We start from the raw sequence: 144179 nt of genomic DNA on the forward strand, positions 1-144179 counted from the left end.
TGTGATTTCCAAACCCAATTTGGATCAGAAATGTGCTCAAACAAACTCAGATAGCTCAAAACACCAATTTGTGGAGCTTCAGAATCTGAGAGAGGGAATTTAACCATGATCCCAATCCCTAGTGGCAAAACAATAGACACAGTGGGCCTGATGGGTACCTGGCTTGGTCATTCAGCACTCCTGGGAGTTACTTGAAGTGCTACTTCAAATCCCATTTCTGATACCATATGTTAAAAGAAAACCCTTAGACAAATTAATTTAACTAAGTTTAATTGAGCAAAGAACAATTTGCAAATTGGGAAGCCCTAAAACCAGAAAAGGTTCAGAGAGACTCCAGCATAGCCACATGGCAGAAGACTTATGAACAGCAAAAGAAGTGATGTACAGAAAAATGAAGTGATGTACAGAAAAATGAAGTGAGGTACAGAAGCAGCCAAATTGGTCACAGCCCACTGTTTGCCTGATTTGAACAGTTTGAACAGTTAGCCGCTACCTTTGATTAGCCAAAACTTGGTAATTGGCGCAAGAGTAGGTTACAATCTGTTTACACATCCAGTTAGGTTCATTAAGGACAGAGAAACCTTTAAGCCAAACTTAGAATATGTAAGGAGGCAGCTTTACGCTTAACTTAATTTAACACTATGTACCATGGGCAGGTTATTTGTTCACTCATGCCTCATACTGCTTAACTGAAAAATGAGAATAAAAATAATTTCTGTCCCACAATATTAGCAAAGTTATGTTTAAATTCTTTCAGCATTTTTACTTTAATAACCATTCTCATTTACATAACTGTCATAGAGATACCAATAGTTCAAGAACACCGAAAGCCCATAAACATTTTTGTTTTTACTTATAAAGATACAGTGAATATGTTCTAATTAATAGGAATTAAGTAATTAAGAAACATTAAAATAATTATTAAGCCTTTGTTGGCTATTAGAATAGGACAAATCCCTAGTGTTTAAAAAAGCTAAATTCTAGATGAGTAACATTAGTTCAGTCCCATAAACTACTATAAACAGATTTTAGGACATTAGTAATGAGTAAGGATTTTTTCCCCTCTATTTAAACTAGTAAATTCTGCTATAGCAGTAATGTATGGTAATTGAAAAGCATTAAACAAAATCTTTTTATCAGGCACTTTTCCCAATTAAGAGGTCATACTATTTATCAGAATACCAATTAAATAGAATTCACTGAATTATTCAAGTGAACAGAGTCTGGTTAAGGAAAGAGGAGAAACTCAGAAAAAAAAATACTTCTCAAATATTGAAAACTGATATTACGAAACTGTAAAACAACTTATTTTCTTGTAAATTTTTCTTATAAATTATCTCATTGAATCCACAAGCAGAAGAGTGAACATGCAAAACAAAGAGGTAAATAGGCAAAATAAAATTTCAAACAGCTGTGGAGACTTTAAAGCTGGGGTCTACCAAACATTCCTCTCAAATGAGTGCTGTCTCACCTGCAGCTGCATCTTGTCTCATTTGCAAACCTAGGATGGATCCATAAGAATAAAATTGATGACTACATCAATTTCTCTGAGTTTTAATCCTTTCCTTATGATAGCATCTTCCCCAAAGTGAGAATCTCTAGAATCATCACAACGAACATCTGGTTACATTCCTGTTCAAGATAAAATAAAACTGACTCCACTCTTAATTGAACATACATTTAAATTTTCCCTTCATTTTTCTGACAAAAGCACGGGAAGGAACAAGGAGAAGAACATGGCAAACCAAGTGAAGGGTTCTTGCAAAAATAACCAGCCATGAGGAAGATGGAAGGTCAACCAGGATTTGCTTGGGCAAGACACAGTTTTTGTTCTCATTTTCAAAAACACAGATGGAAGAAACTTGATTATCTAGTTGTTTTCTATTGGCCTATAAATTCCTCAGGGGACATTTCCTCAACGTTTAACCATCCACATACCACAACTAAAGGGCAACAGTACACACTAGTTAGGAACAGCAACTGTGGCACTCAGCTGCTTAACAGCTGCGTGACCTCAGGTCAATAACTTCATTTCGTCATCTTAGATTTAGTTTTCTCATCTATAAAATGGAGCAAATCATGGTACTTACATCATAGGATTGTTGTAAAGATTAAATAAGTTAATATTTGCAAAGTTCTTAGACAAAACTTGACACATGGTCAGTTTTTAAGCACTCAACAAAATATCCTTATATTGAATTGGTGGGTTTATTAGGAAAAGGCAAAATTTTGAAGTCATTAATGCTGGTATTGGGAACAATTGCCTATTTCTTGAGAGTCTCTCTCCCTGCTTTTGGTCTTCTAGAGTCTTCCTCACGTAAGCATGTTAAGGCAAACTAAATATGATCTGAGAAGGACTCTGTACTTGTATATTTGAGTCCTGGTGGATGAACTGTAACCTAGCTTAATAGTCAGACAAAATTGAAAACCTAACAGGAGTATGTGCCTGTAACAATAACTGAGTCTTGGCCAATCCCAGTGGCCACACTTCAACCACTCATAGACTGCTAAGTGTTCAAACCATGTTCAAATAAGGTAAATGCCAACCTGTAACCCATCCAGCTGCTTCTCTACCTCACGGCCAATTTCTGAACATCATTTCCCTTTTTTCGTCTATAAGTCTTCTTCTACCACGTGGCTGCACTGGAGTCTCTGTGAATCTGCTGTGATTCTGGGGGCTGCCCGATTCACAAATTGTTCATTGCTCAATTAAATTCCTTTAAATTTAATTTGGCTGAAGTTTTTCTTTTATCCAACACCTCACACTCACGTGCCAACTAATTTTTCTGAAGTACAAGTTATTGATGACTTAAATTATTAATTCCTTTATTCTTAGTGTGTTGGCTTTTTAAGGGAAATAACAATGGTTTTCTAACTTTGCTGCACATCAAATATACCTGGGAATCTTTAAAAAGTTTGAAGTCCCAATGTCCAGCTTTAGAAACTTCTGAAAACTAGGCCCAGGCATTCATATTTAAACAAGGTTTCCTTGGGACTCTGACACTGGCAGTGTCAGTAACTGGTATTTGGGAAACTTCAAGTATAGAAAATTTGAAAGGCTTCACAGAGGAAGGTACTGCATTTTAGTGAAGGAATTTGGAGTGCTGTGGTTAGTCTATTGGTGGTAGAGGAAGTATTTTTTTTTGCAGTATGGAAACCTCTTTTGGCTGTTAAAATTGCATTATGCCATCATTAAAGTTGCTTGGTAACCCTAGTCGTTTTTCAGAAGCCTTCATGTAAACTTACCAAGTACAAGAGTGTTGCTGCCAACCCCTTTTTTACTGGTATCATTTTCAAGGGTAATAGAAAATATTTATTCTGATATTCCTCTTTAATATTCTTCCCACAAATACTTCTCTTCAAGGGAATCAGATTTATTAAATGAGTACATTTCCATAGCTTTCCTTTCTACATCCTTCAATACTCCCTTGGGTCTTGGTTCATGTTCCATCAGTTACTTAAAATTAAATAATGAGTAAAAAAGTATGCTTAACCTTCTGCATCTTTTTCTAGTCATCTCATGTAATTATCATATGCAATATAAAAATCCAATTTACAAAGTACTTTGAGATCCCTGAGCAAAAAGGGGACTTTGTTTCTTGGGTGTTTTAGTTCATTAACTGCTGTAAGGAATAGAGAATATACTGAGGCCTGAGAAAGTTGTGGTTGTGACTACTGGGATTAATATGGTGATGATGAGAATGGCTATTATTATCTCCATCATTCTTATTATGAACTCCTGGCTGGGCAACTGTAGTTAGCAGCTTCAAAGTAGTGGCTTATTAGCTTTTAGATGAGAAACTGTAGGGTCTCCCTGAATATTTAAGGCCACGATAAAAAGAATGAAATAGAGAATTAATGACTTGGAAAAAAATCAAAACGACAGATATGGCTCTGAAAGAAGAATATAGGATCTATCTTTAATATATCAGGACAATATTTAGCCTAGGTATAAAAGTATAGTGGATCAAACATCAAAAAATAGCTCAAATAAATGTAGTGTTTCATTTGTTTCCCATAAGCTACATAAAACTAGAAAAATAAACATTGACTGATAATGTGGAATAAAAGACACTTTGCAAAGAACTTTTCAGCAGTAGGAAAACCCTTTTTTTATTTGGTCAAAAGTGTTAGGGAAGGAAAACCAATGCTTATGAGACCAAATGCACTTAATGTATTTCTTACAGTCTTTAGTAATAAATAATAAAATATTTTTAGTACTGGGAACAACTTCTTCTTTACAAAAGTTACACCTCTTCATTACTATTTACTATCATGTTTTGTTATGACTTAAAGGTTACTTCCAAGTTAGAAAACGTGTATTTTAATATTATATTCAGTAGTTTAAAAATTCATACAATATTCTTAGAAATCAAGAATTTGTGATAATATGACTACGAATACCTTGACTTGGCATCCTTGTTTTAATTATTGCTCCCCAACAATGTTTTATTTCTTTCAGAAACATTGTAAATTTTAGATAGCAAATTTGCAATTATAGATTCTTAAATTAGTATTCTTGTTGTATTTATTTTATTTCATTGCTGAAATAATATACTATTTGTGGATTAACATCCCTAGGCAAGTAATATTGGTTAAGGATACTTTTCACAACACAAGCATTATAACAAAAAGCTCCTTAAAAAATGTGCTTTTCTATTACCTTGGGATTTGCTTTTTTATGAATTCAGAATACCCTTGTATGAGCCATCATTCATATTGGCCAAGAAAGTCCCATCTTGGTTGTTAGGAATTGAATATTATTTGTCTTTGTTTATAGTCTAAATAAACAATCTCAGAAATTTTTAGTATGAAAATGAGAAGACATTGAGAAATATTAATTTATTTCACATAGTTAGAGAGGTATTTGGTAGCACTGAGTGTTGATATATTTATTAAACAAATTCCTTACAGAATTTGATTTTTGTTAGAGCACATGAGTCTTCAGGTTATCATGAAAATTACACTATATCTTATAAATTGGATAGCTAATGATTGACAGATTTCTTAGTTGATTTATGTGTTGGTTGAAAAATAATTAAATTAAAAATCTACATAATGTTTCTAGATTCCCATTTCCAGAATTTATTTTATACCTCAGTGTCCAAAGTTAAATAAAAAGATTCATCAAAGTTATAAATAAAAGGAAGTACTAGCATAAGTTAGTGGAGAATATAATTCTTTTTGCACTAAACAGTGCTGTAAGGAAGTAATCTAGAATTGCATTTAAATAAGTCAACATATTTAAGTTTAAATCTTAACGTCTTAGTGTAAATCTGAAGTAGACACAATTATTCTTGCTGCATATTTATCAACAATGTAATTAGAAACTCCCCCCCCTTTTTTTTTTGAGACGGAGTCTGTCTCTGTCGCCAGGCTGGAGTGCAGTGGTGCAATCTCAACTCACTGCAACCTCCACCTCCCACGTTCAAGCAATTCTCCTGCCTCAGCCTCCCAAGTAGCTTGGACTACAGGTGCATGCCACCATGCCCAGCTAATTTTTGTATTTTTAGGAGAGATAGGGCTTCACCGTTTTGGCCAGGATGGTCTCGATATCCTGACCTCATGATCCACCCACCTCGGCCTCCCAAAGTGTTGGGATTACAGGCGTGAGCCACCGTGCTGGGCCTGAAACTCCCCCTTTTTAAAATTAACTATTGCCACTGCCTTTGAAAGAGGCTTTCTTTCTTTTAAGGGTAGTTTTGGACCCACAAAGGATAGATAAGTACTACAGTTTCTAGGTTAGTATTTGAAATAACAGATCAAAGTAAATGTAATGGTTTCTAAAACTTTGTTAAATTTTAGATCCTCTTTGAGTACAAAATCCTTTTTAAAAATTCCATTTTGGGTGGGCACGGTGGCTGACACCTGTAATCCCATCACTTTGGAAGGCTGAGGTGGTAGATCACCTGAGGTCAGTTCGAAACCAGCCTGGCAATATGGTGAAACCCTGTCTCTACTAAAAATACAAAAATTAGCTGGGCATGGTGGTATGCGCCTGTAATCTCAGCTACTTGGGAGGCTGAGGCAAGAGAATTGTTTGAACTCAGGAGGTGGAGGTTGCAGTGAGTCAAGATTGCACCATTGCACTCCAGCCTGGGCAACAGAGCTAGACACCATCTCAAAAACAAAAAACAAAAAACAAAAAACAAAAAAAAAAACCTCCCATTTTGTAGAAAGGTGGAGAAATTTTTATCCATATGGCATTAAATATTCTGACAAATATGGAAATGCAATAAAGATACAGTCGTTAGTGAACAAATAATGCTTGTCATTGTGTTCTCATTCACACAAGAAACACTTCAAATTACTTACAACCTAGAACAAGACAGACAAGTTCCTACTTTTATGGGATTTATATTTTAATGAGGCAAGACAGACAGTGAACAGATACAGTAAGTAGAAACATGTTAAGAGCTATGATAAAGATAAAACAAGGTGATATGAACTAGTGTTTCTGGGACACTAAGATTGAGTGGTCAGAAAATGCCCTTCTGAGTGGATGATATTTAAGGCAGGTATTGAATGACATGGAGGAGGTTGTCCTGGGAAGGTCAGAGGGACAGGACACTCCCAGCTGAGGACCTAATATGTGAAAGATATATTCCAGAGACAAACTGGAGATTGAGCAGAGGAGGGTGAGCCGGGAAAGGAGACATAGCCAGCAAGGAAGGAGGAAAATTAGCAGAGGAAACTGTTCCATAAAAAGGAGTGGTGAACAGTGTGAAATGCCTATGAGAAATTTAGTGAGATAAGGACGATCAAGTGACCATTAAATTTGACGGAATGTAGGTTGTTACTGATCTAATATTGCACAGTTTCAGAAGAATAGAGAGTGGTCCAAGGAAAGAATGTAAGGGAGAGAAAATGGTTGTAGCAACATAGTCAACACTTTTTGAAAGGTTTTTCTCCAAAAGGGAACGGAGAAATACAGTAGAAGCTGGAGGATAAAATCAAAGAAACCTGCTTATGCTAGTTGGAATAAATCAGTACAGAGGGATAAATTGATAAACAAAAGGATTTTTCAGAATGTGAGTCCTGAATTAGGAGAGGCATGTGTTCGAGAGCATGCATGCAGGGCCTGGTTTTGGGAGAAGCAGGGATGCATCACCTCTGGTAATGGAAAACATGAGAAAGTGGGTGCACAGAGGGTGATTTGCATCATAGGATGGAGGTTGGAAGACTGAGGAGATATGAAAATTGTGACACAATCTTACTTTGGAGAGTGGGAAGTGAGCTCTGATTAAAGTATAAGGATAACAAATCAGTATGGAATACCCAGTAAAGATCTGTGGTCCTGAGTTTAAATTGAAATCAGTCAGGAGAAATTCATGCTTTTCTCCAGGCCTGTTCAGCTGCCTGTATGGAATAAAAGATAACCAGAGTTAGAGGTTTTTTATGGAAAATAAAATGGTGGAAAAGAAGAGCAAGAGAGTTAAATGTATTTTTGAATGTTGCTATAATGATGTAGTATGAAATATCAGGTGAATAAAGAGGAAAAAATGAGAGATCACAAATAATAAGCAAGAATAAAGATCAGTGATTTGGAGAACTTGTTAAGATCAAAGCATAGCTGGAGTAGGAATGAGAGAGAAAGATGGGCAGGAAGTCTGAAGAATTAGATACAGAAAATTGAGGGAGCAGTACAATTATCAGTGATTTAAAAGGTCACGGGTACAACCATGGGAGTGGGTAGCTGCTGTATGATAGGGGAAAAGGACACTGAAAATGGAGTGGAGGCGGCCAAAGAACTGAGGCTAGGGTTTTGGAGGAGTTTTTCATGAGCATATTGAAGTCACCAATAAAAATGGCAGATATAGGAGTGGAGAACATGACAGATTCACATAATGAAATCTTCCGTGGATAAGAGGAAGGGGCCAGGAGGTTGGTAGATGCCAGCTGTAAGAAAGGTGGTCTAATACGAGCTTCAAAGAAGTCTTCATGTTTCAAGTGGGGAGAAGTGACATGGCAGCACAAAGAAAACAGACACCAACTTCATTATTAAACCCCAAAGGTTATCTGCATTAGTGACCAAATTACTATATTTACATCCAAATAATCCACATTGTATGGACAACACAAAATCTATTCCATCAATTGTCATAGCTAAAAAGGGATAGTATTTCACTTGAGTTTAACCCTCTTGTCTCTTTTTTATTCCACTGCATAAAGATTTTTGACCTTACTCACAGAGGTACTCTAGAGAATAATTAGCTATCAGTATTTGAAATTATTATACATTCAACTCTATATTCATTTTAAGATTTGCCTTATATGAAATAAACGTTGAAATCTTAGGGTATTACACTGGCAGAATAGAGAATTGTGATATAATGACCAGAAAAGATAAGACTAGGAAGGCACTTCATTCTCATAGGTAATAAGAATGCATGCTCATCCTTTCCTTTCCTCTTTGAAACTGCAAACATAACAATTTAACACTAAAGAGCTGATCTTCCCTTGGCTGAGTGAAGCTAATAATGCAAAATAATCAGCATATCTGGGGTACAATGTACAGGAACAACTTATAATACACACGTCTTCCAGTTCTTTTGACAAATGCCTTTGCTCTGACACCCTATGATAGATCCATTTCTATCTGTCTTCTTTTATAGTGTATCTCAGAAGGAGGGTAAGCAGAATTCGTAGTCTACAACACCACAGTTTGTTTTTTCATTTCACATTCATGATTACTCAAGTCACAAATGACATATGATGCAAACCAGTAATATGTGTTTGCGCCTGACAGAGGACATTTTTCATCTTGCAAGTTTAGGCTACAGCTTTGGCAGCAGGTGTTGTGAATCTCAGTGAAGTGAAACGAGCTTCTAAAGGTCCGACACACTTCAGAGTGTTTCTCAGGTCCGACACACTTCAGAGTGTTTCATGCTACCAGAAATAAAAGGAGCAGTCTGGCTTTTCTATTGTCTAAAATTTCTCTACATCATGAAAGTCTTCAGCTTCCTTCTAGGCTCTATAAACTAGACTAAATCATTTTGCTGTGGTGGTTTTTCTTTCTTCAGATTAGAGCCTAATTACCTAGAACCCACCTTTCCTGTCCTTTGCCATACCTCTTTCCTCTGCACACTTTGATATTGTTGGATCACAGCAGTGTGGGAGCAATTCCTGTACACCAAATAATTATTCATACATCTAGAAAAAGTACTGACTGATAAGACCTGGGCCACAGGAGGCACTTGATAAATACAATCAATTCTCTATATCCGTGGGTTCTACATCTGTGACTTCCACCAAATGTAGATTGAATATTTTTTTAAATGGATGGTTACACTTGTACTGAACATGTACAGACTTTTTTCTTGTCATTATTCCTAAACTGATACAGTATAACAACTATTTACATAGCATTTACATTGTATTAGTTATTATAAGTAATCTAGAGATGATTTAAAGTCTACAGGAGGATGTACGTAGGTTATATGCAAATACTACATCATTTTATATCAGGATCTTGAGCATCCCAGGATTTTGGCATCTGTAGGGGTCTTGGAACAAATCCCCGATGGTTACTGAGGGATGGCTTTACTGGCTGAACAACTTGAGTGACTGCAGCAACAGGTTACTTGTGAGTGGACTGTGAATAGCTGGGGGTAACTCTCCTACCTGCAGCCTTCTAGAGCCTGCCTCCATGTGATTTCCAGTCATTCAGGAGTGCTCTGCCCTAGCACTGCGGCTTTCCTTGCAGGAGAGCTACTTGAGCAGTCAGCACAAGTCCTCATTTCTGTTTGCTTCTTTGTTTTTTCTATTTTACAAGCACTTTTTGCCATTAATGACTTGGTAGTAACTTGGGGAGGTAAAAGGGAGTGTTATTTCCAGCTGATGCTTACAGAAGTAATGAATATGCGAAATATATAATCAGGATGAAAATCATCTCTCCAGCCACTTCCTTCTGCCTTCTTTTACCAACACAAAAGGACTTTGATTTTTTTAGAAGACTTTAACTGTCCAAGCACATCAACACTTCTGACTGCCAATTTGGTCTAATTTGCCCAATAACCACAGCTCTCAGATTCCTTCTAATCTAAGCAGACTTGTATAAAAAGACAGGAAGAGAACATATTTTAGGGGCCTCAGATACCAAGGCCTATGAAACACTTTTATGGTGGGGAGGACATGGATATTGTCATCATCATTATGTAACAGCCCCTGCCTGGGATAAAAACTCACCAAGAGACTTCATGTGCTTACCATCATAGTGAACACAAATTAGGTCACTTATAGCCTATCAAGGCATTCTAGATTCTGAAGGGAATGAACTAGAGTAAAGCTGCCTGGCAAAATTTGACTTGAGAATCTAGACTTCAAACGTATTCTTTTGAGGGCTGGAAGAGGTTGGAACATAAAGAATGTAATTTTGATGAAACAAGTACAAATATCCATTTGGAATAGTTGTATTTAGGGGATTGTTGGGCAAAAATTCGCTTCTTCTATTCCCCTGAACTAAGCAGAAATACTAATATTAATAAATAAAATGGCAGGTTAATGCCATCCCACTCAATCATCAGTTATTTAACCAACTTGTTTCTAATGACCCACTTAGGCATCAGAAGTTCTGGGGCCACATTCCAGAGGCCAAAGGACTCTTCCCCTCCTTCCTTTGCTTACATGGCTTACATTACCTCATGGAGGTATTTAATCCTCCATGCCCCAAACTCATTATCCATATAGCTGAGTAATTTTTTAGCACCATAAATTTGATCACGTATTTCCCTAGCTTAAAACTCTTCACTGGACTTTCACTTAGAAAAAAATCCAAAAATTAAAAATAAAAGTATTACATGATCCAACAATCCTATTTCTTATCCAAATAAATTGTATTTATCCAAAAGAATTGAAATCAGGATCTCAGCCTTAAAAAGGAAATTCTGCAATATGTGAAAAAATGCATGAACCTTGAGGACATTACATTAAGTGAAATAAACCAGTTACTGAAGGACAAACATTGCATGAGACCACTTACACGAGGTATCTAAAATAGTCACATTCATAGTATCAAAGAGTGAAATGGTGGTTGCCTGGGGCTGGGAGAGGGGAATATAAAGAGTTAATAATCAAATAAAGTTTCAGTAAGAAAGATGAATGAGTTCTAGAGATCTGCTATATCACATTTCACCTATAATCAACAATAATGTATTGTACACTAAAAAATATGTCCAGAGGATAGATCTCATATTATGTGTTCTTACCAGAGTAAAAAAATTAAAAAAAAAATCAAACTCCTCAGCACAGGCTATAATGTCCTGGCCCCTCTATAGTCAGCTCATATTACTCTTGCCCTCCTTTACTAAACCCTAGCCAGTCTTCTTTTGAAGCCTCAATTATTCCACGTTCATTTCCGCCTCAGGGCCTTTGCACATGCTGCCCCTCTGCCTGGAAGGCTGTTCCCTTTTCCCCCATGTAACTACCCTCCCCCTCCACAGACAGTTTATCTTGCTCTAAAGCTCTCATTGCAATTGGTAATTGCACATAGGTGTGCTTGCTTGTCAAATGTTTTTCCTCTCTGGAGTGCAAGTTCTAAAAAGAAAAGTGGGGATCTGATGTGTTTTGTTTACCACTCTTTTCCCTGGTACATAGAAGATACTCATTAAATATTTGTTGAAATATGATAGAATAAAATTATGAGGATGGCATAGATGGCCACTGGGCTCACACACCTTCCCCAATTCCCATTGAGTGTTAAGTGACCCCCAGGTAGCAACATCCCCTCTTCATCAGTCCTGGACACTGATCTGACCCAGAGAGCCTTTTGACAAATAATAAATATTAGGACTAAATGGTACATTGGAGATATTAGTTTACAAATGGGAAAATCTGAGCCTTATAAAGCTGAAGTGACTTATCTTGGGAGGGATTGCTTCTTCTCCACTCCCTGAGGTTCCCTGATGAGGGATTTTTCATAAACACTCCAGGCCTCTTATTCTACTTCTACTCACCTCTTGGAGGTGGAGTGAATTAGATGTGTAATGGGTCTGGGAGAGAAACTTGGGATGTGGGTTCCACCTCTCAGCCCCACTTTCTCTTCGGGATGTATCACAGGACACAGACATTCTGCACTGCTCCTCCTTGCTTTAGGGTTAGGCTCTTCTCCAAGGCATGGTGTGCAGGTGTCTGATTCTGCATCTCTCTGGGGTGATGAGACAGACTTTGAAATTCTAGGTTCAGTATTTTCAGGGCCTGCATACATAAGCTGTGTTCTCAAACCTAGCTTTTATCAGTTTAAAAGGAAATAATTTTCTACTTCCTCTGTCTTAGTTCATTCATAACTGGGTGAATTTATTCCGCTTACATCCCGACACCAAAGCCCAAAATTCATCACTGTCAGAGTAAGGGATTAGAATTCATCTTCCCAAGCTCCAGCTCTGATTTCCAATGTGTGATCCTCATAGCTCAGCCAGTTCCCTGACAACTACCTTCTTAGCCATGCCCTAAACTGTCACCACTACAGTCAACACCCCCACTGACCCAGCACACAGGGGCAAGACCATCCTCCAATCCATAATTTTCCCAATCATTATAAATACATTCCAAGACATATTTATAATGATTTCACATGAACATGTTTTCAGGCTAGTGAAATAAATGAAGTAAATGAAAAAAATTGAGTAATGATTAGATTAATGAGATAAATACCTCATCATAAATTAGGTTGTTAATACATATTTTAACATCAACATGTTTATTTTTACTTTTTCATAATTATTTTGTTAATAATTTTCTCAAAAGACAATTTTGTTTTATTTTGAATTGTCTTATGTAGCCTCTTTAGAGCTGGACATTTATCTGGACATGTAATCACAATATTAATCCTCTTCTGGTTGATGCATATTTCAGTTAGTAATTGGCTAAGTAAAGAATTGTATTCTGGTCTGTTATTGCTATAACTGAATGACTATAATATTGCTAATGGGCCAACAGGTGGGCCTTGTCTATGTCTATGCCTATGTTCAAGTAGAATATAAAAATTATTGGGTATGATTATGACCTTTCTTGTTAAAACAAATACCTTCCATGGTCATTCTAGAAACAAGAGGAAGAGAAAAGTACTTGCAATGAAAAAGTAAAAGAAACACATCTCTTTATCAAAAATGTTAACCACTATTACCTCTTAGCCAAAAAGAAAAAGAACTATAATAAAAATATATAAATAAAATAAACTTTCAGAGCAAACAAATAAAAACATCTTCCATGTAGTCATGTTCTTTAGACTGAGGTAGCAGTGTTGAAAAGGGTAAAGCTATTTTAAGTCATGCATTTGGAGGAGCAATGAATCAATGGATGTTTTAACATTTTCCATTAGGAGACTGACATTGTAAACTTTTTTCTGTGTCAAGGTGGTATATGTCCTCTTAGTTTGGAGGCTGTGTGTTATTTCAAAGATTCTTGTGTTTTGGGTATAGCTGGATATAGTTTTGATTTCTCATATTTTTGTTTTTTCTTAGCATTAGTCAGCCAACAACTATCTGCAAAGAACCCCCCTCTAGATGTAGAAATGTGCTAGATCTTGAAGAGATCAGAAAAAGATTATTTCTGTTTTAGCTCCTACTATCTTGAAGCTTATCATTGGTTGGAGACAAACAGATGTGTGTGTGTGTGTGTGTGTGTGTGTGTGTGTGTGTGTGTATATTTTTTTTTTTTTGAGACAGCATCTCACTCTGTCACCCAAGCTGGAGTGCAGGGGTGCAATCTCTGCTCACTGCAACTTCTGTCCGGCACCACCCCCACCCCCACTTCAGCCTCCTAAGTAGCTGGGAATACAGATGCAGGCCACCACACCTGGCTATGTTTTGTATTCTTGGTAAAGATGGGGTTTCACCATGTTGCCCAGGGTCTCAAACTCCTGAGCTCAAATGATTTGCCTGTCTTGGCCTCCCAAAGCACTGGGATTACAGGCATGAGTCACTGTGACTGGCCACAGATGTGTCTTGACATTCTGTTTGTGTATTGTATGCCTTAACACTACTCCCTTACACAAAAAATATCTCCAGTCAAGATAGTTGTCTCTCTTGATTTTTCTTCTCTTAGATGGGGTATAGGCTAAGCTACTGAAAGAAAGAGACCTGGAGACACAGGGGCTTGAACCTGAGAGAAGTGTATTTCCCTCACACACAACAGTCCAGAGGAAAGAGTTATAGGCTGCAGTAGTGGCTCTGTTCCACAAAATGATTTGGGGTTAGGTTCTTTTCATCTTGTGCTTTTACTGTCCTCTTGAGTGTTTTTATTGTTATGACCAAAGACTGGTTGATGTTACATGTGTTCTTTCAGCCTTCAGAAAGTAGAGATTAAGCCTATGATATGTAATTTCATTTTATATAAGTGTGATTGACATAACAATATTTACCAATATCCAGTTATTTTCTATTTATGGCCACACAGAGGATTACACTTATACATTCTTTGTAGTTAGGCATGGTCACATGGCTAATTTTGGGACAATGTGGCATGAGTCACTGCCTTGCTGAAGTTTTAATTGCTAGTGCTTCACTCTCCAGCCACAAAAACCTATGTTGATGTGGAGGTGATACAAGATAGAAACCTGCAGGAATCCTGAGTCAACACATGGAAGATGGCTGCCCAAGAGAGTCATCTGGGCTTGCAACAAATTTCTGTAAGTAAGAAAAAAAACTTTTGTTGTTTATTCTGAAATATAACCTATCCTAATCTGGCTATTACAACAGACGATGTGAAAATTGTACACATAATTTCTGCCCATGTTTTATTGCTGAGAACACAGTCACATGGATACACCTGGTTCAAGGGCTAGCTAGGCTGTTTATACTGCATTACTATGGAAACAGAGGACATCAGATGGTGGGGGTGTTGGGGGCATTAGTAGTCTGCCTTATTTCCTTGTTCAGTGTTACACTTGCTTGCAATAGCCTCCACCCACTTCTCAGTCTGTGCACATCCCACTCATCCACCAAAGCAAAGCCTTCTGCAGACTTTCTTCTTAGAGAAGTTGACTCTTTAATTTCTCTAAGTTCTGATTGCTCAGTATTCATAATATTTTGTTATGGGATTCATTCAAAAAGGTTATGGAATACCTACTCATCTTCAGGCATTGTGTGACACTGGGTATATGATGGCGACATAATTCCTAACTTCCAGAGTTTGCATCTTTCAACTTGCCTAGCACAAGTCCCTATCCAAATTACACAGTAAATAAATACTCCTTAATTGAACTATAAATAAGTCAGTAATGTATCAGCAGGTAATTAAACATTAAGGGACAGAACGCTACTGGCAGATAAGAGAAGGGAGAAAATCCTGTAGTAGATTACAGGAGGCATGAGGGCAGTGATCATGTCTGTCTCAGATCCTGTCTTAAGTCCAGTGCTGATCATTGGATCTGGCACAAAGTGGGAGCTTAATACATCTCTTTTTTTGGCTGAGGAAGGTCAGATTAGCTGAGAAAGGCCTCATGAAGGATTTGAATGGGCAGGACAGGAAGGAGGATTTTCTAGCATGGAGAACTGTGAGGCAGGGGGCCTGATGGGTGATGGTGGGTCTTGAAGAATCTTAGGACGTAAGGTTTGACAAGCATGTAGGGTGGGACCAGATATCAGGAAGACACTCATGGATTTTTGCATCTTCATGTGCTACAAAATGGAAGCATAACCTTTAAAATTTTTTTAATGAGCTCTAGAAAGACTAAACTGTTTTGTTAAATGGATTTGAATATAAATATTAATATTAGAGTCAAAAGAGGACTAAGGGAACACTATAACAATGAAAGCTTAGACTGGGATGGTGATAGAGTACCTGGATGGAAAAGGGCAAATCTCATGGACATTTCAAAGGAAGGATAAATAGGAATTGGCTACATAGAATATAAGGATTAAGGAGAAAAGATGGTTTGAAAAGAGCAATTGTGGATTTCAGCCTGGAATTCCGGAATGAGAGTTACACCAATAAGGAGATTAATGTATTTTACAGAAGGAACATGAAATGAGTTTAATCTGAAACATGTATTTGCTATGGCAGGGGGATATCTTTGTGGGGATGTTGAGCAGGCAACTGAGGCCTGGAGAGCAGGTGTCAGTAATGAGGATGTCTTGGAAACCACATTCCGTGGGCATGCAGACCTAAACAGACCTTGGCTCGGCTTTAATGTTTTCCGGCATGTGTGAAGGTAAACATGACCAATCCTCAGTACAACTGTCAATTGCCTTGCCCTCTCATGGACTCTCCCCTTATTGGTGGAGTTCCTGGCCCATATGTACATGCCAGGGAAGAGGAAGATGCCAGATTATCTGGAGGAAGGGTAGAGTGGATGATGGCTGGAGAGAGGGAGAATGGTAGAAGGAATGCATCCCAGAAAAAAATGTCATGCCTAGGAAGCACAGAGCCCTAGAGCAGAAGCACACAGGCAACTTCTGTAGAGCTACAGAAGTGAAAGATGTACATATATGTGTATACATGTGTGTAGGCACAGTCAAATGCATATGTATTTATAAAAGAGCAGCAAATGTGTCTCCCTCACCAACCCTGTCCCTCAGCTATGTTTCAAACCACCTACCTATTCCTTCATTCATTCAATAAGGACTTACTGAGTTCCATTTATGTGCCAGACAGTGGAATGTGGAAAAGGCGCACACAGACATAGTCTCTGCCCTCACAATACCTATATACTAAAGAACCCATATATAGGTGATGAATACATACAAACTAATTTGCTAAAACTGTGGTAAGTGTGAAGGAGAGAACTATGTGCTCTTGGTTTTATCAATCTTGCCTCCTCAAGGTAAGAGTTTAAGTAGAGTTTTGTGGAAGCAACATGTATTTTGGGTCAGTTGATACTTTGAAAACTGGTCATTTAAGAAAATACTAAACTGACGGCTTGGAGAGGAGGGCCTGACCTTGGGTGCTTAAAGCTATTCCCACTCCATCTACCACCCACAATCCCGGCACCTCATTCAAAAGGCAGTCTCAATGAGAGTAGAGCCTTTTACCTGCAGCTTCAGAGGCCTAGAAATATCTGTACAGACTTCTTCTCAGTTACTTCCAATTGTAATGGATTAGTCTGTCTCTGAGTTCAAGAAATAAGGGAAGTAAGGCTGGTGGAAAAATAATACAAATGGGATGTCCAGAAGATAATGGTAATAGTGGAGGTTTGGGGTGAGGTTACAGGATGATAGATGTGTAGATTATTTTAAATTTAATTTGTATTTCCTTTTTTTTTTTAACCCATTGGGTCACAGATTCATTGGGTAGTAGAGTCAGGATTTTTGTCATTGGCTGGAACCACTAGAATTATAGTTCCACAGACCTTGAGTAGAGAAGCCAGTATTCCAGGGAACCTCTGACCTCCTCAAGTTACAGCTGTAGAGCTGTTGGATAGGTTCTACTAGAATACAGCTTTGTCCATGAGGACACAGACCATTGCCATCTGTCCTTCAGCTCCCTGCTAGACTTAGATTTGCCCCCATGAGTACTCCCCCAAACAATGGCACCTCAGCTAACTCAAATTTTCATTCCAGAATTCCTGCGGCTTTGAGCCATCAGGACATCTGACACTGGTCTTCAGAGGGGAGGACGTGTAGCAGCGTGGGTGGAAGAGGTGGTGTTAGAAGATATTGGGAGAAACAGATTCCATCTGCATGTCTTATTTATGGATGCCTTTGTAAGAAAAGAGATGGTCTGGGGAGAAAAAGTGTCTCAGTTCTTAACCATGTGGGAGGGTAGATGTGGGTGAGCGGAAAGTTAGACTTTCAGGAATACAGATCAGAAAACTTTGTTTCATAATTTTCTGAGTTAATATGTATATACCATAAAGTGAAAAACTATATAATGTGGCTATGATACCTTTTAGTAATAATGCATAATACAGTTACTGAATTATGTTTAAGGATTTGAAATTGTTGAAACTTGGATTTTCAGTAAAAAATTAATAGCCACTTAAACTATTTGTTGTCTATATAACTTATTTAGGAAACATCTGTTGATAGCTTGCAATATGAAAGCAATTTGTTTTTCACAAAATGTGTAAGGCATAGCCCTTGACTTAAACAACATGGCATGTGGTAGAGAGATTCAAATAAAGTGATAAGGGATTTCCGAGGATTGGTTTGGGTTTATGGTAACTGGGGAAGATATCTTGGAAGAGGTAGCATTTAAACTGAGATATGCAGCATGGACACATTTTAGCATTCAAGCAGGTAATGACTGGCATCCCAGGTAGAAAGAATGTGGATTAAAATCATGAAGCTACAATAAAGCAAAGGAGTGGGTAATTTAGTCTGGCAAAAGCACAGGGTGTAATATGAGAGAAGTGTGGACTAACCTGATAAGGTCTTGAAGGGCCTTGAGCCAGCCTAAAGAGCATGAACTTCATGTAATGAGGAGGCCTGGGAACCTTTTGAGCAGCAGAGCTGAATGGTAGAGTGGTATATTAGGAAGGTAAATCTCATAGCAGGCTGGGGTAGATCACCGGAAGAGATGAAGTGCAAATGGAAAAAGCAAGGTAATGAGATTTCTCTTTGTGCTGGTGTTTTGGCATAACAGACTTAATGGATGTATAACTCAAAGGAAAGATCAGTGCAAAGATAAAAACTGAAGGTAAAAATAAGACTAAGTTATTTTTAAGGAATTAAAACTGTTGAAACTTTAGTCTCGAACAATGGAGGGAAGTGTCAAGACCATAAATGGAAGCGTTAGCCAACCCTCCCACACCTACTCTAAGACCTGAAATAGAAGAAAAAGAAACAAATTAAAGTATACTTCAAAATTACTCAAAGAGTATATTTAAACATTCCCAACATTCTCATCACAAAAAAATAAGTAGGTGAGGTGATGGGTATGTTAATTGGCTTGATTTAATCTTTCTGCAACATACATATATCAAAATATCACATTGTACCCCATAAATATATACAATTATTTTTGGTCAATTAAAAATAAAATTAGTTAACCAATTAATTTTTTAAAAGGTGTCATGGGAGGTTCTAATGAAGGTGCTAAGGTCTGAGATAGAGAATTTCCTAGCACAGGCCTGTATCTCCTTATTCACCTGCCAAATATAACCGAAGCATAAATAAAAAGTTTTAATTCTGACTTGGCTTTCACAGAAACCTGAAAAGTTCAGTCAAATGTGACTCAGCTTGAAGAACATAGAAATTTTACTCCCTATAAAACTCTTTGGTTTCCTACTGTTTCAAGGAGGAGGACTTCTTGTTAAAATGAGGAACCTTACTGATCTGCCTATGATAACAATCTCAATAATTCTGTAGGACCCATCTTGAGAACTGCTGTAGATACTGCAGCTATTCCTCCCCCAGTTTCACAGGGATTTTGTGAGGCTAAATAAAGCAAGATAGCAAACGTAAAATATTTTCTCTATAAAAAGTTGTTATGCAGATATTATAGGCCTATAAAAAAGTGCAATGTGATTATTGCAACATATCAGAATAACCTGTGATTGTTTTCTGTTCTTTATTATTTATATTCAACCATCTTAGAAAAAGAATGTAAAGCAGTTTTATTGGCTTATCATTTTTAGGAGTGTCCTATATATGTTGATGAGGAGATTAGTGGGGAAAAAAATACTTTAAGCCAAGCAGGGTGTATGGGTAATAATGGTATCTGCCAAAATGACACCCTTAACATTGTTGATATATAAACAATTACAGCACTGGAGGGTAGACCATTTGGGGCTTGTCCAGGGAATAAACTATAGTTACTGCCTTCTATGGCACAGTAATTCCAGGAGAATTTACCTACTGAGCTGGATCATTCTGAGGACATACTTATACTCCGGGCTGTAAGAAGGAAGCTTTCTGGCCACATGTAAGTATCCATTTAGTACCCTTTAGTTCAATACTATATGGACCCAGTTCTGTCATTGGAAAGAGGGGGAAATGTGGGAATTGAGTAGAGATCTCTTTTCCAAATAATAATGAGAATCACTGCCAGCTCCCATCCATCTCATATCACATAACTGGTTAGTTAGTAACTAACTAACCAAAAGTATGTGTTGGTTAGGAATATTGCCTGCCATCCCTGGATACATTTAAAGGCTTTTCACTTTTTCAGAGTTGTGGACCAGTAGACTTGTTTTCTCATGCTCAGGACTCAGGACTCTTAAATTGTGTTCACATTAATAAGATTTCCTAAAACCTTGAGTGGGTGTGGTCTGAGTGATTTGTAAATATCATGATACGGGCATTTCATAGTTTTTATCTTCAATCTGCTACTAAGATTGTTGATAAGTGCTTACACTACTCCAGGATACTGTAATAAGTCTCTATATTCATTTTTTCATAATATTCTTATGAGGCAGTTAACATTACCTCTATTGTACAGACAAAATATATGTGATATTTTCTAAACAAACCACTAATAATACCTAAATATATACAAATAGAAATGTCTTTATTCTTCAGTAAGAGAAGTCTGTTTTTGAGTTTTATTTCTGATGACAGAAAGCTAATCTTGCCACAAGGTAAACTCAGCTCCTTCTTATTTTTCTTAGTGCTGCCTGGTTGACTATTCACCATAAAATTCTCTCCCTCTTAGTTTTTCTCTTACCCATAGAAATGACCTATGTCTCAGGAAGTTTCCATCTTGCCCTGGCATTGGGGGATAGATGAACTACTAGAAGAAAACACTGGGAAAATGCCATAGGACACGAGTTTGGGCAAAGATTTTTGGGGTAAGACCTCAAAAGCACAGGCAATGAAAGCAAAAATTGACAAATGGGATTATATCAAGCTAAAAAGCTTCTGCACAGCAAAGGCAACAATTAATATAGTGAAGAGACAACTTGCAGAATGGGAGAAAATATCTGTAAACTTTCCATCTGACAGGAGATTAATATGTTAAATATTGTTCCAAAATGTATAAGAAACCCAAACAGCTCAATAGCAAAAAACAACAAATAATCTAATTTAAAAATGGGCAAAACACCTGAATAGACATTTCTCAAAAGAAGGCATACAAATGACTAACAGGTATATAATAAAATGTTCAACATCACTAATAATCAGTGAAAGGTAATTCAAAACCACAGTGCAATATCATACCACCCTAGTTAGACTGGCTGTTATCACAATGACAAACAATAACAAATGCTGGTAAAGGGGTGGAGGAAAGGGAACATTTATACATTGTTGGCAGGAATGGAAATTGGTACAGCCACTATGGAAAACAGTATAGAGGTTCTTTTAAACACTAAAAATAGAACTACCATGTAATCCAGCAATCCCACTGCTGGGTATGCATCCAAACGAAAGAAAATTAGTACATTGAAGAGATATCTGCATTTTCATGTTTATTGCAGCACTATTCATAACAGCCTAGATATGAAATCACTTATACTTGATATAAGTGGAATTATACAGCATTTGTTCTTTTGTTACTGGCTTATTTCACTTAGCATAATCTCAAAATGATGATAGGTGTCTATCAATGGATGAACGGATAAAGAAAATGTGGTACAAATTCACAATGGAATAGAATTCAGGCATAGAAAGAATGCAATGCTGTCATTTGCAGCAACATGGATGAGACTGGAGGTCATTATGTTAAGTGAAGTAAGCCAGGCGCAGAAACACAAATATCACATGTTCTCACTCATATGTGAGAGCTAAAAAAAAGTGTATCTCATGAAGGTAGAGAGTGGAATGGTGGTTACCAGAGGCTAAGAAGGGAAAGGAGAAGAGTGGGATGAAGAGAAGTTGATTAATGGGTACCAAAATGTAGATAGAAGGAATGAGTTCTAGTATTTGATATTATAGTAGGGAAATTATAGTTAATAATAATAATTTATCATATATTTCAAAATTGCTAGAAGAGAAGAATTGTAATGTTCCCAACACAAATAAAAGATAAATGTTTGAGGTGATGAATATCCCAGTTACCCCGATTTAATAACTACACATAGCATACATGTATCAAAATATTACATATACACTTAAAGTATGTACAACTCTGATGATTTTCTAATCATGCATTAATAATCACTCAGTTTGGCTGAGGAGACATGCCAGTAATTTCCTATAAAATATTTAACACTAAGCAGCATAACCTTACAAGGTGTCCTCCAATGTAAATGAGCTGCTAAATATATCTCTAGGTAACTAAAAGAACTTGACCTATAAGTGAAGATATTTCATCAAATCAGTTATATTTTTGCAAATATCTGCCAAAACGAGATTTTACTTTTAACTTAATATTGATGATTTTTTCCTTTTTGGCAATAAATAGGTATTGGAATCAATTAATTTTTAGAAACCTCTAAATAGTTAACCTACATAGTAAGACACATTCTTTCTATTGCATTTAAGGTGGCATAAGAACCTGTATTCAATCCTTCTAAATAATCATTAGAAATCTGAGATATAGGTTAAGAAGCAGGGTGATTAAAACACACACACACACACATACACAAAACCTCCTACATGCCAGACACTGAGGTGATACGATGTGTGACCATTAGATCCTATCCTAGAGTCAGGACTTCGGAAACACCTTTCGGGTAAAATGATATTCAATCTTATACCTGAAAAATAATGGCGGTTTTCCAGATGAAGTGAAGGGAACAGGTTGTTTTAGATAGTTTTTTTTTTTAAAGACAGTTTTTAAAAAGTACATGGATATGTGTAGATGGGTAAGCATAAATTGTGATAAGAATTCAATATCTCTTCATCTTCCCTTCCTTCCCCTTTTGAAACAATTTAGCCAAAACGTCATTAAGTGGGGCTAAGCAGGGTCAGTGTCCATGCCAGTAGAATGGGGAGGCATCGTGCTCAAGAGCAAAATGTTAGAGTCTGAGTGGTGTAAAGAGAATGGACCAGATGGTGGCCCAGTTTAGTGTCTGAGCCCAAGCAGGAAGAAGAGAACTTTCACAAAGGCAGGGCTGCTGGTAACAGGCGGCTGTTTGGGATCAGAACCCAAGTGGCTTGAAGAGGATATCTTCAAGGGATGCCAGCCAAGAGCAGAGTAACAGAGACCAAGTGGGATGAGAAGACCGAACCCTATGGTGTTAGACTGGAATTAGAGATATTGGTGTGAGTTATGGTTTTCAATACAAATGGAAGTATAAATAGATAAGATAGATTTAGGAAAAATGTAGGTATAAACACGTGTATATGTGTGTGTATATTTTAGGTTTATGTATATTTATGCATACACATACACACATAAACACAAACATACATTTCCTAACGCTCTTTTTTGAGAAGACACCTAGTAACAACAATAACTTAAAAGCAATGAGTATATCTAGTACATAGATCATGTTTTCTGATGACCATTTTTCCTTAAAATTAACTGAAGCTTCTTGGACTTGAGCAGAGGAAGTACAAAATGAGTCTGGGCTATTTTCTTGTACCAGAAAGCAAAGAACTATCCAAGAAGGTCGGGAGCCTGTCAGAAGGGCATAGGAGACAACCTGAAGGGGATCACACTGCCTAAATCTGAGATAATTTAAATATCAAAGTAAATGACGATAGTAACTTTTTGAATAAAATAGAAGTTCATAAATATATACTGATATAAATAAGATATTGAAAGTTTCATGAGGAACTGTATATTTACACAGTCTCAAATTACCTCCCCACAAAACACTTATTAATTATGAAGGAAGAATTTATAGTTAAGAAGTCTGGCAAACACCACCTTAATTGAATGATCAAAGTTGACATCACAAATAATGTGACAATTTGAAATCATATACCAACTGCTAAGAATCAAAAGCAAGGGAAACAAAGGATCACTTCTATAATATTCCATCCAAAGATGCACAACCTGGATGAAAAACAAACCCTAATTAAGAACATGCTACAAAGTAAATCTATCCAATAATCTCAAAAACTGCTGATGTCACTGAAGTCAAGGAATGACTGGGGAATTCTTCTAGACTGAAGAAGACTGCAAAGACATCTAAATGCAACACATGGGTGGTACTTCCAGATGGCAAAGTGAGTTTCTCTGAAAAATCTGCTCCTTCTTAAAAGCAGCGAGGAACGTGGAAAACATTGTCAAAATCATATCCTTCGGTACTCTTAAAATTAACCAAAAATCTGCAATAGCCCAAAAAGTGTTTATTCAAGAAAAATAGCTAAATCTTGGTAAGAATAGTGAGCTTTATGGCATTTTAACTTGGCCTAGTTTCATCTTCCATTGCCCAGCTCTGCAGAAGCCTTAAAAAGCAGCAGCATTGCAAACATAGTAGCTGTGAAGACCATCATCCTAGCAGCCACTAGGAGGGGCAGAACAGGTTTGGAGCTTCAATAGAGCCCCATCCACACAGAATTATCACTATTTGACCTGTCACTCAGCTTCATGGAAAAGCCCCATTCACAGGAATTATTATTTGACATGATTCAGAGTTCACTCAGTGGGAAAAGTCCTATTTCTAGAGTAGTTGTTCAAAACATTAAGTGGCAATTAATTAACATAGCAGCTTCTCAAAGGAGGAAAAACATAGGACTATAGCTTGAGATAGAAGATATGGATTTGAGAAGCACAATATAAGAAGAAAAATACTATGGAATGCTTGTTGTGGATTGCACTGTGTCCTCCAGAAACACGTTTACATTAGCCCCTGGTACCTGTGAATGTGACCTTATTTGAAAATAAGGTCTTTGCAGATATAATCAAATTAAAATAGTATTACTGGCTTAAAGTAGGCCTTAAATCCAGTTACTGGTGTCCTTATAAGGAAAGGGAAATTTGGACATAGACATACAGAAGAGACACACACAGAGAAGTAAGAAGGCTATGTGACAACAGAGGTAGAGATTGGAGTGATGCAGCCGCAAGCCGGGGAACACCAAGGATTGCTGTCAATCACGAGATGCTAGGAAGAAGCAATGATTCTTTCTTAGAGACATGACAGGAAACATGGTCTTGTCAACAACTTGAGTTCAAATTGCTAACCTCCAGAGCTGTGAAAGAATAAATTTCTATTATTTGAAGCAGAATTAAAGCAACAGTATGTGGCAATTTGTTAGAGCAGCCACAGGAAACTAATAGAAGTTGTGATGCCAATTACGGCAAAGAAGAAGCTGGACAAAAACTGAAAAGGAAGATATGGAGAAAGAGTTGTCTATAAGGGCCTTTATAAAGCTCCAATGTATTCCTGGGAATCTAGGAAAGTATATGATTGTGTAAGGCTGTGTACTACCCAGGAAAGATCTGAGAAGGCTCTTAATTTCTTCCCTCTGAGTGACACTGAGGCCCTGCAAAAGCACTAAGTGAAGTCCAAGGCAGAACTGTAAACTGAGAACTGAAGGCCTGCTCTGACACCAAGCAGTGCCCTTCCACAAACGAATGAAAATTTATTGGCCTGATCGTTAAAAAAATCTATTTCATCCGGGCGCAGTGGCTCACACCTGTAATCCCAGCACTTTGGGAGGCCGAGGCCGGTAGATCACGAGATCAGGAGATCGAGACCATCCTGACCAACATGGTGAAACCCCATCTCTACTAAAATACAAAAAAATTAGCGCGCAGCCTGTAGTCCTTGCTACTTGGGAGGCTGAGGCAGGGGAACTGCTTGAACCCAAGAGATGGAGGTTGCAGTGAGCCGAGATCGCACCACTACACTCCAGCCTGGGTGACAGAACGAGACTCTGGCTCAAAAGAAAAAAAAGTCTATTTCATTTGCTGAACACTAAGCTAACTGAACAGGGTTAGAAGTTAGCTCAGTGGCCACATATGCCAGAGAATATAGACTTTTTAGAACCAATCAAGGAAAGTAACTGAATGAACAGCAGCAACAACAACAAACTGTGTTGTGGCTGTCAGAAAATAGATTGAGAGAGCTGCCACATTATATTATTTAAAACATCTAGTTTTCAATGAAAAGTTATGAGTCACACAAAGAAAGAGAAAAGCAGTCACAGAAAAGAAGCTTAAATAGCAAGTGGAAAAACAATTCAAGATGTAAAGGGGATCCTTAATAAAATGAACAGCTGACTTCTATCAGAAACTATGAAGTTCAGGAGGCAGTAAAATGACATAAGCAAAGTGTTAAAAGGAAAAGACTCTTAAGCCAAAATTCTACATCTAGCCAAATTATTCTTTAAAAATAGAAGAAGAATTTAGGGCATTCTCAGTTAAACAAAATCAGATAATTTGTCACTAGCAGATATACCCTACAAAAGAAAACATTAAAGAGAGTCCTTCGTGATAATATGAAAGGACACTAACCAATAACAAATCCACACAAAGAAATAGAGCACTGGTAAAGGTAACTACAAAATACAGTATAAATTTAGTTTTTGCTTGTAACTTTTTTATTCTCTTACCTAATTTAAAAGGTAACTGCAGGCCAGGCAAAGTGGCTCATGCCTGTAATCCCAACACTTTGGGAACCCAAGGTGGGAGGATCGCCTGAGGCCAGGAGTTTGAGACTAGCCTGGGCAACAAAGTGAGACTCCAGCTCTACAAAAATACAAAAATATTATCTGGGTGTGGTGGCATGCACCTAGAATCTCAACTACTTGGAAGGCTGAGAGGATCACTTGAGCTCAGAAGTTTGAGATTACAATTAGCTATCATTGTGCCACTTCACTCCAGCCTGGGTGACAGAATGAGACCCTGTCTCTTAAAAAAACTGCATGAAGCAATAATTATAAAATTGTTATAGTGTAAAGATATAATCTGACTAACAGGAATAGCACAAAGGAGGAGGAAAAGAATATAGCCACATTGGAGCAAAATTTTGTAAACTATTAAAATTAAGTTGATCTTCATCCTAATTATATAGTTTTTAAGTTAAGATATTAATTGTAATCCTCAGGGTAATTACTTGGAAAAGAACTTTACAAAAGGAAAAGAGACAATATGAGAATTAAAATGGTAATTTTAGAAATATTTACTTGATACAAAATAAAACAATAATAAAGAAATAAAAGAACAAAAAAGACATAAGACATGTGGAAAACAAACAGAAAACAGTAGGTGTAAATCCTCTCTTAGTGGTAATTATATTAAACACACATGTACGAAACACTTCAATCAGAAGGCAGATACTGAACAATGGATTATTAAAAAATGGTCAAAATATGAGCTGCCTAAAAGAGACACAATTTAGATTCAAAAGCTTAAGTGGTTGAAAGCTAAAGGATGTAAAAAGCCCATACCAAGCATAAAGACAGCCATAAGACAACTAATACCATACAAAATAGATTTTAAACAAGATCTCTCACTAAAGATAAAGACGGACATTTTATAACGATAAAAGGGCTCATCTGTCTGGAAATATAATAAACGTACAAGCACATGACAACAGAGCCCCCAAAATACATGAAACAAAACCTGGCAGAATTGACAGGAGAAATAGACAACCTAATAATAACAGAGACTTCAATAGGCCCCTTAAATAATGAAGTCTAAAAAGTAAAAAAAATAAATAAATTTCAAAAAATGTTTATAAAATAAGAATATAAAGAAAGAAAATATTTTTGTACAGCTGTACAATGTGTTTGTGTTTCAAGCTAAGTGTTATTACATAAGAGTCAAAAAGTTTAAAAATTAAAAAGTTTTTAAAGCAAAAAAAGTTACAGTAAGCTAAGGTTAGTTTATTACTGAAGGTAAAATTTTTAAAATAATTTTAGTGTAGCCTAAGTGTATAGCGTTTATAAAGTGTCCCAGGCCTTCACATTCACATTCACTCACCGCTTCCTCACTGAATCACCCAGAGCAACTTCCAGTCCTTTAAAAAGCTCCATTCATGGTAAGTACCCTATACAATAAAGTGTATCATTTTCTATCTTTTATACTGTAATTTAATTGTACCTTTTCTATGTTTAGATCTGTTTAGATACAGAGATACTTACCACTGTGTTAAAACTGCCTACAGTATTCAGTGCTGTAACATGCTATACAGGTTTGTAGCCTAGGGGTGTAATAGGTTATACCACCTAGGTTTTTGTAAGTACGTGCTATGGTGTTGACACAATGACGAAATTGCCTAAAAACACATTTTTCAGAATGTATTCCTATTGTAAAGCAATGCATGACTATGTATACACACACACACACACACACACACACACACACAAACAGTTCAGCTCACTTATAGATAAAGCTATTTTTCAAATTACAAAAGAAAGCATCATATATTCTACTCAAATTTTTACCTTCTCTACTGAGAGATCATGTGAAGAGGAAAGCTAAAACACCAAGATTGAGATGAACTGAGATATACTCTGACAAGTCAGGTTGGGGAACATGGGCAAGCCATTTACTGTACTTATCTGATTTTTAATTTCACTTGTAAAATAATATTTAAAATTCCCCTGAATGTTGTTAATTCTAATTTTTCTGTAATTTTATTTAAGTGTAACTATTTAGAAACATATTTAGTATATGAGGCAAATTACCTATTGTTTCATTCTTTTAATGTTATAATACTAAATATATATATTTATATTTAGGAAATGAATTTATGGATTGAGCTGTTTTAATTTTTTAGTAATATTTTATAATTGGTCACTTACGACTTGTAAGTCTATTTTCCATTGTATACATTGTACACTCAAAAACATTAAAATAATTCTGTGAAAATAAAGTGTAAGCTTCTGTTTTCATTCCTCCCTGTTACTAAGCTTGTTTCTCTGCCTCTCTGCATGCACCAACCCCCACACTCTTAGTTTTAAAGTCTCAGCGTACTAATAAAAGTGGGATATCTTCTAGGGACTTTGATTCCACGAGGCAGTGATTTTTATTATGTCTTAATTATTTTTCATGGGAGTGCTTCATTTAGATTACTTTCTAATACCCCCCAGTTATAACAAGATGATAGATTTTTTAAAATTTGTCACTTATTTCTTATACTATTATTTCTTATGGTAAACTGTTTACCATGCCTTTGCCCATGTAAACACTTGTAAGATTATAATCACTCCAAAATGAGCAAGTATTGTTATTGCACACATTCTTATCAAGAGAAAAAGAAAATGGCTTGGTGTTCAAGTTTTTCCATGGGTTGAAAAATGCACAAGAACTTAGCAACTTTGGAGGAAAACCAGCTTACTTTTTCTTTGATGCAACCAGAAGATTGCAAATCAATACTTAGCATTAACATTTTAATTGAGAATTAACATCACCATAATTGAAGATGAGGATGAGCATCTTGATGTTCAGGAGAGGGCTATTTGCTTGGGGAGGTCATTACGCTGGAAAGCACAAACACTGGAAAGGGAAAACGCAAATTATGTGTTTTCCTTGGGCATGGACATAAAGTAAACACTTGAACTGGTGGTCAACTGTAATTTTCTTCCAGAGCCAGCAATTCTGGCAACACTACACTTTCGATTTATAGCAAAGCACACAAGTAGCAGTGACTTTGAAAAGAAAGGATAAAAGAATCAATGAAAAAGTTACTAGTTCTTAAAGATCTGTGTCTCATTCGAGGAACTTAAGGACCTCTCCCTCAATCTAAAAGCAGAATGCACTCTTGCTGCTTACTCCCAGCATGCCCTCAGCTGTTCCTAATTACTCCTGGAGGAAGGCAATGATATTTGAGTCTGGGTTATCAACAATCCTTTAATTTTTTATTTTTATTTTTTTCCCTGGGATTTCGAACCAATATACTCCTAGCCTGAACAACATAGAACATTTCCTTTCCATTTTGGTAGAAATTATTTTTTAATGTAAATTATATTGTGTTCTATTTGTTTCCAATGTCTTGAAAAGTTCAATCACTTCTCCAAATTCTCCGAATAAACATAAGAAAATATCTCTCCCCAGCACTACCCGGTCCCCCAGTATCACCATCCTAAAGGCACTTCCACTTCCTCTATCATCAGGGAAGGAGTGTGCAGTTCTGATTTAGCTCCTCAGTGGAGTAAAGGGAATTTAGAGGAAGGGGGATTTCTGCAGAAATTGTCAGTTACACAAGTAAGTTCCTCTTGGTTCCCCGTTTCATCAAAAGTGAAAAACTGTTCACAGGAGTGCCCATGTCCCCTGTTTCCCTATGCATCACTAGAGCCAAGAGGGGACTCCGCCAGCAAGGCACCCTCTGCTCTGTCCCGCAGATCACAGTCCCCGACTTTCACCCCATTGTTTGTGCAATGTGCAGAACTGGAGCCCAAAGCAGCGGGCTCAGGATCACTCTCCAGGCCCGGCGGGCCCATAGACTCCTTCCTTGGCTGGGAAGAGGGGCTTTCGTGAAAGCAGAGCTTGACAAGCCCCAGTACTGTCATGGTCAAGATCACCAACACTACTACTGCTGTGCTCACAAATATGAAGACCACGGCAGAGGAGGAGTCGAAAGCCTGAGGAGTGGCAGAGGAAGTCGTAGAATTAAACTTGGAAATCACGCTCCCTGATGGGGTGATAGTGGCCTTTGACTCGGCTTGAAGGGACATTTGAAGGGTAGACATCGTGCTCTGTGATCCCCATCGAGGAATCTCAGGAATAGATGTTACTGAATTGTCTTGTTCAGGGACAAGTGGTGTCTCTCCCAGCTTCTCGTCGACCCTGATTGGCCATGTTCTCTGCGGCACGGGGCTGGTTGCAGTGGCCGGCGGGCGCCTGGTGGGCACCCCGGTCCCCCCAAGGGTCGGCTGTCCTTCCCCACTGGTCACACAAGAGCGGCCGTCCTTCCCCAGCTCGAAGCCCGTAGCACATTCGCAGGCAAAGCCTCCCAAGTCGTCTAGGCAGTTAGGGAGCTCTGCGCATTTGCCAGCACGGAGGTACCTCCCGGGGCAGGGACACAACACATCGCCCGAGAGTTTGTCCCAGCGAGCGCCGATTTCGTCCGCGATGCAAGTAACTGAGATCGGGAGCTGTCCCCGGCAGAGCGCACTCACCTCGGTCCCAGGTGGACTGAAGTCCAGAGCGGCGCTGTGCAGCTGGAAGGGCGCGCGATAGCTCAAGTTAGAGGCGGCCCCGGGGCGCGGCGCAGGACACAAGACCTCAAACTGGTACTTGCACAGGTAGCCGTTGGCGCGCAGGTGGCATCGCATCTCCTTCCAGCCTGCGGGCTCGACCCCACCGGTGGCCTGGAGTACCGCGCATCTCCGCGCGGTGCAGGAGCGTTGGGGCTCCTCCACCCACTGCAGCGTGTCGCTTTCGAGACCGCCGGGGTCGGAGGACAGCCAGGAGAAACCCCGCAAAGGCTCGTTCTCCAGGGTGCAGTGGGAACGCCTGCGCTCCAGTGCGACCCAGAACAGCAGGTCTTTGGAGCCCCCTCCGGGCCCTGGGCCTGCCCGCAGGAGCGCGAGCACAGCGCGCAGCTCGGCGCCCGCACGCACGGTGCTGAGCGCCCCACCTCGCAGGATGCAGGCCTCCTCGGCCGCCTGCCGCTTCATGGTAGCGTGGTGCAGGCTGTAGCAGGCCCCCGAGGCCGAGCAGCCAGCACGGTCGGCAGTGGGGTGTTCGCCGCCGCCCGGCCCGGGCCAGAGCGCCTGCCAGAGGAGGCACAGGGCGAACGCCGGCCTCATTCTCTGAGGCCCCGCACGCAGAGCTGCTCCCAACTTGGATCTGTCCCGCTCGAGGACGCAGAGCTGTGTCTGGAGCGCGGTCACCGCCCTCTACAGCTGGCTTCCCCAACCCGGTTCCCCCTCCCTTCCCCTCCGCCCTCGCTCCCGACGGACCCCCCAACTGCCAAGAATCCCCCCGCGGGCCCAGCGGCCAACAGTTTCCCTTAGGCCGCGACAGGAAATGTGTGCGGAGCGCTGCCAGGCCCGGTGCAGCCCTGAGTTATTCTGGGGTCAGGAACACAGCTGGCGCCGGGTACAGGGGACGCAGTCGACTAGAAGGTCAAACACCCTGCTTAGAGCAAGAGGAGAAATTCGCCACTGGGATGAAGTGTGTGGTTTTTCTCCGTTCAGGGAGTTTCATCAGGACCGCAGAACCCATAACACGTAAGCGAACATAGGCAGGAAGGACTTGAGAAAGGAACTGGCTTATGATTATAAGACCACGCCCGTCTATTGTGTTTCTGTCCGGAGCTGTGGAGTTAGCGTCAGAATAATTCGTAGACGGCTCCAGTGTTTGGGGGGCCTGTGCCTGTGGGGGAAAAATATGTTGTGAAACAACTTAGCAACTGCTTTTGCCACCAGAGGCAGCACTATTTAACCGCATATCTCTCTATGGGTCTTTGCTTCTCTATTATGTCAAGAGATTTCAGGAGTCCTAACTACTAAAGAATTTGGAGTTGTTTGGGTATTTTAAATGGGAAATTCTGCTTCTTCCATCAGCACTTGCTTTAGAAATTTATTTTTCACTTCCACGTGTTTCTCTTTGAGTTAGACCATATTGATTCATTACAGAAAGGAAATGTATTTCTAGGACTAAATGAAAAATAATGACCATAGATCTTAACAGTTAGGTTGTTAGCTTTCCTTGCCACTGTATTGGTTCAAAAATTCTTCAAGTTTATAGGTTATACATAAATGAGTTCGTGGCCTTATAAATATTCGAGAACAACTGCCCTATGTGTGATTTTAGCCTTGAACTATTTTAGTATCATTTTCTCCTATGATTGAGTGGCAGCATTTATAATAGTAAGTTGTAAACATCTCCTTTAAGGAAAATTAGAGTTCCTTAAGAAATTAAAATGTTTATTCCATTATAATGAATATTGTATACTGTCAAAAAATATCTTGTAATTTGAAAGATGGGTGAGCCAATTTCTTTAGAATTCCAGTGGGTGTTTTGTTTTAATATAAACATTTCAACTCAGTGGGAAGTGGCAAGGAATTAAAGATGAATAAAGAAGTAAAGGTTAAAAACTGTACTGTTATGAAAGGATTTCTTGTTAGCAACTTAGACAATTCAGTATCAGTTTAGAAAACGTACATTCTATCTTGGTTCATAATGGCCAAATACGTTGCCATCAGAAATACATAGAGAGTTTCAGCTAAGCCCTCTTAGAGATGTCTGATGCTTTTAAATATCTTTAATCAGAATGAAAGTTGCCATTCCATGGATAATGCATATAAGCTCACTTTGTTTTACTGCATTCAGGTTGATGAGGGGTGGGAGGGAAGGTTTCAGGATCACATCTGTATGCTTCCATCTTATTTTTACCATAACTCTCATTCTTCTTTCCTCCTGGAAATTCCATGTATCTTAACAAACAACAGTAAGCCTATGAGTCATCATCATACTTACCTTGCTTTTGCTGAGTATGGAGCTTTGCACTAGGATTTCTCTCCTGCCCTATTTCCCAATTTAAAGAACATTCCTTAGTCCTTCCTTCAGATGTCTGAGAATCACCTTAAACGTGGCTTTGCGTTTAAATTAGGTAACTTAGTGTCTTATAAGAAAGAAACATGAAAATCCAGAAATCAAATTGAATGGTTTTTAAAAAATACTTAGTCACTTGGGCCAGCTCTCTATAGACCATTGCAATCTTATGACTGTGTTTGTAAATGTGTCCATGTAGTGCAATATTTTTAATAAAATCTTTTTCAAACTTAAGTAGTCAATGGAAATTTCTTAGATAGCTTTAAAAATCGTTTGGGATGAGATGAGGTGTCTACAGTAAGAAAGAATGAATAGCTGGAAAGCTTAAGTAAATACATGATCTCACTCCCTGACATTCTGTCTAGGGGAGTGGGATTATAGCAGAGAACACATTGGCCATAACGACTATATGAGAGTACTGACCATGACCATGACCATATCATGGAATGACACAAGAGTTAGAAAAAATTAGCTCAAAGTAGGACGTAAATAGTTTTGTAATTAGTTTGAAATAGACAGTTTATCTGACCAAATTAGAAATGGAGGAAAGTTTCTATTTTTTAATAATATTTATTAAGATAATAATATAGAACCATTTTACCCCCACTGGATTCCAAATGCCTAAAAATCTTATAATACCAAATGTGAATCTATTGGCTCTTTTACATGTTACAGATTAGAGCAACCACTTTGGAAAAATTTGACACTTTTTTTCACTAAAATTGAATATTTGCAAACTCTAGCACTTCCATGATAAGGTATAAAACTAAGAGAAATTTTTGCACATGTACAACAGAAGATATGTAAAAAATGTTTATAGTGACACTATTCATATTAACAAAACGTTGAATCAATCAAAATATCCAAAAACAGTATAAAAATAAACTGTAGTATATTCACTAATTTAATATTATATAGGAGTAAAAATTAGTACAATATAGTGGCAAGTAACAATATGAATTTATTTTAGCAATACAATGTTAATGGACAGAAGTTCCAAAAACGATACAGAGTCTGACATTTTTATACAATTAAAAGAACAGTACTAGATATATGTTTGTGTATTCTTTAGAAAAATAGTTACAATAAAATGAGACAAAAGAAACAATAAACATAAGATTCTTAGTGATGCGCCTTTTGGGTGAGAGGAAAGAGAAGGATGGAATGTTAGGGGAACTAGCAGGCTTGATATGGGCTGTTGATAGAGTCCTAGCTTTTGTTTTGTGCAGTGGCTTTGTGTCACTACCCAAATAATGGAATCTTTATTCCATTATTAAAAATAAATAATTAGTAATGAACAAATAAATCAAAATGGCTATATCTGGATAAATAAGTGAATGGACATGAAGCAGGAATTAAAATTAATTTAATTCTGAGTGGTTGAGTTTCAAAATGAAAAGTAAAAATAAAATCAAAATGTTAATTATGTTTAAAATATATTTTCAGTATATTTTCTTTATTTTATTATTATACTTCAAGTTCTGGAGTACATGTGCAGAACATACAGGTTTGTTACATAGGTATACACGTGCCAGGGTGGTTTGCTGCACCCATCAACCTGTCATCTACATTAGGTATTTCTCCTAATGCTATCCCTCCCCTAGCCCCCCACCCCCTGACAGGCCCTGGTGTGTGATGTTCCCCTCCCTGTGTCCATGTGTTTTCATTGTTCAGCTCCCACTTATGAGTGAGAACATGCGGTGTTTGGTTTTCTGTTCTTGTGTTAGTTTGCTGAGAATGATGGTTTCCAACTTCATCCATGTCCCTGCAAAGGACATGAACTCATCCTTTTTTATGACTGCAAGTATTCCATGCTTTATATGTGCCACATTTTCTTTACCCAGCCTGGGCATTTTGCTCCACCTGAGTGCATTCCTCGTGGCCTGGGAGCATTTCAGATACCCTAGCGCACCTAGAACCTAAGCCCAAGGGTCCGGAGGATGGAGCCATGAGCCGGTCCTGGCTCCCCAGGACTACAGCACATAGTTCTGCGGTGCTGAACCAAGATCACTGGCCAGCACTCAAGTAGGGGAGAAGCCCACATTCTCAGAGCACTAAGAAGGGTAAGATGTGTGATTTCTTGGGCTGGCAAAGGAGCAGGACATACCTCCCTTTGCAGGGACAGTCTGAAAAAGGTATGGTCCATGTCTCTGCCATGGCCTCTGCTAGATGAATCCCTGTGGCTCAGAACACCTAACAAAAGAAATGTAGGCATGGTGTCAGTGATCAGAGGGAGCGCCCCTAAGGCCCAGGAAAAGTCCTAGTAGTGGAGTCACCTCTCTCCCAGCACACCCTGCACTGCAGAGCACTGCTGCAAATGTGAGGAAATACAAAAGAGCTGCACACCTAAGTGCCTATCTACCAACCATTACTCTTAAGTGCTATCTCCTGAATCACAGCCCAAACTACAATTCCAAAAATATTTTGCTAATATACCACCCACTGAAACCAAGGGCAAGAATTCAGCCACAAATAAAGTCCCTGTAAAGAGCCTTAGCCCTCTGAAAACATACAGAAATGACTACAGTCAACTTACATCATAGCTAAAGTAACATCCAACCTTCCCAGACAAGAAAGAATCAGCACAAAAACTTCAGCAATTCAAAAAGCCAGAGTGTCCCCTTACCTCCAAAGAAGTCCACTAGCTATCCAGCAATGGTTTTTAACCAGTCCGAAATGACTGAAATGACAGACGTAGAATTCAGAATCTGGATGGCAAAAAGCTCATTGGGATTCAGAAAAAAGTTGAAACCTAGTCCAAGGAATCCAAGCAATCCAGTAAAATAATTCAAGAGTGGAAAGACAAGATAGCCATTTTAGGAAAGAAACAAACTGAACTTTTATAGCTGAAAAATTCACTATAAGGATTTCATAATACAATTGGAACTACTGGCAGAATAGAACAAGTTGAGGAAAGAATCTCAGAGTTTGAAGATTGGTTTTTTGAATCAGATAAAAATAAAGAAAAAATTGAAAAAGTTAAGAAAACCTCTGAGAAATATGGGATTATGTAAAGAGACAAAATCTATGACACATTGGCATCTCTGAAAGAGAAGGAGAGAGAATAAGCAACTTGAAAAATATATCTGAGGATATAGTACATGAAAATTTCCCTAATCTCACTAGAGAGGTTTACATACTAACTCATGAAATACAGAGAACCCCATCTGGAAACTATACAAGATGACCATCCCCAAGGCACATGGTCATCAGATTCACCATGGTCACTGAAAAAAAATCTTAAAGGCAGCTAGAAAGGAGGGTCAGGTCACATATGGGGGAACCTTGTAAAGCTAGCAGTGGACCCTCTCAGGAGAAACCTTATAAGCAAGAAGAGATTGGGGGCCAATTTTTATCATCCCAAAGAAATTTCAACAAAGAATTTCATATACCACTAAACTAAGCTTCATAGGTGAAGGAGAAATAAAATTGTTCTCAGACAAGCAAAGGCTGATGGAATGCATTTCAACTTGACCAGCCTTAAAAGAGGTCTTCAAGGGAGTACTAAACATGGAATTGAAATAATAACACCTGCTACCACAAAACACACTTAAGCACATAGCCCAAAGACACTATAAAGCAAATACACAAGTCTACATAACACCCAGCTAACAACGTGGTGACAAGATCAAAATCTCAAATACCAATACTAATCCTGAATGTAAATGGGCTAAAAGCCTCACTTAAAAGATATATATAATGCCAAGAAGGATAAAGACATGACCCAACTCTCTGCTGTCTTCAAAAGACCCATCTCACATGTAATGACACCCATAGGCTCAAAGTAAAGGAGTAAAGAAAGATCTACCATGCAAACAGAAAACAAAAAAGGGCAGGAGTTGCTATTCTTATATCAGATAAAACAGACTTTAAATCAATAACAAGAGGGACAAAGAAGAGCATTACATAATGATAAAGGCTGTGATCCAACAAGAAGACTTAACTATACTAAATATATACACATCCAACATTACAGCACCCAGATTCATAAAACAAGTTCCTCTTAATATATGAAAAGACTTAGCCACGCAATAATAGTAGGAGATTGCAACACCCCACTGACAGGACTAAACAGATTATTGAAGCAGAAAACTCACAAAGAAACTCTGGACTTAAACTCAACACTTGATCAACTGGACTAATAGACATCTAGAGAACACCCCACCTAACAATCACAGACTATGAGATCAGAAGATGAGATGAGATCAGAAGATGAGAACATACTTCTGATCTGTATACAGAATATATTCTAAGATCAACCACATGCTCACTCATAAAGAAAGTCTTAATAAACTCAAAAAAATTGAAATCATACCAAACACACTCTCAGACCACAGTGCAATAAAAATAGAAAGCAATACTAAGAAGATCTCTCAAAACTGTACAAATACATGGAAATTAAACAACTTGCTCCTGAATAGCTCCTGGGTGAACACTGAAATTAAGGCAGAAATAAAAAAAATCTTTGAAAATAGGGACACAACTTACTAAAATCTCTGGAATGCAGGTAAAGCAGTGTTAAGAGGAAAGTTTATAGCACTAAACGCCTTCATCAAGAAGTTAAAGATTTATCATAAATTAACTTTGCACCTAGGAAAAAGAAAAAGAAAAAACCAACTCTAAAGCTAGCAGAAAAAAGAAATAACTAAAATTAGTGAACTGAACAAGATTGAGATACAAAATTCATAAAAAGGTCAATGAAACCAAGAGTTTGTCATTCAAAATAGTAAACAAGATTTACAGACTACTAGCTGGATTAACAAGATATAAAAGAAAATATCCAAATAGGTACAATCAACAATGACAAATATGACATTACAAGTGATCACACAGAAATACAAAAGATCCTTACAGGCTACTATGAACAACTCTATGCTCACAAATTAGAAAATCTAGTGAAGATGAATAACTTCGTGGAAACATGTAATCTCCAAAGATTGAATCAGAAAGAGATTGAAACCCTGAATAGAACAATATTGAGCTCTGAAATTAAAACAGAAATAAAAAACTGAGCAACCTAAAAAAAGCCCTGGACCAGACAGAGTCACAGCCAAACTCTACCAGATATACAAAGAAGAGCTGGGACCAATCCTACTGAACCTATTCCAAAAAATTGAGGCAGAGGAGCTCCTCCCTAACACATTCTATGAAACCAGTATCAACCTGATAACAAAATCTGGCAATCACAACGTAAAAGACAAAGTTCAGACCAATCCGATAAACATAGACACAACAATATTCAACAAAAAACTAGCAAACAGGATCCAGCAGCACATCAAAAATTAATACACATGAACAGAATTAAAAGCAAAAACCATATGATCTTTTCAATAAATGCAGAAAAAGCATTTCTATGCAGCAATGACATTCAGACTGAGAGTCAATCAAGAACACAATCCCATGTAGAATAGCCAAAAAGGAAGTGAAATATCTAGGAATACAGCTACATGCCACCACGCCCGGCCAATTTTTGTATTTTTAGTAGAGACAGGGTTTCACCCTGTTGGCCAGGATGGTCTCCATCTCCCAACCTCATGATCTGCCCGCCTTGGCCTCCCAAAGTGTTGGGATTACAGGCGTGAGCCACTGCATCTGGCCCACATGTGTCTTTATGGTAGAATGATTTATAATCCTTTGGGTATATAGCCAGTAATGAGATTGCTGGATCAAATGGTATTTCTAGTCCTAGAATCTTAAGGAATCGCTACACTGTCTTCCACAATAGTTGAACTAATTTACACTCACACCAACAGTGTAAAAGCATTCCTATTTCTCCACATCCTCTGCAGCATCTGTTGTTTCCTGACTTTTTAATGATTGTCATTTTAACTGGCATGAGATGGTATCTCATTGTGGTTTTGATTTGCATTTCTCTAATGACCAGTGCTGATGAGCTTTTTTTCATGTGTTTGTTGGCTGCATAAATGTCTTCTTTTGGAAGTGTCTGTTCATATTCTTCACCCACTTTTTGTTGGTTTTTTTTTCTTATAAATTTGTTCAAGCTCCTTGTAGATTCTGGCTATTACCCCTTTGTCAGATGGATAGATTGCAAAAGTTTTCTGCCAGTCTGTAGGTTGACTGTTCACTCTGATGATAGTTTCTTTTGCTGTGCAGAAGCTCTTTAGTTTAATTAGATCCCATTTGTCAATTTTGGCTTTTGTTGCAAATGCTTTTGGTGTTTTAGTCATGAAGTCTTTGCCCATGCCTATGTCCTGAATGGTATAGCCTAGGTTTTCTTCTAGGGTTTTTATGGTTTTAGGTCTTACATTTAAATCTTTAATCCATCTTGAGTTAATTTTTGTATAAAGTGTAAGGAAGGGGTCCAGTTTCAGTTTTCTGCTTATGGCTAGCCAGTTTTCCCAACACCATTTATTAAATAGGGAATCCTTTCCCCATTGCTTGTTTTGTTCAGGTTTGTCAAATATCAGATGGTTGTAGATGTGTGGCATTATTTCTGAGGCCTCTGTTCTGTTCTGTTGGTCTATATATCTGGTTTTGGTGCCAGTATCAAGCTGCTTGGGTTACTGTAGCCTTGTAGTATAGTTTGAAGTCAGGTAGCATGATGCATCCAGCTTTGTTCTTTTTGCTTAGGATTGTCTTGGCTATATGGGCTCCTTTTTGGTTCCATATGAAATTAAAATAGTTCTTTATAATTCTGTGAAGGAATTCAGTGGTAGCTTGATGGGAATAGCATTGAATCTAGAAATTACTTTGGGCAGTATGGCCATTTTCGTGATATTGATTCTTCCTATCCATGAGCATGGGATGTTTTTCCATTTGTTTGTGTCCTCTCTTATTTCCTTGAGCAGTGGTTTGTAATTGTCCTTGAAGAGGTCCTTCACATCCCTTATAAGTTTATTCCTTTGTATTTTATTTCTTTGTATCAATTATGAATGGGAGCTTGCTAGGTATCTTATTCCTTTGTATGAATTATGAATGGGAGCTTGCTCATAATTTGGCTCTCTGTTTGTCTATTATTGGTGTATATGAATGCTTGTAATTTTTGCACATTGATTTTGTATCCTAAGACTTTGCTGAAGTTGCTTATCAGCTTAAGGAGTTTTTGGGCTGAGACGATGGGGTTTTCTAAATATACAATCATGTCATCAGCAAACAAATAATTTGACTTCCTCTCTTACTGTTTAATACCCTTTATTTATTTCTCTGGCCCTTTTTTCCCTGGCCAACATTTCCAATACTATGTTGAAAAGGAGTGGTGAGAGAGGGCATCCTTGTCTTTTGCCAGTTTTCAAAGGGAATGCTTCTGGCTTTTGCCCCTTCAGTATGATATTGGCTGTGGGTTTGTCATCTATAGCTCTTATTATTTTGAGGTATGTTCCATCAACATCTAGTTTATTGAGTGTTTTTAGCATGAAAGGGTGTTGAATTTTATTGAAGGCCTTTTGTGCATCTATTGAGATAATCATGTGGTTTTTGTCATTGCTTCTGTTTATGTGATGGATTATGTTTATTGATTTGCATATGTTGAACCAGCCTTGCATCCCAGGGATGAAGCTGACTGGATCATGGTAGATAAGCTTTTTAATGTGCTGCTGGATTCAGTTTGCCAGTATTTTATTGAGGATTTTCTCACTGATCATCAGGGATATTGGCCTGAATTTTTCTTTTTTGTTATGTCTCTGCCAGGTTTTGGTATCAGGATAATGCTGGCCTCATAAAATGAGTCAGTGAGGAGTCCCTCTTTTTCTGTTGTTTGGAATAGTTTCAGAAGGAATGGTACCAGCTCCTCTTTGTAACTCTGGTAGAATTTGGCTGTGAATCTGTTCGGTCCTGGGCTTTTTTTGGTTTGTAGGCTATTAATTACTGCCTCAATTTCAGAACTTGTTATCGGTCTATTCAGGGATTTAACTTCGTCCTAGTTTAGTCTTGGGAGGATGTATGTGTCCAGAAATGTATCCATTTCCTCTAGATTTTTTAGTTTATTTGCATAGAGGTGTTTATAGTATTCTCTGATGGTAGTTTGTATTTCTGTGGGAGCAGTGGTGATCTCCCCTTTATCATTTTTTACTGTGTCTATTTGATTCTTCTCTCTTTTCTTCTTTATTTGTCTGGCTAGTGGTCTATCTATTTTGTTAATATTTTCAAAAAAAAACCAGCTCCCGGATTTATTGATTTTTTGAAGTTTTTCTTTTGTGTCTCTATCTCCTTCAGTTTTGCTCTGATCTTAGTTGTTTCTTGTCTTTTGCTAGCTTTTGAATTTGTTTGCTCTTGCTTCTCTAGTTCTTTTAATTGTGATGTTAGTGTGGTGATTTTAGACCTTTCCCACCTACTCCTGTGGGCCTTTAGTGCTATAAATTTCCCTCTAAACACTGCTTTAGCTGTGTCCCAGAGATTCTTTTATGTTGTGTCTTTGTTCTCATTGGTTTCAAAAAATCTTATTTATTTCTGCTTAATTTTGTTATTCACCCATTAGTCATTGAGGAGCAGGTTGTTCAGTTTCAATGTAGTTGTATGGTTTTGAGTGAGTTTCTTAATCCTGAGTTCTGGTTTGATTGCACTGTGGCCTGAGATACTGTTTGTTATGATTTCCGTTCTTTTGCATTTGCTGAGGAGTGTTTTACTTCCAATTATGTGGTCAATTTTAGAATAAGTGTGATGTGGTGCTGAGGAGAATATACATTCTGTTGATTTGGAGTGGAGAGTTCTGTAGAGGTCTGTTAGGTCCACTTGGTCCAGAGCTGAGTTCAAGTCCTGAATAGCTTTGTTAATTTTCTGTCTCATTAATATGTCTAAATATTGACAGTGGGTTGTTAAAATCTCCCGCTATTATTGTGTGGGAGTCTAAGTCTCTTTGTAGGTCTCTAAGAACTTGCTTTATGAATCTGAGTCCTCCTGTATTGGGTGCATATATATTTAGGATAGTTAGCTCTTCCTGTTGCATTGATCCCTTTACCATTATGTAATGCCCTTCTTTGTCTTTTTTGATCTTTGTTGGTTTCAAGTCTGTTTTATCAGAGACTAGGATTACAATCCCTATTTTTTTTTCCTTTCCGTTTCCTTGGTAAATTATTCTCCATCCCTTTATTTTGAGCCTATGTGTGTCTTTGCATGTGAGATGGGTCTCCTGAATACAGCACACTGATGGGTCTTGACTCTTTATCCAATCTGCCAGTCTGTGTCTTTTAACTGGGGGATTTAGCCCATTTACATTTAAGGCTAACATTGTTATGAGTGAATTTGATCCTGTCATTATGATGCTAGCAGGTTATTTTGCCCATTAGTTGATGCAGTTTTTTCATAGTGTCAATGGTCTTTGCATTTTGGTTTGTTTTTGCAGTGGTTGGTACCAGTTTTTCCTTTCCATATTTAGTGCTTCCTTCAGCAGCTGTTGTAAGGCAGGCCTGGTGGTGACAAAATCTCTCAGCATTTGCTTGTCTGTAAAGGATTTTATTTCTCCTTCATTTATGAAGCTTAGTTTGGCTGGATATGAAATTCTGGGTTGAAAATTCTTTTCTTTAAGAATGTTGAATATTGGCCCACGCTGTCTTCTGGCTTGTTGGGTTTCTGCAGAGACATCTGCTGTTAGTCTAATGGGGTTCCCTTTGTGGGTAACCCGACTTTTCTCTCTGGCTGCCCTTAACATTTTTTCCTTCATTTCAACCTTGGTGAATCTGACAATTATGTGTTGGGGTTGCTTTTCTTGAGGACTACCTTTGTGGTGTTCTCTGTATTTCCTGAATTTGAATGTTGGCCTGTCTTGCTAGGTTGGGGAAGTTCTCCTGGATAATATCCTGAAGAGTGTTTTCCAACTTGGTTTCATTCTCCCTGTCACTTTCAGGTACACCAATCAAATGTAGGTTTGGTGTTTTTACATAGTCCTATGTTTCTTGTAGGCTTTGTTTGTTCCTCTTCATTCTTTTTTCTGTAATCTTGCCTTCAAGCTTTATTTCATTAAGTTGATCTTCAATCTCTGATATCCTTTCTTCTACTTGATTGATTCAGCTATTGATACTTGTATATGGTTCACGAAGTTCTCATGCTGTGTTTTTCAGCTTCATCATGTCATTTATGTTCTTCTCTAAACTGGTTATTCTAGTTAGCAATTCCTCTAACCTTTTATCAAAGTTCTTAGCTTTCTTGCATTGGGTTAGAACATGCTCCTTTAGCTCAGAGAGGTTTGTTATTAGCCACCTCCTGAAGCCTACTTCTGTCAATTCTTTAAACTCATTCTCCATCCAGTTTTGTTCTCTTGCTCGTGAGGAGCTGCGATCCTTTGGGGGAGAAGAGGCATTCTGTTTTTTGGAGTTTTCAGCCTTTTTGCACTGGTTTTTCCTCATCTTCATGTATTTATCTACCTTTGGTCTTTGCTGTTGGTGACCTTCAGATGAAGTTTTTGAATGATTGTGATGTTTTGTTTTTTGTTGATGTTGATCTTATTTCTTTCTGTTTGTTAGTTTTTCCCCTAACAGTCAGGCCCATCTTCTGCAGGTCTGCTGGAGTTTGCTGGGGTCCACTCCAGACCCTGTTTGCCTGGGTATCACTAGCGGAGGCTGCAGAACCTCCAAGATTGCTGCCTGCTCCTTCCTCTGAAAGCTTCATCCCAAAAAGGCACCTGCCAGATGCCAGCCATAGCTCTCCTGTATGAGGTGTCTGTCGACCCATGCTAGGAGGTGTCTCCAAGTCAGGATGCATGGGGGTTAGGGAACAACTTGAGGAGGCAGTCTGTCCCTTAGCAGAGCTCAAGCACTGTGCTGGGAGATCAGCTGCTCTCTTCAGAGCTGGCAGGCAGGAATGTTTAAGTCTGCTGTAACTGTGCCCACAGCCGCCCCTTCCCCCAGGTGCTCTTTTCCAGGTAGATGGGAGTTTTATCTGTAAGCCCCTGCCTGGGGCTGCTGCCTTTCCTTCAGAGATGCCCTGCCCAGAAAGGAGGAGTCTAGAGAGAGGCAGTCTGGCTACAGTGGCTTTGCTGAGCTGTGGAGGGCTCTGTCCATTGGAACTTCCCTGTGGCTTTGATTACACTGTAAGGGGAAAACCGCCTACTCAAGCCTCAGTAATGGCAGATGCCCCTCCCCCCACCAAGCTCAAGCATCCCAGGTTGACTTCAGACTTCTGTGCTGGCAGCAAGAATTTCAAGCCAGTGGATTTTAGCTTGCTGGGCTCCGTGGGGGTGGGATCCGCTGAACAAGACCACTTGGCTCCCTGGCTTCATCCCCCTTTCCAGGGGGAGTGAATGTTTCTGTCTCACTGGCATTCCAGGTGCCACTGGGTTAAAAAACAAAAAACAAAAACAAAAAACTCCTGCAGCTAGCTCTGTGTTTGCCCAAATGGCCGCCCAGTTTTGTGCTTGAAACCCAGGGCCCTTGTGGTGTAGGCACCTGAGTCTGTGGGTTGCAAAGACCATGGGAAAAGCATAGTATCTGGGCCTCATAGCTCCATCCCTCATGGCACAATCCCTCACAGCTTCCCTTGGCCAGGGGAGGGAGTTCCCCAACCCCTTGCCCTTCCTGGGTGAGGCGACACCCCACCCTGCTTCTGCTCACTCTCTGTGGGCTGCACCCACTGTCTAACCAGTCCCAGTGAGATAAACTGGGTACCTCAGTTGGAAATGCAGAAATCACCTGCCTTCTGCATTGGTCTCACTGGGAGCTGCAAACTGGAGCTGTTCTTTTCGGCCATCTTGCTTCAATCCTGTGTCCTTATTTCTGAGTTATTTATTGTGTTGTTTTGTTTTGTTTTGTTTTGTCTGTGTGACTGTTTTTGTACCAGTACCATGCTGTTTTTGGTACTGTAACCTTATAGTGTAGTTTGAAGTCAAGTAATGTGATGCCTCCAACTTTGTTCTTTTTGCTTCAGACTGCTTTTGCTATTTTCTCTCTTTCTTGGTTCCATATGAACTTTAGAATAGCTTTTTCAAATTCTGTGAAAAATGGCATTGGTAGTTTGATAGGAATAGCATTGAATCTGTACATTGCTTTGGGCAGTATGGCCACTTTAACAATATTGATTCTTCGAATCCATCAGCATGGAATGTTCTTCCATTTGTTTGTGTCATCACTGATTTCTTTTAGCAATGTTCTATAATGGATCTCCTTGAAGAGATCTTTCACCTCCTTGGTTAGCTGTATTCCTAGGTATTTCACTTTCTTGGTGGCTATTCTAAATAAGTGGTGGATTGGACAAAGAAAAATGTACATATACACCATGGAATACTACACAGCCATAAAAAAGAATGAAATCATGTCCTTTGCAGCAACATGGATTGAGCTGGAGGCCATAATCCTAAGCAAATTAATGCAGGAACAGAAAACTAAATACTGCATGTTCTCACTTAAAGTGGGAGCTAAATATTGAGCACACAAGGACATAAATATGGGAACAATAGACATTGGGAATTACTAGAGTGGGGAGGGAGGGAGAGAAGTGAGGATTGAAAAACAACCTGTTGGGTAATATGCTCACTACCTGGGTGGTGGGATCCATATCCCAAACTTCAGCATCCTGCAATATAGCCATGTAACAAATCTACACATGTACCCTTTATCTAAAATAAAATGTCCAATTAAAAAAATAATAAACTTCTCAAAAAATTAGTCTTATTTACTTAAAGTTATACAGTTACACACAGACACACACACATACACACACACCTCTCACCCAGCATTTATTTTTGTTCTTTTGACGGATGATAATGAAGGTGAAATTTGTGGCATTAATTAACATCATTCAGCAAAGAACAGAACAGACTACTGCTGTATGGGTTTTGACAAGTAAATGGGTTGCAGATGTTCTTCTTGGTTCAAGTTTGGTGTTTTAAAAATGATATCAGGTCCATAGTTCATGGAGTTCTTCAGGACTTAGTCCTGGGTCCCCTTCTGATTCCACTGAATAGTCTCTCCCCCAGCTAATCTCATCTCATGCCATCCTGTGGTTTTGGATATCATGTCTAGGCCAGTGATGCCCAAACTTATATACCCAGTCCACTCTTCTTGACTGAGCTCTAAATTGATATATTCATCATCTACTTAATGTTTCCACTTTGATATCTCATGGGTATTTTAAACTCTTATTTGCCAAACAACTTTGGTTCTTCCCTGTCCAGCTGGCTTCTCATCTTTTCCATTATTTCAGTAAATGTGACTTCTATCCCCCAAGAGGCTCACCTCCGCCTCCCTCACCTCTTATACTGGTCAGGTTTTTTCACTTGTAATTGGCAGAAACCAAACTCAAACTAGCTAAATAGAAAAGAGCACTGTATGATTCATATAACTGGGTAAAATTCTGGGGTAGTTCTTGTAGTCAAATGGAATACTGTCAAAACCACAGCAACCAGGAGACTCTAACACTCGGGATTTGTCTCAATTTCTCTCCCTTTCTCTTCTCTCTGCATGGCTACCTCCTCGCCTACTTCTTGTGGGCCTTCTCCAAACACCCTCATACAAGATCGGCAGTTCTCAAGTCGCAGCCTTAAAACATTCTACAGAAGAAGGAATCTTCTGCTGTAGCTTCATAAGGAAAACCCCAAAAAAGGATTCTGACTGACCCAGCTTAGATCATTTGCCAATCATTGGTACAATCACTGTAGCCAAAAAGAAAGGATTAGTCAAACTTAGGGGACACAGTTTGTTCCACAAGTATTTGTAAGGAGTGTTTAATTCTGAGCCTACCATATAATTTGAATAGATCCTGTTTTGTGTATCAACTTCGAACATACTGGCCATCATATGTCTTCTCACTGGCCTGCCTCCACCATTTTGGGACCCATCAAATCCATTCTTAACAGTCATCAGCATGATCTTAAAAAACCTTAGACTGGTTATGTCTCTCTTCCATGTAAACACTTTAATGGCTTTCCATTGCTCCAAAAATAAAGCTCAAAATTCTTAGTGAGGAACCTACAAAGCCTTGTTCCTATGCCCCTGCCCAGCTTTATCTTCTCTTCCTTCTGGTCTCAGTTCAATTGCCAACACCTTGGCAAGATCTTTCCAAGCAATCCAGTCTCAATTACCCACCCACCAAATATTTATGCCAGTCTCTGTGACATCAACTTATTTTTTTCCGCATAGCAGTTATTAATCTCTGAATTTATCTTGTTAATTTATTTGTTTGATTGTTTTTTGTCTGTCTCCCACTCAATGTAAGCTCCATAAAAAACGTAGTACTTGTCACAAATGAGTGAATGAATGTATGAATGCATCTTCCACCATCCTCTGTTGCTCATTTTACTCTACCCAGAATGACCTCTTCTCTGTTCCTCCAAAACACCTAGCTTCTTACTTATTTCTCTTCACTTAAAATACTCTAGTGTCTGTTATATTTTTAAAATTACATTTTTTAAAATTATAAAATACAATGTGTATACAAAAAAAGTGACTGAAACACTTATGTACAGTTTCCCAAACAACAATGCAGCCACCATCCAAGTCAGGAAATACAACAGAGCCAGCTTATAGTTACAACTTCTTTGGGATATTTCCTCCCTGCTCTGCTCAATCCCAACACAATTTCCCTTAAAGTTTACTAGGATTAGAAGGTACAGTTTCTGTTTTACCTTGACATTAAGGATGCAGTTCATTTGATTGGTAGGAGGATCTTATCTGGTGAGATTGGGTTTAGACACTTGTTCCCTTCTCCCTGGGAGGTCATTAAAACAGAAGTTCAAGATCATCAGGGTTGGCAAATGCCCAAGAGCAAAGGTAATCTCATTGTTCACTTTAGGTTCCTGTGTTCTTCCTCCCCCTTATATTTCCACCTGGTTTTGTGAGTGTGTGCATGTGTATCTATACATACACTTATACACATATCTACGTATACCCTTAGGCACACATATGCACATATACAGTGTATATTTTGGCCTTGTTAGTCATGCTCTCTGAGAGGGTTGATTTCTTAAGTTGAATTCCCTCAAAAGCAAACCCTGAGACAAGGATTTGGGAGCAAGTAATTTATTTGGAGATGAGCCCAGAAGTCACAGGCAAGGAAAAGGGATGTGAGACAGGGAAAAGAGGAGTACTGAAGTTAATATAAGTATTACAGCTGTAGGCAACTAGAGCCCAATCCTGCTGTGAGCCCTCTGAGAGCCTATGAAACCCAACTCAGCATGTCCCACTAAGGGGTGATGAAGCTGAGATATTTATTTACAAATTCTGCCCTTCAACCAGGTAGCTCCAGGTAATTTGGTCTTACGCACTTCCAGCGCCCCCTGAGCACAGGCCAGGCGCACTCTGGTGTATGGAGAACTGTAGTCAGAGAGACACCAAGGGTATGTATAGCAGTAACTATAGTTGGTTCCAATAACTTAGCCTGCCATATTCCCACCATCCTTCAGCTTTTGGCCTCCCAGCCCTGAAGTACTGTGGATTGTGTCCCCCACTTTATTTTATCTCATGGTCCCCTGTATTGTTTTATTTATAGCACGATCACAAATGTAAGCATATAGTTATTTGTGTGATTCAACACCTGTTTTGTCTAGTACCTTGCTACTCAAATGCCAGCAACATTGACAGTAAAGGGAGTATATTAGAAATGCAGACTCAGCCCTACTCCAGACACACTGAACCAGAATTTGGATATTAACAGACTCTTGTTGTTTTCTGTACACACATTAGACATTTGAGAAACTCTGCTTCACTAAACTGTACTTTCTTGAGGGTGGCATTGTGTCTGCCTTCTTCAGCATTTATCCTAGGTTCCTAATAATGTAGCTGTTATATAGTCAGCACCCAGAAAATAAGTTGATCAAACACACACACACACACACACACACTACACACAATATGATAAAGTGCCAGTGATTTAGAAAAATGTTGTACGTTAGTCATTGAACACAGAGAATTTTGTAACTTTTTGTTAATAGATTACTGTTCCATGAGACCAGCAGTGTTCTAGGCCCATTGGCTAGTGTGCCTTCTGATAAATTGATCTGATGTACTGCTTTGGGACCTGTTGTTGAGAAACTCTTATTATAACAAAGTGAGCAGTATTTTATTTAGATTTTTGGGCAGCTTATGATGTCCAATCGAGCTGTAGCTCCATGCTACGATCTGGTCTGGGAGGATTTGCATGGTAAATGTGCTTGCCCATCAGGGCGTGCCTTAAGTCTGAAAGTGTGCCTTTTCTGTTGGTACTTGCAGAATTTCCAATTCACAGAGCTGGAAGAGGGAGGGAAAAAATCACAGCTACTTAAATTCAAATCCTATTAGGCTTATCTATGATCACTTTGTAAGTACTAGGGATAATCAGCAGTTACTTAGCATTTACCTTGTAGAGGCAGTAGAACTCTGCAATTATTATTATCTAGGCTTGATATCTGGCTCATTTTAAGGCCTATGTATCTGACAAATCCACACACCCCTGCACAACAGATTCTATTTTGGCTTGTCTATTCCAGATATGTGATTTATTCTTACAATTATAAAGTGTTTCAAATCTGATACATTCAGAGGATTTTTGTTTGACCTTTAGATTTAGCATCAAATGTTTCTGTTTTAAAACAGCAGGGATTTAGGTAAATCTATTCAATAAAATTGGATGCCATCTATCTTTTTGGTATGTTATCCCTTTGTTTTGTATGGATGACACATAATATGATGTGATTTACCACAGTAGGAAGAGATGGAAAAAGGCTGCTTTCTAAATATACACTAGTTGCAGCATACCCACATCTATCTATGAAAAACTGAAGTTCATTATTATTATATTTTTGCTAAATTACACCTTTTTTGAATGTTCTTATTGTGGGTTTGGCTTTGGAGTTTATTAAGATTGGGATAATTTGGACCAAATTTCTTTCAATAACTCATATTTAGAATAGGAGGGACTGTGGTGGGGTGGGGGGAGGGGGGAGGGATAGCATTGGGAGATATACCTAATGCTAGATGACGAGTTAGTGGGTGCAGCGCACCAGCATGGCACATGTATACATATGTAACTAACCTGCACAATGTGCACATGTACCCTAAAACTTAAAGTATAATAAAAATAAATAAATAAATAAATAAATAAAAGAATAGGAATTAATCATCTTATACACATTTATGAATATGTCATTGTTTAATAACCCTTCTGACAATACTCTTTAAATGACTGGATAGATGCTAATTGGAAATTTGACTGGGAATCCTCTTGAGCATTTTAGTTTTCCTGTTCTTCTATTTAAAAGGGTCACTCTTCTATTTAAAAAGAGTCACAGGAGATGGAGGTGGAGAACAAAGAGGGAGTTTAGAAATACATTGTTCTTTACAATTTGGTGCCTTGAATGACTGCAGTGTTCCCAGAATGATGTTTAAATGTGCATTCGGGAGGAGGTGGGGGAGATACAGTGGCTTCTTATGTACTTTAAGTCTTCCACCCTTTGGCATCAACACTCTCAGCTAAGGAAAGGGCTGTGTAAATCCCTGCTCACTCATTCCCAGAGCCTCTTTGAGGCATAGTAGGAGAGTGGAGAGAATTCAGAAAATGTTTTGCTGGGTCCCCTTTGCTAAAGGACAGACACATTGATTTTGCTGCATCTAGGAATCACAACCCAGCGGTGAGGGGCAACTCCCCTGATCCTCCACTGACTCTTTCATGTTGCAGATAAACTCTGTCTTTTGAGGTTATAAAGAATAGGAATAAGAGCTCAATGTGCTGGCTGCTTGAATAAACAACCTCTACCTATGATATTTCTCAGCCTCAGATGGACTCGCCACCAGTCTTTTGTCTCCAAATGTGTTCCACCTGGGAGTAATAGAAATATTTTAATCCATCTGCATGAAAATGAAGGGCATGATAAAGTTAGAATGGGTTTATTACTCAACCCCCATTTTCTTCCCACTAACTCCTCACTGAAACATTTGGCTTTGGACATGCCAGGATCATCCAAAAACTTCGTCAGCCAGGATGCTTCTGGTATGCTTAGCAGCACCCATTAGGCACCTAATCAGCACTTTACAATTTTTTAAATTGTGTCTAAAAAAACACATAACATAAAATTTACCATCATAACCATTTTTAAGTGTACAGCTCAGTAGTGTTAAGTATATTCACATGTTGTGCACTGTTCGTAGCAATGTAAAATGGTGCAGCTGCTATGGAAAACTGTATAGTGGTTCCTCAAAAATCAAAAATAGAATTACCATATGATTGCGCATTTGAATCTGAGTACATCTCTAACTTAATTGCCAAGATAGAGCATAACTCTGTGGCCTGTGGTGCAGCAGTCCCCAGGGGCAGAGATTGGAGAAAGAAAGTTTATAGTCACCCAGTTCGATGTCACTAATATCTCCCTCCTTCATACCTTATATCTATTTAGCTATTAAATTCCGTTAGATTGTCTCATCAATGTTTTTTCTTTTATCTTTTACTTCTTCTCCAATCACATAAGACTGATTGTCAAATTCTTACTCAAGAAGACAGTCTGCAAGGTATCCAAAGCATCAAAAGCAAAGGAACTGAAACAGAGAATTTGCCCATTTATTTAACATATATCATTGAACACCTACCATGTCCTTAGCACTAAGCCATATACTGAGAATGCAGTGACAAATAAAAAGAAAATGTCTCCTTGCTTTAAAGGTACTTATAGTCTAATGAAAGGCAATAAATAAATTAACAAATGAATAGTTACGTAGTATAAGTCTATGAAGGAAAGCAACAGGGAGCTACCACAGAGGATTACAGAGAAAATCCACTTAGACTACTTGGTCCTGGAAGGACCAGGCTGCATCACTGAAGCAGAGGTCCCAGGATAAGCAGCTGTTCTAAGTGCAGAAACAGGGTCAAATCCTACTGGAGGAGTGAATGAGAACGGTAGCTTCACATCACATCTGTGAATCCCCGAGTGAATGTTGGAGCTGCCTTTTCAGGGGTGCTGGTGGTGAGAACACTCAGGGCCAACCTGCTTTCCACTTGTATACCTGCACTACCTGCAGTCAATTGAGTCCTGAATTCTTTCAGAAGGGTAACCTACAGTCACAGCACTTAATTCCTTTTTTTTTTTTTTTTTTGAGACAGAGTCTCTCTCTTGTTGCCCAGGCTGAAGTGCAATGGCACCATCTCAGCTCACGGCAACCTCCATCTCCTGGGTTCAAGCAATTCTCCTGCCTCAGCCTCCAGAGTAGCTGGAACTACAGGCGTGTGCCACCACGCCCGGCTAATTTTGTATTTTTAGTAGAGACAGGGTTTCACCATGTTGGCTAGGCTGGTCTCGAGCTCCTGACCTCAGGTGATCTGCCCGCCTCAGCCTCCCAAAGGGCTGGGATTACAGGCGTGAACCACCGTGCCCGGCCTTAATTCTATTCTTAACACTAAAAGCATCTTGCCTTCAGACAGGTTTTGTTCCATGCCCAAATGACACAGACTGCCTATTTCAAGTTAAGACTCTGCTTCAAGAGAGAAACCACAGATACCTTCTCATCTTTCTTGTCCCTTCTTCCATGAACAATTAGCCACTCTATCCTGTGGTGCCACCTCAGATATGCCTTAAAGGCATCCACTGTGCTCTTTCTATTCTCAAAACCTCAGTTCCTAAGTCACATAGATCCTTATAATAGCCTCCAAACCAGGCTTCCAAATCCACTTCTGCAACATCTCTCTACCCCTCCTGCCCCAGTGCACTCTGCTCTCCACACCACCTCCAGCTTTATTATAAATTCACATACACTTAGGTGGCCCTCCTCTCCCCATCCCCTATCCTGTTAAAATATCGCATGGCTTCTTATTTGCCTTTAGTAGAACCAGAAGCCTTTGCAGCATGAACATACTGCTCTGTATCATTTGCTATTGTTTCCTGTGTGTTCACCTTGGCTTCCCACCTACATGTCTTGAAGTCATTAATACTTTGTAATGGGACTATATTTGTACCCTCCAGAGCAACTAGAATAGCAATGAGCACATTGTTTGATTAATATCAATAGCTGTTAAATTAAGCTCATTAAGTGTCCTGTTTTATTGCTAGAGTTTAGTCAGAACCATGATTTACCTTTTCATAATTAAAATAAGTAAACGTCTGCTTTATTTGACCAATTGGTTGCCTGTGGTGACTACTGTTCTCATTTTGAGACTTTGGTCATGCTATATACTAGTGGTCATTTTTTGTGAGGGTGAATGTTATCCTCACAATGAACCATCCACTCAGTTACATCAGACACTGCTCACAGAGTTCAGCAAACAAATGTGCTCTCCTTTCAAAACAGTCGGATGGAAAATAGCCTCAAGGTGTAAATCTTTTCGTTCTTTAGGTACAAAGGGGACACATTAAATGTGATCTCAAGTTTAAACTGTGTATGCTGTCAAAGAAATTCAAATGGGGGCACCTCTTATTATATTGGACCCAAGGTGAGTGTGAAAAATATACCTTCCATTGACATGATGAGAGAGAATTACTTTCTTTCTTCTTTCCACTAACGTACTCCAAGGGATTAATTCTGTGCCAGCAAAGCTCTTGGCAAATTTTCATGTTGTATCCTGAATAGTCATCAGGGGTTATATTGCACTCATACCTTTTATTAATTTCAAATATTCTGCAGTCTTAAGCCAAAATAAATAAATAAATACTAGAAACTACTGAACTTGGCAACTGTCTCCACTTGAGACCCATTAGAAAAACAACCAAGATACTCTTTAGTAAAAATTTGGTTTGGTTTGGATTTCACCATCAGAGAATTCTCTTTGATTTGTAGATGTACAATCTCATCCCAGGAAATTGCTTCAGTTTCTTCCCATCCTGAATACAAGGGAAGTAATATTTTTTTCTTTGCATTATATTTCAATCTTGTCTCTCTTAACTGTTATTTAATTTGCCTAAAATTATAATTACCAGGGGACCTAATGCATTGGATAATGAGAAAAAAATAAGTTATTATAGGTTGAAAATTATAGTCATCTAGTGTTTTAAAAATTCACTCAGAACAACTTTTAATAAGATAAATTTTTCAGTTCCTTCCCAATTATAGTGAAACCACTCACTAATCTTCACTACTGGAAAGCTAGACTTGTCACAAAAGGGAGTTGTCCTCTCCCATGTAGTTGCTCTATGTCAAGTCCCTTGCTACCTATTGCGATATCAGTTTTCCTGATATATATCCATCACCTCTCTTCCACCTACTCACGTTATTTCTCCAAAAGGAATTACTTCATTGATTTTTGGCTGTGATATTTACTCACTGTTAATAGAAAATGTCAGGATGGTAGGAAGGACTTGTTTGATATTTATAATTTTTATAAGAATCCGTAAGTCATTTTCTCTGAATTAAAAAAAAAAAAACATTCCTTTGAAATTTCAGAATGCATCTGTTACTCAACACAGAGTGTGCCTAAATCAGTACATATATTCTTACATATCATATTTATGTTCTCATAAGGCCAGATTTTTTTTAAAATGACTTCTAGTTTCTGTGCTCCCACAAATTGTATTTGTCTCCTTTGTCCACATATACAATTGTGTCTTTATTGCCTTAAATGAGTCAATTGAGATCCCAGTAAAGTTACAATACAAAAGGAGGTCTTTTGGTTTGGAAAAATGAAAACTGCCTATTACACTTATGTACGCTGATTTTTAATGGCACTTAATCAAAACTTCTAAGAGTTTTATTCTGAAAAGTTCTTATAAGAGCATAGTCTAAATCTTTCTTAGCTATATTCTTATTAAACTTAGAGTGTTATTATATCCATGTAAGTTCTGGTTAAATTATGTTTTGATTATGACTAATAGTCACAAGTATGGTAAAGGGTATCCATAGGTGGAGAAAGAGGGTACTAGGAAGCTGAGAGGTGGAAAGAGTGGGAGTAATGAGGGGCAGGTCTGCTTGTTCATTGTTTATCTCCCTATAGGATAGAGAGGGGTCATAGGGTCAGGCTTCCTCCTTATTGCCATTCCCATTTCTTCACAACTGGGGAGACTCAACTGCAAACATGGCTTATTAAGGAATCACCAGGAGAAGTTAGCCATGAAAAGGAAGAACATGGCTGCTGTTGACATGTGATATCTCAGTGCTGGGCATGAAGTAGGTTTTCCTTCATCATCCACCTGGAAATGTGTGGTGTATGCACAGCATGTGTTATTACTTTGGCTTAGATTGCGGGAATAATGATAGGTTTGGTGGGGAGGCTATTAAAGAGAAGTAAATTCTCCTTCTTTCTTCTTGTTCTGAAACAGTTTAATAAGTCATTTTTGCCTGGGGGATAAAAATAAAAGATGGAAAATTCTTTTTAGCAAATAATATGTTACAATTCATTTCATGTTTCTATTATAAAACAAGAAGCAATTTGACTAAACAAAATCTGGAACTGAAGTAGTTTATGATGGTGCTTTTTTTTTCACCTTTTATTGACAGAAAGCTATTTTGGAAACATTGAGAATTTGAATAATGTATTTGTCTGAATTAACAAATTATTGTTTAAATGTTTAAAATAGCATTTTATTACAATTATGATTGCCTCAAACAGGTAGGGAATTTCACAAATGAATAGGGAAACAAAAGAATGTTACATGGACCATTTATTTTCTAATAGTTGTAGCTGAGAAATGAAATTTGTCTGTTGACTGTGGGTGGTGAATGTTGCCATAGCAACCTATTCCTTAGGCAAAACTGGAGGGTAATCATTGTGACGAGGGTAAAAGTCAGAAAGCTGACTTGTGAAGATATATTTTTGGGCAATGTGAGATCATGAATATTTTTTTCTAAGATACGTGTGGGAGAGCAGCTCTGGAAGAGTTAAAGGTCTTAGGTGAGAGGTGCTGGGTATGCTTTGGCTTAAGCATTTTATCATTATGGGGACCGATGATTTTGGTTCATACAGTGATAAGTCTTGCATTTGCTAGCTGCAGCACCAGCCAAAGGGAGAAATAATTGAGACTATTTTCTCATACGTAATAATAACAGCAGGAGCTCATACCTATTTCACCAGGTGCTCTTCTGAGTACCTTACACATATTATTTATTGTAATCTTCACAAGGAACTCCAAAGTAATATTGTTAATTACATTTTATAGATAATGAAACTGAGGCACAGGAAAGTTCATTAACTATCTTAAGGTCATTCAGTTGATAAGTGACCAATAGAAATGGAACCCAGACCATGATCTCTGAGTCAGTGCTGCCCTAGCTCTTATGTTTTGCTGCCATGCAATGTGATTAAAAAGCATGATGTGAATGATGGGAATACATCAGTTTTTGAGAGGAGGTTCTACTTTTTATTTCCTCAGAAGTTAATAATTACCTTAAATGAAGAGAGGATCCTAGCAGTAAATCCTTGAGTGAAATAAACCATAGAGGCTTTCTCCCTATTGGGAATTTTTAAAAGAAATCGTGTGTGGGAAGGACAAGTTGGGGACTATTGGATTGAAACTATCCCAGCTCTTAAGATCTGTCAGTAGAACCTGCTCTGCAAGTGTTGGGTAGAAGGTCTATGGCCATGAATGTAATTCCCTGAATTCATGACCCTCCTCTAGGAGACCAAGGCAAGCCATTTTAACCCTTCTCCTTCAAAAATGAAAAATAATAGTTTACATTCCCACCAGTAGGGTAGAAGTGTTCCCTTTTCACCACATCCACGCCAACATCTATTATTTTTTGATTATGGCCATTCTTACAGGAGTGAGGTAGTTTCACACTGGAGTTTTGATTTGCATTTTCCTGATCATTTAGTGATGTTAAGCCTTTCTTCATATGTTTGTTGGCCATTTGTATATCTTCTTTTAAGAATTGTCTATTCATGTCCTTTTTGATGGGATTGTTTGTTATGTTCTAGGTAATTTGAGTTCTTTGTAGATTCTGGATGTTAGTCCTTTGTCGGATGTACAGATTGTGAATATTTTCTCCCACTCTGGGAGGTAAATGTCCATTTACCCTGCTGACTGTTCCTTTTGCTAGTACAATCACTGTGGAAAACAGTGTGGAGATTCCTTAAAGAACTAAAAGTAGAACTACCATTTGATCCAGCAATCCCACTACTGGGTTTCTACTCAGAGGAAAATAAGTCATTACACGAAAAAGATTCTTGTACATGCATGTTGATAGCAGAATTGCAAAAATATGGAACCAGCCTAAATGCCCATCAATCAACCAGTAGATAAAAAATTGTGAGATATATATATATATATATATATATATGATGGAATACTACTCAGCCATAAAAAGAAACAAATTAATGGCATTCGCAGCAACCTGGATGGAACTGGAGACTATTATTTTAAGCAAAGTAGCTCAGGAATGGAAAACCAAATATTGTATGTTCTCACTCATAAGTGGGAGCTAAGCTATGAGTATGCAAAGACATAAGAATGATACAATGGACTTTGGAGACTCAGAGGAAATGGTTGGGGGCGGTGAGGAGCTAAAGACTACAAATTTTTTTCAGTGTATACTGCTTCGGTGATGGGTGTACCAAAATCTCACAAATCACAACTAAAGAACTTACCCATGTAACCAAATACTACCTGTTCGCCAAAAACCTATGGAAATAAAAAATAATAAAATAAAATAAAATCACTGAACTATCTGCAAAAAAAAAAAAAGGAAAAGAATGGCTGGATTTGTTGCAGAGGTATTACAAAAATCAAATGATGCAATGAAAATGATTCGTAAACTCAACAGAACAGAGCAAACACAAAGAGAGTATTATTAGAGCTAATGACCTTCAGCATTATTTTCAGATTTTCCAGGCTTTGATAATAAGTGTGTATGTATTTGCTTATCTAGGGAGGATGTGAGACTGGAATCTGGTTTTAAATGGCAAACCATTCTTTCTGGAAGGTTATTCAGAGTATAGAGAAGGAAATCTATTTAAAATGAATTCGTAGGACCATGCTAAGAGCTAACATGTATTGATGGCTTACCACATGCAAGTCACTGTTCTTAGCACTTTTGTCTGCTTTAATTCATATATTCTCTACAATAATTCCATGTACTAGGTACCATTTCTATTTTCCCAACATTTATAGATGAGAACCTAGAGAAGATAGATATAAAGTAAACTTACCCAAGGTCATGGAGCTACAAATTTCAAATCCAGGTCTCAAAACCTGGTGCTTAACTCTGGAGTCAATCCTCGTAACTGCTATACTGTATTACCCTTTATTATGTATTATTATTTCATAAAAAATTGGTGTAAATGTGATGCATCAGCCTGTGTGTGTGTGTGTGTGTGTAAATTTTTGTTTATTTTTAGTTAAAAAAACTCTTCTAAACTGTTTGGGCAATACATATGTTTAACTACTAAGATAACAGGGAACATTAACTCAATAAAATGTGTAATTTTAAAAATATTAGTTATTTCACAGATGGACAGTTTTGTGAAAGTGTCATAAGAAAAGAGTAGTAAAATCCTGGCTAAGAAGCCTAGGTTATGCCATCATCCATTTAATGTATTTATGCAGCAGATCTGAATGCCAAATATTCCTGGGAGGAAAGGATACATCTGCCATTATGTTTGTTTTCTGGGAGCTTTCAGTCCAGATGTGGAAATAGGATGTGTGCATGGTAGGAAAAGGTAGCAAACAAGAAGTTCATGTAAAATGCTAAAAGCCTTCAAAGGGATATAAGTACTTCTGGTGGGATTGGGGGTGAGACATGAGCATGGCTTGTTTTTCTCCCTTTTGTCTATAAGTAACATTATTATTTGCTCCATTATATACTCCATTAACTTTATTGTTAACATGTATTACAGGTTACTAACTTACTATCTTATGGATTCTGCCTATGTCTCATAAGCTATTTGTTTACTCATTATACTTAAGTATTATACACCATGACTTTTACTTACATTTCTGATGTGGTCTGAATGTTTCTGCCCCTCACCCCTGCTCCCAAATTCATGTGCTGAAACCCAATTACCAATGTGATGGTATTAGAAGGTGGGGCCTTTGGGATGTGATTAAGTCAGGAGGGCAGAGTGACCTTATAAAAGAGGCCCAGAGAGCTGCCTTGATCCTTCCACCACCTGAGGACACAGCAATAAGGTACCATTTATGAAGCAGGAAATGAGCCTTCACCAGATACCAAATCTGCCAGCATCTTGCTCTTGGACCTCCTAGCCCACAGAACAGTGGGCAATACCCAGTTTATGGTATTTTGTTACTGTAGAATAAAGACAAGGTCATAGGCTATCAACTTTATCTATACTTAACACTTCTTTTGCATTTCACCATCTTGTTTGTTTTATAGTCTTTTATCACAAAATTGAATATTCTCAAATAATACAGCAAACTTATATTAGAAGGTTTGATGTGACATGATCTGTCTTCAGTGCTTATGTAAAGTTTACCTGGGAAGCCACACAATATAAAGACTGAAGAGAAGGAAGCTAAGGATAGAACTTATGGGAATGTCCACATACAGCAAAAGGGGAAGGAAGGTGAGCCAAAATTCCAATGTCATTTTCTTTGTAGATGTGTAAAAAACAATCTAAAATTTGTATAGAACCAGAAAAAATCCCAAACTGACAAAGCAATCTTGAGCAAAAAGAACAAATCTGCAAGCATCACATTCCTTATTTCAAAATATATTATGAAGTGACTGTAATCAAAACAGCATGGTGCTGTCATAATAACAGATACCAACCAATAACAGAAACCAATGGAACAGGATAGAAAGCCTAGAAATAAACCCAAGTCTTTATGGTAAATTTATTTTCACTAAAAGTGTCAAGAACACACAATGGGAAAAGGACAGTCTCTTTAGTAAATGGTGCTGGGAAAACTGGATATTCACATGCAGAAGAATGAAATTGGACCCTTATCTCGCACCATTTACAAAAATCAACTCAAAATGGATGAAAGACAGCATGGAAGACCTAAGAGTGTAAAGCTGCTGGAAGAAAACATGAGAATAGGAGAGACAACATTGGTATGGGAAATGATTTCTTGGATAGGACTCCAAAAGCACAGGCTACAAAAGCAAAAATACACAAATGAGATTACATCAAAATAAAACTTTTCTGCAAAGAAATAAAAATTAACAGAGTAAAAAGACATTCCATGGATTGGAAGAATATATCTGTAAACTGTACATCTGATAAGAGACTGATATAAAAAAATAGGAACTGAAACAACTTAATAGCAAGAAAGGAATAATCTGATTTTAAAATGGGCAAAGGATCTGAATAGACATTTCTCAAAATAAGAGTTAAGAAGGGCGAACAGATAAATGAAAAACTGCTCAACATCTCTAATCATTACGGAATTACAAATCTAAACCACAATGAGTTATCATCTCACACCTGTTAGAATGGCTATTATCAAAAAGACAAATGAGAAGTGTTGATATAGGAGAATCTTGTACACTGTTGGTGGGGATGTAAATTAGCATAATCATTTTGGAAAACAGTATAGGGGTTCCTCAGAAAACTTAAAGCAGAATTACCATCAGCAATGCCACTTCTGGGTATATATCCAAAGGAATTGAAATTGGTATGTTGAAGTGATATCTGCACTCCTATGTTCATTTCAGCATTTTTACAAGAGTCAAAATATGAAAACAAGCTGAGTGTCCAACCTAAGAATGCATAACAAAAATGTGGTATATATACACAATGCAATACTATGCAGCTCCCCCATAAAGAAGGGACTTCTGTCATTCAAGACTATGTGAATGGAACTGGAGGGCATTATGTTAAGTGAAGTTAGGCAGGCACCAAAAGACAAATACTATATGATCTCACTTGTGTGTGAAATATAAAAAAAGTTGATCTCATAGAACAGAGAGTATAAATTGGTTACCAGAGGATGAGGGGCAGGGTAGTAAGGAGGCAGAGAGATGGGGACAGGGAAGATTTTCATCAAATAGTACAAAGTTTCAGTTAGACTGAAGGAATAAGTTTTAGTGATCTATTGTACTGCATGGTGACACCAGTTAATGATGCATATTTCAAAATTACTAAAATAATAGATTTTTAACATTCTTATGAAGAGGGTAACTTGGTGAAGTGATGGATATGTTAATTATCTTGATACATAGATGCATCAAAATGTAAACATAGATCAAAAATCACATTGTACCCCATAAATATACACAATTATTATTTGTTAATCCAAAAGGAAGGAAGGGGGCAAGAGAGGAGAGAGGAAAGAAAGAAAAAGAGAAAGAAAATAAAAAAGAAAGAAAGAAAGAAAGAAAGAAAGAAAGAAAGAAAGAAAGAAAGAAAGAAAGAAAGAAAAAGAAAAAAAGAGAGAAGAGAGAGAAAGGAAGGGAGGGAGGGAAGGTAGGTCAGAGAAGCAGGAGAGCCAAGTTTTGTTTTTGTTTTTTAAGGATCATGAAAACCAAGGGAAGATGTTTAAATTTAGGATATGCTGAAACTGTGAGATTAGGGAATCAAACCAAAAGAGTCCCTGAAGATGCTGGTAGAGGAGAAGCCTTTCCCAGAAGATAGAATCTCTGTGGAAGCTTTGACCATATCCTGGCTGTCAGAGAACAATGGCAATAAGCAATGAGTGGTATAAGTGAGGAGTATGGACTTGGGATGATGTATAACACGGAGGTCAAATGCACAGGTGTTGACATCTATTGGATAAAGTCCCAGCTGGCAGTTTGACGTTGGACAATTTAACCTCTAAAAAGACTCAACTTCCTTAATTGTAATAACATAATAATAGTATTTGTAGGGCTGTTGTAAAGCACATAAAAGTAAGAACCTAATACATTATAGCTATTATTTTTATTTCTATTTTAATAGATATTAGGGAAAAAATGTTAAGAATATAGAAAATTCATTCATAACTAAAGAAGAGGATTTATTTCACAGGACACAGCAAAGAGGTTAATAGAGTGTAAAATACAAATACAGAGGGAAAGATCTAGGCTAAATGTGGGGAAAGGCAGTGGCCAAAGAGTTGATAGTCTGATTATCCAAAGCTAGATCTCAGGGTGGGCTGGTCCTACCTATTTCCCAGTTCTTACATAATTTCATTAATGTGTATGCCTGGAAAAAGATGACTAAATAAAATACCAATAACTCTATTTTTGGGTCAGTGCCAGTAGGGAGAGGCACAATCATTTGGGCATAATTTTATCAGTGGGAGGTCTGGGAATGAGTTTGGATGCAGTCCTTTTCAGGTATTGTGAAATTTCTTAGTAAGGAGAAAAAATTTAAAACATAAACTAATTCATGAAATCCTCTTATTAACTGTTACTGTGATAAAAATCTATGTTACAAAATTATACACAAGGTTAAAATCATAGACCATTCATTTGTGCTTAAAAAATGTTTAAGAGCACAAATCCATTGATTCCTTTGGAAATGCAAAATAAAATTTAACCTTGACTTAAAATTTATTTCCATTCCCTTCTACCATGTTTCTTTCCATCCACTACAATTCAGTCTTGCTGGTTTAGTTATGAGAGGAGGAGGGGTAACAGCAGGATAGCAAGGCAGATGCAGTGTGGTATGAATTGAAGGATAAAGTTATGTTTGAGATAATGCAAGAACAATACGAGGACAGAGTTACTGAAACACATTTGAATCAATGTAAAAAATTAGCATATTATTACTGGACCCATTGAATAGCTCAAGGAACCTATTGAACTAGAGAAATGCCACTTAAACAAGAACATCTTGTTTTCTGGTAGAAAAGGGACAAAGATTCAACACGGTATGCCAATCAGAGAAAATGTGCAATTTATATAGATGAGAACTTGATTCTTTCTAGACGCATGATAGGTAAGAAAATTTGGGCCGGGCGCAGTGGTTCACACCTATAATCCGAGCACTTCGGGAGGCTGAGGCGGGCGGATCACCTGACAGGAGTTTGAGACCAGCCTGGCTAACAGGGTGAGACCCTGTCTCTACTAAAAATACAAAAATTAGCCAGGCATGGTGGCACGTGCCTGTAATCCCAGCTAGTCTACTCGGGAGGCTGAGGCAGGAGAATCACTGGAACCCGGGAGGCGGAGCTTGCAGTAAGCCGAGATCGCGCCACTGCACTCCAGCCTGGGTGACAGAGCAAGACTCCGTCTCAAAAAAAAAAAAAAAAGAAAGAAAAAGAAAATTTGAAGATGAGTAAGATCTTTCTCACGATATGTTCTGCTATTAACTAGGAAGAAATGGGAAAAATAGACCCCCACTTTCACCAGTATGCGAAAATTTAATTATAGTCAAAGAAAATTTGGTATACGTGCACAATGAAATACTATTCAACCATTAAAAAGAATGAAATCCTGTCATTTGTGCCCACATGGATAGAACTGAAGGACATTGTGTTAAATGAAATAAGCCAGGAACACAAAGTTAAACACCACATGTTATCACTCATATGTGGAAGCTAAAAAAGTTGATGTCATAGAAGTAAAAAGCAGAACAGAGGGTACTAGAGGCTGGGCAGGGTAGGGGGAAGGGAGGGCTAGGGAGAGATTTGTTAAAGAATGCAAAATTACAGCTAGATAGGAGGAATAAAGTATAGTGTTCTCTACCACTGTAGGATGATTTTAATTAGCAATAATATATAGTTTCAAATAGCAGATGGAGGATATTGAATGTTCCCAACACAAAGAAATGATAAGTGTTTGAGATTATGGATGTGCTAATAACCTGGATCTGAGCACTATACATTATACGCATTAAAATGTCACTATGTACCCATGAATATGTACAATTATCATTTGTCAAATTAAAAAATAAATTAGTCAATAACCACACAATGGAGGCTCTTATGGTAAACATTACCCATTTTTAAGTATTTTTCTAATAATTATATTCGAAAGTATTTAAAAAAGTATAAACACAAGTTACATCCTGTATCCTGGAATATCTGGTTAAATATACATTAAAACTCCTTTAATTTGCACTTTGTCTTGCTTTTGCAAAATGGGAGGCAGTGTAACATGCCCTTGTGAAAAAAGGAAGTAAATATTTGATGTGAAAAGAAAACAATTTTTAACCTAATAATAAAGAATAATAAATATTTTTAGATATAATTTTGGTAGGGTCATGTATATTCAAAGTATAAATATGTAAATCACATAAACTATTACTAATAGCATACTCTTTCCTAGAGTCACTGAATTGATCAAACCAAATAATTTCTGAAAGCATCACTGATCTGGTTTGATAAGGTAACATGGGGTGGGTAAGTAGGGCAATGGGAAATGTTATTTGGTATTAAAATTTCAAATAACTGAAAATCTGGATGATATATGAGAACCACATCTTTTCCCTTTAAATTTGTTTTCTATTTCATCAGGTTGTACAGGCACAGACTTAAAGTCAAAAACTGTAACTAGGCTTGTTACTAAACCGGTACTCCCCAACTTGCTCTCCAGTTACATCTTTGTATTTCCATATTGACTTCTACATCTTTAAGTAACATGTTTACATTTTAACCTCTTGATTTTCCAATTTTAGACTTAGAAAAATGAAGACTAACTCCTTTTCAGTTACCACCTACTACATACATGCACCACCTCCCTGACTCTTGTGTCCCAGTAGAGTTCTACTTTTGATTTTAGAATCATTTCAGATTTTCAGAAAACTTGCAAGGATGGTACAGAGAAGTCATATGTACCTTGCACCCAGTTTTCCACATGTTAAACCTCCCCTTAGCTCATTAGGTATACTGGTGTTCTGTTCTTTCCTTCTCAGAGAGGCCTCTTAAAGCCTCATAATCTGCTCCAATATAGATGGATTAATCTCAGAGCCTACTAGAGCTCTGTAGTCTTGGAACCTTCATTCATATTTGTGTTCTCTTGCTTCCTGGACACACACACATACACACACTCTCTCTCTTTCCCTCTTTGTTTACTCCCTCATTTTCATGGAGCACATCCTCTAGAAAGACCTTGCATGTCTTAAAATGACTTTATTTTACTCTCATATTTAGTTGATATTTGTTTGGGTATGAAATTTCAGGAAAAAAACCCCACAAATGTCCTTAGTATTTTGAGGCATTATTCAATTGATTCTAACCTTCATTTGTTGTCCTCGTGATATCCAAGCCATTCTTAATTCTTCTTACAAAACCTACTTTTTCTTCCTTGATACTTTTAGAATCTTGTGTCCAACTTTATCTTCCAACTATTTATTGAGTCTTTTAAAAATTCTTACCTTATTTTTAATTTCTAATGCCTCTATTCTTTGAATGCTATAGGAAGTTTGTCAGCAAACTTTAGAAAATTAAAAGCAATGAACTAAACAGTTTATTGAAAGCTCTGTGTGTGCAAGCATGTGGCTTATTGTCTAAGGGCTTTTCTGTAGAGTGGCCTGTATGATAGAAACTCCACTGTCAGTAATTTTTGCTCTTTTCTCTTGACTAGTTAGACTAGTTAGAGTCCTCAGTGAATGTGCTTCTAATCTCCTACCTGGGAGACAAAAGCCTGGCTGCTCACCCACTATGTTACTGTATAGTCTTTCAGTACAGAGAGAGTGTATTTTATATTCTGGAGATGTTAAAACTCCCAGGGCAAGGAAGAAACTGTTGTCTAGCTGCACAAGAAAGTAGAGAGAATCTGAAAACCAAACTCTTTTTTAAAAAGACTTTCGGCTGTAATTTAATTTTTAGCCTGTATCTCTCCCGCTCCCATCTGCAGGGGTTACTGGTATCATTAATGTGGATCCTTTTTGAGTTCTTTGGTATAAAATTAAGTTGCTTTTCAGATGCTCACTGCTAATTTAGTATTTAGCTTTCTAGTCCATCTGCTTTCCAGTTTCCAAAAATTTATCATGATTGTGTTCTCTCCTATTATCTTTGTCCTTGCTATGCTATCTAAAAAAATCCTTTTATTGTTGTCTTACTGGGGTTTAAATGAGGAATGGAAGCTAATGCATATGTTCAACCTACCATTTTAACAAATGTAACCCTGTTATTATTAATCCAATTACAGCCGATATGTTAGATAGGGAAAAAATTCATATCTTCATAGCCATTTCCTCTCATTTGAAGGGAGATCAGGGCAAAAATTAGAATATATGCATAATATTTAATAATTTTAGGTTTGTCTAAGACCCCAAACCGGATAATTCTAAGTCCATAAATCTTTCCTAACTGTTTAAATTCCAATTTATTTCAGCGTCATGAGTCATTAAAGCAGAGAGTTCGTGAGAGAGGAAAGCAGTTGGCTCATGTTCCAAAACAACTCTGAGTGTTTACTGGACTTCAGGAAGCTTATCTTGGTACACTCAGATCAAAGCTATTCACACAATGACTGAATAAACACATTGGCTAATGATGATGGCAAAGATTCTGATACGATACTAAGGAAAATACAAATACTAGGACAAGAAAACTTTGAAAAGCATTAAGAATTTAATTGGGAAGTAAACCTTTTCACTTCATGGGAACGAGTGTGCTAAGTCATCAATCTAAGCATGTGCTGGTGTGAATTGCATAACTGCAACTCTTATTAGACAATTATTATTTGAATACTTATTCTGGTATATTCTCCTAGGCTATCATATCACTTTTAAATAATACATTTAAAATTATTGCAGTAAATATGTATTTATGACACAAGATTGTAATTGTCATTGGCATTAAGTTAGTCAGTGTCTAGATTGTTTCTTTAGATTCTTTATATCAAAACAACGTGTTAACAATGGGATGAAAGAAAGTAGCTTCCAGTTTCTGAATTGGAGATTTTTCTTTGCAGGATTTTTAATGCTATTGTTCTTTTTTAAAAAGTGGAAGTATGTCTCATCTTAGAATAATTATGCTGTGCTCTAGATGTTTGTCCTTGGGAAAACTGAACTTACAGGTAGGGATTAAAATAGAAGCAACTTCCTAGAAGGGCAATTTTTAAAGTGCTTCCAAAGAGTTAATATCCTCTAATTTTTTATTTCAAGACCTTTTTTCTTGCCTCAGATGAGAACCTTTCTAAATGCATTCTACAAAAGATTTTATACTTTTTGGTATAGGAATCTAACATCAGAAAACTCCCAAATGAAGCTGTACTTCCCTTCACCATTTTTGAAGTGCAAATCTGCACTTTGATATTTTTCTGCCGATGAGAAACAAAAAAGTGGGGGTGGGCACATTAAAGATAGCTTTTATGTCAAATGTTAGGTGGAAGGTCTCTTGGAAATCATGAGTCAGATAACTGATTCAGGGGGAGAAATCAGGACTCTCTGTGCCCTTGCAGATCACACTGATGTTAGTAACTTTGAGTCCATTATCTTGGAATCTGCTCTGATACCTTCTGCAAATGGCCACTGAAGTATTTTGATAAATGGGATTTTTCTTGTCTATTTTTAAGTGGTGGTGAAGAGAAATGTTAAATTGCCATAGAGACTGACTATGGGGTGGAGCCCCAGATATAATGCATGTAGCTGCCAAATTTGGAGGTATCTTTTATTAAAGGAAATTATTTGAAGAAACATTCAGATGATTCTAGCCATACTGAGTCACCCTAATCACTGAATCTTCCTAGCTGAGGCCTCAGACATTGTAGAAGAGAGACAAGGATTTCTGAAAAAAAAAAAAAAAATCATCACTGTTTAAGCCACTAAAATTGAAGTAATTTGTTGCACAGCAGTAGCAACTGGAGTAACTGCTTATATTATTTTTCCTTCTAGTAGCTCTGTCACTGTCTTCCCCAAACAAGGCTGAAGCTGTGCTGCATATTCTTACCTAGCCTAGGAAGTCATAAAACATCACTCTGCTTCATTCTGTTGGATACTGATGAGTCAAAACTTGCCATTTTCAAAGGAAAAGAATGCAGACACCTCTTAAAAGAGCAGGTGAGATGGGAAATGCATTGTGGCTATCTTTGGAAAATACAATCTGTCACCTGAATCATTAACTAGATCATGGCACATCCAAATGTTGGAATATAAGAAACTGAGGAAACCTGCTTAAAAAGTACTTAATGATAAGGGTTGTTTCTGTTGCAATTTTAAGTAACATGGGATATAAATATAACGGTGTTTTAAAGGTGGAATTAAATGGAATAAGAGAAGATAAGGATCCAGTACTATTCCTCAGTAAATATGAATATTCACAAAAATCATAAGTGAATAAATGTCTGCAATAGTATAATATGTCAAATAAGCATGAGAATAAAATATGAAAGCTGAATAGATTAGTACTAATTAAAAACATTTAAATAATATTTAAAGATTTTGCCAAAACCTAAAATATAATAAATGAAAAGATATGCTTAACCAAGCCAGTTAAAAAAATTATTTCTATTTCAACAGTTTTTGGAGTACAGGTGGTTTTTGGTTACATGGGTAAGTTCTTCAGTGGTGATATCTGAGATTTTGGTGCACCTGTCACCTGAACAGTGTATACTGTACCCAATATGTAATCTATTATCCCTCACCTCTCTCCCCGTCTCCATCATTGAGTCCCAAAAGTCCATTATATCATTCTTATGCCTTTGCATCTACATAGCTTAGCTCTTGCTTATAAGTGAGAACATATGATATTTGGTTTTTCATTCTGAGTTACTTCATTTAGAATAATGGCCTCCACCTCCATCCAAGTTGCTGCAAAAGACATTATATCATTCCTTTTTATGGCTGAGTAGTATTCCATGGTGTATACATATCACATATTCTTTATCCACTCATTGATTGATGGGCACATAGGTTGGTTCCATATCTTTGCAATTGTGAATTGTGCTGTTATAAATGCACGTGCATGTATCTTTTTCATATAATAACTTATTTTCCTTTGGGAAGATACTTAGTAATGGGATTGCTGGATTGAATGGTAGTTCTACCGTTAGTTCTTTAAGGAATCTCCATACTATTTTCCATTGTGGTTGTTCTAATTTACATTCCCACCAGCAGTGTAAAAGTGTTCCTTTTTCACCACATCCATGCTGACATCTATTGTTTTTTGACTTTTTAATTATGGCCACTCTTGGAAGAATAAGGTGGTATCTCATTGTGGTTTTAATTTGCATTTTCTTGATGATTAGTGATGTTGAGCATTTTTTCATAGGTTTGTTGGCTGTTTGTATATCTTCTTTTGAGAAATGTCTATTCATGTCCTTTGCCTACTTTTTGATGGGATTATTTGTTTTTTTCTTGATATTTGTTTGAGTTCCTTGTAGATTCTGGACACTAGTCCTTTGTTGGATGTATAGTTTGTGAATATTTTCTTCAACTCTGTGGCTTGTCTGTTTACTTTGCTGATTATTTCTTTTGTTGTGTAGAAGCTTTTTAGTTTAATTAGGTCCCATCTATTTATTTTTGTTTTTGTTGTGTTTGTCTTGGTGTCTTAGTCATAAATTCTTTACCTAAGCCAATGTCCAGGAGAGTTTTTCTGATGTTATCTTCTCCAATTTTTATGATTTCATGTCTTAGATTTAAGTCTTTGATCCATCTTGAGTTGATTTTTGTATAAAGGGAGAGATGGGGATACAATTTTATTCTCCTACATGTGGTCTCCCAGTTTTCCCAGCACAATTTATTGAATTTTCTCCAATTTATGTTTTTGTAGGCTTTGTTGAAGATCAGTTGGCTGTAAGTATTTGGCTTTATTTCTGGGTTCTCTATTCTGTTCCATTGGTCTACATGCCTTTTTCTTTTTATACAAGTACCATGCTCTTTTGGTAACTATAGCCTTGTAGTACAATTTGAAGTCAGGTAATGGGATGCCCCCAGCTTTGTTCTTTTTGCTTAGTATTGCTCTGGTTATGTGGGCTGTGTTTTGGTTTCATATGAATTTTAGGATTTTTTTTCTAGTTCTGTGAAGGATGATGATGGTATTTTGATGGGAATTTCATTGAATCTGTAAATTGCTTTGGGCAGTATGGTCATTTTTACAATACTGATTCTTCCTACTCAAGAGCATAGAATGTGTTTCCATTTGTTTGTGTCATCTATGATTTCTTTCAAAAGTGTTTTGCAGTTTTCCTTGCAGAGATCTTTCACCTCTTTTATAACCAAGAAACTTTTACAGGCGATTTCCATCAAACACTCCAGGAACAGATAATCCCTGTATTTTACAGTTGCTTCAAATTTTTTTAAAAAAGCTATTTGAGCATTTTATGAGGCCAGTATAACTTTGACTTTCAAACTAGATGAGTATAGTACAAAAAGAAAAATAAATCCAGATGTCTAATTCATTAACACAATGAAAAATTCTAAATAATTAGTTAACTGAATGTAACAGAATTTTTAAAATACACACTGTAATTATTAGAGATTATTTCAGGAATGCAAGGGTGATTCAAAATTAAGAAAATTTATCAATGTCACTTATCAAATATATATCAATTAATGCAGAAAAGGCTTTTGATGTAGTTTAATATTTCACTGAGACAAAAATTCAAAATCAAGGAATTGAGTTAAACTTCCTTAACTCAATAAAACCTCTACACCAAGCCTACAACAAATTTTACAACTAACAATAAAAAATAGACACATTTCTTCTAAGTTAGAGAACAAGACAAGGGAGTCTGCCGTCTTCACAAAGCTTCAACATGGTATAGTCAGGACATCCAGGTTAATTCAGCAGGAGAACAAAGAAGGAAGACATAAAAATTTGAAAGAAAATGACAAAACCATCATCATTTGCAAATATTTAATTATCCACATAGAAAACCAACAAAATCAATAATAGAGTTAATAAGAGTTTAGCAAGTTTACTAACAAAATATTTTCTTATTAAAATCTACCATATTTCTATCAATAATAACCAACTGCAAATTAAAATAGAAAATAAAAATAATATTCACAGCAGCAACAAACACTATAAAGATTTTAGAGAGTAACATGAAGAATACATAAGACCTTTATGGAGAACATTTTAAAACTTTATTAAAGAATACACAAAACAAAATGTGAATAAGTGGAGAGGTAAATTATGCTTATGAATAAGATAACTTATTTTAAAGATAAGCCTGTAATTTCAATGTAATTTTAATTAACATTTCATAAGGATTGTTGGAGAATCCTGAAAAGTAATAAAATATATTTATAAGAATAAACATTGGGCCGGGCGTGGTGACTCACACCTGTAATCCCAGCACTTTGGGAGGCCTAAGCGGGTGGATTACGAGGTCAGGAGTTAAAGACCAGCCTGGCCAAGATGGTGAAACCTCGTCTCTACTGAAAAACTACAAAAATTAGCTGGGCGTGGTGGCAGGTGCCTGTAATCCCAGCTATTCTGGAGGCTGAGGCAGGAGAATTGCTTGAACCCGGGCGGCAGAGGTTGCAGTGAGCCGAGATCGCCCACTGCACTCCAGCCTGGGAAACAGAGTGAGACTCCGTCTCAAATAAATAAATAATGAATAACTAACAAAACATTTTTAATTAAAGAGCAAAGAGGAAGGTAAAATTGCTACATAATTAGAGAAATAAAATGATGTGCTACTGGATAAAAAATAAGCAAATAAAATAGCAGAAATAAATAAAAGAAGGGACCTGCACAGGTATGTCACTCTACTCTGCTATAGTTTGTAGAGTACAATTAACTCTGTGTATCTGAAATACAGGAAAATACAAAGAAAAAGAAATTACACAATGTACAAAACATCTTACACATATGAATACCAAAGGAAAAATGTGGATAAAAGATAAAAGAAAAACTATTTGCTGTTTTTCATTGAAAAGAAAACATGAGGCAGGGTGAACAGGTATAAAGGCATGGCTGGGTGAAACAGTGTGGTATGTTTGGGGAAGTGCTAGTGATTTAGAGTGGCTGGAGCTTGGGATGCATACCTGGGTAGGTGGTGGAGATGAGGCTGATGAAGTCTAGAGAGCTCAGATCGAGAATACCTTGTGTTTTAAAGTAAGGAGTTAAAAAATGTAGGGAGGCCATTGAAATCTATGAATAGGAAGAATGACAGACTGCATTTGACATACTCAGTACCATAGAGATTGGATTGGAAAGGCTGAAGCAAGGAAGACAGGAGACTACTGCAAGGTGTTTAATTTGATGTGGTAGCCAAGGGAGCAAAAGAAGTCAAAAATGTGACTTTGAGATTCTGAGTGAAGTACACAGTGATTTCATTAAACAAGATAGAGAAGATGGTGGTGCAGACAAGATTCCCCAGATCCCAAGAGTCAGTGTGTAAAATCATGCTTTATGGATAAGACCAGTTAGATATACGCTAAATGTAATATACAATCATCTTTGCTTAACCATGAGAATATGGTCTGAGGAATCTGTCAGGTGATTTCATGGCTGTGCAAACATTGTGACTGTGCAAACTTACACAAACCTAGATGGTATAGCTTGTTTCACACCTAGGCTATGTGCTATAGCCTATTGTTCCTAGGCTACCAACCTGTACAGCATGCTACTGTAATGAACACTGTAGGCAACTGTAACACAATGAGAAGTATTTGTGTATGTCAACATTTCTAAACCTAGAAAAGGTACAGTAAAAATACTGTATTATAATCTTATGGGACTACTGCCATATATGTGGTCCGTCATTGACTGAAACATCCTTAAGGGGTGCATGACTATATTCTGAAACAAAGGCAAGAAGTATAAAATCAGGCTATATTAGCATATATATAACTGCTATGGCTATATATATATGTATGTATATGTGTATGTATACATATATGCTATATATATATGCTATACATAGCTATATATATATATATATATATATATATATATATATATATAGCCATAGCAGTTATAGCATATATAGCATGGCCATAGCAGTTATAGCATATATAGCATAGCATATATAGCATGGTTATATATAGCATATATATAACAAATAACTCCTTGTTTCTATCTGAAACATGATAAACTTAGATAACTTGTCAGAAGGTAGAGGTTGTAGCATGTATTCAGTACTTTTCATTGATAAAAGAGATAAAATAGGTCAACAGCAATTAGTATGTTAATAAGGAAGAAGCCCCTCGAGTGGGGGAAGATGTTTATGATTTCTCCTTGGTCTGGGTATAATATTTCTGTGAGGTCAGAGCCCTGCTTGAATAGCTACCACTTTGTTCTACTTCTGCTTATCATACAGCTTCTCTTATCGATTGCTTCAGGGGTGAGTGCAGAGACACAGAGATAATTGGTTTTGCAGATATATTGATGTGTGTAAAAAATTTTGTATATTTTCTGTAAAATAGAAAACTGGCAATTTAATTAATGTCTCTTGTAAACATATTAGGGTCATTAGGTTTCCCTGTATATAGTTGACTTTGGAGCACTAGACAAGATCAGGTTCATGGATGTAAAAAGCTAAGGCCTGGTCCCACATCATGATACATTCACCAAATTTCATCCAGGGAGATTTCTAGGCAGCCAGCCATTTGGCTTTTCTCCAGCCAGTTGAGATGTATGTGAGACAGTTAAATGGAAATGTTTAAAAATGTTGGAATTGGAGTGAATCTGGGCTGACGAAAGAGAACTTGAAGAACTGGTGTTAGATGCTGTTTTAGGAGGGAGTGAGATTTCCCCAGGAGGAGTATGCAAATTAAAAAGAAAAGCAGGTTATTACTTGAACTAGCACAACCCTTACATAAAAGGATAAGGGGAGTCAAAGCAATCAGACAATTTTCCTTTTCCAAAATACTTATCAGGAAGTCAACAACTGAGGCAAAGATTTTAAGTGTTTAGGATTTAAGTGAGGTTGTTGTTAGCAACAAGAAAGGAAAAGACAAGATGACAGTGAGGCAGATTGGAAAAAAGAAACAAAAATATTATCTGATGCAACGTGGAATAACCAGGAAGAGGATGGCAACAGAGTTATAGCTGAGATTTCTGAACTGAGACACTGGCAATTCAAATGAGACAGTAAAAGAACATTACAGAATATTTAGTTTTGATAGAAGAGCAAGAATTTGTTTGGAGGGATATCAAATATAACCCTAATAAGACATCAAGGTGAGGTTTTGAGCAGCCATATTATTTTAGTACCTTTGTATTTATTCGTTGTTTATTCCCTTACAGGTAGTTAGAATGCAACACTGGAAGAATGTGAGTTTGAGACTAGAAAGAAAAATTGAGGTAGCATTCATATGGCAACTTCATATGACTTGATGTGAGTAAAAGAGATTTCTGCTGGAGGATGGGGAAGTGGTCTGCATGAGACAAAAGCTAAAATTATAACTTTGGGGAACTTTTGGAGGCTGAGGTCAGAGAAATCTAAGGAGTTTCTAGTGCAGAGTCCTAGAAATAAAAGGTGAAGAGATTTTTGGTGCCTGATCCCTCGTGTAAGAAACATAAAAGTCTTCACTACATCCTAACAGTAAGTAAAAAGCTGAACAAACTGAAACATCAGCAACTCTTCTTAGATTCATCAGAGAAGTGAGGTCACAGGGCAAACCACTGCACCCCAAAATTGGAGAGACAGACAGGTGAATACTGAGACTCACAACTTAAGGGAGCAGAAATCCATGAGCAAAATCCTCTGTGGGAACTAGTGCCAGGGAAGGCAAACCCAAATTGTAATTGATGACTTGCCGATTGCTGTACGCTCAGTGTGGACAAGCCTAAGAGATGAAAACTCCAGGGGGACCCAGCTTGGGGTAGAGAGGACTCATACTTTTGTGAACTTTATCTCCAGAGGCTATACCAGGTTCTAAAAATGCATATCAGAGAAAAATACCCTCCAGGAGAGGACAGATAGGGAATTGGGAGAAAGTGATCATTTTCTTTTTCTTTTTTCTTTCTTTTTTTTGAGACCGAGTCTCGCTCTGTCGCCCAGGCTGGAGGGCAGTGGTGCGATCTCGGCTCACTGCAAGCTCCGCCTCCTGGGTTCACGGCATTCTCCTGCTTCAGCCTCCCGAGTAGCTGGAACTACAGGCGCCCGCGCCTACACCCAGCTAATTTTTTGTATTTTTAGTAGAGACGGGGTTTCACCGTATTAGCCAGGATGGTCTCGATCTCCTGACCTCGTGATCGCCCGCCTCGGCCTCCCAAAGTGCTGGGATTGCAGGCGTGAGCCACCGCGCCCAGCCCAAAAGTGACCATTTTCAAATATACCAGAGCATTCTGTTCTTAACAAGACCTGACCTCAAGATGATTTTTTTTTTATCCTAACTGACTTGGGGGGAAGAAAAATAGCCAACTCCCATCCCTTCTATCCTGAACTACCTACGGTGCTGAAAAAAAAATACCAATCTGAGAAGCACTTGTGAAGCTCACAATTCAGTAGCACAAGCTCTGTAAATAACTGAAACCTAATCATGTAATCATACAACACTTCTCTTCCTTCTACATCTCGCCACCACATTACTAAAAGTCTATTTACCAGAGTTCCTTCTACACAGTACATCTTGTCCACCTTTCAACAGCACCAAAAAAATGCAAGGCACACTAAAAGGCAAAAAGCACAGTTTGAGCAGTCATTGCGAGCATCAGAACGAGACCCAGATACAGCAGGGATGTTGGAATCATCAGAGCATAAATTTTAAAAATAATTATGATTAATAAGCTAAGGGCTGTAATGAGAAAAGTAGACAACGTGCAAGAACAGATGAATAATATAAATAGAAAATAGAACTTCTTAGATAGAAGCGAAAATAAATGCTAGAGATAAAAAACACTGTAATTGAAATGAAGAGACCTTTGATGGGCTTATTAGTAGATTGGACATGGCTGAGAAAAGAATCTCTGAGCTCGAGGATGTGACGATAGAAACTTCTAAAACTGAAAATTAAAAAAAAAAATTGAAAAAAGTAGAACACATATCCAAGAACTGTAAAACAACTACAAAAGATGTAATATCCATGTAATGGGAAAACCAGAAGGAAAAGAAATAAAAGGAAACAGAAGAAATATTTGAAGCAATAATGACTGAGAATTTCCTCCTGAAATGACACCAAACTACAGATCTAGGAAGCTCAGAGAACATCAGGCAGAATAAATGCCCAAAACACTACACATAGGAATATTATATTCAAACTACAAAAAAATCAAAGATAGTGAAAAAATCCTAAGAGAAGTTAGAAGAATACGAAACCTTAGTTATAGAAGAGCAAAGATAAGAATTATATCTGACTGCTCCTTAAAAACCATGCAAATAGGAAGAAAGTGGAGTAAAATATTTAAGATTTTGAGAGAAAATAAGCACCAACCTAGAATTCTAAGGTTTGCAAAATTATTCTTCAAAAGTAAAGGGAAAAGTCCACCTCAGAGAGAAGGAATATGTTGCCAGTAAAGCTGTCTTGCAAGAAATCTTAAAATAAGTTTTCTAAAAGAAGGAAACTGATATTGTTCAAAAACTTAGAACTGTATAAGGAAAGGAAAAACATCAGACAATGAATAAGTAGAGGCAAAACTAAAATACTTTTCTCATTCTTAATTGATGTAATGGATAACAGTTTGTTCTAAATAATAGCAATAATGCATTTGATAATTACATTGTATATATAAGTGAAATGAATGACATCAATGATGTAAAAGACATGAGGAGGAATTAGGGATATTTTGTTTTAATAAAGTACTTGCACTGCCTGTGAAGTGGTATAGTGTTATTTGACAGCAGACTTTTGTTAGCTGTAAAGGTGTGTTGCAAACTCTAGGACAACCGCTAAAAAAAAGTAACAAAAGAAATATTATTGATGTGCTAAGAAAGAAGAGAAAATGGAATCATATAAAATGTTCAGTTTAAATCACAAAAGGCAGAAGAAGAGTAGAACATAAAAAAAGGGGGAAAAGGACAAAGACAATAACTAGAAAATGATAGCAAATATGGTAGATATTAATCCAGCTATATCAATAATAGTAGTCTAAATACACTAATCAAGACAGGAGAGAGAGCCAAGATGGCTGACTAGACACAGCCAGAAGGAACAACTCTTACCAAAAGACCAGGACATCAGGACGACTGGCACACTTTGAGCAGATCTTCAGAGGGAAAACACTGAGAGTGGACCAAGGGAGGACACAGACATTGGACTGATGGGAGAGGAAGCTGGGAACGCTGGGGCTGCAAAGCACTGGGACCTACTGCAGGCCTCCAGTGACTCCTGGGGAAGGAGTGAGTTGAACAGGTGAGGAGTGGCTCACTCTCACCACAGACCTCTGGAATCCTAGCTGCAGAAAGCCCACCATCCACATGGACACTGGAGCTGGCAGGGAGAGCTGTTTAGAGAGATGGCAGGGGCAGGACTCCAGCCTGTGTGGAACCTATAGGGTTTGGTGCAGGAAGGTCTGCAATGGAGCATGGCCAAGAATGCTCAACCCCCAACGCTCTCCAAGCTCCTCTAGGTGTCCCTAGCCTTTGAGTGACTGTTGAACCTGGACAGAGCAAGAACATCTTGTCTATGAAATGGGGTTCCCTGTTTCCTAGCCTCTCCTGGACAACCAGCCTACCCACCCCCAATTACAGCACTGCCTTGGATGCACAACCAGGGTGATTCTCAGGTGCCCTCATCATAGCTCCTTTGCTGGTACCATCCCTGACCATTGGAGAGCTCCAGCTTCTCTGACTCATACACGTCCTGCCCCCACTACAGCCTCCCCTTGGGTCTTTGCCACATGCACTCACCCATGGTCTTCTCCCACTGCTTTGCAAGTGCATTCATGTAACCAAACCTCACTATCACATCCCCAATGGTATGCATGTGTGTGCACACCTCACCACTTCACCAACCATCAGAGCAAGTTCATCCTGCCACCCCACCCACCCTTGCTGGCAGTCCACCCCTACTGAGGTGTGGGCAGCCCACTGCACTGCTTCCACTGCTGCTGCTGGAGTAAGTGCTTGCACAGGTGCTGGAAACTCACCCCTGCTAGCACCCTGCCCAACTGACACCCTACCCCCTGCCAGTGCCCCAGAGTTAGAGCACACAGCTGAACAGCGCTGAGTTGAGCCTTGGTCTCCCGAAATCTTCCAGAATTGAAGATAGTCTACTAAACCCACCTGATATCACAGTCAAACTCTCAAGGGCACTAAAAATAAAAGTTAAAAAAAAAATCCAAAGGACAGCAACTTCAAAGATAAAAGGACCATCAGCCCACACAGATCAGAAAGGTCAGCACAAGAACTCTGGCAACTCAAAAAGCTAGGGTGTTTTCTTGAGTCCAAATGATTTCACTAGCTCCCCAGCAATAGTTCTTAACCAGGCCAAAATGATAGACATAGAATTTAGAATATGGATAGAAACAAAGATCATCAAGATTCAGGAGAAAGTTGAAACTGAATCCAAGAAATCTAAGGAATAAATAAAACAATATTTGAAGATATTGTCCACAAAAATTTCCCCAACCTCAAGAGAGCAGCCAATGTTCAAATTCAGGAAATGCAGAGAACCCCTCCAAGATGCTATACAAGGTGACCATCCCCAAGAAACAAAGCCCTCAGATTCTCCAATGTTCATATGAAAGAATAAATATTAAAGACAACTAGAGAGAAAGGGCAAGTCACCTACACAGGGAACTCCATCAGGCTAACAGCAGACCTTCCAGCAGAAAACTTACAAGTGAGTAGAGATTGGGGTCCATATTCAGCACTCTTAAAGAAAACAAACTCCAATGAAGAATTTCATATCTGGCCAAACTAAGCTTCATAAGCAAAGAAGAAATAAGATCCTTTTCAGGCAAGCAAATGCTAGGGTAATGTGTTACCACAAGATCTGCCTTACAAGAGGTCATTAAGGGAGTGCTAAATATGGAAACAAAAAACCATCACTAGCAACCACAAAAACACACTTAAGTACATAGATCATTGACAATATGAAGCAACTACACAATTAAGTCTACATCGTAACCAGTAACACCACAATAACAGGATCAAATCCACATGTATCAATATTAACCTTCAATGTAAATGGGCTAAGTGCCCTAATTAAAAGGCACAGAGTGACAAGTTCGATAAAGAAGCAAGACCCAACTGTATGCTGTCTTCAAGAGATTAATCTCACATTCAATGACACTCATAGGGTTAAAGTAAAGAAATGGAAAAAAATCTACCAAGCAAACAGACAACAACAAAAATCAGGGGTTGCTATTCTAATTTCAGACAAAACAAGACTTTAAACCAACAATGATCAAAAAGATAAGAGCATTACAGAATGGCAAAGGGTTCAACTCAACAGGAACTCTTAACTATCCTAAATATATATACACCCAACACAGGAGCATCCAGATTTATAAAACAAGTTCTTAGAGATTTAAAAGAGCCTTAGATAACCACATGATAATAGTGGGAGACTTCAACACCCCCATGGCAGTATTAGATAGATCACTGAGGCAGAGAAACAACAAAGACATTTGGGACCTAAACTTGACACTTGACCAAATGGACCTAAAAGACATCTACAGAACTCTCCAACCAAAACCAACAGAATATATATTATTCTCATCTGCACATGGCACATACTGTAAAATCAACCACACAATTGGCCATAAAACTATTTTCTGCAAATTAAAAAAAAATGAAATTATACCAACAACACTCTTAGATCACAGTGTAATAAAAATAGAAACCAATGCTAAGAATATCACCCAAAGCCATACAATAACATGGAAATTAAACAACCTGTTCCTGAATGACTTCTGGGTAAATAATGAAATTAAGGCAGAAAGCAAGAAATTCTCTGAAACTAATGAGAACAAAGATACAACATGCCAGAATCTGTGGGACACAGCTAAAGTAGTGTTAAGAGGAAAGTTTATAGCATTAAATGCCCACATCAAAAAAGTAGAAAGATCTCAAATTCACAGCCTAACACCACACCTTGCCTTACAAGAGGTCTTTAAGGGAGTGTTAAATATGAAAAAAAACCATCACTAGCAACCACAAAAACACACTTAAGTACATAGATCATTGAAGAAATCAAGAAAAACAAGAGCAAACTAACCCCAAAGCTAGCAGAAGACAAAAAATAACAAAAATCAGAACTTAACTAAATGAAATTAAGATGTGAAAAGCCATACAAAAGATCAATGAAACCATAAGTTGGTTATTGAAAGAAAAAATTACATTTATAGACTGCTAGCTAGACTAAAAAGAAAAAAGAGAGAAGACCCAAATAAATGCAATCAGAAATGAAAAAGGCGACATTACTACTGACCCCACAAAAATACAAGAAACCTCAGAAGCTGTTACAAACACCTCTATACACAGAAACTAGAAAACCTACAAGAAATTGATAAATTCCTAGAAATATACAGCCTTCCAAGATTGAACCAAGAAGAAATTGAAACCTGAACACACCAATAATGAGTTCCAAGATCGAATCAGTAATAAAAATCCTACCAACCAGAAAAAGCCCAGGATCTGACAGTTTCCAGCCAAATTCTACCAGACATATAAAGAAGAGCTGCCACAGTTTCTGCTGAAACTATTCCCAAAAATTGAGGTAGAGAGCCTCCTTCTCAACTCATCCTATGAGGCCAGCATTATTCTGACACCCAATAGTGGCAGAGACACAACAAAGAAAGAAATCTTCAAGCCAATATCCCTAATGAACATAGATGCAAAAATCCTCAATATGAAAATCAATAACTGTGATTCATCACATAAACAGAAAGAAAAGCAAAAACCATATGATCATCTCAATTGATGAACAAAAGTCTTTAATAAAATTCAACATCTCTTCATGTTAAAAAGCCTCAACATACAAGAACTGAAGGAATATAGCTCAAAATAAGAGCCATCTATAACAAACCTACAGCCAACATCATACTGAATGGGAAAAAGCTGAAAGCATTTCCCTTGATGACCAGAACAAGACAAGGATGCCCACTCTCACCACTCCTATTTAACATAACACTGGAAGTTCTAGCCAGAGCAATCAGCCAAGAGAAAGAAATAAAAGGCATCCAAATAGGAAGAGAGGAAGTCCAACTCTCTCTGTTTGCAGACTATATGATTTTTTATCTAGAAAATCCCATACACTCTGCCCAAAAGCTTCTAGAGCTGATACACAACTTCAGTAAAGTTTCAGCATACAAAATCAATGTACAAACATCAGTAGCATTTCTATAGATCAACAACATCCAAGCTGAGTGCCAAATCAAGAAAGCAATTCCATTCACAATAGCCATAAAAGTAAATACCTTAGAATATAGCTAACCAGGGAGTTGAACAATCTCTGCAACGAGAATTACAAAACACTGCTGAATGAAATCAGGCATGAAACAAACAAATGGAAAAACATTCCATGCTCATGGATAGGAAGCAAGATGTTGTTAAAATGGCCATACTGCCCAAAGCAATTTGTAGATTCAATGCTATTCCTATCAAACTTCCAATGACATTCTTCACGGAAATAGAAAAAAACTATTCTAAAATTCACGTGGAACCAAAAAAGATCCTGAATAGCCAAATCGATGCTAAGTAAAAATAACAATGCTTAAGGCACACCACCTTACCCAGCTTCAAACTATACTACAAGGCTGCAGTAACCAAAACAGCATGGCACAGGTACAAAAACAGACACATATGCCAATAGAATAGAACAGAGAGCCCAGAAATAAAGCCCCACACCTAGAACCATCTGATCTTCAACAAAGCTGACAGAGCAAGCAATGGGGAAACGACTCCCTATTTAGTAAATGGTGCTGGAATAACTGGCTAGTGACATACGGAAGATTAAAACTGGACTCCTTCCTTTTACGATACTAACAAATCAGCTAAAGATGGATTAAAGACTAAAATGTAACACCTAAAACTATAAAAACCCCTGAAGAAAACCTAAGGAACACTATTCTGGACATAGGCCCTGGCTAAGATTTCATGACGAAGATGCCAAAAGCAATGAAACAAAAACAAAAATTTACAAATTGGATGTAACTAAGCTAAAGAGCTTCTGTATAGCGAAAGAAAATATCAACAGAGTAAACAGACAACCCACAGAAAGGGAGAAAATATTTGCAAACTATGCATCTGACAAAGGTTTAATATCCAGATTTATAAGAAACTTAAACAAATTAATAATAAAAATCCCCATTAAAAAGTAGGCAAAGGACATGAACAGACACTTCTCGAAAGAAGACATATACATGGTCCAGAAGCATATGAAAAAATGCTCAACATCACTAATCATTAGAGAAATGAAAATCAAAACCACAATGAGCATCTCACACCAGTCAGAATGGTTATTATTACAAGTCAAAAAATAACAGATGCTGGCAAGGTTGAAGAGAAAAGGGAACACTTACACACTCCTGGTGGGAATGTAAATTAGTTCATCCACTGTGGAAAGCAGTTTGGAGATTTCTCAAAGAACTTACAACTACCATTCAATCCAGCAATCCCATTACTGGGTGTATACCCAAAGGAATATAAATCATTCTACCACAAAGACACATGCACACATATGTTATTGCAGCACTATTCACAATAGCAAAGATATGGAATCAACCTAAATTCCCATCAATGGTAGACTGAATAAAGAAAACATGGTATATATACACCATGGAATGCTATGCAGTCATTAAAAATATGAGATCATGTCCTTCACAGCAACATGAATGAAGCTGGAGGCTGTTATCCTAAGCAAACTAACACAGGAACAGAAAATGAAATAGTGCACGTTCTCACTTATAAGTGGGAGCTAAACATTGTGTACACATGGACACAAAGAAGAGGGTAATCAACACTGGGGCCTACTTCAGGGTGAAGGGAGGGAGGAGGGTAAGGATTGAAAAACTATGAATTGCGTACTATGCTTATTACCTTGATGATGAAACAATCTATACATCAAACCGCTGCAAAATGCAATTTACCTGTATAACAAACCTGCACATGTACCCCTGAACCTAAAATAAAATTAATTTAAAAAAGACAAGATTGTCAGTGTGGATCAGAAAACAAGACCCAACTCTATGTTGTTTACGAGAAATCCACTTTAAATATAAAGACATATATGGATTAAAAGTAAATGAATAAAGAGATGTCATACTAACACTAATCAAAAGAAGAAAACAGGAGTAGTTATATTAATTTCAGACAGAGAAGACTTATGAGCAAGGAAATTATCAGAGATAAAAAAGGGCATTACATAATAATAAGTGGTCAGTTTTCCAAGAAGACAACACTCCTTAAAGTGTATATACCTAACAACAGACTGTCAAAATATGTGAGGCAAAAACTGATAGAATTGCAGGGAAAAATAGATGAATGCACTCTTATAGTTGGAAATTTTAACACTCCTCTATCAGAAATGGACAGACCCAGGAGTCAGAAAAATCCCTAAGGACATAGTTGAAATCAACAGCATCATGAATCTGCTGGACATCTATAAACTCCTTAATATATCAACAGCAGAATACACATTCTTCTCAAGCTTACATGGAACATCCACCAAGATAGTCCATATTCTGGGTCATGAAACATACCTTAAGAAATTTAAAAGAATAGAAATTATATAATGTATTATCTCAGGCTACAGTAAAATATATACTAGAAATCAATAACAGAAAGATAAGGAAAATTGCAAAGTATTTGGAGGGTAAACAAAACACTCCTAAATAACACATAGACCAAAGAAGAATAGAAATTTAAAAATACTTTTAACTAAATTGAAATGAAAATACAATTTATCAAAATTTGTGGGATGTAGCATTGAGTGCAGATATTACAAAAGGAGAAGAATCTAGAGATAATAATATAAGCCTCTGCCTTAGGAAGCGAGAAAGAACAAATTACACCAATGTAAACAGAAGAAAATATGTGATTAAAAAATAGAGCAGAAATCAATGAAATTGAAAACAGTAAATCAATCGACCAAATCAACAAAACTAAAAGCTGGCTTTGGGAAAGATATACGAAATGAATAAGCCCCTAACCAAGCTAAGAAAAAGAGAGGCTGTGTTATGTTAACTTTCATATCTAAGTGTATGATACATTTCAAAGCAATTTAGTATATATGCTAAGGTAGGGTTCAAGGTTAGTTTTCTCTATACAGATATTCCAGTTTATTCAGTATACTTACTGAAAAGACTATCATTTCCTCCACTGAATTTCGCTGTTGTCTTTGTCATAAATCAAAAGGTTCTATATGTTTGGATCTGTTTCTGGACTCTACTCTGTTCCATGGACCCATTTGTCTATTGTTGCACCTACATTCTGTCCTGGTTACTGTAGCTTTATGGCACCTGGCACAATATCTGGTACTATAAGTATCCAACTTTGTTATTCCTTAAGATTATTATAGTTATTCTACTTCATTTGTATTATATATTTTAGAATCAGCTAGCCAGGTTTTACAAAAACAGCTTCTTATAAATTTATTAATTAAAATATTAATAAACTAAAAAAAAATTAAAAATTTATTAAGCAGATGATTTTCTATGAGACAAGGGACAGAATGTTTCAGGTGTGAAAGTAATCATTTACATATTTTGTCATTCACTCTGCAAGCATTATTGAACAGCAATGATTGATGCAAGAATAGTTGAAGGAATTACTTTTCCCAGCCCCTAGCAAGAGAGAAAAATAAAACAAAAATTCTATTGTTCAGGATCTGATATAGTAATTTGACTTGTATCTTTTTAGTAAGTAGAGGAAATACAGCCCAGTCCTTTTTCAATTGTACAACAATTTTACACTTGCAAGATAAAATAGCACTGGACTTTTATTTTGCCTAATGGGACCTCAATCTCTAGGTTAAACTTCAAAAGCACCAATTTCAAAATGTCTAAGACATATTGAAGTATAATTTCATGCTTTAGTAATGTTCAAAAATTTCTAACTTGTCTTAACCCAATATTTTTTATAATAAAACAAAAATAAACCATTTACTTAAAATTTTCAATAATTCTAATATTTTGACCCTGAAATCATGTTGAAAATAGTTCCCAAGGCTAGAAAAGGAAATTTTATTTTAAAAAATTATCTTCGTTGACCCTCTTTTGACCAAGAGTTGTCGATTTGGGGGAAGGATAGGAGACAAATATGTTTCTGAACCACGTAAGACCGATGAGCTCCCCAGCGTGTTTCTTTCTGCATTCTGCATCTTCTCCATCCTTCTATGCATTTAATTTTGTGTTTCATCTGTTGCCTCATAGCCCTTCCTGCTGCTTCTCTTACTAGAATACTTTCTGCCACACATGGAGGAAATATTTTCCCTTAAGAACCTACCCTTCCTGGGTGCCGTGGCTCATGCCTGTAATCACAGCACTTTGGGGGGCCAAGGCCAGCAGATTGCTTGAGCCCAAGAGTTAGAGACCAGCCTAGGCAACATAGTGAGAACCCATCTCTAACAAGAAAAAGGTACGCCAGGCATGGTGGGGTCTCTGCCTGTAGTCCCAGCTACTCAGAAGGCTGAGGTGGGAGGACGGCTTGAGCCCAGGAAGCCAAGGTTGCATTCCACTTCATGCCAGCCTGGATGACAGAGAGAAACCCTGGATGACAGAGCAAAACCCTTCACACTAGCCTGGGTGACAAAGCAAAACAAACAAACAAACAAACAAACAAACAAACAAACAAAAAAACCCCCTACACTCTCTCCCACCCCACAGAGCCAAGAACTTAGGAAGCCAGTGTCATTGTGTGGGCGGGCTAAGCAATGTGGTTGTCAACAGCGAGAAGTTATGAACTCTTACCAGTATCACAGCAGTATCACAGTCCTATTTATCTAATCTCTGCTTTGTGAGAATGTGGAGGAGGTTGCTGAGGAAATGAGAGGCAGAGTTGGGAATGAGGGAGAGCTGAGGATGGGGAGGAAGAAAGAAAAAGAACAGTGCCCTGCTATCCTGGGCTTAGCTGCATGGCATCTTGAAGTGTGTCTAGCCTGGTTAAAATGCAAGAAATATACTTTTTGAAACCTAGCAGCAAAATAAATAGTGCTGTTTCTCTTAATGTGAAGTGTTAGTGATGTAGAAAAATTATAATTCTCAAAGCCTTCAGACGATAAAATGCAAAAGTCATTCAGTGATCCAAAGACCACACAGCATTAGCAAGTAACCAGATACCTAGTCTTGAAGAATAATAAAGCATCGTAAAATGGCTTGATAAATCAAGTTCTCAAGTTGCTGTGTTTTTCAAAATCCTTAATTGGGTATTAAAACTCAGTTTTACTTTCCTTGAATTGACGCTGAATTTTATCTTCAGGAAATAACCTGGAAGACCATTCTTCTTCATTTCCTCCTTTGAATAGATCAAGTTTCAAATCAGGGAAATGAAAAGAGAAGAAAAAAATGATGTATGAAGTCAAATGGAAGACTGAACTAAAAATAACTCTTCTAAAATACAAAACAATATGCTAAAATCAGCTAGAATGGGCTGAAAAATTAGACAAGGAGCAAAATCAAAGCACGAGTTTCATTGTTATGTTCTTTAAGAATGCAAAGTGCTTCTCAAGCACTGGGTATGAAAATGGGCAGATCTTAGTGCTCTCTAGTTAGAACTCTAAGAATAATGCCTTTTAATAATAATGCCTTGTCATAATATTGCTATACCACAGTATGGTTTTCCCATTTCCCTTAGACATTAAATATAAGGCTCATTTTGGTATACAGTTGGGAATATTATTAAGGCAAAAATGTTAGAAGCAAGTGTTAAACATTTGAACTCAGAAACTGCCTACTGCATGTCAAACATCAGTTTGGGTTACCTCCTTTACAAACAAGGCTGTTTCATGAACACTGAATAAGACAGCAAAGCAAATAGGATAAGGAGAAGAAATGAGGATTTCTTACACATAACAAAAGGGCACATTGCTGAATAAATTAAATGGAACTAAAAAAAGATAAAGATATCAGTGTTTTTAAAGCATAATGCTAAAAGGCATAAGTAAACAGAACAGAGTAATGCTGATTCGATGGGAATTTACATTCCTTACACTAGCTTGTCATTTATATTCAATTTAAAAATGGGTCATCATGTCAGAGCCTGCAATTTATGCCATTAAGGATATTTGAGTACTGACAAAAAAACACTCCTTTTCTCAGGAACTGAGGTCATCTTATACTTTAAAAGGTGTATCATAGTTGTTGTTTTTAAAATGATATATTACAAATGATTTGCCGTTTTAAATAAAAATTGAGGGAATACAATTATTACCAAGTTCTCCCTAACAACTAGTGCTTTAGGACTGCTCAACTAATAGGAAAGAAAAACAAAAACATCACTAGTGGCACTTCACAGAAAGAAAATATAGACATTTTTGTTTTTTAATTCAAATTGCTCTCAAAACCATAACTGCTTCAATGCAAGAATACCTTCTTTTTTTTTTTTTTTTTTTTGCCTCAGTTGCTATCAGATAACCTTTCAGTATTTGGTGCAATGTCTACTTTAGGTAAATGCCTTTTTTTCCCTCCCACACAGGATGTGAGATTCAACTGTTCTCCTTAGTGTGTTCTCTCTGCAATTCCAGACCCCATGAAATAAATCTCTGAAGCTTGCTTGTCTCCCAAACACTGTGTAAACCCACTGAAAACTTAAGTAATGGAGTAAACAGCTTTCTGTGGCTTCCTGCTTTTACTGCTTCAGTATTCAAAATCTTTCCTTTGCCAAGATAAATAACACTAACACAATCATAAATGGAGAAAATTTCATGAACATATTAAAATAATCTCATGTATTATAAATGTTTTATTTCTAAATTCAGCTCAATTTCCCTGATGCTAATTATCCCCGGAATATTTCCGAATTTGTTTTTTAATTCACTTTTTGGAGCAATGGACTATAACTATATTCTAATTGCTTAGAATATTCTGCTTATATATCTCTGATTGTGTGTTTCTAGTTCTTTCAACCTTGATGGTTGTGGTCTTTTTATAATCAGTGCAGTAGAAGGAGACAAAAAATATCTGGACTCTGTATGTACAGAATTTGAAGTACAATTGTTTTTCATAAGAAAGCTTTATAGGTTTTTTGGACCTACTCCACATAAAGAAAATGGGGTTCACGGAAATTTTATTATTTTTCACATGCTTTTAGCAGTATGTGAGTAAATGGTGTTCAGTACCACAAATGTCTTCGAGGAAAGCCTTTACTGAGGATTTCATTTTTTCATCCATTGGCAGATAGTCTACCTCCCTTGGATTTCAACCATTTCACAAATATTTATGGAAAGTTACCAATTTTTCAGTTATTGTTTCAGCTTGTGGGACCATGAGCAAATTAAACAATAATCCAATCCTCAGGGAGCTTACATTCTAGAAGGAGAGATAGATGATAAACAACTAATATGCTACACAGTATCAGCAATGATGAATGCTGGGAAAAAAAAAACAAAATAGGATAAGGAGCTAGATAATGACTACAAAAGGGCTATTTTAGATGGAGTGGTGAAAAAAGGCTTTTTTTTTTTTTTTTTTTAGATACAGGGAGCATATGTACAGGTTTGTTACATGGGTATATTGCACTCAGGTAGTGAGCATAATCCTCAATATGTAGTTTTCAACCCAGGACCCCCTCACTTTCTCCCCCTTCTAGCAGTCTCCAGGGTCTATTCTTCCCATCTTTGTATTGATGGGTGCTCAATGTTTAGTTCCCACTTGATTTTTTTTTTTTTTTGAGGCAGAGTCTCACTATGTCACCCAGGGTGGAGTGCAGTGGCACAATCTCAGCTCACTGCAACCTCCACCTCCTGGGTTCCAGCCATTCTCATGCCTCAGCCTCCCAAGTAGCTAGGATTACAGGCACCCACCACCTAGCCTGGATAATTTTTGTATTTTTTTTTTTTTAAGTAGAGAGAGGGTTTTACCATGTTGGACAGACTGGTCTTCAACTCCTGACCTCAAGCAATCTGCCTGCCTCACCACTTATAATTAATAAGGATTATGATCTCTAGGTCCATCCATGTTGCTGCAAAAGACATGATTTCATTCCTTTTTATGGTTGCGGAGTATATCATGTTGTATATATACCACATTTTTTCATCCAATTCACCACTTATTCCACGTCTGACTCCATGTCTTTGTTATAGTGAATAGCACAGCAATTAACATGAGTGCATGTGTCTTTTTGGTAGAATGATTTATTTTCCTTTGTCTATATACCCAATAATGGGATTGCTGGGTCAAATTGTAGCTCTGAGTTTTTTGAGAAACCTCCAAACTGCTTTCAAAAGTGGCTGAACTAAATTACATTTCCACCAACACTGTATAAGAATTCCTTTTTCTCCACAACTTGGCCAGTATCTGTTATTTTCTGACTTATATAATTTGGTTATCTCATTGTGGCTTTGATTTGCATTCTCTGATGATTAGTGATGATGAGTATTTTTTCATGTTTTTTTGACTGCTTGTATGTCTTCTTTTGACATATCTATTCATGTCCTTAGCCCCCATTTTTAAATGGGGTTGTTTTGTGCTTGTTGATTTAAGTTACTTATAGATTCTGGATATTAGACTTCTCAGATGCCTAGTTTTTTTACTATTTTATGTCATTCTGTGTATTTATGTCTATTTGGCTTCCTGAAGAAGGTGGCATTTGTGCAGTGAGGCCAGTTTATACTTCAATTGATCTGTGGCTCCTTCTGGAATGACTCACTAAATCCTACAGCTCTTATTTGTTAGCTGATGTTCTTGAGCCCTGCTAATGGCCCCTGCACCCTGTAGTTTCAACTGAATAGTGAACATAAACCCTCTATCTTTGCAAGAGTCTATCAGACTGCTTACTAAAAAGGCTTTCTATTACTGAGAAACCCTATCAGGTTTGCCGCACTACAGGTGAATTGAGAAAGCAACATTAGGTTCCATAATAATGATTAATATAAGATTATATGATGATTATGACAGTGATATATAATAAAAGTCACCCTTAAAATAAAGTTTTAAAATCTATGTGTACAATTTGTTCTTGTTTTAGTTATTTTAATGGGCCCTAAAGCTCTACATATTTTCTTGTTATTGTTTCTATAAAAGTAAATATTGATTTCCTCAGAGTTTGTAACATGTTGGTTATTACAAAACAAAGTAGACCATTGCTCATTGCCTGTGATAGATGTAGTAGAAAATGTTAAAGTTGAGTCATTTTAGTACAACCTTATTGCTTTTTAATAAATTTATCTTTCTTTACTGGTTCCTTTGAAAGTACCATTTAGATTGCAGGTATTCTTGTATAGGGTAATGACAGTTTTGGCTGCAAGGATAAACTTCTGGGAGTCATCTAGATGTCAATTGTTCTCATATTTATGAATTTCCTCCAAAGACTTCAGTGAGGTAGTGAAGAAAATCTTAGTTTACAAAGAGGTGAGAGGACAAAAGATAAATATATGGCAAACATGGTGACAATATTTTTGTCTTTTACCTCTCATAATGATGGTATTCAAATTACATTTACTTGATTATTTATTACCTTGACTTTATTTTCTGAGCATGATGGTTGATTCCTCATATTGAATTTTAGTTTTACCTTTTTGCATGACTGTTTATAATATTTAAATAAACTCAACTAATCAATAAAAGCTTTTTCCCTTTAATTATGGTGATTACTTTGAAGAATCAAGTTGTCTCTTTTATAGAAATAGTAATATTAAACCAAATTTGATTATCTATTCTTTGTTATTTTATAAAAGAATGTTTAGATAATACTAACTGCTCATTAAAGTTAATTCTACTATCTTTTTTGTTAATAAATATCCCTTCTATGTATGGATCTTTAAGAAAATTAACTAGATCCTACTAATGCCAGTAATATAAGAACTTATTTTTTTTTTACAGTAAAAATTTGGCTTATATATCAGATAGAAAAGCAATCCTTAGGAGAATATTTTCTAACATAACTCTTTGGGCAAAAGGTAGCTGATGTTATAATTTATTAATGCCAATTTAACAGTTACCTGGCTGAGAACTTTAGTGAGCACAATCTTTGTCAAGAAAACTGGAGCAGAAAAATCTAGAATCATCAGATTCCTGTTTATAAGCTGAATGAGCCTTTCACCGTGGATGTCTCCAGATTGCCCTTAGTTTCTGAAGAAAATTTCTTTAAGCCCTTTTAATTATGCCAGAAACTACACTTTCTTTTTTCTTTCTTTTTTTTTTTTTTTTTTTTTTTTGAGCCGGAGTCTCGCTCTGTCTCCCAGGCTGGAGTGCAGTGGCACAATCTCGGCTCACTGCAATCTCTGCCTCCCATGTTCAAGCGATTCTCCTGCCTCAGCCTCCTGAGTAGCTGGGATTACAGGTGTGCGCCACCGTGCCTGGCTAATTTTTTGTATTTTTAGTGGAGACAGGGTTTCACTGTGTTGCCCAGGCTGGTGTCGAACTCCTGACCTCGGGGGATCTGCTTGCCTCAGCCTCCCAAAGTGCTGGGATTACAGGCGTGAGCCATGGTGCCCAACCCCAAAAACTACACTTTTTAAAAGCTTTACTGTAGATAAATAAGCAGAATTCTCCTGGAACAGAAGAATAAACAGCATATGAATTTTCAATAAGAATTTATCTTTTGAATCTGTGAAATGAGACTGGAAACACAGAAGGGAACATTCTACGGATGGCTGCCAGTTCAACTGGTAGTTAAAAGAACAACTCAGAAGAAGCTGGACCAACAATCTGAAATTGAAACAGAAATTATCAAGGAGTCATAGAGTAATAGGATCTTGACAACTCTGAGTTTAAAAAGATACCTTAAAGTCCATGAAATAACCAATTGCTTAATGCTTTAATTTTTATAACAAAATGCTAGCTAAGTTGGCTGTCCAGCCTATGATTGAACACATACAGCAAACAACTTGCTGCTACACTTCTCTTTTATATTTCTATTAAAAAGTCATTTTAATAAAATTAAATCTGTTGATATTCATCCTAGCTTTATCCTTGGCAGGTTAAATTGAACCATTCTCATCACACAGAGCATATCAACAGCACACTGAAGAGAGAAATGAGCATTGTGGAGCCAAAGGAGGCTATTACACTCCTTTCATTGCAGAATTTAGAAACTATTTCTATTAATGTAGGTTTAGGATGACATTAACTTTTGTGGATGAACATCACACAGTTGACACAAAGTGAACTCAGGGGCAACTGTAACCTCAAATCAGTTTTAACAATGTTGCTGCCAAGTCATGTATCTCAATACACTACTTTAGAATCTACTTCTTCCTCCTTTTGTTAATAAGTTTTTAGTTTATCCTCTGGATTTCTCAAAATCACATCACCTATGTAAATGTATTGAGTACATGCTTATAATTCGGTCCAAATCATTAACAAACATGTTTAAAAAAGAGATATAAAGACCTAGACATTTGATACACCCATAGAAACTTACAGATTTATGTTAACTCTTAATCAGTGTCATCTGTACAGTCATTTACCCAGTTTGTAATCCAGTTAATTAGAGTAGCATTTAGCTATTCCTCCACTTTGGCAAGCAATGTGTCATTGACATGCTTTTCATATGTCAGTTGATATCCAGATATCCTGCTGTTACATATGACTTATCTTTGAAATTAATAATGCCATTAAAGAAAAAGAATTGTTCACTTTTTCTTTCTTTATCCCCCTCCTTCCACAATTCAGTCACTAAGTACAGCTGATTTTCTTCTAAACATGTTTATTTAATCATTTCTCTTTTCATTCTCCTTGTTGTACCTTCATCCAAGCATATTGCACCTCAATTTATTGCCTCTTACCATAGGTGGATCCGTGTTTAATGAAACTTGAAGCTGATACCATTTGAGGAATCCTATTTCAGAAAAATAATACAAAATTATGACGTAATTATGCATATTGAAAGTAGTCCATGCAGGGAAGGAGCTTAGGCTTAGCTTCACGGTAAAGCTGCCACTGTGCTTCACTGGTTGATCAGGTGTTTGGAGTAGAGTGGTAACAAGTCTGGCAAGGCTCCTGTTCCCATGGCACTTGAGTTCTAACCATAAGAAATAATTCTACCACCTTAAGGCTAGCACTGGGTCATGGTCCATGATGCTGATTTAATATGAGCATAACATTGGCACAAATATGGGAAGTTAGACATTAAAACAAACTGGTTGACAACTCATTTTCTTCCTGTCTTCCTTCTTTTTCTGTTTTATTTATTTAATAAACACATAATAATTGTACATATTTATGGGGTACAGTGTGATGTTTCCATATACAAATACATTGTATAATGATCAAATCAGGAGAGTTAGCATATCCACTACTTCAAATATTTACCATTTCTTTGTGGTGATAGAATTCAAAATCCTCTCCTAGCTATTTGGAAATATACAATAAATTATTGCTAACTATAGCCATCCTACTGTACAATAGAACACCAGGACTTACTCCTCCATCTACCCATAACTTTGTACCAATTGGTGAACCACTCCGTATCCCACACACTTACTCTCCTCAGCTTCTGGTCACTACCACTGTACTCTCTGCTTCTGAGATCAACTTTTAAAAATTGCACATATGAGTGAAATTATGCAGTATTTGTCCTTCTGTGCTTAGTTTATTTCAGTTAACATAGTGACCCCCAGCTCAATTCATGTTGCTGCAAATGGCAGGATTTCATTCTTTTCCATGACTAAATAGTATTTCATTGTATACATATGTACCATATTTTTAATCCATTCATCCATTGATGTACACCTAGGTCGATTCCATGTTTTGACTATTGTGAATAGTGCTGTAATAAACATGGGAATGCAGGCATCTCTTTGCCATGCTTATTTCATTTCCTTTGGCTCTATACCAAGTAGTGGGATTGCTGGATCATATGGTAGTTCTATTTTTTATTTTTTGAGGAATGTCAATACTGTTGTCCATAATGGCTGTACTAATTTACATTCCCACCAACTGTGTCTGTGTTCCTTTCTCAACATTTTTGCCAGCATTTGTTATTTTTTGTCTTTTTAAAAATTGATACATGTCATTTATAATAGTCCTCTTTTTCTCTCCTTCTTCTTCTTATTATCTATTTTAGACTCAGATGCAGATTCCTCTTCCTCCCAACCCACACTCTATTCAGATCTGTTCTTCCCAACGTGACCTTGACTTTCATCTTAATGTTTTAATTTGAAGCATCTGCCCCGGGAAAGCTATTTTCTAAATTTCTGGTTCCCAGTCTGCTGACTTCCTAGTTCCTCCGTCTCAAGGACACCAGAACATAGGATGAGTAGGCAGGTAAAATGTTCAGTTGTAAAAAGCAGGGACTGGAAATTCATGCTTTGTGTTCTTTACCATGGACTTGTTCCTTGCTGTGAATGTCAGGAGAGTCTGTGGGACCATATTTGTAGTTTTGCTCTTTTATAAAATCCAATATGTATTATGATCATAAGTATATGAACATTCATTTATCACCTTAAATTATATGTATAGGAGAACCTTGACATTGCTGTCTACCAAGCTCTTTCTGAATGTCTACTTTTATATTGTGAAATTTACATCCTGAAAAACACTATTGTATGATCTTTTAAAATGTAAACCAGTGAAAATGAACTGCCTGCATTAGGAATAACAGGAAAGCTTTTTAAAGAGCAGATTTCCAAATTTTGTCTCACCACATGTATACAGAACAACAAATGCCTTCATGGAAAATGACAAAGTCAGTGGTTCACAACTTCTAGCAAGCACCAGAATCACCAAAAGGGCTGGCTACAATGCAGACGGTGGGGCCCCAACCCAGTAGTTTCTGATTAAGTCAGTTTGGAGTGACCCCCAAGAGTTTGCATTTGTAACAAGTTCCCAAGTGGTACTGATGCTACCAGCTCATGGGCTACCCTTTGAGAAGCCCATTGGACTAGGACTTCCCAAAGCCCAGTGTCATGTACAGAGGCATACTTTTACCACAGGTTCACTGTGAATACTATTTAAATCAATGCCTCAGCAAAATTACAAACTACCACATGTCACAGATTTAACAATCACTTGTAAGTGGTCAACTTTAAATCCATAAATGCCAACAGTCTACTGAACTTGATCTGCCTTTTTTACAGTTGAGTACTAAATTGAAGCTTAACCTTTTTTTTTTTTTTCTAAAAAGGGACACACATCTTTTATTCAAGTACCTGGACAATACTGTAATTGAGATTGAAAATCCAATGGCAATGTCCAAATGCAAAGATCAAGCTTTTATTTAAATTTCTAGCTGAATAACTGTTTCTATGTATTAGCACTAAAATAGTCATTTGTTTTAAATCTGTGACAGTGTGGCAAGAATCGTATAGTAGCAACTTTTGCTAGATTGTTTGCTTTAAGAAACACTTCCAAATTTTCACTGGCTTACAACAATAAGATGTATGTCTTATCCATGTTATAAGTAGCCTGTAGATAGCTCCTGTTCTGCTCTCTCTTCTCATTCTGGGACCCAGGTGACAAGCCATTGTCATGGTAGAGGAAGGGAGAAATGGCTGAAGCTTACTATGGCTCTTATGCTTCTGCCTTGACATGGTGTATGGCATTTCTGCTTACAGTCCATTGTGCAAATAGTTAGTTACGTGGCTCAGCCAGATGTCAGTGTATCACATGATCACATGTGTTGCTGTGTAATCCTATAGGTTGGGCATCAAATAATTAGACATAAAAGTACAATATTACATACTAGAAACTAGACTTTATATTTAGCTCTACATAGTCCAGAGAGTATGCTCAGAAGTTGCAGTGACTAATAGAAGACTTCAGAATAAAGAATGGGTTATTTCTTTTCTAAAAAATAAATCTTGTGTATATTTGAGGTTTACAACATGATGTCATGGGATACATATAGTAGTAAAATGGTTATTAAAGTGAAGCGGATTAATAAATTTATTATCTCAGTTACTTTTTTGTGTGCAAAAGCAGCTAAAATATTATTTTAAAAAAATCCCTATTACAAAAAAATTTTATTAACTTTAGTCCTCATGTTGCACAGTAGATCTCTAAACTTGTTCATCCTGTGTATCTCCTATTTTATGCCATTTTTTTCTCTCCCTGCACCCCCACCTATGGTAAACAGTTTGTATTAGTCTGCTCTCACAGTGCTATAAAGAATACCCAAGGCAGGGTAATTTATAAAGAAAAGAGGTTTAATTGGCTCATGGCTCCTCAGGCTTCACAGGAACCATAGTAGTTTCTGCTTTTGGGGAGGTCTTAGAAATTTTCCAATCATAACAGAAGGCAAAGGGGGAGCCAGCACTTCACATGGCCAGAGCAGGAGGAAGGTGAGGGAAGGTGCCACATACTTTTAAACAACCCAATCTCATCAGATTCACTATTATGAAAATAGCACCAAGGGGGAAATCCACCTCCATGATTCAATTGGCTTCCATTGGGCCCCACCCCCAACATTGGGATTACAATTCAACATGAGATTTGGATGGGGACACATATCCAAACTCATTCCAGGCCTGGCCCCTCCAAATCTCATGTCCTTCTCACATTGCAAAACACAATCATGCCTTTCCAATAGTCCCCCCAAATCTTGACTCATTCCAGCATTAACTCAAAAGTTCAAAGTCCAAAGTGTCATCTGAGACAAGGCTAGTCCCTTCTGTCTATGAGCCTATAAAATCAAAAACAAGTGAGTTACTTCCAAGATACAATGGGGCATAGGCATTGGGTAAATACTCCCATTCCAAAAGAAAGAAATTGGCCAAAAGAAAGGGGCTACAGGCCCCATGCAAGTCTGAAACTCAGCAGGGAAGTCATTAAATTGTAAAGCTCCAAAATAATTTTCCTTGATTCCATGTCTCACATCCAGGGCACACTGGTGTCAGGGGTGAGCTCCCAAGGCCTTGGGCAGTTCCACTCCTGTAGCTTTGCAGGGTTCAGTCCCTACAGCTGCTCTCATTGGCTGGTATTGAGTGTCTGCAGCTTTTCCAGGTGCACAGTTCAAGCTGCTGGTGATCTAAAATTCCAGGATCTGGAGGATGGTGGCCCTCTTCTAACAACCCCACTAGACAATGCCCCAGTGGGGACTCTGTGTGTGGGCTCCAATCCCACATTTCCCCACTGCACTGCCCTAGTACAGGTTCTCCATGAGGGCTCCACTCCTGCAGCAGAATTCTGCCTGGCCATCCAGGCTTTTCCATACATCTTCTGAAATCTAGGAGGAAGTTCTCAAGCCTCAACTCTTGCATTCTGTGCACCTGCTGGCTTAACACCACACGGAAGCCACCAAGGCTTATGATTTGCATCCTCTCAAGCAGTGGCCCAAGCTGTACCTGTACCCAAGCTGGGCCCCTTTTAGCCACAGCTAGAACTGGAGCGGCTGGGATGGGAGAGAAGTGTCCTGAGGCTGCACAGGGCAGAAGGGTGCTGGGTCTGGCCCGCAAAACCATTCTTCCCTCCTACTTCTCCAGGCCTGTGTTGGGAGGGGCTGTAGCAAAGGTCTCTGAAATGCCTTCAAGGCCTTTTTCTCCATTGTCTTGGCTATCAGCACTTATTTTCCTTTTAGTTATGCAAATTTCTGCAGGCTGCTTAAATTGCTCCCCTGAAAATAGGAAACTTTTCTATTTTTCTTTTCTACCACATGGCTAGGCTACAAATTTTCCAAACTTTTATGCTGTGGTTCCCTTTTAAATTAGAATTTCCAATTACAGGTCTTTTCTTTGCTCACTCACATAAGCATAGGTTGTTAGAAGTAGCCATGTTACAACTTGAATGCTTTGCTGCTCAGAAATTCCTTTCACCAGATACCCTAAAACATCACTCTGTAAGTTCAAATTTCCACAGATCCCTATAGCAGGGGTACAGTGCAGCCAGGCTCTTTGCTAAAGCATAACAAATGTGATTTTTGTTCCAGTTCCAATAACTTCCTTATCTCCATCTGAGACCTCATCAGCCTGGGCATCTCTGTCCATATCACTGTCAGCATTTCAGTTACAACCATTCAACAAGTCTCTAGGAAGTTCCAGATTTTCCCTTATCTTCTTGTCTTCTTCTGAGTCCTCCTAACTCTTCCAACCTCTGCACATTACACAGTTCCAAAGTTGCTTCCACATTTTCAGGTATCTTTATAGGAATGCACAACTCTCAGTACCAATTTTATGTATTAGTCCATTCTTGCACTACTATAAAAAAAATCTGGGACAGGATAATTTATAAAGAAAAGAAGCTTTATTGGCTCATGATTCCAGATTCCACAGGCTGTACAGAAAGCATAGCATAGCTTCTACTTTTGGGGAGGCCTCAGGAACATGGCTTCCAATCATGGGGCAGACAAAAGGGGAGCCAGCGCTTCACATGGTGGAGCAGGAGTAAGAGGCAGGGAGGTGCCACACACTTTTAAATGCCCAGATCTTGCGAGAACTTACTTACTATCATGAGAACAGGACCAAGGGGGTATTCCTCCTCCATGATCCAATCACCTCCCACCAGGCCCCACCTCCAACATTGGGGATTACAATTCAACAAGAGATTTTGTTGGTGACACAGATCCAAACATGTCACAGTTTCATTTGCTATCTCTGTGTATTTGAGCACTTTTAAAAATATATATGTTCTGCACATAAGTGAGATCATGTAATATATTTTTTCTGTGTCTGGATTATTTTACTTAGCCTAATGTCTTCCAAGTCCAGCCATGTTGTGGCATATGGCAGTATCTCCTCCTTTTTTTAAGGTTGAATACAATTCTATTGTATATGCCATATTTTCTTTATCCATTCATCTATCAATGGACATTTAGGTTATTTCCAGATCTTGGCTATTGTGAATAATGCTGTAATAAACATGGGAATATAGGTATATTTACAAGGCAGTGATTTCATCTCCTCTGGATATATACCCAGAAGATGGATTGCTGGGTTGTATGGTAGTTATATTTTTAATTTCTTCAGGAATCTACATACTATTTTCCATAGTGGCTGCACCAATCAACATTCACCACAACAGTGTACTGGGGTTCCTTTTCTTCATACCCTTGCCAACTTGTGTTATCTCTTGTCTTTTTGCTAACAGCCATCTTTATGGGTGTGACGTGCTATATCACAGTGATTTTAAGAACAGCTATTTCTTATCTACACACTATTAGAAAAAAAATACAAGGCCAAGTGATCAACAAACTGAAAAGGAAAGAGCATTACTATAGTTCTGGGCAGTCCATTCCTGAAAATAGAAAGTATTAGCCAAGTTCTTTGCTTTTCCATCTGTAATGCAGAATTAGAAAACATCCCATAACCCTTTAGGGATATTAAGGATAATATGAGGATTTATTATTTTTCAGAGAGGCTAAGTAATTTCCCTCAAGATATTTTCAAGGTTCTGTGTTGACCCTGGGAAAAAAATTGCTCAAAAGTCTAAATGTATTTTTAGTTGTTATTAATGCCATGACATTGTACTTGCTCTGGATAGAATACATGAAAACTTAATTTCTGGCCTTGTTAAAATAAATTTAAATTGCTTTAAAACTTTTTTTTTTTTTTACTTTGATAGATTGTGTACTCTCTACTGTTATGTGAATAGGGCCAAGGGCACTTGGTAATAAAATTAACTTTGATCTCCTTTCTAAACTTAATAGAATTATGTTACATATTTGTTTATATATAATTAATGCTTGGAATAACACATTTTACTCCTCTGGCATAGTTTTCTACTCACCTATTTTCTACACATACAGTCATGCATTGCTTAAATATGGGGTTAGGCAAGTTCAATTTTGTCACTGTGCAAAGATCACAGAGTATACATACACAAACCTAGATGGTATAGCCTACTACATACCTGGGCTACAAACCTGCACAGTATATTACTATACTGAACACTTTAGTCAATTTAATACAATACTATTTGTGTATCTAAACATTTCTAAACATAGAAAAGGTACAGTAAAAATATGACATAAAAAATAGAAAACGATACACCTCTACGGGGCAGTTACCGTGAATGGAGCTTGCAGGACTGGAAGTTATTCTGAGTGAGTGAAGAGTAAATGTGAAGACCTAGGACAGTACTGTACACTACTGTAGACTTCATAAACACTGTAAATTTAGGCTACACTAAATTTATACAAGAATATTTTTATTTCTTCAAAAATAAATTAACCTTAGTTTACTGGAACTTATTTTCTTTTAAAAATCTTTAATTTTTTACAACTTGTTGACTCTTTTGTAATAACACATCTTAAAACCAAACACACTGTACAGCTGTACAAAAATATTTTCTTTCTTTATATCTTTATTAGCTTTTTTCTAATTTTCTTTTTCTTTTTTTTTTAAAAAAACTTGTTTGTTGAAAACTAAGACACACAGACATTAGCCTATACCTACACAGGGTCAGGATCATCAATATCACTGTTGGTCACCTCCATATTTTGTCCCACTTGAAGGTCTTCAGGGGTAATAACATGAAGGAAGCTCTCATCTCCTATGATAACAGTGCCTTCGCCTGCAATGTCTCCTAAAGGACCTGCCTGAGGCTGTTTTACAGTTAATGTTTTTATATATAGAAGTAGGTTACACTCTAAAATAATGATAAAATATACAGTACAGTAAACACATAAATTAGTGATAGTCATTATTATAAAGTATTATGTCCTATACCTAATTATATATGCTATATTTTTATATGACTGGCAGTGCAGTATGTTTGTTTATACCAGCATCACCAGAAACTGGTGAGTAATGCATTATAACTACAGCATTATGATGGCTAAGACATCACTAGGCAATAAGAATTCTTCAGCTCTGTTACAACCCATCATTGACTGAAACATCCTTAGGTGGCTCATAACTGTACTTAAAAAAATTTACTTACTGAAATTTTTGTTGCTAATGGAAGAAATTCTTTTTCTTTTCCAGTTTTAATGAGGTAAAATTGACAAATAGGAATTGTATATATTTAAGGCATGCAACTTGATGTTTTCATATATGTATATGTTGTGAAATAATCATCAAAATTAAGCTAATTAACAGGTGTATCATATCTCATAATTACCATTTTCTTGTGTAGGGGGTTGGAGGGGTGCATGGGACACTTAAGATACACCCTCAGCAAATTTCAAGTAAATACTGGTATTTTTTGCCAATCATCACTGGTCATCAGAGAAATGCAAATCAAAACCACAATGAGATACCATCTTACACCAGTTAGAATGCCGATCATTAAAAAGTCAGGAAACAACAGGTGCTGGAGAGAATGTGGAGAAATAGGAACACTTTTACACTGTTGGTGGGAGTGTAAACTAGTTCAACCATTGTGGAAGACAGTGTGGTGATTCCTCAAGGATCTAGAACTAGAACTACCATTTGACCCAGCAATCCCATTACTGGGTATATACCCAAAGGATTATAAATCATGCTACTGTAAAGACGCATGCACACGTATGTTTATTGCAGCACTATTCACAATAGCAAAGACTTGGAACCAACCCAAATGTCCGTCAATGATAGACTGGATTAAGAAAATGTGGCACATATACACCATGGAATACTATGCAGCCATAAAAAAGGATGAGTTCATGTCCTTTGTAGCGACATGGATGAAGCTGGAAACCATGATTCTGAGCAAACTATCACAAGAACAGAAAACCAAACACCGCATGTTCTCACTCATAGGTGGGAATTGAACAATGAGAACACTTGGACACAGGGTGGGAAACATCACACATGGGGGCCTGTCCTGGGGTGCGGGGATGGGGGAGGGATAGCATTAGGAGAAATACCTAATGTAAATGATGAGTTAATGGGTGCAGCAAACCAACATGGCACATATATACATATGTAACAAACCTGCATGTTGTGCACATGTACCCTAGAACTTAAAGTATAATAATAAAAAAAAAACACTGGTATTTTTAACTATCATCACCGTGCTGTATATTAGATCTCCAGAACTCATTCATCTTTCCTAATTGAATCTTTCTTTGTTCCCTTTGATGAACATCTCTCTATTTCTAACCTCCACCCCTCCCAGTGTCCCTGGCAACAACTTTACTCTCTACTTCTTTGAGTTTGAGTATGGACTGCAAGGAAAAAATTCTAATTGCTCTTTTACAATAGGCAGCAGCTGAGCTATCAAGACTGTAGCTACTTTTATACCAATTCGCTCAGGGATGTCTGTTGTGATGTAAGTGGCTTCCTGGACCCTTCACTGGTGGCTTGCTGTTAAGATAGTGCAGAGAACTATGTTATTGAATTTTTTAACTTTTATTTTATTCTCTGGCAATTCCCAAGTACCAAGAGCTATGATGTAAAAGGTGCTATCTGTTTACCAGCTGCCACAATAAACAGGACAACTTTTAATTTCCATGACTACTGAAATCCAACAATAATAGTGGGCTGCCTCGATAAATCCAAGTGACAGTTCAGAATACCTGGGGCCTGGGGTCTGAGACAAGAATCATGGCAACACTTGATGTGATTGAACAGCGAGAAATAAACCATTCCTTTGAGGGGTGCAATGTCTAATTAGTAGCAGAGAATATTAATACAACATGGCTGTGGTTAAGGGACCTGTATGTACATTTTCCTTTAGTCTTAAATTATGTTTTTAGCACCTTATTATTAATATATGATACCTATACCTTCAAAGCCTTAGTATTATCTCATTCTCTCCTCGCAGTCTTTCTGGTCATATTCACTTTGCAGATAAGGAAATTACATTTCAGATAATTTAAGCAACTTTTCCAAATCACGCATCTAGTTAATGAAAAAATTACAACTTGAACGCAGGTCCTCCATTTCATATTCTGACACCCTTAACACTAATGATGGCTGCTTATTACTGATTTTTGTAAAAAATAATCAAACTGGCCTTGCAGTCAGTTCAGTTCCCTCATTAAAATTGCTGACAGCATTGGATTGCTTATTCTTAATTTCATGTTCATAATTACATAAAATGATCTTGATGTCTATTACACCTATTTATTAGAAGCATTTAATAATAGTCAAATCTTCCTTCTAGACATAGGACCTACTTACCAGGGCAGGACTGGTAAATTTCCAGATTTATAGAAAGTGTTTTTTACATGAAACTTCAGGCTTGAGTTTGCCAGAAGATTCTACCAGATATCTGAACCATCCACAACTAAGACATCAAATTTGAGCACAGATGATATATCTATTGTCACATCTCTCCCCTGTGCCCCTCAAAGTTACTTGAATCAATGAGAAGTCAGTTGGGATAAGCAAAAATATACATTTTAGAGAAGACAGGAATTGCTGACATTTTAGTCTATTACTTTCTCTAGGTTGCCTTGATACATATGAATGATACCATGAGAAATACAGTACTTGGTCTTTGCTGCAGAGAACATACAGTCTATATGGGGAGATAGGACATACACATCAAATAAGATAACTAACAATGTATATTAATTAATTATTTCACCATGTATTCAACAAATATTTATTGAACACCAAACTTGTGCCAGGTATTATGCTAAACGAACAAAATAGAGAGGTTGTAGTACAGACATTAAAGCAACATGAACACCACAACAAAATACAAAATTTAAGTGTTGCCTTAGTCCACTCAGGTTGCTAAAACAAAATACCATAAGTTGGTGGCTTATAAACAAGAGAAATTTATTTATCACAGTTCTTGAGTCAGGGAAGTTCAAGGTCAAGGTGCTGGTGGACTCAGTGTCTGGTGAGGGCCCATCTTTTCATAACTTTACACGGCAGAAGGGAAAAACTTGTACCTCTTTAGTGCCTTATAAGGGCACTAATCCCATTCATGAGAACTTCGCCGTCATGACCTAATCACCTCCTAAAAACCCTACCTCACAATACCGTCATTGGTGATTACATTTCAACTTATGAATTTTGGTGGAATACAAGCATTTAGATCATAGCAGGAGTAGATGTTAAAGCAATATACAGGTTGGTGCAAAAGTAATTGCGATTTGCCCAAACTGATAGCTGTCACATACCTGTGACAAATGGAGGATGACCCTGGTGTTTTCACTGAAGGGCATTTGCAGCCCTAAAGAATGAATACACATAACAGAATGTATTTTATGGCTGAATAATGCTCCATTGTGTATATATACTACATTTTCTTTATCCACTCATCCATTGATGGACATATAGGTTGTTTCCAACTCTTGGCTATTGTGAATAGTGCTGCAGTACACATAGGAGTGCAGGTATCTCTTTTCCACACTAATTCCCTTTCTTTTGGACATATACTCACCAGTGGGATTGCTGGATTATACGGTACTTCTATTTTTAGTTTTTTGAGGGACCTCCATATTGTTCTCCATAATCGCTGTACTAATTTACATTGCCACTAACAATTTATGAGAGATCCTCTTTCTCCACAACCTCACCAGCATTCATTATTGCCTGTCTTTTGGGTAAAAGCCATTTTAACTGGGATGAGATGATATCTCATTGTAGTTTTAATTTTCATTTCTCTGATGATCAGTGATGTGGAGCACTTTTTCATATACCTGTTGGTCATTTGTATGTCTTCCTTTGAGAAATGTCTATTTAGATCTTTTGCCTCTTCTTTAATAATATTATTTGCTTTTTTCCTATTGAGTTGTTCGAGATTTTTAATATTTGAGTGCTTAAAAGAAATTTAACTCATGAAGATAGAGAGTAGAATAATGATTTCCAGGCTGAAAAGGGTAGTGGGAAGGGGGAGATAAAGAGGGAATAATTAACGCATACAAAAATATAGTTAAAAATAATAATATCTAGTGTTCAGTAGCACAGTTGGGCAACTACAATTAAAAATAATTTATTGTATATATCAAAATAACCAAAAGAGTTAAATTGAAATGTTCCTACACAGAGAAATGATAGATGCTTGAGGTGATGGATATCCCAATTACACTGACTTGATCATTATATATTGTATGCCTATATAAAATATCACACATACCCCAAAGATATGTACAATTCTTATGTATCCATGAAAATTAAAAATTAAAAAAGGAACAGATAGAATCAAAAAGAGAAAATATTTTAGATTAGATATGTGTAAAGTTATAGAAGATGGAAGTGAGTAGAACTTATCTGGGAGTAATGAATATGCTACTTATTAGAAGGGAAGAAGAAGGAGAAAGGATTTGGGATGAATCAGTGGAAGGGTTTGAATTACAGGTTAGTATGTTTAGATAGCTTGTTGCAATAGGGCATGACTAAAGTTACCAAACAGAAAAACAGGTGAACAAAGCAGCAACCTGAGATGATTAATCTGGCTACAGTATGCAAACTGGATTGTTGTAAAGGGGTTGGGGAAGATACCAAGAGTAGATAAGGGTGGAGGACAGATTGGGAGGGGGTCAAGGGAGACTTCTAGAATGTGAAAAATTATCTACGTCTTGATCTGGTGGCTGGGCTTAAGCATATACATACACAGAATGTCAACAAACTGAGCATTTAATATTTGCTTACTTTACTGAATGTTTTACTTCAATACCAAATTACTAATAAAAGAAAAACAGTGCTTATGAGGATGGAGGCTGGGGGCAATGGAGAGTGATTATCTTTCCCTCATCTCTTGTATCTAATCCATCAGTAAACCTAAGTGATTCTACCTCCAAAACATATCTTTATTCTAACTACTTCTTTCCATCTCTACTACTTTCTTCCTAGTCCAAGCTAATGCTATCACTCAGCTGGAATATTACAGTGCCTTTCTAACTGTCTTCTTTTCACTTCTACTTCTGTCCCACCCCTCCCAGTTTGTTCTTGGTACAGGGGCCAAAGTCAGATTCTTTAGAAAAGATCATGTCACTCAAGCTGAAAATCCCTCAGGGCTTTCATCTTATTTAACTGAGTCTCATACAACCTCCTAAATCTGATTTACCAAGCTCCATGTGACCCAATCTTTGCCTACCTCCACACCAACCCATCCTGCTATGCTCTAGATACCCTGCCCTTTCTTTTCCTCTAACATGCCACATTCTTTCTCAGTCTAGGGCTTTGGAACTAGCTATTATTACTCTGACTAGAATGCTTTTTCCTGTTTTTCCTGGACTTTTTCTTGTCACACAAATCTCCATTTAAACATTAGCCTTTTAGAAGGTGGCTGTTAACATTCTAGTAACATGAGGCAGACAAGAAATAAACATTACTTAAATACAAAGAATATCAACAGTGATAGGTGCTAGGCAGAGAACTGATGTAGCATGATGTGACAGTGTCATTAGAAAGGCCTTTTGAAGACCTGCTAAATTATCCCTCTGTCTCTCATGTTTATCATCTTCTCCCCCTTTGCAAATACTGTGGTATTCACAACACTGGATTTAAATTCTACCTTCCCTGCTGTGTAACCATTTACATATCACTTAGCTTCTAAGAATGTCCGTGACTGCATCTTTAAAATAGAAATAATGGTATTTTCTTCCGCATAGATTTGTTGGGAGATTTGCATGAGATATTCATGAAAAGCATTTAGCACAGTAACTATCACTTATTAGCAATTGTTATTAACCTAAGTGAAATGGGGTTTAATAAATGTTAGCTATTGTGATATTGTGGTAAAAAGCACTAGTGGGTGAACATGAGGTATTCATGTTTTTAGGCTTCAAGCTGAGACATCATCCTCATTAAACTAACACAGGAACAGAAAACCAAACACCACATGTTCTCACTTAGAAGTGGAAGATGAACAATGAGAACACATGGACACAGGGAAGGGAACAACACACGCTGGGGCCTGTTAGGGCAGGGTGGCGGGGCAGGGAAAGGGAGAGTGTTTTAGTTTGTTTTCATGCTGCCAGCAAAGACATACCCGAAACTGGGAACAAAAAGAGGTTTAATTGGACTTACAGTTCCACATAGCTGGGTGAGGCCTCAGAATCATGGCGGGAGGTGAAAGGCACTTCTTACACGGTGGTGGCAAGAGAAAAAAAATGAGGAAGAAGCAAAAGCAGAAACCCCTGGTAAACCCATCAGATCTTGTTAGACTTAATCTCTATCATGAGAATAGCATGGGAAAGACCAGCCCCTATGATTCAATTATCTCCCCTGGGTACCTCCCACAACATGTGGGAATTCTGGGAGATACAATTCAAGTTGACATTTGGGTGGGGACACAGCCAAACCGTATCAGAGAGCATCAGGATAAATAGCTAATGCAGGTTGGACTTAATACCTAGGTGATGGGTTGATAGCTGCAGCAAACCACCTGGCACATGTTTCCCTATGTAACAAACCTGCACACCCTGCATGTGTATCCCAGAACTTAAAATAAAATTAAATTTAAAAAAAAACATTTTTAGGGAACCAAGGACCATCACCTCACATAGGTAACAAATGAGTATTTTGTCTCCTCAAAGGTACCGTATATCCAAAAATACATGGTATTGTCCGAGGCATGTGAACCAGAGCAACTCCATCTTAAATAAGCTGGGTAAAATGAGGCTGAAACCTACTGGGCTGCATTCCCAGATGGTTAAGGCATTCTAAGTCATAAGATGAGATAGAAGGTCAGCATAAAATACAGGTCATAAAAGACCTTACTGATAAAACAGGTTACAGTGAAGGAGATGGCCAAAACCCACCAAAACCAAAATGGCCACGAGAGTGACCTCTGGTCGTCCTCACTGCTACACTCCCATCAGCGCCATGACAGTTGACAAATGCTATGGCAACGTAAGGAAGTTACACTCTATGGTCTAAAAAGGAAAGGCATGAACAATCCACCTTAGCATATCATCAAGAAATAACCATAAAAATGGGCAACCAGCAGCCCTTGGGGATGCTCTGTCTATGGAGTAGCCATTCTTTTATTCCTTTACTTTCTTAATAAACTTGCTTTTACTTTGCACCTGAATTATTTCTTGTGTGAGGTCCAAGAACCCTCTCTTGGGGTTTGGATCAGGACCCCTTTCCTGTAACAGTATCACATGACCAACCTTATTATTATATCTCAAAGACAATAGATACAGCATCTCAAAGTCTTAGATATATCATCTCTTTCCAAAATGACACTATTTTTAGCCTCAGTAATAAAGTTTGCTAGGTCACCCAAATTACCTTGAAGGAAGTTTCATTAAACACAGCTTTTATTTGCTTACAGGAATCTGAGAGATTATATTTTATTTTAGATTGCTAAAGTGATTCTGTTAACAGATCACAAACCATTATATCAATCCAAAGACAGTGAAAAGGCAAACAGGCAACTCTTTCATCTTTTTCTCTCTCTGTGGAATAAGGTTGATGAGACATTGCAACTTAACACAAAATACTCTTTATAAAATGGGTTGCAAATAAATAGAGAAATGTGACTCTTTTGTCTTAAATATGTGCCACAGGTATGCTTTTGAATCTTCATAGGGTTCACGGATTGTCTGGGAAAGTTCTATAGGTTTGCAATTATTCTGACAAATAAAAGCTCTGCTGTTGGCTAGGTCTAGCAACCTGGATACCAAAATTCAATACACTGCTTTTAACATGAATCTCAGCATTTTCTGGGATTGTTTATAATGTTTAAAACCAAATCTAAGCTCGTGTAGAAAGGGATGAAGACATCTTTGAGAAAAGTATTATTTGAAAGTCAAAAGGAGCATCAAATAGGAATAGGTCTCCATTTCTTATAAGTTTTCTGTATTAGGTTACACCCTATCTTCTTACTCACTCAAAGAAAAAGACATTTTAAAAAAATTCTTACTACTACCAAACAGTATTAGTGCTAATTTCATAGCGTCATAATATATCTGATCAAGAACCCTTTTTATTAACGTTTAATACTATAATGGATTTTTTCTCATTTAATGTTAATTGTTTTTTGCCATGTGTGTATTGCCTATATTTGGACTGCATTACATTTAGAATATTCCAGTCTTCAGAAAAAAATGTTTACGTTCTATTGGGCTTTTATTTTTCTTTTTGTTTGATAATGCTACTAATTTTATGACTCTTCCAACTAAGATTCTCTTTCTAGTCTTCAGAGTTTAATTAAGGGCTTACTTACATAATAAAGAGTAATGTTTTTATTATACTTTAAAGGATTTTAGTACAAGTGAAGATGATTCTTATTAAAAGTGTCAAAGTATTTTAAAAAGGGAACTGTGTATAATCTGGCAAATTGTCAGATATCTTCAATTACTAAAGATCAAAAGGCAATTAATACCTGACTTTCAACTGAGCCTCATTTGCATCAAAAATTAAAGAATTACTTAAAATATTGAGGTATTTTTAATAATAATAAATTATATTGCTGAATTTTCCTTTTTTCAAGCATCTTAAAATATTTCACAGAATGCTTTTCAGCAAATGCGCATCTTCTCCCAGGAAAGAGACCATGCCTTAGGACTTATTCAAAAATGGAAAAAAGTAACTGTAACAGAACTAATATTTAAATTTTGAAAATTATACCAGGATTAAGTTAATACTTGCACTAGAATACTGCTGTGAAAATCAGAATATCAACAGTTAGATTAATGTCATTTTACAACTGACTCTTAGGATGCATTTGGCATGTTTTGACTTTAAAAGTATCAATCTAAATCTTTAATTTTGCAATATTCATCATAGCAGTGACAAATGATGATTAAAACAAACTCTATCTTGAATGTTGCCATTTGCCCTATTTTCTACTGAAGATAAACTTCATTTTATGTAGTTTTTATGTGGCAGATACTATGCCAAATGTGTTACATATCTCAATAACTACAAGAGCTCTTTGAAGTAAATATAAGCTCTATGAGGGTAAATACGTAAATGTAAGTTCTATGAGTCTGTCTGTTTTGTTCACAGATACACATCTAGTACTTAATACTGTGTCTGCCACATGAGGGGGTTCAATATATATTTATTAAATTGAATAAATGTTACCGATGGGGTAAGTGAAAGTGCTATGTACATAAACACAAAGCCATATTTTTGTTTGGCTAGATTCTTACCTTGCATCTTTGTGGTACTATAGAGAAGACTTTCTGAGAAAAACTTTCTTTTTCTTCCAAATGTAGAAAGAGCAATCCATAATTCGGCATAATTTTTTAGCTTTCTTCTGTGGGTTTACAACAGCAAGGCTTCCAAGCTGCAGATCAGATATTAGGACTGATTACTACAAGATAAATGGCACTCATGGGTAGGGGTTGTATCGATATTAAAATATAGTTTTAGAAGACTTCTAAAACTGATGTTCTCTTGAGGCCTTACATTTGCAGGACACCTGAGCTGAACTTTAGCCTACTGAGGTTAGCCCAAAAGGATCAGGAAAGATAATTGAGAGGCATTCTTCAGTAGACCATAAGTAACTAAGTTCACTCACAGATCATCAATCCACTTTTATAACTTTCACTGGAATCAAGTTTTGCTCTATTCCCAATCTAGGATGAGAGACTATGAAGGTCCATGGAACCCAAGTTTGGAACTAGTGTGGTCAAAGATGAGGGAAGTCCATGCATAGGGCTAACTTGGGATTTCGAGGTCATTGGACAAGGTCATTTAAGAGATCTCTTTTTCAAATGCAGGTGGATACTGGATTAGGGAAGCCAAAAATAGGCAACATTGGTGAATCCAGAAAGCGAAAACCCAAAGATCATGCCGAAAGTCTCTCTTTATGGCCATTTTCCCTGTCTGCACCCAAGGTGTCCACTGCTATTTCTTTAGCACAGGTTCCACATATTTTGGAAACATATTCTCAAAACTAGGTAGCTGATTTCTGATAGAATGACTACTAGCAAACTTAAGGAAGACAACTAAGTTAGTAAAATGCTTTAATATCAAAAACAGCTTCACTGAAAGTACAAGTTCACACGCTAGTGTTAGTTTTGGGGTTATAGTTTCTGTTGATAATCCACAGCTCTAAGAATGCTCCTTACCATATTCAGAACCATTACTTTATCTCATTTTATTTTATTGTAGTAGGAACACTTAACATGAAATAGATCCTCTTTACTCATTTTTTATTCTCCTGGTTTTTTTAGTCTTGTGGGACTCAGCACTTCATCTGTAGGATCTGGTGTATCTCCAGGCCTCTTTACAAATGTTTATGTGTCTAATACAGCACTGTTGACTATAGGCACAGTTGTAAGCAGATATCTAGAATATATTCATCTTGCTCAACTGAAACTTCATGACCGTTGCTTGGTAACTTGGCATTTCTCCCTCTCCCCAGACCTTGGCAACCATCATTCCACCCTGATTCTATGAATTTAACTATTTTAGATACCTCAAATTAGTGAAATCGTGCAATATATGTCTTTCTGTGACTGGCTTATTTCTCTTGGCCTAATGTCGCTAGGTGCACTTATGTTGTCACATATTGAAGCATTTCCTTCCTTTTAAAGGCTGAAGAGTATTTCACTGTATATACATTTCACATTTTTAAAAAAATTCATTCATCTGTAGGTGGATCATTTAGGTTATTTTCACATCTTGGCTATAATGAATAATGCTACAATGATCAAAGGAGTGCCAATATATCTCTGAGACCCAGATTTCAGCTCCTGAGTAAGTTCCCAGAAGTAGGATTGTTGGTTCATACAGCAGTTCTATTTTTAATATTTTGAGGAACCTCCATACTGTTTTCTATACCAAGTGCACCTTTTTGCACTCCCACCAACAATGTGCAAAAGTTTTAATTTCTCTACATTCTCACCAACATTTGTTGTCTTTTGTTTTTCTGATTATAGCCAAACTGACAGGTGTGAGGTAATATCTCATCATGGTTTTTATTTGTATTTCCCTGATGCTTAGTGACATTGTGTATGTTTTAATATACCTATTGGCCATTTTTAGTAGATCTCAAGCCAGGAATTTGAATGCACTGAAAAAAATGCAAGAAATTTCCAAGGGAGTATAAATACAAAGGCTATCAGATGTTTTTCCTAAAGGTAGTTAGTTACATTAATATGAAAACCCTATGTCATTTTACCTGGGGTGACTGAAAGAGAAAGGCAGAAAGCTTCAAATGTTGGTAATGACTTTAAAAAAATGATTAATAAAGTCCTTACGTGAAAAATCAAGCAATTCTCTAAATTTTTTCTTGTAGCTGTTTAATATGATTTATTGTGAGTTCTTTACCTTCCTGGTGGAATATTAATTAGTGCACACACACACACACACACACACTTATATCATTAATATTTTTTCAAGTCACTTAAAATATACTGCCTCTCCAGCCTTGTGATCTGTTCCTAAGACTGGTGACAAACTGCAATTGCTGCTGGCACAAAGATAAAGGAAATTGTAAAAATTATTACATGTCCTTAGGATTAATCAGTGATCTGAAAAACATAGTGAAAAAGAAACTATTACCTTTTTAGAGCTTTAACAATAGGCTCTGACTCAGACTGTTTTGTCCTGACCTTTCTATTTGAAACTGTGTCTAGGGTAAGTAACCACTACTTTCTCATGTGTAAAATAAATTTTCATTCTCTTTTTTAAAAGATTTGTTTTCAGAGAAGTTTAAGTTCACAGAACAATTGAGAAGAAGGTATAGAGTTCCCATCTACTCCCTGCCCCACACATGCATAGCCTCCCTCATTTTCAGCATCCCCTACCAATATGATACATTTGATAAACCAACATTGATACATCGTTATATAAACCAAAAATAAAATTCCAGTTCCCTGCCCCCAACCATCTGAATGGGCCCCTTCTCTCAGCCAAGGGCATTCCAAAGTTAACCTAGAAAACTAGTTTCAGACCCTGATGAGAAAGGGGAGCCAGAGGCCCCATTATACCCTCCTCCGTGTTGGAATTACTGATGGAACAGACTCTTTAAGTCTGATAAGAAACACTTACAATGCATTTTCTCTGAAGCCTGCTACCTGGAGGCTTCACCTACATGATAAAACCTTGGTCTCCACAACCCCATATTTTAACCCAGATATTTCTTTCTATTGATAATAACACTTTTAGCCAATTGCCAGTCAGAAAATCTTTGAATCTGCCTATGACTTGGAAGTCCACTCTTCCAGTCATCCTGCATTTCTGGACTAAACCCATGTACATATTACATGTATTGATTGATGGCTCATGTCTCCCTAACATCTATAAAACCAAATTGTATTCTGACCACCTTGAGGACACGTCATTAGGGCCTCCTGAGGCTGTGTCATGGGAGTGTACTTAAGTTTCACAAAACAAACTTTCTAAATTGATTGAGACCTGTCTCAGATACTTTTGGGTTCACAATTATCACCCAAAGTCCATAGTTTATATTAGAGTTTACACTTTATATTGCACATGCTAGGGGTTGGACAAAGGAAAATGACACACATCCACCATTATAGCATCATACGGAGTATTTTCATTACCCTAAAAATCCTGTGTGCTCTATTCATTCATCCATGCCCCCCATGGTTCTGACAAGTATTGATATTTTTATTGTTTTGTCTTTATAGTTTTAACTTTCCCAGAATGTCACATAGTTGGAATCATACAGTATGTAGCCTTGTCAGACTGGCTTCTTTCACTTAATATGCATTTAAGGTTCTTCCATGTCTTTTCATGGCTTTCCATAACTAAATAGCTTATTTTATTTTTTATTTATTTTATTTCATTTCATTTATTTATTTATTTATTTATTTTTGAGATGGGGTCTCGCTCTGTCACCAGGCTGGAGTGCAATGATGCAATCTCGGCTCACTGCAACCTCCGCCTCCCCGGTTCAAGCGATTCTCCTGCCTCAGCCTCCCAAGTAGCTGGAACTACAGGTGAGTGCCACCTGTAGTTCCAGCTACTTTTTATATTTTTAGTAGAGACAGGGTTTCACCATGTTGGCCAGGATGGTCTCGATCTCTTTACCTCATGATCAGCCTGCCTCAGCCTCCCAAAGTGCTGAAATTACAGGCATGAGCCACTGCACCCGGCCTTCCCCTTTAACACTGAATGATATTCCCTTGTCTGGATGTTCCAAGTTTATTTATCCATTTACCTAATGAAGAACATCTGGTTGTTGGCAAGTTTGGGCAGTTATTAATAGAGATGCGTTAAACACCTGTGTCCACATTTTTGTGTGAACATAAGTTTTCAGCTCTTTTGGGTGAATACCAAGGTGCATGATTGCTGAATAATATAATAAGAGTATATTTAGTTTTGTGAGAAATTGTCAAACTGTCTTCCAAAGTGGATGTACCATTTTGCATTCCCACCAGCAATTAATGTGAATTCCTGTTGCTCCACATCCTCACCAGCATTTGATATGTTTTGGAATTTGGCCATTCTAATAGATGTGTAGTGGCATCTCATTGTTTTAATTTGCATTTCCCGGATGACTTATGATATGGATCATCTTTTCATATGTTTATTTCCATCTGCATATATCCTTTGGTGAGATGTCTGTTAAGGTCTTGGCCCATAAAATGTATTTCCTTGGTACTAGTCTTATAAGTATTACTTTTCATATAGATATTTCCTAAGGAGTCATCAGATTGCTATTAAAATAAAAATAAATTTGGGGAATTTCAGGAGAGGAGTTTCATGTAATTATTACAAACATTCTGAATCATACTGTATTTGTTACATGCAATATGAGGAGCAAATCAGGTATTATATTTATAGTAGTAGAGTTCTTCCTGATTTTTGAAAGTGGAAAACCATTTCTACATTAAATCAATGCTGTAATATTTTATAAGTAGTGAACATCTACAGGTAATTTTTTAAAAATATGTTTTGGGACTAGTAGCCAAAGAAATTACTATTAAATTGGTATTTCTAAAGAAAACATGTCTTTATAAATAAAATACTCAAAGTGCAATGTAGTTCTGGAGCCCAGAGCTGTTTCTGGAACATCATAAGGGTTCAATAAATATTTGTATAATTAAATGAATTTTACAGATCCTGAAAGTGTTATGTATAGTAAACAAAAAGTAATATCCTTGTTAGACTAAATGCTTACTTTTCACCCATATCACATTGAAGAGTAAGATCTTCTAGAAAGCTATCATATCTTTAGAACTATTATGATTCCTTTGTTTATTACTAAACATTAAAATAATATAACTGTACATAGCAAGCCACTAATTAAGTATCAAAGATGGAATCATATTCGTTCAAACTAAAAGCTTTACTTGAAATTTTTAAAAGTCTAAAAATGAATAAAACTAAAATACGAGTTTTAAAATTTAGGATGCCAACTAACGAAAGCTGTTTTTTTAAAAGTCTGACCACGAATAAGGCATCTTCTATTTTTATTGCTTTTTATGCAGTAAGATAAAAGCTTGAGGCAAGGATTGGATCTAGGGTCATATTGACCCCTATGCCAAAGTAACTTTTGAGCTAAAATTTTATATGACATCCTGCTACCCAATTTATTCCAATGGATTTTTTAGATAACTAATATATAAGAATGAGATTTAAGCATACCCAATACATTTTTGTCTGTTAGCAACATTCTTTAATATTAGATGTGTGATTTATTTTTGCCAAAGAGACCCAAAGGATTGCAGTGAAACAAGGATAATTTAGATATTATTAACTATTTTCAAAATAGAAAAGCATTTTTTATACTACTCTCACTATTATTTATCTTTAGGTACTTTAGTACTTATTTATATCCCTATCTCAGGAAAGGAGAAAAATAGAGAAAGGAGGTAAAATTAAGAGAAATAATTATGACTAATTGCTTGAAAATGATGAAACATTAGGAGGGAAGACTGAAAACAGTCCTGAAGCAAGAATTCCTGGGGAGTCTGAATTTTAGCCAAAGATGATAAATTATATGAATCCTCTGATAGATTAGCCACTTGCACAATACTGCTTTTACCACTGGCTCTCTCTCTGTAGTCATCGGAAGAGATGACTTGGTCCAGATTTGAAGACAGTGCAGGTAGTGAAGGAGTATTGGTATTTGAGCTTCTCACAGTGACAGTTTACATTTAAGAATAAATTGTGCAGTTACAGTTCTCTAACATTCAGAATTTCTGGTTCAGTTTCAGTGTTAGACTACTTGTTTTAAACAAGAAACACTACACAGTGGTCTTTCCTGAATGGGATATGTTTCAAGGCCCCCATTAGATGTCTGAAACCTCAGGTAGTACTAAACTCTATATATACTATGTTTTGTCCTGTACATATGTATGATCAACTTTAATTTAAGAGGGCAGAGCAAGATGGCTGAATAGAAGCCTCCACTGATCGCTTCCCCTGCAGGAACGTCAAAATTTAACAACTAACTACACACACACAAAAGCACTGTCATAAGAACCAAAAATCAGGTGAGCAATCCAGTACCTGGTTGTAACTTCATATCATTGAAAGAGGCACTGAGAACATGAGAATGAGTAGGGAGAGGGAGACAGAGAATGAGGATGAATACTGTGTTCCTGAGTTGCTAATTCAGTGTGACTTGTTGAATGATAGGGTATTTTTTTTTATGATTGGGTATTTTTAATTTAAAAGAACTTAATGGGCAGGGGAGTTAATTTCACTCTTTTGTATTTCTTTCAATCATTTATTGTCTCTTCCTTTGTCATTTTCCTTTTCTGACTTTGGGCTAACGGGTGTTGACTTTGATTGATTGTCAGAGTTATATACCTCTGAGTATATATATTTTAAGTTTGAGTGATAACCATATGACCTATAAACAAAGGTAGTAGTTTCTTGGTTTTAGCTTCTCATCACTTCAGCCAAACTCTAGGGTAGATGTAAGTGAGGAAATTTTTGACTGCAATAGAAGAGTGGTACAATAAAATATTTATTTGAGCTAAATTATTTTATCCTAAAATAGCCTGAGCTTACTGTGTAATAGTATTCAAGTGCTAGGAATTATGAGACATTTCATAAAATTTCCAACATACTGCACTATTTGTTTTTATATACTGCTATATGAAGGTATGCCTTACATTTCCATATAAAATAAATATATTTCTAAAATTCAAAAAAAGAAGTATACAATAAATATTAGCTATTACCATTACCATAATATAATTTTTACTCTTAAAATTTGAATTCCTCTTGCTATCTTTATCTCTGAGTCTTTGTCTCTGTTTTGCCTAGCTCTATCTTTTGCCTAATGTTGTTCAATTTTCTCATCCCGTTGAATAAGAAATGAATACATAAACCATTAATCTGCCATTCAATTTATAATGGATATTTCTGGCAAAAATAACCAGCACAAATTAAAACTGAAAATGGCTATGACTGTATGTGGCAAAAATGTGATATTGACTAAAAGTGGAGCAAATCTTGAAATGCAGATCTGCAAAATTTGACCCAGGAAAATTGGATCTCATAGAAATAAGTCACTGAAGAAACCTCACACAAATAATACCTAAAATTGGTAAAATTTGATGCAGACAGAACTCTTGATGATTAAATTTTCACTCTGAAGTTTAAATAAAGAACTGTCAGACGTAACTTTAGGGCAAGCACAGTGGTTCATGCCTGTAATCCCAGCACTTTGGGAGGCCAAGGTGGGTGAATCATTTGAGCCCAGGAGTTTCAGACCAGCCAGGACAACATGGTGAAACCCCATCTCTACAAAAAATACAAAAATTATCCTGGCATGTGGCACGTGCCCAGGGTCTCAGCTACTTAGGAGGCTGAGTTGGGAGGATCAATTGAGCCTAGGAGGTTGAGGCTGCAGTGAGTTGTGATCATGCCACTGCACTCCAGCCTGGGCGACAGAGTGAGACCCTGTTTCAAAAAAAAAGAAAAAAAGAAATCACTTTAAGAAACCAAAAAGAATTAATCCCCAAAATTAAAACAGTGTTATGTAATATAAAAATTGATTCAAAAATAAAAAATAAAAAAAAGAAAGAGGCACTGAAGAGGGTAGTAAACACAGCTTGAATCACTGATGCCACCCCTCCCCCCTTTCCTTGGCAGTGGCCATGTAATGCAGAGAGAAAAACTGTGCACTTGGTGGAGAAACAGCACACTGCCTGGGAGACTTGGCATTGAACTCAGTACCATACTGCCCTGTCACAGCAGAAAGCAAAGCCATGCTAGGCTCATTTGGCACCCACCCATGAAGAGAACATTTCAATCAGCCCTAACCAGAATGGAATTACCCATTCCAGTGGTTGGAACTTGAGTTTCGGCAAGCATCACCGCCAAGTGCTAAAATCCTTTGGGGTCCTAGGTATACTTGAAAGGTAGCCTAGAACACAAGGACTGCAATTCCTAGGCAAGTCCTAGTGCTGGGCTGGGCTTACAGCCAGTGAACTAGGGTGGCCTATGACCTAGGGAGACACCAGCTGGGGCAGCTAAGGGAGTGTTTGCCTCACCCTTCTCCCAACTCCAGGCAGTGAAGCTCTCCTTCTGCTTGAGGGGAGGAGAGAGAAAAGTAAAGAGGACTTTGTCTTGCATCCTGGATACCAGCTCAGCCACATAGTATGGCTAGCTCATCCTTGGCTATAGCTTTTGGACAACATTTCCAGACAAACCCTGAGCCATAAGGGAATCTGCTGACTTGAAGGGAAGGACATTTGCCTAGCAGGATTCATCACTTGCTGACTAGAGAGTACATAGGCCCTGAATAACCAACAGGGATACCCAAGTAGTACACTGTGGGCATTGGGTGAGATTCTGAGAAATGCTGCCTTCAGGTGAGACTCAGCAAGTTCCCAACTGTAGTGACTATAGCGAAAGAATCCTTCTGTTTGAGAAAAGCAAAGAGAAAAGTGAAGGGAACTTTTTGTCTTGCACCTTAGGTACCAGCTCAGCCACAGTAAGGTACAGCACCAAGTGAGTGCTTGGGGTTCCTGAATCTAGTCCTAGGTTCTTGGACAGCATTTCTGGACCTGCTCTGGGCCAGATGGGAGCCCACTGTCCTGAAGCATGAGTCCCAGGCCTAGCAGCAGTAACCACAAGCTGACTAAAGATGCCTCAGGCTTTAAGTCAACATTGGTGGTAACCTTGCAGAATTCCCCATGGCCCAGTCATGGTGCTGGCCACTGGAAAAGGCTCCTGTTGCTATGGAAAGGTGAAAGAAGAGTGGGAAGGACTTTGTCCTATGGTTTGAGGGCCAGTTTAGCTGCAGTAGAATATAACACCAGATAGATTTGTGAGGTTTTTGACTCCAATATCTGGTCCCCAGATGGCATCTCTGGTCCCCAGATGGCATCTCTGGACCCTCCTGGGGCCTGGGTGAACTCAACGCCTAGAAGGGAAGGTCACAAACCTGGTTGGCTTCCCCACCTGCTGATTGTGGAGCCCTAGGGCTTTGAATGAATATAAGTGATAGCCAGGTAGTGGTTACAGCAAGCCTTGGGTAAGACCCAGTGCTGTGCAGGCTTGGGTAAGACCCAGTGCAGTCTCAGTGGTGGAAGCCACAGAGGTGCTTGCATCACTCCACCTGCAGTTTCAGGAAGCTCAGCACAGAGAGAGAGAGAGAGATTCCATTTGTTTTGGAAAAATAAAGGGACAAAACAAGAGCCCCTGCCTGATAATCCAGAGAATTCTTCTCAATCTTATTCAAGAATACCAAGGCAGTACTTCTATGAGTCTGCAAGAACTTCAGTGTTACTGAATTTAAGGATCAAGTGCCTTTAGATACCTGGAAAGCTGTCCCAAGAGGAATGGGCACAAACAAGCTGAGACTACAAAGACCACAATAAATGCCTAGCTCTTCAAGGTCCAGACACTGACAAACATCCACAAACATTAAGACCATGCAGGAAAACATGACCTTACCAAAAGAACTGGATAAAGTACCAGGGACCAACCTGGGAGAAATGGAGATATGTGACCTTTCAGACAGAGAATTTAAATTAGCTTTGTTTGTTTGTTTGTTTGTTTAGGTAACTCAAAGAAATCCAAGATAATACAGAGAAGGAATTCAGAAGTCTATCATATAAATGTAATAAAGAGATTGAAATAATTTAAAAGAAGAATCAAGCGGAAATCATAGAGTTAAAAAAAGTAATTGACCTGCTAAAGGATGCATCAGAGTCTCTTAATAGCAGATTTGATCAGGCAGAAGGAAGAATTAGTGAGCCTGAAGACAGGCTATTTGAAAATATAGTCAAAGGAGACAAAAAAGAATATAAAACAATGATACATGCCTACAAGATCTAGAAAATAGCTTCAAAAGGGCAAATTCAAGTTATTGGCCTTAAAGAGGAGGTAGAGAAGGAGATAAGGGTACAGAGTTTATTCAAAGGGATATTATCATAGATCTTCCCAAACCTAGAGAAAAATATCAGTATTCAAGTACAAGAAGGTTATAGAACACCAAGAAGACTTAAGCCAAAGAAGATTATCTTCAGGCATTTAATAATAATATTCCCCAAAGTCAAAGATAAAGAAAGTATCCTGAAAGCAGCAACAGAAATAAAACAAATAACATACAATGGAGTGCTAATACGGTTGGCAGCAGAGTTTGTAGTGGAAACCTTCAATGGAAAACTAGGAAAAAGTGGCATGACATATTTAAAATGTTTAAGGAAAATGCTTTTACCCTCAAATAGTCCATACAAATATATCCTTTAAGCATGAAGGAAAAAATAAAGGCAAACAAAAGCTGAGGCATTTCAACACCAGATACCTGTCCTATAAGAAATGCTAAAAGGAATTATTCACTTTGAAAGCAAAGGATGTTAATGAGCAAGAAGAAATTATCTGAAGGTACAAAACTCACTGGTAATAGCTAGCATGCAGAAAAACACACATTATTATAACACTGCAATTGTGGTATGTAAACTACTCTTAAGTAGAAAGACAAAATGATGAACTAATCAAAAATAATAACTACAACAACTTTTCAAGACATAGTACAATAAGACATAAAGAGAAACAACAAACAGTTCAAAAGCAGGGGGACAAAATTAAAGTGTAGAGTTTGTATTAGTTTTCTATTTGCATGTTTGTTTGTTTATGCACTGAGTGTTGTCATCAGTTTAAAACAATAGATTACAAGGGTATTTGCAAGCCTTATGGTAACCTCAAATAAAAAACAAACATACAATGGATACATAAAAATTAAAAAGAAAAAAATTAAATCATACCACCAGAGACAATAACCTTCCCTAAAAGGAAGACAGAAAGGATGGAAATAAGGAAGAGAAGATGAAAAAGCAATCAAAAAACAAATTTTAAAACGGCAGGAATAAGTCCTTACTTATTAATAATAACATTGGATGTAAATGGACTAACCTCTCCAATCAAAAGACATAAAGTGGTTGAATGGATTAATAAAAAAAAACCAAATGATCTGTTGCCTGTAAGAAACATCTATAAAGATTCAAATAGACTGACAACTAAGGATGAAAAAAGATATTCCATGACAAAGGAAACTACAAAAGAGCAGGAGTAGCTATATTTATGTCAGCCAAAATATCAGACAAAATAGATTTCAAGATAAAAACTGTAAGTAGAGACAAAGAAGACCATTATATAATGATCAAGGGGTCAATTCAGCAAGAATATATAACAATTGTAAATATATATGCACACAATGCTTGAGTACCCAGATATATAAAATCAATCTTATTCGAGCTAAAGAGAGAGATAGATGTCAATGCAGAAATAGCTGGAGATTTGAACACCCCTACTTTTAGCATTGGAGAGATCATCTGGATGAAAAATCAACAAGTAAACATTGAACCTAATCTGCACTATAAACCAAATGGACCTAATAGGTATTTACAGAATATTTCATCCAACAGTTCTATAATACAAATTCTTCTCCTCAGCACATGGATCATTCTAAAGAATAGACCTAGGTCACAAAACAAATCTCAGAACATTCAAAACAATTGAAATAATATTGTGATTGCCCAACAAGTTCACCTTTCCCACACCCTAGACAGAGCCAATTCATCAAGACAGGGGAATTGCAGTAGAGAAAGAGTAATTCGCACAGACCCAGCTGTGCAGGAGACTGGAGTTTTATTATTCCTGAGCATTCGGGGATTGGTGTTTTTAAGGATAACTTGGGGGTAGGGGATTGGAAAGAGTGGAGGGCTGATTGGTCAGTTTGGAGATGTAATCATAGGGGATTGAAGTGAATTTTTATTACTGTCTTCTGTTCCTGGGTAGGATTGCAGAACTGGTTGAGCCAGACTGCCAGTCTGGGTAGTGTCAGCTGGTGCATCAGAACACAAGGTCTGCAAAATATCTCAAATACTGATCTTAGGTTTTACAAGTGATGCTATTCCCAGGAGCAATTTGGGGAGGTTCAGACTCTTGCAGCAGGAGACTGCAAGGTCCCTAACCCATAATTTATAATCTTGTAACTAATTTGTTAGTCCTAAAAAGGCAGACTGGTCCCCAGGCAATGAGGGTTCTTTTTTCAGAAAAGGGCTATTATTAATTTTGTTTCAGAGTTAAACTGTAAACTAAATTCCTTCCCAAGGTTAGTTCAGCCTATGGTCAGGAATGAACAAGGACAGCTTAAAGGTTAGAATTAAGATGGAATCAGTTAGGTCTGATCTCTTTCACTGTCATAATTTCCTCAGCTACGATTTTTGCAAAGGCAGTTTCAATATTAAGCATCTTTTTTGACTACAATGGAATGAAATGAGAAATCAATAATGAGGAATTTTGGAAACAGTACAATCACATGGAAATTAAACAATATGCTCTCGGATGACCAGTGGGTAAATGAAGAAATTAAGAAGAAAATTCAAAAACTTCTTCAAGCAAATGATAATGAAAACACAACCTACCAAAACCTATGGAATACAGCAAATGCAGTACTAAAAGGGAAATTTATAGTTATATGTGAGAAAAAAACTTCAAATACATAACCAATGATGCATCTTAAAGAATTAGAAAAGCAAGAGCAAACCAAACCCAAAAGAAGTAGAAGAAAAGAAAATAATAAATATGAGAGGAGAAATAAATAAAATTGAAATTAAGAAAACAACACACACAAAAAAGAAAAAGCAAAAAAGATAACAAAAAAGAAAACAGCACAAAAGAACAATGAAACAAAAGTATTTTTTTGAAAAGATAAATAAAATTGACAATCAGAATAGTAAGTAAGAAAAAAGATAGAAGACCCAAACCAATAAAATCGGAAATGAAAAGAAGACATTACAACTGTTACTACAGACATTTAAAGGATCATTACTGGCTACTATGAGCAACTATATGCCAATCAATTGGAAAATATAGAAGAAATGGATAAATTCCTAGACACTTACAACCTGCCAACATTGAACCAGGAAGAAATCCAAAACCTGAACATACCAATAGCCAGTAATGAGACCAAAGCTATAATAAAAAGTCTCACAGTTAAGAAAAGCCTGAGACCCAGTGGCTTCACTGCTGAGTTCTACCAATTACTAGAATTAATACCAACCTTGTTCAAACTATTCTCAAAAATAGAGAAGGGAATACTTCCAATCTCATTCTAGAAGGTCAGTATTATCAACACCAAAACCAGACAAACACACATTAAAAAAAGGAAACTACAGGTCAATATCTTTGATGAATATTGATGCAAAAATTCTCAACAAAATACTGGTGAACTAAATGCAACAATAAAACAAAAAGATTATTCATCATGACCAAGTGGGATTTATCCCTGGAATACAACAATGGTTCTACATATACAAATTAACCAATATGATACATCATATCAACAGAATAGTGGACAAAAACCATATGACCATTTAAATTGATGCTGAAAAAGCATTCGATAAAATTCAACATCCCTTCATGAAAAAATTCCCCAAGAAACTGGGTAAGAAGGAACATAACTCAACACAATAAATGTCATATATGACAGACTCACAGCTAGTATCATACTGAATGGGGAAAACTGAAAGCCTTTCCTCTGAGATCTGGAACACAACAAGGATGTTCACTTTCACCAATATTATTCAATGTAGTACTAGAAATCCTAGTTATAGTAGTCAAACAAGAGAAAGAAATAAAGGCATCCAAACTGGAAAGAAAGAAGTCCAATTATCCTTGCTCACAGATTATATAATGTTATATTTGGAGAAAGATAAAGATTCCACAGGAAAACTGTTAGAACTGATAAACGAATTCAGTAAAGTTGCAAGATACAAAATCAACATACAAAAATCAGTAGCATTTCTATATGTCAACAGTGAACAATTCAAAAAAGAAATCAAAAAGTAATCCCATTTACAGTAGCCATAAATCAAATTAAATACCTAGGAATTAACTTCACCAAAGAAGTGAAAGATGTCTACAATGGAAACTATAAAACACTGATGAAATAAATTGAAGAGGACAGAAAACAATGGACAGATAGTTCATGTTCATGGACTGGAAAAATCAATATTGTTAAAATGTCCAAACTGCCCATAGCAATCTACAGATTCAATTCAATCATTATCAAAATACCAATGACATTCTTCACAGAAATAGAAAAAAAAATCCTAAAATTTGTATGGAACCACAAGAGATGAAAATAGCCAAAACTATCCTGAGTTAAAAAACAAAACTGGGAGAATCAAATTACCTGATTTCAACTTATACTACAGAGCTATAGTAACCAAAACAGCATGGTACTGGTATAAAAACAGACACATAGACCAATGGAACAGAATAGAGAACCCAGAATCATATCCATACATCTACAGTGAACACATTTTTGAGAAATGTGCCAAGAACATACATTGGGAAAAAACAGTCTCTTCAATAAATGATGCTGGGTAAAGGGGATATCCATATGCAGAAGGATAAAACTTGACCCCTATCTCTTGTCTTATACAAAATCAAATCAAAATGGATTAAAGACTTAAATATGAGATCTCAAATTATGAAACTGCTGCAGGAAAACATTGGGGAAACTCTATAGGACATTTGTCTGGTGAAAAATGTCTTGAGTAATACCCCACAAGCACAGGCAACCAAAGCAATAATGGATAAATGGGATCACATCAAGTTAAAATGCATCTTCACAGGAAAGGAAACAATCAACAAAGTGAAGGGACAAATCACAGAATGGGAGAAAGTATTTGCACACTACTCATCTCATAAGGAATTAATAACCAGAATATATAAGGACCTCTAAAATCTCTATAGGAAGAAAACCTAATAACCTCATTTAAAAAATGAGCAGAAGATTTGAACAGAAATTTTTCAAAAGAAAATATACAAATGGCAAAGAGGCATATGAAAATGTGCTCATTATCATTCATCATCAGAGAAATGAAAATCAAAACTACAATGAGATATCATCTAGCCACAGTTAAAATGGCTTTTATCCAAAAGTCAGGCAATAAAAAATGCTGGTGAGAATGTGGAGAAAAAGCCTCATCCACTATTAGTGGAAGTGTAAATTAGTACAACCACTGTGAACAGTTTGGACATTCCTCAAGAAACTAAAAATGTAGCTACTATACAATCCAGCAATTTACCCAATGGGGAGGTATCCAAAAGAAAGAAAATCAGTACATTGAAAAGATATCTGCACTCTGTATTTGCGGCAGTACTATTCATAATAGCCAAGATTTGGAAGCAACCTAAGTGTCCCTCAACAGATGAATGGATAAAGAAAATGTGGCATATATACACAATGGAACATTATTGAGCCAAGAAAAATAATTTGATCCTGTCATTTGCAAAAACATGAATGAAATTGGAGGTCATTATGGTATGTGAAGTAAGCGAGGCACAGAAAGACCAACTTCATATGTTCTCACTTATTTGTAGGAGCTAAAAATTAAAATAATTGAACTCATGGAGATAAAGAGTGGAAGGAAGGTTACCAGAAGCTGGGGAGGGTAGTGGCATAGTTGGGGGCAAGTGAGGATGGTTAATGGTTACAAAAAGCAGTTAGAAAGAATGAGTAAGACCTAGTATTTGATAGCCCAACAGGGTGGCTATAATTAATAATAATTAAATTATACATTTAAAAATAATTAAAAGAGTATAATTGGAGTGTTTGTAAAACAAGTGATAAACACTTTAGGGGGTGGATACCCCATTTACCATAAAGTAATTATTAGACATTGCATTCCTGTATCAAAGTATCTCATGTAACCCATAAATATATGTACTCACAAAAATTAAAAACTAAAATTTTTTTTAAAGTTTAATTTATAAATTAGACACAGTGAGAGATTAAAAACAATAACTAATCAAAATAGAATGATTATAACAACCTACTGTAATAAAAGTTATGTGAATGTGGTCTTCCTTTCTTTCTCAAAATACCTGATTACACTTTACACATCCTGCTTCCTCTTGTGATGGTGTAAGATGATAAAATGCCTACATAGTGAGACGAGATGAGGTAAATTACAAAGGCATTGTGAGCTAGCATTTAATACTTATGAATTGTTTATTGCTGGAATTTTACATGTAACATTTTTGGACTGTAGTTGACTGTAGTTACCTGAAGCTTTGGAAGGTGAAACCAAGGATAAAGGATGAGGGGAATACTGTGCTTATTTGTTGAAAATATGAATAAATGTGGAACTGAATGTAATATTCAAAGAATTTTCCATTTAGTTTCAAGCCCTGCTTGTGTACAAATATTTTCTTGTTTTAGTTAGTTGCAATCAAGAAGCAAATCCTCTGGGATTCAACTTTTTAGTTAGACTATAGAATACGTGAGACTTACAAAGAGGGCATTATCTTAAAAGATAATTGCAAGTACTGAACTATACTTCTCAGGCAAATAAGCCCATCAAATTTAATAAAATGTTGGGGTGCAACACAAGTGAAGTGGAAAGCTCTCAGAATTAAACTGACTTAAGTAGGCTTTTGATTTGTATAGGAAGTAGATTATTTGTCATTGATTTTCAAATCACTGGTTACACATCTAAATAGGCATAATTAACAGATATGTCTTGGTTTTGGAGATATTAACACTTTATGTCAAAAGTTGCTCTCATAAAACATACTAGATAATGAGATCCTAGTGTGTATTTTATGATGTGTGTGAATCTGTATGTTTAAGCCTGAGAATATTAATGGTTTATGGACCAGTTAGTGCCTTTGGTTAAAATGAAATGATTATGCTAATGCACTTAATGTCATGAGTTGGAATCTTACAAAGTAGAATTCCCATTGAGTTATATGTAGTATCTTCCATGGTTGACAACTGCATGCCTTAGCTTGGCTATTTCCAAAATGTCTTGTTGATTCCATGATGACATAAGAAAGTAGCAGCCATTTTCAGCCATGTAAATACAGTACAAGTAATAAGCACGATATCTAGCACATAGTAACTGTTCTGTAAGTATTAATAATTATTGGTACTACTACACAACTGCAGTACTTTAAAGATAGCCAATAGGTTAGTTTCTACTAATAGTAAATAATATCAACTTCACAAATGAAGTTCACACACAGTTATAATAGATGGCTACAATTTTTATAGCTATGATAAATATTTGCACTTAAGAACATATGTTCTTTATTTCTACAAAAAATTGGCCTCTTCTTGACATCTGCAGAAGATCATTCTATTGGATAATGCTACCTAAAAGTGATTCTAGGTAGCATTTATAATTTAGGTATTTAGGTATTTAGAAAAGGTATTTAGAAAAACAGAGAGGAAAGAATAGAATGTTTGCTATTTTTATATTTCCTAGAAGATGTGCCCAATATTTACCAAGATCTGATAGTATTCAATACAAATTACAGAATTTTCAATCTGCATTTCTTCTGGCAAAGTCATTTGGATTATAGTCATATCTATAATTTTATAATGTTAAAATCTTACAAGGGAAATAAACCTCAATTAGTTTACATTCTATTAGGCAATTAATCATAGTGTGTGTCTATTGAGAAAAAGAGGTAAAGATAATACCAGTGCATGAAGATTTTCTGGCAGGGCAGACAATAAAACTCACATAATCCTTTCACTAGAGTGAAGGTAGAACAATGAGAGGGAGCTTTCAGGTCAACAGATTCGTACAAATCAAAAGCTGAAAGGGCCTTCTGGATAAGCACATATTATCTTGTAACACTGATTACAAAAGAGATATCGTCCACATTTTAATGTGACAATTGTCATAAGAGCCATGGCCTCCATAGTCGACCTTGAATAACATCAAATTTTATTGTGATTCCTTGTAAATTTTCATAAAACATGATTAATTGCTTCTTCAATGACCTCTTTTACATCATTCCTCAGTCTGTTTATCTAGTGGTTCTAATTTTCAAAGAACTTCCTTTCTAATTTTACTAAAATTAAGAAATCTTAAGCAATTTTTGCTATTCCTTGTACAAATCTACATTCCTTACTTTTTAGGGAGATTTGTCTTAGATGAAGCTTGGAATTGTAAACTCACATTAAAATATATAAGCTGGAGACACTGTGCTTAGGTAGAATATCTTTCATAAAAGAAGACATTTCTGGGATTTCCATACTAAAAATAGTAAAAATGTATCATTATATTAAGACATAAGAAAATGCCCTAATTAAAGGAAATTAATTATCTTCAGGAGAATTCTTCTTAAATAGTATTTAAACCATATAATCTGAACTTGGGAGCAAAAATGTACAACTGCCAACAGTGTGAAGGGCAAATAATAGGTCCTGAACACATTTTATAGGATAGTGTGTGTCATTTTAGTAGGGGGTTCTTAATCCACATCAGCATGAAATGTTTCCTTGACAGTTGACAGAATTCATTAAAAGACGAATAAATCTCAGAATGAAATGTTAAGGAGAAATTGAACCTATTATTTGGTCAACTATGTAGTCTGTCGGTAAATTTACCAGGAAAATGGAATGGCCCATTAACCCTAATGGGAAGGATAGCAAGGTGTCTGTGGAGTGGTGAGATTTAATTCATCAGTACCACACACTAATGGTAATTACTTAAAACATGTAGTTGGATCACATGGTGCTTTAAGTTACATAATTCAGACATTTTGTTAACCAGGACATCCTGACCTTCTGTTTTCTGTCTCTGTAAGTCAGATAAATGAAATCTATTCCAGGTAACGCTTGATGTAGTGTGTTTTGTATTTAATTGATTATGGGAATACTTATAAAAGCAGTTTGTCAGTGTGCAATGCTACAAAATGCTGTCTAATTGGACATCAAATACGCTGGCCCCATTATACCCTAAAACGTGAACAGAAAAGCTAAATCCAAAGATAAACTTTCCTCTATTATGAGCTGTGTTTTGGTAATTGATTTAATCACACTCTTGAACAATGATCCTGTTTCTGAGCCTTAGTTTCTTCTGTTGAACATGCAAGTGCTTTTTAAAATATATGTACTCAAATGTATGGCTGAATAACTTAATACCTACTGGGAATTAATGAGTTCTGTCTACTTAGTGTCAGGTTGGATGAAAACCATCTACCATTGAATAAGAAACTGGAAAAGCATCTACCACCAGATACAATTTTATTGTGGATATTCACTGTTTTGGTAAAGTAAAGTAAGAATACTGCATGTATCAAAAGAGTTCCAAGTATACACAGCAGCCAGAGTAAGAATGCACAATGAAGTTCAGGTCATGTCGGTCCTATACTCAAAATCCTCCATTTCTAAATGTAATGTGGTATTCTAGATTAGATCTGAATCAAGAAAAGAGTAAAAAGACATTAGTGGAAAAACTGGAAAATCCAAACAAAGTCTGTAGTTTGGCTCCTAGTATTGTACCAATATCCATTTCTTAGTTTCAATAGATTCACTAAGGTTATATAAGATATTAACGTTAGGGGAAGCTGGGTGACATATATACAGGATCTGCATGGTATCTCAGTAACTTTTCTACATATTTAAAATTATTTAAAAATAAGGCATCTATTCAAAACAAAACAACCACCATTTGCTTCCCGCATCACACCTAGTAAAGCCAGAGGCCTTACCATATTCTGCAAGTCCCTATGTGTTCTCTGATCTCAACTCTAATTGCTCCCTTCCATGCTCACTGCTCTCCAGCCACACTGGCCTTCTTGCTCTTTCTCCAACACACCAGGCATGATCCCAATCCAGGGCCTTGGCAGGTGTTTCTTCTCTCCTTAAAACATCTCCCTCCAGATATCCACAAGGCTCACTCATATCCTTCCAGTCTTGCCCTAGAACTTAAAGTATAATAATAATTTTTAAAAAAAGACATCAGTGAGGCCATGCCTGGCCTTGAATGATCTCCCTGCTAGAAAGTAAACTCTAAGAAGCTAGGGAAATTAGTAGATTTTTTTGTTTTCTGCATTATCCCCTGTGTCTAGAGCAACACTTAATAGATAGGGGCCCCCTGATTAATCCTGTTTGAATAAATGAGGTCCTTAAAATACATTGATAATCATCTAATGTCATAAAATCATATTTTTTGAATAAAGGGTGATATGGTTTGGCTGTATTCCCACCCAAATCTCATCTTGAATTCCCACATGTTGTGGGAGTTACCTGGTGGGAGGTAATTGAATCATGGGGGCAAGTCTTTCCCATGCTGTTCTTGTGACAGTGAATGAGTCTCATGAGATCTGACAGTTTTAAAAAGAGGCATTCCCCTAAACAAGCTCTTTCATTTTTTGCCTGCCACCATCCATGTAAGATGTGACTTGCTCCTCCTTGCCTTTCACCACGATTGTGAGGCTTCCCCAGCCACGTGGAACTGTAAGTCCAATTAAACCTCTTTCTTTTGTAAGTTGCTCAGTCTTGGGTATGTCTTTATCAGTAGCATGAAAACTAGTACATTAAATTGGTACCAGTAGAGTGGGGCGCTGCTGTAAAGATACCCCAAAATGTGGAAGTGACTTTGGAGCTGGGTAATAGGCAGAGGTTGGAACAGTTTGGAGGGCTCAAAAGAAGACAGGAAAATGTGGAAAAGTTTGGAACCTCCTAGAGACTTGTTGAATGGCTTTCTCCAAAATGCTGATAGTGATGTGGACAGTAAAGTCCAGATTGAGATGGTCTCAGATGGAGATGAATAACTTGTTGGGAACCGGAGTAAAGGTTACTCTTGCTATCTTTTAGCAAAGAGACTGGCAGCATTTTGCCCCTGCCCTAGAAATTTGTGGTAATTTAAACTTGAGAGAGTATCTGGCAGAAGAAATTTCTTGAGAGAGGTATCTGGCAGAAGAAATTTCTAAGCAGCAAAGCACTCAAGATGTGACTTGGGTGCTGCTAAAGGCATTCATTTTTACAAGGGAAGTAGAGCATTAAAGTTTGGACAATTTGAGACCTGACAATGCGATAGAAAAGAAAATTCCATTTTCTGAGAAGAAATTCAAGCCGGCTGCAGAAACTCGCATAAGTAACAAGAAGCCAAATGTTAATCCCCAAGACAATGGGGAAAATGTCTCCAGGGCATGTCAGAGGTCTTCACCCAGCCCCTCCTATCACATGCCCAGAGGCCTAAGAGGAAAAAGTGATTTCAGGGGCTGGTCCCAGGGTCCCTGTGCAGGCTAGGGACTTGGTGACCCACATCCCAGCTGTTCCAGCCATGGCTGAGAGGGGCCAACATAGAGCTCAAGGTGTGGCTTCAGAGGGTGCAAGCCCCAAGCCTTCACAGCTTCCACATGGTGTTAAGGCTTCAAGTGCACAGAAGTCAAGGTTTGGGAACCTCCACCTAGATTTCAGAAGATGTATGGAAACGCCTGGATGCCCAGGCAGAAGTTTGCTGCCGGGGTGGGGACCTCATGGGGAACCTCTGCTAGGGCAGTGCAGAAGGGAAATGTGGGGTGGGAGCCCACACACAAAGTCCCTACTGGGGCACCACCTAGTGGAGCTGTGAGATTAGGGACACTGTCCTCCAGACCCCAGAATGGTGGATCCACTGACAGCTTGCACTGTGCACCTGGAAAAGCTGTAGACACTCAACATCAGCCCATGAAAGTAGCCATGAGAGAAGCTGTACCCTGCAAAGCCACAGGGGCAGAGCTGCCCAAGACCATGGGAATCCCCCTTTTGTATCAGCATCAAAAGAGTCAAAGGAGATCATTTTGGAGCTTTAAAATTTGACTGCCCTGCTGGATTTTGGACTTGCATGGGGCCTGTAGCCCCTTTCTTTTGGCCAATTTCTCCTATTTGGAATGGCTGTATTTATGCAATGCCTGTACCCTCATTGTATCTAGAAAGTTACTAACTTGCTTTTGATTTTGCAGGCTCATAGGTAAAATACTTTGTACTGTGGACTTTTGAGTTAATGCTGAAATGGGTTAAGACTTTAGGGGACTTGTTGGGAAGGCATGATTGGTTTTGAAATGTGAGGACATGAGATTTGGGAGGGGCCAAGGGCAGAATAATATGGTTTGACTGTGTCCCCACCCAAATCTTATTTTGAATTCCCACATGTTGTGGGAGGGACCTGCTGAGAAGTAACTGAAGCATGGGGGCAAGTCTTTCCTGTGCTTTTCTTGTGATAGTGAATAAGTCTCACAAAATCTGATGGTTTTAAAAAGAGGTGTTATTCCCTTACACGAGCTCTTTCATTTTTTTGCCTGCCACCATCCACGTCAGATGTGACTTGCTCCTCCTTGCCTTCTGCCATGATTGTGAGGCTTCCCTAGCCATATGGAACTGCAAGTCATGTCAAGCCTCTTTCTTTTTTAAGTTGCTCAGTCTTGGGTATATCTTTATCAGCAGTATGAAAACCAACTGATACAAAGAGTATTCCTCTTTTCATTATTCCACCACTCAACATGTTGTTTAAGTAATGGCTTCTATTTATTATTATTGATAACAAAAATGAAAGCAAAGGATATAGCTTCATTTCTAGATCGTGGACAGAGTTGCTTGTAAAAGTAATTTATTTTTTGACCCTCATACTAATTAATTGATATGACAGTTATTTTACAAAGATGCTTTATTTCATCCCTTCGAGTATACTAGCAAAACACATTATCAGCCTGTTTTCTAAACTTCCACATGTTCTTTTCATACTTACAAATGTTTCCTCATTTTGTCCCCTTGTAACTATGTCTATTGTTAATCATTGCTTCTGTTTGTGAATAAGTGACTTGAGAAGCAGAGGATTTGGATTTCTAGCTCAGGCAAACATTTAAATGTAGTCTAGACAATGCAATCCAAGAAAAGTAAAAGAGCACTATGTATACTTCATTTACACCCCACCATCACTTCTACACACTAATTATATTATAAACCTGAGCATGCTGATATCCCTAATTTCTATATTTCTAAGGCTATTGTTTTTAAAACAAAAATTCTACTTTTAATATTTTTGCACAGAAGGATGTTTATTATTTAAATAAAGATACATGTTCATGATAAAATCATAAATATTATCCAGATTCTATGTAAGCAAACATTAGGAGTGTGTCATAATGGTGATGGTGGGCTACACATTATCAATTAGAGGAGGAGACATTGTTGCCATAAAGTCCTTCCACCTTTCCCCCCGAAAAGGATTGACAAGTAAATGTCCAAAAAATGTTCCAGTATTCTATGCTAGTATAGTCTGTAAAGAAAAAAATATTTATTTTACTTTTTTAAATTATAATTACCTCAACACAGTGTCACTTATACTTTTGTGAAAGCTCACAATTTGTGATACTGACACTCTCATGTGCACTGTCTCTGCAAAGAGGTATTTTAGATATCTTGTCCCCAAGGAAGACAATGGGACACTGCAGCTTAATTGCCTATGAAGCCCTTGCTCCCCACCTCTAGTTTTTCGATTATTTTACTTTATCTAATGTTTTCACATTTCCTCTGCAATCTGTCATGGAGATGTCTTTGGTATGTGTTCTCCACTCTCTAGGATGTGACTCATCCTGGCCAGGAAACTTGGAACACATTTAGAACTGCCAGCTGTTTTCTTAGGTTGTTCTACCCAATCTTGGAGTTCCTTTTCTTCTTAACAATATTTTTTTGCTTTTTAGTGCCAGTATTATTCATGATAGAGAATAAAAAATCAGGGTGCTAATCAGAAAGATATTGCAGAAGTAAAAAGCAGCATATTATAGAGGCAAATTACATGCAAAAGTTCAGGAAATCATGGAGCTGGAGACAATTTCCAGGAATTTGGTTTATGTGGTATATCAGAGTTCTCGAGAGAAACAGAATCAATAGGATGCATGAATAGGTAAGTAGCTAGGTAGATGGATAGATGATAGAGAAAGAGATTTATTTTAAAGAACTGGTTCACATGATTATGTAGGCAGAGATGTTTCAAGATCTATACTCAGCAAGCTAGAGACCCAGGAGATTACATGGTGTAGTTTCAGTACAAGTCTGAAGCTTGAGAATCAGCGGGGAGCAGATGGTATAGATTCCAGTCCAAGTAAAAGTTCAAAGGGAGGAGAAGACTGATGTTCTAGCTCAAAGACAATCATGTGGAGAGAGTGAATTCTCCCTTGCTCAAACTTCTCGTTCTAAACAGGCCTTCGACAGATTGGATAGGCCCACCTACATTGGGAGGACAATCTGCTTTAGTCAGTCTACTGATTGAAATGTCAGTCTCATCCAGAAACACCCTCACAGTCATACTCAGAATAATGTTTAGCCAAACATGGGGGCACCCTGTGGCCCAGTCAAGGTGACATAAAATTAACCATCACAGGTGGTCCAGTGAATTGTGATGTTTTCACAAGCAGGAAGAGAAGAAATATTGGACTTATAGACATGCACAGTGTGAGGTGGTCATGGAATATCCAGTTGGAAACATAGATTTGAGCCCAGAAAAGATTTTACATTCTAGCCTTAAATTTGGTGAGAGCTGAAGACATAGACATGGATGAAATTGCTTAGGAAGAACACATAGATCCATCGACTCCATTATGTATTGAACATCTATTATATTAAGAGTAAATAGGCACTAGAAATATAATTAACAAAATAAAGACAATTCTTACCATAAAGAAACTTAACTTCTAGGGAGGGAGAAAAAAAATCAAACAACTGAGTAAAGAAACAAAGAGATTATACCATCAAAAGTATGGTAAGTACAGAATAGAAAAAATGTCCTATCCATAAGAAGATATAACAAGAGAATCTGACTTAATCTGGAGTAATTTGGAAGACTTCCTTGGGTGAGTGACATTTACACAAAGACCTGAAGTTTGCATAGACTAAGCAAAAAAAGGATGGCATTAGAGAGACTAAAATACAGATTTATGTCTGCAACATTGCAATGAAGAGAAGAAATGTCAAGACCCAAGATTATAGAGGTAGTTACGGTCAGCTCATTCAGGGTCTTCTAGGTAATTCGAAGGTTTAGCAGAATGAATTACTGGTCACAATTCCTCACCCCCCGGTAGTAGTATTATGCATCCATCCCTTGTCATGTCTTCACGATAAGCACAGAATACTATTTCATCGCTTGATTTTGGATTTGACCACGTGACTTTCTTTGGGAGGTAAGATGTTAGTAGATATAATATAAGCAAAAATTTGAAGTGGGCATTTGTGTAGATTAAAACAATTTTTCCTCTTTCCACCGAGAATACTACTGTGACCAAATGTGTGGGAGTTTCCCCACCCCAACAGACACGCCAAGTATCTTGGCCCATTTTCTGTTGCTTACAACAGAATACCTAGAAAGGAGTAATTTATAAAGAAAAGGGATTTTTTTTTTCTTACAGTGATAGAGGCTGAGTCCAGGGTCAAGGGGTCATATCTGGTGAGGGCATTCTTGCTGTGAAGACTCTCTGCAGAGTCCTGAGGCAGCACAGGGCATCACGTGGTGAGGGGGCTGAACATGCTTGCTCAGAGCTCTCTTTTTCTTCTTATAAAGCCACCAGGCCCATTCTTGTGATAACCCATTAGTCTATTAATCCATTAAAAGATTAATCCATTCATTTAATAATGGATTCACACATGAGGGCAGAGCCTTCATGATCCAATCAGCTCTTAAAGGCCCCACCTCTCAATATTGCCACATTGGGAATTCAGTTTCCCATAAGTTTTGGAGGAGACAAACATTCAAACTGTAGCACCAAATAATCAATTCTACGGTTAACACTGTCTGAGTATCCTCTGATTTGGTTTAGTTCTGATGCTATTTATCTGGAGATAGCATCAGATCCCACAGGTTGAAGGCTCAGTTCTTAAGACTGTCCCCTCACAACCTTTCAGATGCCAAACAAGAGCCCCAGATTGTTGTACCCGTTTTGTACAGAACCAACCCAGATGTTGTACCAGATAGTTATAGCTTCTGGCTGACCAGCTACAAATCAGGGTTTCCACAACCTCCTCCTCAGGTTTGGTTAATTTGCTAGAGCAGCTAATAGACTTCTGGGAAACACTAACTTATGTTTACCAGCTTATTACAAAGGATATATTAAAGGTTACAAATAAATAGCTAGGTTAAGAGACACATAGGGCAAGTTCTGGAAGGATCTCAAGAACAGAAGCATCTGTCCCCATGAAGTTGGAATGCATCACCTTCCTGGCATATAAACGTCTAAGCCCCCACGTGTTCAGCTGTCTACAAGCTCTCTCCACCCAGTCCTTTCGGTTTTTATGGAAGTTTCATTACTTAAGCATTATCAATTTAATTATTGGCCACTAGTGATCAACTTAACCTTCATCCCCTCTCCCCTCCCTGGAGGCTGGATGGTGGAGCTGAGTAACTCCTCTAATCCTGCTGTGTGGTCTTTCCAGTGACCAGACTCCATCCTGAAGCTACCTAGTAGCTGTCAGTCATCAGTCAACTTATTAGCATACAAAAAGACACTTACCACTATGAAGATTTCAAAGATTTAAGGAATTGTATGTCAGAAAACTGGGGACAAGGACAAAATATATATTTTACAATATCATTGCATGAATGGTTGGCCTTATCCTCTTGCACTTTTGTCAGCACCATGAAAAGAGTTTGCACCAGCCAGGCTACTGGTCAAAGGAGGATGAGAGACTTATGGAGACCTGGAACCAACTGCATTTGGAATGGAAGCCAGTTTAACTCTGAGGTTACCTTCAGCCAGCTTGGAGACATGAGAGTAGAGTAATGCATTGTTGTTCTCTACCACTGAGCTTTGAGATATTTTACACAGCAAAAAATGACTAATACAGAGGCCTTGAAGAAAAACAATGTTTAAGAGTTAAGCTAAGGGAAAGGAACCAGAGGAGAGGAAAACACTAAAAAGAAGAAATTAGAGAGGCAGAAGGAAAATAATGAGGGAAAAAGTATTGAGGATATCGGGATTAGGGAGAATTTCAAGGCAGAAATGGTCAAATTCCACAAAGAGATCACACCGGATACAGAGTTAAAAATAAACTACTGAATTTGTAAATTATGTGTTCAATGTTTTTGAGCTTTGCCAAAACAGGTTCAGTTAGTTGGTAGAAACAGAAATCATATTGCTGTGGGTTAAAGGACAAGTGGAAAGGGAGAAAGTAGAGGCAGGATATGTAGACCATGCTTGAGTGTTATAATTAGATGGAGGGAGGCAGGTGTCAGGGAATAACACAAAGACCACAAGAGAAAAGTTAGAGTTGAATTTGCCTCCTTTGCAAGTAGAGGAGAACCAAGTCACTCAGAAAGAGTTCGGCAGGTCTCCACAAGCTGAAAGAGGAAGGATGAAATACGAGGCCAAAGAGAGAGTTAACTCCATATGAGAAAGGATTATTTGCATTAAATTCTAATTTATTAAGGAAAGTATTATAAATTATCTCTTTGAATTGATTATTACTTTGCTTTATGTCACAAAAATATAACAAAGTGTTTTAAGAGTCTCATAAATGCTGTGTTAGGCTTAAGATAGTGGAGCAGTCAGTTTTTTATGCACTTTTAAATGCTCGGCACTTGGCACATTTTTCTTTTCCCCGAGGTGATGACTTGAAGAGGAGGCATAGTCAAAAGAATTGCTTTTAGAATGAAGATATTTTGAACAGGTTTCTAGTTTTAAGAGAAATTTTGGTGGAGAGAGAGTGCAAGAGTGACAAATCTATGAAACAGAGTTAGACCAAGAGCTTCAGAAAGAAGTAGAACTACCTCCTCCTCCGACTGAGTAGGTAGGTAACCTGGAATGAAGATGAGGTTGAGGGGTAGAAACTGAAGGCAGAAAGACTTCCTTCCTGTTGACTGCTACTTTCTCTGAAACAGTGAAGATGGATCATCTGCAAGAGTGAAAGGATGGTAGACATACACCTTCTGTAATCGCCTTCTTGTTCCAAATATAATTTTAAGACAAAAGTTTTCCCCGTAGCAACTTTTACATGTCTCAGTTCAGTTTCTATTTTAACTTTTATTATAACCCTTCCTAACTTAATCTAAAATTCATAAATATAACATGAAGAATAAATTGATAAAATTGTGAAAGGCAGCCGGGCGCGGTGGCTCACGCCTGTAATCCCAGCACTTTGGGAGGCCGAGGCGGGTGGATCACGAGGTCAGGAGATCGAGACCATCCTGGCTAACATGGTGAAACCCCGTCTCTACTAAAAATACAAAAAATTAGTCGGGCGTGGTGGTGGGCGCCTGCAGTCCCAGCTACTCGGGAGGCTGAGGCAGGAGAATGGCGTGAACCCAGGAGGCGGAGCTTGCAGTGAGCCGAGATCGCACCACTGTACTCTAGCCTGGGTGACAGAGCAAGACTCCGTCTCAAAAAAAAAAAAAAAAAAAAAAAAAAAAAAAGTGAAAGGAAATGTGTCAATTGGCACAAAAAACGTTAAATGTGTATACACTTTGATTCAGTAATACCACTTCTAGGAATTTATGAAAATTGGAAAATGACATACAAGTTTGGTAATTGAAGAATTGTTTATATTAGTAAAAAATGGATTAACCTAAATATACATCAACAAGGATTTTTCAAAGTAAACTGTCATATAAGCATACACACAATAAAATTCTATGCAAAAATAAAAATTATGATACAGATCTATTATTTATGTCTACAACAATGTGTTTATATTTTGTGTGTGTGCACATGTACAAATATGAATACAGACCAAAATCTTAATAGCACTTATCTATGGGTTGAAAGATATGGAGTAGTTTTTCCTTTCCTCTTTTTACTTTTTGCATTGTTTGAATTTTTTTATAATAAGCATTTATTATAGCTGTTATATAAACGAGCCAAAGATTGCCTCTGTATATACGTCAGTTTGTTCATTTCTTCACTGCAGGCTGAGACACATTAGTTCAAAAGCCCACTAGCACCAACCTTAAACTTGACATATCCAATTGTTTCAAAAATACAGATTTTTAACTGTTTAGAGTCTGCCTGCTTTGCATACCCTGTGAAACCTTACCTGACAGCTGTTACCCATTGATAAGGTAAAACATTGTGGTTACAAAACCAAACTGCTATGGCCCTTTGGAGGTCTCTGACCCAGAGACCTCTGTCAGATTGCTGAGTGACATCACTTATATAGGAAGCACCGTTTCCGATCTTGCTCTCACCCAGGGATTCCCTTGCCCTCCTCATCTCCTGGAGGATGGCTCCCCATCTGAAGCCTCTGGATGATCGTGTGCTGTGACGGATTTCCCCTCTTACGCAATTCGGTAGAAGTGCTGCTCAATAAAGTGTGTTGGGTGTTACTGCCTTTCATGGTCACATATGTTACATTGATCAGCCTCAGAATCCCTTGAATACCATCTCCCAACCCCCAGGTCTTTGTAATAACACATAATAATAACAAAGTGGTGTTATTAAACCAGTTTTCTTTTTTTTAAGAATTTAAATGGGTCCCTACCCTGTGCCAAAGAAAACCTGGGCAGAATCAAGCTTCCAAGAAAAGATGCCTTGCAAAGCCTGGACCCAGGGAAGCTTAAGCTTCTAGTCAGGGTTTCGGTATTGACAACCAAGTTCAGACAGAAACTATCCTGTGAAATCTCAGCCGGCCGGGCGCGGTGGCTCACGCCTGTAATCCCAGCACTTTGAGAGGCCGAGGCGGGTGGATCATGAGGTCAGGAGATCGAGACCATCCTGGCTAACAAGGTGAAACCCCGTCTCTACTAAAAATACAAAAAATTAGCCGGGCGCGGTGGCGGGTGCCTGTAGTCCCAGCTACTCGGGAGGCTGAGGCAGGAGAATGGCGTGAACCCGGGAAGCGGAGCTTGCAGTGAGCCGAGATTGCGCCACTGCAGTCCGCAGTCCGGCCTGGGCGACAGAGCGAGACTCCGTCTCAAAAAAAAAAAAAAAAAAAAAATCTCAGCCATAACCACAAAATCACATTGTCCTGGATTTTTATCTCAAATACCCTTTGTTTTTAATATTACCCAGGCTCTATAGCTGGTATGTAGGTAGCAGATAGTCTAAGTGTTATTTCAGGGTAGTTTTCCAGTTCTTTATCCATATAAGTCATCAGGGACCTACCACAACTCCCTCCTTCCCCTCCTATGATATTTGCTCCTTTTATCAAAGTTTGTTTCGTGGATTCATCTAAGTGTTCTCCCTCATTCCCAGTAAGATTGCAGACCAGCAATCTTGTATGCTTCTCCCCTCAAGGAGTGCTCCCCTCAATTTGGAAAGGGTTCTCTTCTCAATATCTTCAACTGTGTTTCAGTATCCAAATACAGTTTGTTGATAGCATCTGCATCTTTCAAGTCTTTCCCCGCTTGCAGGGTAGAGAGCTGCTCCTTAACTCTCCACCCCGACTCCCTAAACTATCCTTGCTGATTAGGTAAGTCTTGGTTACTAACTAGGAAATGATCATCAATTACCACCGGACTTTAAGTGTACTATATTTATATATCTATATGTATATTCCTATCTTCCAGACTCTGGTGCAAATTTGCAAATTGAGCAGACTATTTTTTATTGGACATTCTAAGCTGCTATACAGCTACTATATATTGAAGCTTTATTTAACTTAAATAGATGAGATAGGTGGAATGAATGATTTTCATTTTACATTTAGGAACCTGAATCATCTTTGAGAAAGCAGGAGAGAAACTTGGCCACAGAGTTAGAGGGAAGGAAGCTATTTTCCTGAATTCCAATTCCATGTTCTTTGGAGATCTTCCTTGATAATCTTTGTCGCCTTTCTCCTCAACTAGAAAGTGCTTAGCGTTACTATCCCTCATGTGAGACATCCTGTGCTCTGACAATGGAAAATGAAAAATCATACTCAAAGATCTATTTTTGTTCACTTCCAAGCAAAGTATAGATAAAGAAGATCCAAAGAGGTGCTTGAATGGAATTTTCAGTTCATGTAAGTGTCCACATTTCTCTCTCCTGACTATTTCAAAAGTGATTGCTAGTTGAATGTGCCTTTGTAGCATGTCAGTATAAACCATTTTGATAGAATTATATGTTTCCTTTTCACCTAAGATCCTCCTTTCCCCTAAACCTTTTGTTCTGTTCTTGTCTCTAATTCTGTCTCTTCATTGGAAGTGATTTACTCAGGATACAAAAGTCACTCTCTGCTTCTTTCCAAATGTCAGTCCTCAGAACTTTCTCACACACTCTTAGAACCATATCAGAAATAAAAAAGACTCTCAAATCAGGCTTTAATTACAATCACTCTTGAGGGCACATCAGCCTCTCAATAACGACTAAGTTCACAGTATTCAAAGAACAACTCAAAGTATAGCATGTCCCAGTGCCCCACATTTTTCAGGCACTAAACGGTCTCATCATTTTTTTAGTTTCTTTTTTTTTAAGCAAGAAATATGCTTCAAAGAATAAATTTACAGACTTCAGTTTTTACACTTGGTTCACTGTTATGTATAATTAACACATTCCTGTTCTCCTCTCCACTTAATTTAGAACAACATTAAATTTCCATGCAGCTCATCAAAAGCATATGTGGATTATTGGAATGTAGTTAGGAAACTCAATCAGTAGGAATTTCATCCAAAAACACCTGGAACCCAGCTTACCAGATACAAGTCTATGAAAACTTGTGAAGGAGACAGTTTAGCATGTTTCCCTCTGGTTTGGTGTGTTGGCTCTTCTCTAAGTATCTTCCTTGCCACCTCATCACCATCCTTGGCTCAGAAGGCCTCCTGGAGATGAGAAGCTTCTCTTACAGGAAGCATGTCTCCCAACACTCACACTGTAAAGTACCACTTTACCAACTAGGTGACTTGGTAAAGCTTGTATGGTATTATATAGCTGTTCTTGCAGTGGCTTCCTGAACATAATGCCTCTCCCTTGCCTTACAGGCCCATTAATAATTCTCCTGGGAGGAATTTTTGTTTAGGAGACAAGAATATCTTTTTCCTAGATGATCATTAAATATTCCTCAGTATAAAAAAAGCCATGTGTTGATAATAATAACAATCATAATATTAATGAATAATAACAATAACAGACATTCATAGGGGACTTATTTTGTTCCAAAACAGTGTCCTAAGTGCTTTCCACATTATTTTAACTTATATCATCATCATAAAACATCTTACTGGTTGAGACTGTTATTATCATCATTCTACAGACAACCTTTTGAAGAGGAGCAGAGATTGCCTTACCACTGACTAAGGAGTGTCTTCCTCCTACTTAGGGTTCGGTAATGACGTGAAAAGCATTTTTAAAAAGACAGTAAATGGAGCATATTTGGGGTATGCATTTTACTATTGCTGGTGCCGATATGTGCTACAGCAAAACCTCTGCCAAGAGAGGATAAAAGGAGTCAGCTCATAGTGGGTGGATACTAGAACTAGACAGAGGTTCAGATTGACATTGTTTAGGGGGATGGGGAGATCTAACAGGAAAAGGAGATGACTCAGAAAGAACTTCCCCAACAGTTTAGGATGCCCCCTAATGATGGGAACATTCTAAGATATCCGCTAGAGAAAAAGTCCAGGAAGGTATGGCATAGATTTCTCATTGCTGCTTCAACATTCATTTACCCTTTCTTTATTAGTAAGAGAGCTCCAATTTTATTTAGGGTGGCAATGTGCCTAGCTAAAATAATGCATTTCCCAGCTTATCTTGAGATTAAAGTGGCCACTTCACTGAGCTATGACCAGTGAGAAGTAAACAAAAGCTATTAGAATGAGAAGACAGACAGCTGGCATGTGTCACTTTGCCCCTTCCTTTTCCACACCCTACCTCCTAGAATGCAGATATGATAGATGAGGCTCCAAACACCATTTTGGACTATTGTGGTGATCCTGCAGATGGAAGCCAAATAATAAGAATGGAAGAGCAGATGGAAGTCAAATAAGAATGGAAGAGCAGAAATAGAGATGGAGGATGAGTCCCTGATGATCATGGGGTCACCATATCTTCCCCAGACTGCACATCTCCAAACTTATTTTATGTGGAATAAAATATATCTTCATAAGTTTAAGCCATTGATATATCTGACATGTTGTTATATGCAGCTGAACATGATTCTTAGCGGATCCACAAAGTTAGCTGAAGGTTTTATGGGCAGCAGAACCTTCCCTTTACAAGGAAAGAAAACTCAAAAGACCCCTCTACCAACAGACAGCAAAGGTCCTGTGGAGAGAGGCCAAATGAAGAGATCCAAGCTAGGAATTTCCCAAGCCCTTGAACAAGACAATCAACCTCCTTGCTTCTCAGTCCTCCCACTGACAAAATAAGAAAGCTAAATGTGATTATTAAGTCTCCACTCCAGGTAGAAAATTCTGCAATTTTACAATTATGAGCGAATAAGACACACCAGTGTTGCTAAAAACCTGCTGAAAGGCTATTAGAGTAAAGGTGCTATTTTCTCCTGTAGGGAGAGGTAACTTAATCAGATTTGACTGAAACCCAGTCCGAGGCTGTCTGGCCACTTGGCACAGGGTTGCTACTACTTTCGGATCAGCTTGTGATTGCCATAATCAGGGACTATTTGATTGGACAAACAAGTTCATTTCAACAGACTTAAGCATTCCTTATCCTAGTAACACAGGGATATCTTACTGAAGCAGAGAACACCAGGGCAGGAAGTCCAAACAGGAAAACTGAGAACTGGAAAACCAAAAAGTCTCTCTCCCTGTCTGTGGTCAAAGTGGTACAATCACCTTGGCCTCCTCCTCCTATTTCTCACTACTGTTAAGCTCCTTTGCTGCAGGTCTTATATGGTAGAAATATGAAAATGGCTTTCCCAGCTCTACATAATCTCTCTTTCAAGCTAGTACATGTGTTTCACTGGTTTACACTCCACGTCACTCAAATTTCTCATGGAATCTGATTGGTTCAGCTTTAATTAGCAATGACCCTGGGACAGTGTAAAGCCACAGGGTACAGGCAGGATAGGCAGGGCTTTGGGGCTGGCTCTCTAGGGAGGAGTATGACTGGGAAGGGAGAATTTGTATCTTCAGAGTAACAGTAAGGAAGTTTTTTCAGCGTTCCTCTTTAGGACAGGATGCATGTCTTTCCAATCTAAGAGCTCCATCCACAGGACTCTGCTGAGGTGGGGCAGGATGAGCGTAGATGGATTATACCAAGATATATCAAGTCGTGCCTCCTAACCTGCCTGGAGTGATACAAATGTATCACTGTTTTGAGTTTATAACATTTACTACAGAAGAGTTCTATGACACCTGTGTACGGGCATTTGGAATGATTACAGGCACTTGGAATGATTACAAATTGAAATAAAATTATTATGAAATTTTTGTTGAGACTCTAATAACATAGCATTCCTTCAGATAATTAAAGTGTTGGAAACAGGATAGAAAAACTGCTAATTTAGCCTTCCTTTTATCTGTTTCACTAGCTCTTGTTATAACCTTCTCTACTTTATGCAGAACTTGTCTGTGTAATTCAGAACTTGTTAATTACCACCTTGACCAGTTCTGAACTCTGTTATTTGTGGATCATCTTGATAATTAACTGGATGTTTCTATATTTTAATTGGATAGAATTCATCACTTTATACTATATTTACAATTGTTATGGTATGAAAGCCACCTCACTAATAGATGTTTTGCTTTTTTAAAACTATAATAATATATGGAAACTTTTAG

General features: G+C 37.4%; 1 protein-coding gene and 1 long non-coding RNA gene across 2 annotated transcripts, besides 2 other annotated features; one reads left to right on the top strand and one right to left on the bottom strand.

The window, feature by feature from the left end:
• Positions 1 to 29392: 29392 nt before the first annotated feature.
• Positions 29393 to 31486, bottom strand: CLEC14A (C-type lectin domain containing 14A). Its single transcript, NM_175060.3, has one exon. The coding sequence runs from the start codon at positions 31413 to 31415 to the stop codon at positions 29943 to 29945; it is 1473 nt and encodes a 490-aa protein (NP_778230.1). The 5' UTR covers positions 31416 to 31486; the 3' UTR covers positions 29393 to 29942.
• Positions 30668 to 31295: an enhancer, noted in NCBI's record as "H3K4me1 hESC enhancer chr14:38724480-38725107 (GRCh37/hg19 assembly coordinates)". NCBI's record gives its function as "activates a minimal SCP1, AML or CMV promoter by ChIP-STARR-seq in naive H9 embryonic stem cells {active_cell/tissue: H9 hESC(naive)}" and the evidence as "EXISTENCE:reporter gene assay evidence [ECO:0000049][PMID:30033119]".
• LOC112268136 (uncharacterized) lies at positions 31438 to 87323 on the top strand. The gene is made up of 5 exons (NR_169588.1): positions 31438 to 31838; positions 53343 to 53439; positions 67600 to 67764; positions 73907 to 73997; positions 87180 to 87323. It is a non-coding gene; the product is annotated as an uncharacterized LOC112268136 (long non-coding RNA).
• Positions 130898 to 131138: a silencer, noted in NCBI's record as "fragment chr14:38824709-38824949 (GRCh37/hg19 assembly coordinates)". NCBI's record gives its function as "represses an EF-1alpha promoter that drives an FKBP-Casp9 reporter gene in an ReSE screen in HepG2 liver carcinoma cells {active_cell/tissue: HepG2}" and the evidence as "EXISTENCE:reporter gene assay evidence [ECO:0000049][PMID:32094911]".

Source organism: Homo sapiens, chromosome 14 (assembly GCF_000001405.40).
Source record: "Homo sapiens chromosome 14, GRCh38.p14 Primary Assembly".
NCBI classification, from domain to species: Eukaryota; Metazoa; Chordata; class Mammalia; order Primates; family Hominidae; genus Homo; species Homo sapiens.

Coding starts and splice junctions, on each gene's coding strand:
- CLEC14A (NM_175060.3), bottom strand. CDS start 31,415: ATGAGGCCGGCGTTCGCCCTGTGCCTCCTCTGGCAGGCGCTCTGGCCC.